General features: G+C 41.5%; 5 protein-coding genes across 7 annotated transcripts in view; 2 read left to right on the top strand and 3 right to left on the bottom strand.

The window, feature by feature from the left end:
* Nucleotides 1–534: 534 nt before the first annotated feature.
* cog6 (component of oligomeric golgi complex 6) lies at nt 535–25,694 on the bottom strand. The gene is made up of 19 exons (XM_084350119.1): nt 25,010–25,694; nt 24,445–24,588; nt 23,934–24,005; nt 23,720–23,778; nt 15,696–15,807; nt 14,700–14,782; nt 14,383–14,453; nt 13,435–13,528; nt 11,925–12,053; nt 10,480–10,571; nt 9,429–9,493; nt 9,226–9,317; nt 7,977–8,094; nt 7,006–7,137; nt 5,630–5,797; nt 5,018–5,125; nt 3,339–3,392; nt 2,760–2,839; nt 535–1,060 (listed from the first exon to the last, which is right to left on the bottom strand). Exons 1-19 carry the CDS (start codon nt 25,142–25,144, stop codon nt 913–915), a joined length of 1,956 nt encoding a protein of 651 aa, XP_084206245.1. The 5' UTR covers nt 25,145–25,694; the 3' UTR covers nt 535–912.
* A 1,606-nt stretch (nt 25,695–27,300) lies between these two features.
* On the top strand, nt 27,301–79,380 carry LOC311255677 (LHFPL tetraspan subfamily member 6 protein). Its single transcript, XM_084350328.1, has 4 exons — nt 27,301–27,597; nt 28,877–29,396; nt 71,494–71,592; nt 78,560–79,380. Exons 2-4 carry the CDS (start codon nt 29,012–29,014, stop codon nt 78,676–78,678), a joined length of 603 nt encoding a protein of 200 aa, XP_084206454.1. The 5' UTR covers nt 27,301–27,597; nt 28,877–29,011; the 3' UTR covers nt 78,679–79,380.
* Nucleotides 79,381–89,964: 10,584 nt separating this feature from the next.
* nek3 (NIMA related kinase 3) lies at nt 89,965–97,880 on the top strand. 3 transcript variants are annotated; one of them, XM_084350633.1, is made up of 13 exons: nt 89,965–89,995; nt 92,523–92,616; nt 92,711–92,831; nt 92,931–93,014; nt 93,366–93,433; nt 93,547–93,633; nt 94,407–94,461; nt 94,721–94,921; nt 95,919–96,033; nt 96,291–96,440; nt 96,561–96,692; nt 96,854–96,971; nt 97,531–97,880. In XM_084350633.1, the coding sequence occupies exons 3-13, from the start codon at nt 92,757–92,759 to the stop codon at nt 97,595–97,597; spliced, it is 1,152 nt and encodes a 383-aa protein (XP_084206759.1). In that variant the 5' UTR covers nt 89,965–89,995; nt 92,523–92,616; nt 92,711–92,756; the 3' UTR covers nt 97,598–97,880. The 3 variants fall into 3 exon arrangements, with proteins under 3 accessions (XP_084206759.1, XP_084206758.1, XP_084206757.1); XM_084350632.1 differs by having other exon boundaries at nt 89,966–89,995; nt 92,734–92,831; XM_084350631.1 differs by lacking the exon at nt 89,965–89,995 and adding an exon at nt 91,874–92,172 and having other exon boundaries at nt 92,734–92,831.
* A 12,562-nt stretch (nt 97,881–110,442) lies between these two features.
* Nucleotides 110,443–112,852, bottom strand: lpar6a (lysophosphatidic acid receptor 6a). Its single transcript, XM_084351936.1, has one exon. The coding sequence runs from the start codon at nt 112,023–112,025 to the stop codon at nt 110,937–110,939; it is 1,089 nt and encodes a 362-aa protein (XP_084208062.1). The 5' UTR covers nt 112,026–112,852; the 3' UTR covers nt 110,443–110,936.
* An 8,381-nt stretch (nt 112,853–121,233) lies between these two features.
* Nucleotides 121,234–121,896, bottom strand: part of rcbtb2 (regulator of chromosome condensation (RCC1) and BTB (POZ) domain containing protein 2) — an 11,582-nt gene continuing 10,919 nt past the window's right edge. Inside the window, exon 12 of the mRNA XM_084351708.1 lies at nt 121,234–121,896. This exon is cut by the window's right edge and continues 1,354 nt beyond it. The gene's annotated coding sequence lies outside the window, so the exon portion shown is untranslated.

Raw genomic sequence — 121,896 nt, 5'->3', positions numbered from 1 at the left:
CAGCAAAACATGCAATGTAGCGCTGAGCTAGTTAACGTGACAGCAGAACACAGCTCAAAGCACAGAGGAAATGTAAGCTTGTTAGCTCTGACTGAATCGTAGTTTAATGTTAATGTGAAGAGCAGCGTGAAACTTGGACTGCTGTTTTGTTTGTACTGTACTTATAATGTCATCAACTCAACACATCAGTCAGAGCAATTGAAACATGAGCTTGCAGATTTGTCTGGTTCCCAGGGTACCATAATGTGATGTAAATGGACAAAGAACCATTCATTTAAAAGGTAGAATTTATGGTAAATGACTGAATCCAGTATCATTATAGTCTTGTTTTCACATCTTAGTCAGCATGGTAGACCTTTCTGAAACTCCAAACGAGATGGTCAGACAGATTTTCCATTTTATCCCTCCTACTCAAAACAGTTGAGATTAAAATAAACACAACATTTGTGCTGAAGCTTCTGAGGTTCCTCTTGGCATTAGGGCTGAATTTTTTTCCTGACCACTTTGAAGTGTGGAAAAATAACGACAAATCTCTTAAATTTAGTGCATCTTTTTGTTTTATATAATGTTAAATATTTTCAATAAAAACACATTATTTTGTACAAAAATGACCACGAACAGAGAACAGAGTGGAAACAGACAGAAAGACGAGACATGTGAAAAACAAGTCGACTGCCTGCAGCACTCAAAGAAAATGGATCATATACATATAACGTTCTTTCCTCCTGGTACACAGGAGTGTCTCTCTCTGTGGTCAGCGACCCACATCCCATATTTCCCACAAAGAGCCTTAACAACTACTTTTATATACATTCTACAAATTACATAGCTCTTTAAATAACCAGCAGCATGTCCTTCGCTGGGTCTCACCCAGTGTTTTTGACATCAAACAGGTGGGAACGGAGGAGTCTCTCAGGACAGCAAGGTCTGAACCTGCTTAGGTGATCTGGGCACCAGGTTCTCTGCGTCTTTGTAGCCGTTAGCTGGGCTGGTCAGCGCCGTGTAGACGTCCCCGTAGGCTCTGCACACCAGCTCTGTGGACTGACGGAAAATCTGCTCCCTGCACAAACAGATAAAACTCTTCAGATTTCTATACTAGAACAGAACAAGAATCAGCAGTGAAAGGGCCTTTTAAATCCCAACATATCAGGTCTAAATCAGACAAGCAGAGCTCTGCTGCAATTAGTCAGTGGTAAAGAGCTGAAATAAGTCAGCCATGAGTAAGAATTTGTCCTAATTACTTTTTTTTTTGTTCAGTGACCATTGTGTTGTCCCAACTGTGTCAAAACAATGAGTGGCAGTAAGTGGTGCACACTGCCATCTGTGGATACATATTACAGTATTAATGCACAAGCATCAGGTGTGAGCCGCAGCAACTGATTCTGAAAAGACTCGTCATTTGAGAGAAGTTTATTCGTTCTAAACACATCTGCAACCAAAAAGGAAATCAAGTACAGTATTTGTCATTGTATGGATTTCTTGCATATGTACTAAATCAAATTCAGCTATGTCACACAGATTCTTGTTATTTTCTTTTACAGCTGCAACAAGTAGTAATCGTTTCAGTCATTTTTCAAGCAATAATACGGTGGGAATTTTCTGCTTTCCTTCGTCTTTCGGAGTTTTTAGTTCCGACAAAATGCGTAATTTAAAGCAAAAAATTGGTGACATCCTATAGACAAAACTATGAATTGATTAAAACAAGAAAAGGATCATATTTATATACGTTGCTCGAAGATTTAAAAAAAAAAAAAGTCTAACTAGAAAACAATGTATCTTTTTCAGCATCATAATTCTTCAAAAACACATTTGCCATAAAAAACCTCCACATTTACCCTCAAGTGAAGGAGATCATTTGACTATTTCTTGCAGTGGAGTACGAGCGGAGGATGCAGCAGTCGGACTGAAAGGCCCAGTGAGAGGACTCAAGGACACAGTGGGAGCGCAGGCCTCTGTTGTATCCCACTTAGGCTCTTGAGATCCATATTTTTAATTGGCCCACAGAGAACACAGAACCGCGGTGCTGCGTATAACACCTTACTCCACACCAAGTGCACCAACACGAAATGTGAAACGAAGGAAGTCTAAAAGTACATTCCCATTATTTGTGCACTGCAGGAGTGTTTTCAGAGTGCTGCCTGGTGTTTTTGTGTATTTAGGTGAGCAGAGAGGCAGACTTGAGCGATAGCGGGGGAGAGAGAGAGAGAGAAAGACAAAGAGGAGGAATGATTTCAGGGAACGAGTGTGAGTGAGAAATGGACCAGAAGCTAATTAATGGCGTCCTGCCCATCAGTCCTCCCATGTCCATTAATAGAGAACATTAACCTGAGGTACAGAGTGCTCCTCAAGCCTGCTGCACTTCCCAGTAAACGTGACTCATAGAAAGAGCGCTCCAATGTAGCAGCTGTATTGAGCTAAAAGCATGTGCATTTTCTGATCAGTAAGACAAATACAGGCAGTCCTGCAGACCGCTCCCTCAATGTGTTAGTGGCTTTAGCAATTTAGCATCCAAAATCGCAGTGCATTTAGTCGAGTGTTTTGTTTGGAATGCAGTAATGATCGTACTACATCGGGGAAACTAATGAATGTTGAACATTATTAGGTCGACGCTCCTGTTCTATTTTTATCTCTCTGAATGCGCACTTTACCCTGCTGAAACACCATGCGATGTTGTAAACAATAAAGCCTGAATATTGCATGTATGCTACTCTGTTCCTTAACAGAGAGAGCTACTATCAACGGTAAGGAAAGGAACTCACTTGATGGCTGCACTGAGCAGAAAGTTGAGCTGTGGCATCACAAGAGTGTCAGGCGATGACAAGTACCGATCAAACTGGACCTGTTGTTTGTAAGAGAGAGTCAACAGCAGGTGATGAGTCAAAGAATATCACAACTGAGTGAGAATTTATTAAAGGTGCAATATGTAAAAAAAAAAAATGGGATTGTTTCTGTCAGGTTTGAAGAAAGTATGTTTTAAAATGAGCTGACAAGACAACTAAGCTCCTCTTGGTTCAGTAAAAGAGACATTTGAATTCAGAAGGTGTATTTTTCTCTTTAGTTAGGAAATAGCTGTAAGATTATTCGCTTTCTTGGCATTATTTGTTTCTCTCTCATGAGGCCTGAGCTCTACCATCTGATGATCAGTTCCTGAGGTACAAAGTGGTATGAAATGACAAGCTTGATGCTAATGCTAACTTTGGTAGATATCTCTGCAACACAATATATACATATCTTTGACATAACGACAAAGCTCTAATTTGATCACATTCTGTTGATAATTTTTGTTCATTTTTGAATATTTTAAACTGAATTCTTACATATTGCAACTTGTAACTCACCATTGCCGCTTTCACAGAAGAGCTGTCCATGCTGGGGAGGAGGGACAGCGGACCCTGAGACAGAAAAGTGGACATCAGATTAGAATCCAACTCAAGGTAACACTGTTCGTGGAGCAACACTGATGAATCTCAGAACCAAACAAAGCAGAACCAAACAAAGCATTCATCTGTATCAGCAGGCAGCATTGAGAAGGTTTCTTCCTTGATCAATATATACACTGCCCTCGGCAGCTGCTTGAGATGGATCCATGGAGATGGATGGAGGCAGAGACACAAACTGAATGAATGCCATTACCCCTGACCTCTTAAGTGTGTAATAAGGATTTTTTTTATTTTTTTTTATTATAAAACTTTAAGAAGTTTTATAAAAAAAGTTTAGCCCACACTACGTCATTGTGTACTGCTGCCTTACTCCTTACTAACCTTGATCAAACAAAATGATTTAAACTAGTGCTGGACGATATTATTATAATATTAAATAAAATGCTACAATCATTTCTGTAACTAAATAACTAAATAGTGCATGAGATTCATCATGTTGTTGATTTTATAACCTCAGCCCTAATTTACTCAGCTGAAGAGATTCATTGGGGGGAAAATAACATTTTGTGAATTCACTGAACTTGTGAATCTTGACTTGTAAACAAGAGAAATTCCCTCCCTAAATCTAGCTGGTAACAAGGCAAAAACTGTGCAAGGTTAACACATGACTGACGCTGTGAACACATCAGCAGGTACCTTGCAGGCAATTAGCTGACACTGATTATCCAGAATGGCAACATTAAGTCAAGCTTAAATGCCTAAATTGCCAGCATTAAAAGCAGCAAATAGACAGCAGTGCAAGGGTCAAAGCGACAGAGTGATTTTATGGAGATATGGGCATATTAACGTACTTGGAGCCTTCAAACTCATCTGTTAGCTTCTAGCCAGTGGAAAGTATTGTTCTAAAGCACTGTTTTCTTGTTTCTGATATGTTCAGCTGATGTATCAGAGAAAATTACAGGGATAAAATGTTAAACAGATACCAAATGTAAACCTGAAGAGTCTAAAATAAACGTGGGGATTCTTGTCAGTCGTTGACATCTGGGATACTGTCAAGTGTAGACAGCCAGACTTAATCTTTTCAAACAGAAGACTATTTAAAGAAAACCCAAGACAGGCCACCCGAGGAGAAAAGTCGCCTGCAGAAGAATGACAGTTCTTGATTGAGCTTTGCGTTGAGCTGCAGCAGCAGAAGGGTGTGGTGTGTCCTGACATGACCTGGGGTTTCAAGACTCGCATGCTAAACCACAACTATGGGTCTCAGTCAGCCCAGTGGCAAAGTGTATTACAAAGCAGGAGGAAGGCTCCAGGACATCATCTCTCTCATCTGCACAGGACACTTCAGGAGAAGCTAATATATTTTAATAGAACATAATATGATCTGCCTCCCTGCGCCTCTTTCTCATCTGAAAATCTGATAGAAATGCTATTACGCCCTAATAAAGACGTCGGTCATGTTGTAACCATAGCGATAACTATTGTAAAGCCCAGAGAGGAAGCATACTGTAAACAATAGGATCTGTATGATATAAAAGAGGGCCATTAGGGAGTCCGACAGGAGAGATGTGAGAAAAAAAACTCCACAGTTCTATAACTTCACGAATGAGTGCATGTCAATGTGTAGTGAAGTGCTCCACCTGTTCAGCACTGTGCTGCTGGACGCAGTTGTAGATGTAGCTCAGCCCAGCTCTGGTAAGCACGTAGGATGCCTGCTCGTTGATCAGAGTGTCAAGGTGAGCCTCGATCTAGAAAATGTGGGAGAGAGCGGCTTAAAATTCAGTTCAAGCCTGCATTGTGAACTAGTAGTACTTGTGGTTAATGGAGATCCACTGTGCTATTGATAATGAAACTTCCACAGGAGCTCTTGTGGTCCTCAATTACAAAAGACGTGCTAAAAATAGAGGGATAGATGGCACATTTGAACATGAACAACAATACATGACGCACACTCTTCTATGAGACAGTAAATTAGATCTTTTTAATAAAAGATTTGGGCTCTATGGGTTTTCATGACAAGAATAAGAATAATTGATTATTCGTAATGAACAATACCCCTACGCACAGACAGTTCATGTTGGATAGCATGACTGTTTCATGATTCAGTTTGTCTTTTCCTACTAAGGTGTGGTGTGTTATTATTCGACTCATGCCCTTGACTAATCGTAATTGAATGTAAATAGACACTTAAGAAGATGTAATTGTCTGATTCACTACGACTTTGTTAATAACTGCTTATAACTGTGGCAGACCTGGAACTCAAGCATCTCCAGCCTCTTGTCAGTGAACTCAAAGACAGCCAGCGTGGTTTTCATGACATACAGCGAGTTGACCATGTAGCTCGCCATGTCAGCAGTGCCGAGGTTACTGGCCGACACGGTACACAGCTGTAGGAGGGGATCCAAGATGCAAGAGAGCACCTGGGAGAGACAAAGTAAGACAGAAGAGTGAAAAATCACTGACTGAAAAACAATATCAAGACATTTATAATCCATTAATTTAACAGATTTAACAGACAGACAATTGAAGGGAGACAACTTTGACTTGACCATTTGATCATATTGTATAAACAGGGTTGGATAATAACAGATTCTGTGTAAATGTGACTATGTTAAAAAGGGTAAGGTAACTAATCAGCCCAGATTACTGCCCGAAAAACATTTGTAATTAAAGGTACATTGTCTAGGATAACTCAATTATATTTTCAATTACGTCTTTAAAATATTGCAATTTCAAAATCATTAAACTTTTTTAAAATGCTCCATCAATTCATGCAAAGTTCGTCTGTCATTTAGGATTTTGTAGACAAGTGCTGCACTTGATAAACGAGGAAAGTCGTCCATGTTGCCTTTGATTAAATAATAGCCGCACAAAAACTTCCCCAAAAGAGACAGCATCCCGGTTGTTGTAGAATACACACAGTACATCTGTAGTTTGTGTCGGTATTGTTTTTGTTGAGGGTAATTTCATTTAGGGCCACACAATATATTGTTTCAGGATCGACACTGCAATGTGCGCATAGGTCACATCGCAGGACGAGCAATGTCAAGTAGGCTTATTTGCTCGGCTCTTTCACATTTTGGATGCGTTTTTTGTGTTCTCGCAGCGTTCAAGCTGAACATAAAGACTGCAGCACTTGATAAATATTAACAGTTTTGCAATTCAGTAGTTTTTCTGCCGCTCAGTGGTAACCATGGTGACTTCCGCCTTCTGCAACATCACGTGCATAGCCTCTATTGAGTTATTCAAGTTATGTGATAAAAATGTACTGTATTTTTTTATATTGCAACAAAACTAATGTTTGTAATGTCAAGTATGTTGCACCCCTAATTTGATTTGACCGACTGTTAACGCTAAAACCATAAAATTCATTTTAATTGCATTGACAATGTTTTGAAGCATTTAAATAAAAGAAATTATATTTGTGTATCTGCCTCAATTTTTTTGTTTAAGTTGCAGGATTTTCAATGTTTGTTTTTGAAGTAATCCAAAATTATTGAGATTAGATTACAATATTTTTGTTATCAATGGATTACGTTACTAATTCCAAAATTGCCATGTACTGTAATTTGGATTCAGTAATTGACTACATTACAATTAATCTGCCCCAGCCCTGTGTATAGTTTACCTGAGCAAAGTCAGCCTGGCGAGCATCCAGGGGAACAACTGATGAGTCGTGGGAGGCCAGCACCTCCCTGAGGAGGGAGAGGGTCTGCGTGAGGGAGGCTGTAGGACCCAGATCTGCAGGTGGCAGCTCCACCTGCTCAGGCAAACAGAGGAGTAGAGTATTAGGGATGACAGAGGTTAGTTGTGTGTGAGCTGCAGCCTTCACCAAGACAAGCGGTCCTCAGAACATTATCAAAGCATTAAACATCCCTAATGAGCAGCATGATCGAGCGAATATACAACTGCTTCCTGCTGCTACTCTGAGCCTCAGCTTGTTCAGAGTGAGAAGAGCTTTTTAATGAAGAGGGTTTTGATTTCATTGGCCTCTGGATGGACAACACAGAACTGAGCCCTGCCACCTTTGTCCACCTAATAGAGCAAATTATGAGAAGGCCGGGTTCCTGGAATTAGCTGGAATTGACACCAAAACCCTGAGGGCCTCCAATTTGATTAACACCGAGCTACAGGGATAATTCTTGTAACTGCTATTGATTAGGACACAGCCAGCATATAATGTGGAAGAGCTCCTGCCCGTGCCGAGGTATATTTGGACGCCAATTTAACTAAATGGTAACAATTCTGGTGTTTTTGGCAGCTAGCGCCTTTTCGATGCTGCGGCCAACAGGCCGAAACTGTTTACAAGCACAAGAGCTTCAGAAATAGCCTTGTTGTCTTTGAGGGTTTAGGCGCAGAGCTGAAATACACAATGTGTGTCCACAGGGTGCAACACTGAACTTCTGCACTGTCATTTAAACGATTTCATGAAAGAACATTGCGCTCCATCTCTATTTTAAAAACAAGGCTTCCTCTTCTTCTTCCCTTTCTTTCCTTGGGTAATGGTAGTGTTTTCTGAGCAGACGCTTTCTCACAACTGTGCAAACGAAAACAATATTGTAGAATACACAAATAAAAATCATCCAACTCAAACTGTACCTTGTCCATAAGTCTGCTTGCATGAAGGCTCAAGCTGTTGAAGAACATCTTTTTGCTGAGGATGTGCATTTCTTCAATATTGATGAGCAAGGAGGCCACACTGGTCCCGATGATAGAGCTGTACAAATCAAATAGGTGGATGGGTCAACTTGGTCTGCATGACGTGATTATTTACATCATTATCTTTTTTTTCTTTAATTCATCGACTCGTTGTTTCTACAAAATATCAAAATGTAGTAAAGATGCTCATCACAAGCTCGAAGAACCTTAAAATTGCTTTACTCCAACCAACAGTGTCAAACAAAAATGTATTTATCTCGCAAGGAAATAAAAGAGATGAGCAGCAAATTCCCAAAGTGCAAAAACAGAACCGAAGCATAATTTGCTGTACAATTTACTTAAACATCCTCTCCCACAGAAATGTATTTTTCTGATATTTTCTTCCTCTAAAATGTCTGACCTTCACATTCCTTTATTGAGGATGGAGAAGTTTGTGCACTTCCCTAAAACCTGAGATTCAAACGTCCCCCTGCTAATTAGATTTGGTACATCACCATTAAAAAAAACAATCTGTTTAATATGGAAATGCTACTACTGCAAATGAGCCAGTTCCCAGGCTAACTCAGTTGGCAATCAAGTTAAACAGATATTACAATAATATAACAATCTCAGCCAAATTTCTACAAACTTCAAGTAGACCTCTTGTATATAATTATGTTATAACAATGTGACAATGTGAACACACTAACACTGTGGCAGATATTACTGTATGTTTCAAAACCACTTATGATGTGTCTGCTGCCACTTACAAGCTAATAAACTAACAAACAACACAAACAAAAGATACTAACTACACTTACCATTCTGATACATCTGCTTGGTACACAACAGACTCCTATTCTGAGTCTTGGTCTGACTGAGACTTAAAACTAAAGCTGTATCGCTCTCATATTTCCTTTAATACTGGTCATTTTGATTTGCACTGCTCTTTCACCTATCAACCTAACACAAGCAGCGGTGGTGGGCGGGACACAAGGCCTGACATTTATAGATGAAGAGAATATTTTTTAAGTTTTACGTTGAAAAATGATAAAATATTAATCATAGCAGAGTAAAACATGACTGGAGGGGACTTTAAACGATTCATCGAATATCAAAACTTTGTTGAGCCATTAATCGACTAATCATTTCAGCTCTCCAATCATTGTGGAGTTGTTATTTTGCTGCAACCTTGACTGAGTTTAAGTACCTGATGGTGTGGTGGTAGAACTTAAGCAGGTTGGACAGCTTGTAAAGAAGGACAGCACCTGGCTCGGCCACGATGACCTGTTCTATCCGAACCTGGAGGACACATCCAGAACACACGAGCAGAACATTCCAGAACACTGTATGCATTAGCCAGAACTGGTCAGTGGTTCTTTAATAGCTTTTTAAACCAATTCCATATCTCACTTTCAACGGCCTGCAGACTCCCTCAGTGATGTGTCCAACCACCTCCTGCATGTTCTCCTCCACACCTGATGTAAGAGGATATCATGAATATAAGCACACCAGCACAGTATTAATAAATACAAAAGTGGGGAAACAATCCTCTTTTGGATCCAAAGTGAACATTCATGTGCAGTAACACATTAAGTATAACACAGGGTCACAATATTCCTAATTCATTCTTGTAATATTCTTAGGATGCGTTCACATATTCAACATTTACGTCTATTTTTGGAGTTCACTGTGTTTAGGCAAGAGGCATCAGTGACATCATTATCATATAACCACAGTGACACCTGCCTGAGAGTTCAAATTTTTTCCAAGTCAGATTTGTTAGCACTGAGATCATCATAAAAATGACCTGTATACACTGCCAAAAAAGCATGAAAGGAGATAAATGCTGCCATTTGATAGCCTGGATGTAACAGCTTAGCTTCACAAAATGGACCAAAGACAACCCCCCCGGTCTCAACTGATCCCCCTACTGAGCGGCCTTCATTCCTAACTGTAATGAGAACTGAAGAAGTTAAATTAGGGAAACAAGCAGAGGATTAGTCCATCAGGCTGAACTAAATGCACTGGAATTAGATTTGTTCACACTCTCCAACTGTTGCCAACATCTCTAACCTTATTGAAGGACTGGTTACCCAAAGCTACTTGTGAGTCCGCGTTAAATTTGTTTACAAGCCACGGTTTATTTCTATAGGGTGTCTATCATATCAGACAAGAGCTTGAATCATTTAACAAAAAAATGTTTAAGATAGATGAATTAAATTTGATAAAATTCAAATGCAAGACTGTTTAATGACTGTTATGCTTCATAAAATGTAATCAAAGATATGTTAAGAGTTCTTAAGGAGCCCTGAAGATGGCCTGCTTGTAAAATCATCCAAATTAAATAAAAGCAACAAAGAAAAACAGGTAAAATGGTAAAATGCTGAAGATGTCATCATACCATTTGTAATCTAAGATGGCGATGATAGAGAACTGTGCACTGCGTATTTAGAAATCATACCTTGCAGAGTGACTTGTTTGAGCAGAGCTTCTAGATGCTCTTTCTCTGAGGCGGTGGCTTGGTGCAGCCAGGCCAGCATGTCCCCGACATACCTGAAAGAGCAACGAACAGTCCGTATTAAACAGCACGTCATTGAGGGGCCAACCCGAGGGCTAATCTTACCATGCCCTGACCACAGCTACATCGAGGCACGGGTCATCGTGTTTCACTCCCCTCGCGCGCACACACACACACACACACACACACACAAACAAAAACAAAAACACTTGGCTTTTGGTGTTACATAACGGTGGAAAACAGCAAGGTTAAACTTGAATTATTGTGTGTAAGCCCGTGTGTGTGTGTGTGTGTGTGTGTGTGCGTGTGTGTGTTTGTGTGTGTTGGTGAGTGAGTGAGTGAGAGGACAGGGAGGTGAGAAAGAACTTGATGTTCTCAGAACTGCCAATGCTTCGTATAAAGTGGAGGTGATTTCGTGTTCCACACATGGCTGGTATTCTGAGAAAATCTCCCCTTTGGCTCCTGGGCACACGAGGAAGGAGGAGAAGGAGGAGAAGGAGGGGAGAGGATGTACTACAACATGAAGCACAGACACACTCAGACACTCCTTAAAAAAAATGGACATTTAATATCCTCCTGAATCAGGCTTTAAAAGTGAAGAATTTCAGGAGTTTGGAACAAAATCTAAGAGATTCATTTATAGAATCACGACATTTACAATAATACAGTAGACACACATAATAATACTTATATCTTAAATATTAAATAAGGGTTTAATTGTGTTTTTGAGGAATAGTACTATATTTTAGACAAACTTGTTCCATTTAAATGTGTCTGTATGTAGTTTGAAATGTTGCTAAATGGTGAGTTTAATGTAGAGGAATTCTCAGTGTTGAATATTGCGTGATCATGAGGAATTTTTTCACAAGTTCATGCAAAATGATTTAATGATTGCAAAACAGTCTGGCACTACTTTTTGCTATATATATATATATATATATATATATGGTGCTTTTATCCTCAGCTCTGGCCGTGGGCAAGCGTAAACTGGTCACAGGCTAAAGGTTTGATATAATCTAGTTCATTTATTAAAGGGACAGTTCACCCCAAAATCAAAAATATTCTCTCGAATTATAAATTAACTCGATGGCACTAGGCTTGTGGTGCTCAAAGACCCCAAAAAATAAATTTGAAAAGCTGTAAGTACAACCAAGATAGGCTAGCCATTCATCTTTGGAGATGCAGATTTTTTGAAATTATTTTAATTGTGCATTGTGCTAAGCTACACTGAACATATGTCATGTTTTCAAAATCAGTGTAGAGACATGAAAGAAGCATCTCTGCATTTCTACAACTCTAGTTCTATTGAAAGATAGTTACATTTTTATCAGAACTGAAGTGTGTTTTCGGTTTAAATGCTCAGCTCATAAATACGATTGGAGTTGTACCTCATAGGGTCATGTGAATGCATCTCAATGGGCCGGGGCGTTCCTCCCTGCCCGCCACGGGTGAGGGCGTCGATGAAGCCTCGTACCACCGCACACCTGCGTGCAGTCCCAAACTCATCCAGAGTGTACCTGATCAAACAGAAGAGAGAAGGAAACATTCACCACCCAAACCTCATGTGAAAAAGATGTGTTTTTGTGCAGACTGTGTGCCGGAGGTCAGCCACTGACATACATCAACAATGCAGGCAGCTTTTCCAAAAGGAAAGACTTTGAGGCTGTTTTGATTACTTGGCGGTGGCAGGCTCTGTGACAGACTAAACACAAGATAGTGCTGAATTAAGATTCCAGGAACACTGGTCTCCTTTCTCTCAGCCTCAACATCCCCAGCCAGTGACATGACCTTGGACTCTTTGTGGGCCCAGAGACAGGTGCATTTCAGAGAATGCAGACAGATAGAAGGAGGGTTTGACTTGAAAACATGTCTTGGGGTAACGTGTGAAACTATCTTGTGAGTTGTTTTGTTTTTGAGACAAAGTTAAACTCTCAGCATCATCAGAAAATGTGTGAATCCGATGTAACGATTCGTGCTCTGAGCACAAATCGTTTTCCCTGACTAAAGTATATTATCTAATTTGCAAAGATGTCGACATTTAATGCTTTTAAAAACATTTGTATTCATTTTCTTCATTAGGTATTTCCTGTTTCACTGCCTGCCTTAAAATAACTGAGTACTGGGCATAAAAAGTACTGAGTCATTCCAACTCAAGGCATTTCAAAGCACTTGAAAATTAAAGAGAGCCAATTGAAGAGCCAATACTACATTATGGTAGGTCATATATGACTAAACCATTTATTTTTTACTTAACAGGCTTAAAAGTCCTTGAACATTGTTTTCAATTGAAACAAATCTATTACAATGTTCAAACACTGAATATCACATAATGCATTTACTTAATATCAACATAATGACTTCAGTCTATTTTGAGCACTGTCTTTTTAAACTCTGAGGCAATATACTTGCGTTAATTTTTGAAAAACATACACTTAAAATTTGCACTCCTCCCTATGGATTATTTACAGTGGCAGTTTGTCACAATGTTTGCTTTATGCACACTTTCTTCTTCTGCTGGCTGGATGGTGGCGACACGTTCTGTGGCTTCAGGCTGTTTGCTCTGTTGTTTTCTAATTCTTTGTTTTGCTCAGCAAGAATCACCTCGGCCACAATTCACCTGCAAGCGCCCACAGAAGCTAGTAGCAGAGTGAAATACACGACCTGTAGCCATCTGGCAAAGATGTAGTAAACAAAAATGGTTTGAAAACATTTTTAGGACCCGACATCCACAGCTACATTTTTATAATTTAACCAATATCTATCCCTGATAGGTCTACTTCTACTTACTGTTAGTGTTTTAAGAAGACATGTAAAAACTGATTGGCATGGAGATGAAGATAAATGAAGGGACAGAGCATATATTAAAATTGTTGCTGTATGTAAGAGCGTGTATATTACTTGTAAAGGACAGGTCGGTCCTGCAAAGCTTCCATGGCTTGAGTCAACACAGGGCTGATATCACAGGCCTCTTGGGTCAGTCCTCTGCATTCATCTGAGGAAAGGAAGGCAGTAAGTGTAACTAAACGCTCTCTTTCGAGTAACTTTGCTTGTGTTGTGCTCAATTCATTGTTTCTAAATGTTTTGGATCATGGCAACCCTTCTGACAAGAAGCAGATCAAAGCACAAAAAACATTTTTCAATCATATTTTTCCATGAGCTCTTTCCAAGAAGTCAGTTTATTTATGCTTCAGACAATACAAACAATGAACAGGCAGTGCCCAATCTTCCAGACTATGGAGAAAATGGGTCAATGCACTGCACTCTTGTCAGACCTACAGTACCTAATGCTGGAAATACAAGTTAATGCCCTCTAGTGCAGAATGTAGTTCTCCCACAAAAAAAGACAAATACATTTGTGAGACCCTTCACGACATAAACTAACTTCCTCTACATGCAGAGAAAACACAAAACAACATTAGAACTTACTGCTCTTTCATTTGACCATTAACACATTTTCACTTGCCAAATTCCTGGACCTGGGTCTTTGAGCAAATCTTAACCTCAGCAAAATAAGCATCTGCAGAGCAACTCATACTGTAATGCTTGCTAAACGCTTTCTATTTGTTACAAATGAGGTTTCTGTGATCTACATGGTTTATTTCCAGTTTAATTTCAATGACAAAGCACCACTGCTGCGCTGAGGAAAATTTGGGTTTGAGACATTCTTTTGGCAAAACTCAGTCAGAAGGTTATGAGTCACATGTGTCCTCAAATGTGTCCCATACACGCCATTACTCTCACTTCAAAGTGCAAAGCTTTGTATTTCTCTCTATGTAGTTCAGTGTGGAGACCTTGTACAATGTGTACATAGTGTGATTGTGGCATTAACTCCGTTACTGCACTCACTCTGAGCCCAGCGGTAGAGCTGCTCATACGATGTCTCCTGTAACACGGCCATCTGCTCCATGATCTCTAACCTGGAACAAGCACGCAAACCAAGACCACACATTACATACCCATAACCCCAGTGTCAGATCCCTGACAGTGACATAAATACAAGACCTTCAAGCTTTTTTCCGCTCGTCTGTTCCACCATTGTGGTTAAAAATAAATGCCATGAATTTAACATCGAGAACAGAATTACTGTAAAAGACACTATTATTTCAGTCTGTCAGAGGAAGTAGAGCGCAGAGTGACTCTATGGAGTGAGACGTGCACCTCACCCTGCAGTTTGCTGGTTGGTTCGCAGGAGGATCTTCACGTCCTCGTGGATGTGCTTCACTCGGCTGAGAGCTTTGAAGAAGTCCTGGGAAAATGAACAACACGTTAATGAATGTAATAGGGCCAACTGTGATTTTGTTGCAATGGTCTGTACATGTGACATCTATTGCATGTCTGTCTGTCCTGGGAGAGGCATCCCTCCACTGTGGCTCATCCTAAGGTTTCTTCCATCTTGTTATTTGCCTGTTGAAAGGGTTTATTTTAATATGGCAAGTTTTTCCTCACTTCAATGGAGGGTGTGAGGACAGAGGATGACGTTCACTGTATAGATCGTAAAGCCCATTGAGGCAATGTGATTGTGATTTTGGGCTATATAAATAAAACTGATTCGATTTGATTCATCATCTTTTGGATCAGACGTCAGAAGTCCCTTCAGAATTTTAGTTAATGGACTGTAGAACATGTTGACAACATCTGACAATATCTCAAATGTCGAGGCAGCATGTTGGCAGAGTGAGAAGATCGATCACACTTTAATCAGAGGACACAGCAAATGAAGCCACTAATGTGACACTATTCTTTCTCCAATACAGACTAAAAATCAATTATTCCATCGAGAAAATGTTTATTCACTGCCAGCTATTTTGATAATCAATTAATTGTTCAAGCAAAAATGTCCCTTAAGAAGCTGCTGTTCCAGCTTCTTAAATGTAACGATTTGCTGCTTTTCTTTGTCATTATGATAGTAAATGAAGAGTCTTCGGGTTTTGGACAGTTGGTTAAAAAATAGAATCAGTCTGAAGACGTCACTTTGGGCTTTGGGAAATTGTGATGAGTATTTTTCAAAGTTTTTTGACATTAGATAGACTAAACGATTAATCAAGAAATAATGAAATTAATCCTTAGTTGCAGCCCTGATACTGAATCCCTCCTGTGGATGCGGAGGTAGTATTCTTTGGATGATTCACTTCATTAGAATACGTCATAATGGAGATTACCTCAGTAATGGGTGCATCCCGAGCCCCTCGCAAAGTGGCCATCTCCTCATTAGACAGCTGGAACTTGGCAAGGAAAGCCTGAGCGACCTGAGCTCTCACCTCCAGGCGGTGACTGAGGGAAAAGAGATATATGTTGTAATTTCCGTCCTTTGACATTTTTGCATTTTAATATCTATAAAGGATTATTTTTTCCTTATAATGTTTTGGCATTTAGATTGTGTTCAGCTCAGTTGGGCCCTTTCTTGTCATTATGATTGCTTTTATCTGTCTTCAAGGTCCCTGAGGATTTTTATCTCACAGAAGCGTTCAGACTTTTCCTTCTGTCTTTCATCATTGAGTTTTATCAGTGTAGTTGCCATCGCCTTTGTGTTTTTCTGTCTGTGAAAATAAAAGATCCTGTCAGAGAGGAAAAAAAAGTTGTAAGTGTACACTTTTATTCAACAGAGAAAAATGGTGCACGTTGTCAACAAGCCGTAGTGTTTGACATCGTACAGCAGATGGCAGTCATACTCCTCACACACAGTGAGCTGAGTGGGACAGAGAGGCAGGGCAGGACACAGAGTGAAGATATCATGTGCAGCAGCAAGAAAGTGAATATCAGAGGGAGACAAGAGAAACAACATGAATACAGACCCGGATACTCGCCAGGTTTTGTCACTATCAATAACAGCAGGGCGATCACTATCAGTGTCACTATAAGCGTCTCAACACAATAGTCACCCATGGCAACAGCCCCAGTCAAACGGGGAACTCTGTCACGGGATAGCAGAACAAGAGCGAGTCCTCCCTCTGTGCCCGTCTTCCCATCCAAACCACCTCGTCTAAAATCTCTCCACCCGACTGTGAAAACGAGGCTGGATCAGTAAATCACCAGCTTGTTTTGGTGGAGGAGAAGAACCCAACATTATCTGACCATTGTCTCTCACACAGCTATTACCCGTGCTCAGCCAGCTGAAAGTAAAGGGCTGTAAATCTGTTACAGGATTCTATGATTTATTGTTTCTCTGTACAGCTCGCCGAGCCTCACGTGCAGAACCTCGAGGCGTCTTTGCCCTTTACGCATTTCATGTGTTGAGGTTTTGTCGCAACAGAGAAAGACGACAGCTTAGCGGGGACTTTATTTCCGTGCACAGAGAGGCTTGAGTAGCAGATTTTAAAATGTTACTTCATTATAACAACCTGGCTACATCATCGAAACTGAAAGCAGTGACAATAATGAATGTTTTATTTTATAGAGATACAACAGCTGTGCCTCTGCTTAAAAATGCTTTCACTGTCAGACTGTCAAAAGCAATCTTTAAGTCTGCCACAAACACTTGTAATAACAGTACACCATTTATAATAAAAGAAACTTCATTTTTTAATTTTTATTAAAAAGGTAGCTGTCACAAAGCTGCACACGTGTTCAAAAACACAGTGAAAAGAGAAGTGAATCGAAAGAGAATTGATGCCACAGAGACATAACAAATTAAAACAGGACGCACTCCAGCCACCTGATATCCCACCACCATTACAGTGATACATAAAAAATTAACAAGTGATGCTAATGAGGCCATTAATTAAACTGAGCGGTGTATAAATTAGAGAAAAGTATTTCCACATGAACATGTTTGTCTCACATACACATGATCAATATTAATATGAAATCTGTAACCTCTTGTAGAGCGGGGAGCAACAGTTGTCTGAAGAAAAGAGAATTTATCACTAATATGCAAATGTAGCAGGAAGCTTTTGCAAAACTCTAATTGGATCATCTGTTTCACAGCGAGACACTGTGGTGCAAACATGGCATTTATATCATTAAAGGACGCTGAATTATTATTAGGGCTGGGCAATACATCAATATTGAGATATGAGGTCTTAAATTTTTGGGCATTGTTATATCAAGATATGTCATAAGTGTTGTCTTTACAACAGGCTGTATTACAGTAAAGTGATGATATTTTCTGAGCTGTTGTTCTAATACTTGTCTTTATCCACTTAGTCAGCATATTCACATTACTGATGATATTTTATCAAAAACTGAAATATTCTGTGAAAGTACCAAAAGTCATTCCTACAAATTGTGTCCATATCAATTTCGAGGTATTTGGATAAAAATATCGTTGTATTTGATCTTGTCCTCCAGTCAAAGCATTCATGAAGTGCTTTTGAGGAGATTTAAAAAAAAACAAAAAACTGTTCCATGTGCCAGTTTTATTGGGACATAAAATTAATGGCCCATCTGACGCTCCCACTGGTCATAAAGGCTTTCGAAGCCTTATCCGTCACATTTAACATGCCACAGTTTTGAATTCCACTCATGAAGCATTTCACCCACAGACTGCATTTCTACCAGTTGTTGGTGCCATTAAGTGTGTGTTCATGAGAAGAGTTCACTGACCTGAATTACCCACTGATTAATTCATGTATTAGAGAAAGTTAAAGTGCAAAGTCCAATAGCTCTTTCATCAATTTCTTAAATGCAGAAAACACAAAATCTTTTCCAATTTTTGACAAGGCAGCATCTGTTTCTGTTACTAACAGAAGCATATTCTCCGGGTTAAACCACTTGACAGGCGGTTAATGTACTCAAAACTCCTATGTCACAAATATGGCCCCATGAGTTTCATTTTGGCAGCAATTATACCCAATCCTTTATTTATCAAGCTTTCTGTCTGTGGACATACTGAACTTCATGGGAGCACCAGCAGTGAAAAAATGTTTCTAACATGTCACACTTTGCAACAGATTCACCTCTAGAAGATAACAAATGCCCCCAATTTCTCATGTCCAGGCCAAGAGTGACAGACCCGTTCCGCCAGGATGTAAATCACAACAAAGAGACAGGCTGCACACGCCTGTACAAGGTGAAGAGAGGTGGATTGTGGGAACATTAGCAGCAGAGCAGCAGAGGCCAAGGGAATGCTGGAGGAGCAGGATCATTTTCTACAGCGCTGTCAGGACATGACACATTCTTCTGCAGACTGCAATTACTGAATACCAGAGAGAGGCAACCAACTTGAGTGAAACGTCACATTGTAAAGTATGTATACACTCTAAGCGAGTGATTTCAAGGAAAATGAACTCAAAGATGTCAGCTTTTCTCCAAGAACTCCCAACAAGTTAAAGTTAAGTTGGATCCAGGTTGCATAATATGACGTGATGGGTTGAAAACAAGTCAAAAAACAAAAGAGTGTGTTCCTTTTTAAAGTCTGTCTCTGTTAAAGCTGCAACTAACGCTTATTTTCATTATCGATTAACTTACTGATTATTTCCACAATAATCATTTAGTCAATACAACGAAACAAAAAAAATAATGCTCATCAAGACTGACTGTTGCATCACCTGTGTCTCAGCCAAAAAGCTACACTTTACACAATGCAACCAGAAGTCTCCAAACTGTGGATATAAAAACCGTTGTTATGATAATGCAGCGTTTTTTCACACCACTCTCACTTATATGGCCACTTCTAATCAAGAATGTATCAGAATACAAAAAGAAAATGAAAATGAAAATACAGAAAATGGGTGAAATCACGGGTGCTACAGCATCAGGCTCAAGGGGCTTTCCCATTATTTTTTCCACTTCTCTTCTCGTGCACTGTTTCGCTGAGCTGAACGGCCAATCAGAGTGATTTCTCTCACCAACAGGCTCCGCTGCCGAATCTACACGCTCGATCAGCCAAAAAGTCGCTGACATGAGCTGAGTAAAGCCAGTGATGTGGGACTCACCGCAACAACTAGGGCCACAGACGCTCACTGACAGCCGACCACTGCGGATGTCAGCCTCGAGTGTCAAGGCCCTAAAACCCCAAGACTCCTCATTTATCATCCCATAAATGACAAAGAAAAGCAGCAAATCCTCACATTAAGAAGCTTAAACCAACAAATGTGACATTTTTGCTTGAAAAATGACAAAACGATTAATGGATTATAAAAATGAGTGGCAAATAATTTTCTTCTGATTGACTTTCTGATTAATTAACTAATCACTGCCAATCTAGTCTCTTTGTTTGTGTCCGTTTGTGAATGTGCTCAGATTTCCCATCTAGGTCGATTGATTTTGTCTGTTCAAGCGCAGAAATCGTTTAAGCAGTATAACACAGCACAATCTAATAAACAGCCTGATCAGCTCATAAAAACTGAGAGCTTGATCAGTGAATAACATCTACCAAGCTCACCACTTATTAAACAGGAAACTTTTCATTTCTTACTTTGCGAACTGGCTGATAATCATACAGAATGAATAATAAGGAGATTGAGCGTTCTCCGTTGCAGGGGAATGTCCACCCATCTCAGAGGCTGTAAACCATGCGGGTCGATTATCCATTAAAATCTATTAGGGGCCATTTCAAAGGCTAGCATGGAAATTTGGCATTCACAGAGCTGTTAGCTGTTAGTTAGCCATGCGCCAATGATCACAGAGTGCAGTCGCAGTCAGTCACATCAGACAACACAAAGGCATACTCACAGCCATACCCTCATTAACAGCCAGCTGAGGCTTAATAAGGCTCAAGTGTCATTTTACGCAGGTTGTCATTTACACTCAGATGTCCCAGATTGTTCTCTCGAGGGTTTCCAAGCTCTTGATTTATTAATGACCTACACAGGAGTCACACTGGCACCATTTACTTTTTTTTCCCAGGAAAAATGGTCTCAATGAGCCGCAGGGCTCCGCGTCTAATAATTCATCACATGCTGTAAGAATTACTGTGGGAAATAAGTCACTGATACAAGCCAAATGTAGGTAAATCTTAGGTGCGGTTATTACATCTAACTACATAGCTCTTTGGCATACAGCCAAGTAGGCTTCCTGTAGCTGCCTGAGCGATGTAGTAATAGCTGGAGAAGTAAACCAAGAGTCCAACACCTTCTGCTGCGGCCGCCTGTGAGGTCACACAGTGCACAGAAACATCCGTTAGTGAGACGTCTCGACTTGTTCCACAGATAACATGTCAAGCTAATGCCAAGATCACACAGTGCAGGGCAGGTGGGTCGCATTAGGTTTCATTATGGAACAACACACAACATCTATTTAGAGCTCTTGCTGACAGCCTCTTTGAACAGGACCAGCCCAAAACAAAAGAGCAGTACGTCTGAACGGCGGCAGACAAACACAGGTCGTGTACTCTCATTGGCTCGCTGCTTCCACCCTTGCTTCTAAACATTGTAAGCAAGCCACAGTTCCTTTCTATTACATTAGAGCTGACAAATGACACAGTGCCGCTGGCAGATAAGATAGCAAACAGTTCAGGAGAGGCCTTCTCTGCCCAGTAAGTACACATCAGGAGCAACCGCAGAGCTCCGAAAACGACTGTCCAGGCTCAGCAGAGCTGCCCTATAAGCACAAGATTATACTGCAAATGTAGCACTGCTATAAGTGTCAACAGAAGAAAAACATAAAAAAAGACAGTGTCTTGGGACTGCAGAGGACTGTGTGACCTGAAATAAATCTGACCGAGACGACCGGAGTGGTCTGGTGCAGAGGGCTGACTGTCGGGTGGCTGAAGGAGGACAGCTTGACTGCACACTTCCCCCTGGCAGCTCTTCTGAGACAAAATTGCTGAAGACAAGGTCAGAGCCCAGCGTGCAGACACTTTCCCATCTGGCTGTGGGGTCATTGTGGTTCCACGAATGAAAATGTCACACAGACGGACAGCAAGTCCCAATGGGACCACTATGCAAAGAAAGACACAAAGCAGGGGGGCACTCTGAAGGGCATTCATGTAAAACCTCTGACCACTTACCTCCAACAAGACCTCCCGGCACAAAGCGACATGACTTTTATTAATTCATTGTCTGCACGTATTCACTGGTGGCTTCATCCCAACTGGTGTCTTTCATTGCTCTCACACTGAGCTCATCTCCTTCCTCTTCAATCTCGCTCCCCTCATCTGTCACCTTTTCGTCAAGGCGGTCTTGAATCTGTGCCAGCGGAGCATGGAATTGCGGCTGTACATCACAGCTGGCAGCAGTGTCTTTTGCCGGAAATCTACATTATCATTGCACGTGCCCCTGCCTCTATGTCAACTCACAAGGTCACTGAGCACTGAGGTCACAGCCACCACAAATGCTAATGAAACCCACCCCAACCCCCAGTCATCAGCCATCAGCGAATGGGCGCGGGTATTTTATTTTCATATCCCTGTCAACACCTCGCCAAATTCATAGATTAATGATACCTACATTAATTTTATTGGCAGGCGTTCAACCAAACAAAGATCCATCAGTATTCTAGGAGTTGCAGCTGGGTGAGCACCCAAGATACACACTCTGGTTCTACTCATGACTCTACGTCATGGTGAGCTGTATATATTAGATCTGCATATCTGATGGCTCTTAATATGTGTTGTCAGCAGATCTCAATGCACACACTCAAATACGAGAATGCACTGATGAGCAATGCTCCGTTTGTAATAGGCTCACTTCAATAAGATCTGACAGTAACGCAGTGTAAACAGGAGCTACTTTGATGTGTATCTCAGGGCCGAACATCACAGGACATGACGAATAAAACAAATTAAGCTCCATTAATGATGACTGCTGCCCTCCTTATGCAAATAGACAACTGTGGGAGAAATATTCATCTACCTCATGAATCATTCATCCCTTCTCATCAAAAATAAAGATGTGCTTGCCAGCTCTTCCTGCCCTGCACCAAGTCTCTCTAACTTCTGACACTAAAGAGAAGTTGCATTTCACTGACTAGAAATATACTCTTCAACTTATCTGTGCCTTTAACTTGGTTGGTCATATCTTAATTTGTGTAAATATTTTAAATCAACAGAATATACTTTTTAATGTCATGAGCTGGTTATAATTAGATGTTTAAATCTACTTGACAACTAACAGCAGGAACTCCTAGAAAACAAGGAAGTACTGGCAAATTAAACAATGTCTCACTATTCAAACAACATGTGCGCAATAAAAGCTTATCACTTGCAAAGTGGAGCATGTTGTTCCTGCCGTCTGCTTTGATTAAAGTGATATTTGCCTGAAAAGAAAAAGGAGTAATTCCTCTGTGGAAATGAGACACCAAAGAGAGTGAAGTGATGATATCTGGATTTGGACTGATGAAGATGCTTATCAGTATGTGATAGGTTTCCAAAATGATTTGTAGCCACAGAGAAGATAAGGGGAGAAAGGGCCGTGTGAGATTTCTTTGAAGTTTCTGCAGATAATTTAGAATAAATTTTCCATCTTATTTCCATGACCTCCCTGACACTCTGAACAAATTTTAGACTCCAGGGCAACAGCCTCATCTTATGGTCTTATTTTATATTTCTCTAACAATTTAGTTACAATCAGATAACTTGTACTTGCAATGATAGAATAAGTTTGAGTCACTCAATTCCCACATCAACATTTGTACGAGAGTAGACAATGCTGAGTGCAAAACTTGTTCCATGTAATTTATTATGACAGCCAAACAATACCTTTCATTAAAAGGTTCAGTTGTTGTTGAGACTGTGTTGACACAGTTTAAGTGCTCACTAAATTCTACTTCTTTTTTTTTCCGTTTAAAATTATTGATATTGGATTTATATTCGATACTTACATTGGGGTATGTTCTTTGTCTTTTGTTTATATCGCATGATGAAATGAGTTTGTATCATTGAGAACAAAACACCTCAGATGAAATGAGTTAATAAATAAAAGTATTAAAAAAGTGTTCTGCACTTGACTGTGTAATAACAAAAGAAGCACCTAACATTTTTGCCACCAGATTTATGGAGCAATCTATCAGAAAAAACGTACAATAGCATGTAAACTGATACAAAAATACCAAAATCCTGCCTTAAAAGTTACAGTAGAGCTGAATTCATTCCTTTCCGACACCACAACCAAACAATTACAATAGTATGTTTACCACTAGTAGCAGAATTGCTGTTATCAATCACTGATTGCTTATGTCTATTTTTTTTTTTTTCCAAATATAGTGAACATGTTTATGTCGAGTTACGAGGTTAACTTTGTGCATTAACACACACACCCCCAAAGACACACACATATATGTTTGTACTCATTTAGAATTAACTCACTTTTCTCCCTGTAGCTTGTTGGTTTTCACTATGAGGTCTTGAGTTTGCTCCTTCGCAGCCTGTTGAAGAAAAGTTAGTGTCTAAAAGTTAGCTTGAAAACAAGAAACATGAATGCATAGCATTTGATCTACACCACCATACTAATACCAGCTAATAGTTTAGCTTTAGTAAATCATTATATATGCAGGAGAAATTAGGAGATAATAAAACATACCTTTAACGTATTGGTCATTTCTTCACAACACGTGCTCATGGCCTGGACATCTTCATGAACACTTTCAAGCTCCTGTGGTGAACATGAAGTCAGAGTTACAACAGCGCTGAGGCAGATGTACTCCCATTCATACACATAACCTCAAAAACTAGAGGGCACAAACAGGCTGCCATCACTGAGACTGGAACTTCAAATTAGCATCCTGTCACCTAGGGGTGTAAATGTTGCTGCTAAAAAATCTTGATATTAAACCGCCTTGAAATTAAATCTCCATTTAATTAGCTGAACTTTGAAATCCAGTAACTAAATCAGATCTGCTGCTCTACATCACTACCACAGATGTCTCTTAAATATGTTTCTATTGATGCAGCGACAAATCACCAGAGTAAACCTATAACCTTCATCCCCACCTCATTTGAATAAGAAGCATTGCACGGATGCTTTGATGGGTTTCAGAATTACACTTTAGTGTTGTTTGAAGGTAATAAAACTGTTCTTGCAAATCTGTTACCTCTTTTACTTCTTTAAATATTTGTGCAAACTCCTCGTTGATCGCCAGGCTCCGTCTCTCTATGTCACCACGAAGATTTCTCCTGGTGCGCAGACTGTTCTCAGTGAAGAACACAGAGAGAGCCTTCAGAGCCTCCAGCATCTCCTGAAAGCACGAAGAGGACATTATAATGTTGTTCAGTCGGGGTGTTGCGACAAATGGTTTAACTCTGACAATCTGCTCCCCTTGTCGACAAGCCATCGCAGCCAGAACTGCATGAAATAAACAATTTCCCTTCGTCAACTTGGGCTGAACAGCTCGGATCAACCTGTTCCTGATGGGGACACTAGCCCCGACACCCAGTACATACTGGATGACAGCTAACGTAACTGTCAAAATAAAACACATTTTTATGTTGTTGCTGTGCTTAACGAAAACCAGTGAGGGGCAATATCGTTCCCCCCAAACAGTTGCCTTTCGAGAGGGAAATAATAAAGCGCAAGAACAGAAATACGTCCAGATTTAAAGCAACTAGCTCGCAGCTAGTGTTAGCTTGCTAGCAAGAAGCTAAACTCTTCCAACTCACCTTGTCATTGTCGAGCCTCGTCTCCAGTATTTTGTTGAGCTTCCTCGACAGTGGGTTATTGGATTGAGAGGACGCATTTTGACTCTGTATCACAGTGGAGCTATCATTTGAGATTTCTACTTTAGTATCAGCCATTGTACACAGACAGCTCCACGTCAACTTTCAGAAAATGTTTTGGTCCGTCTGCAATTAACGTCCGGTCAGCGTGTGGATCTCTGGAGGAGAACGATTTAACGTTCCGCTGTGCGGCTATTTAATTCTGCTGAAAATACATCGGTGTATGAGATAGAGGACTTATGATGATCACCATGGTAATGATATCAAACAAACATACTATTTCCTCAACTCTAAGCTCATAAAGCTCAATGTTTTATGATATTACCACATGCCCTGTAACAAGTTTCCAAGTCATGTGCTTTACAAGGCAGCTCAGTGGGCTCTAGTGGCTCGTGCGGCGGGTTTATTGGGTCGGTCTTTGATTCAGATTAACTTTTAACAGATAAGAGAGACGGGGACATAACTTAGAGAGACGTCCAAATTAAAGTTTGTCCAGGGGAGGTAACCTTCCTCTGCCAACACACACACACGCAGATGAAAATGTTTAACCGAGTGAGATCAGAGAGCAATGTTGCGTTCAAGTGCTTTTGGGAATATTCTACTTGGAAATGAGCCCAGCAATAAATAATTTATACCTTGTAAATTCAATAAGAAGCCCAGGCTACTAAATGGAAAAGCAATACTTTATTAGGTCAATTACCATTAGCCCCATTTTTCCCAGTAGAGCTGGTGAATGCCTCTGTTTTTACCAACCAAATTTCAAATAATAAAATGACTTGTTTACCTGTGTAATGGGAAGAACAAAACAGCATGAATTCTTTAATTTCATCCTGTTGTTTAACAGAATTGTGTTAGTGGGGATCCTCTGCCATAGTGGTGGGATGGCATTGTGGTTCGTGAGGTGATTTCCCTTCTGCACAGACCTGTGCGTAGTAACCCAAAGCGTAAATTAAGAATCCCTGACAGTCAGTGATCTGACTAAATGAAACTTAAACTTCCACAAATAGACAGATTTCTCTTCTAGTTTTGACCCAACCCTAACGTGTGACCCAACTTGAAAGTATGACATATAAACCACAGATACTGGCAACATATTATGTTTTTTAGGATAATTGAACATCAGTTAAGGGTAAACCTCACCAATGTTACACATTTAAGTGTGTTTACAGGTCTTGGGGAGTTCTATGAATGTAATCTGATAAATTGCCTCCAGTGACATCACTCAGTGGCTATGTTGCATTGTGGGTAATGTAGGCACCAGGTTTTGAAAAGGAAGAAGAATGTGTGGAATATAAAAAGGTGATATTTCTGGTTCAGCTGTATTGATTTTGATTTGTTTTAAAATGGACTTTTATGAGTCCAACAGTGCTATGAGTGTAATTTTATGAAATTGTAAATGAATGTTTTAGATGGATTTATGTAAATATCTGATATCTCCACATTAGAAATATTAAGTATTTTTCATGATATATGTGAATTAATTAAGTTTCTATTAATTATACATTTTCTTATTCAGCTTTCCGTCCTTGTCCTTTTTTCATAATGCTTTTCAACAAAAGGTGACATTGATCTTGCCATGCATAAAGTATTTTTTTAAGCCTAATACAAGTGTCCCAGATTGTCAAATTTTGCAGAATGTTTTTTTTTTTTTTTCACTAATATGTGCGCAATGTCTCAGGGTATGATGTCTGGATTCTTGCCTCTGTTGTGGTTGGAAAACATCTCAGGGATTTCAGAAAAGGTATAATGTATGTGTGTAGCTGAGTGAGTGTTGGCTAGATATTGTAATAAGTCACAGAAGTCAACTATGTAACTGTAATAATGACTTGTATTCACTAAAACGAATATTTACCATATTCTTGTACTAAAGGCCTGCTACAAAAATAGTGTCCCTCACTCTCCAAACCTTCATCGCCACAAAAACCCCGTTGAGGTTCATGAGATTCAGCACTGTTATTTCCAAGTCAACAGTTGAGGTTTACGAGGCGTCAGTGAATGCATCAGGAGCATGTCGGGAATGATAGTAGCGGTGAGTCCGGCCCCTGGGTGGGGATCTGCGTGATTGATGGTCACCTCCCGAGAGTGTTTCATGGACTCGCCCCCTCCCCTCCCCTCCCCTCCCCTCCCTCTCTCTCTCTCTCTCTCTCTCTCTCTCTCTCTCTCTCTCTCTCTCTCCCCCCTCCCCTCCCCTCCCCTCCCCTCTCTCTCCGTGAGCAGGAATGTAGAAACGGGTCCAGTCAGTCACTCAGTCAGTCAGTCAGTCAGTCAGCTCCGCACGTTTCTGCACCGCACAGGGGTGAATAATTGATCTCAGCCGCGGTTGAACACATTGATGAAGAGGAAGTGATTTGTGAACGGATCCCGCGCTCACTTTTTTTTGGATTTAACCTTCTCAGGTCGAACGCATTCCTCCTCTCTGTCCCTCGACTGGAGAAAAGTTTGCTCGGAGACACCGCACAGCTGGAGTCAGCAGATGGAAATAACCTCTGAGTGGACACCGAGCGCACCTTATTCCGGAGCTCTCCCAACATGTAAGCTCTCTCCCTCTTTCCCCGTCTCTTCGCCTTGTTTTCATTATTCACATTCCGACAGTGTGAGCACTGCGATAATGCAGCGTGCTCCGTGAGGTCACCCCTAACGAAACCCACCGCTCCTGCTCCTGCTCCTGGTGTGTCTCCTGAATCACATGTGTGTTTCTGTGGCACTTCATGTGATATTACAGTTGTGCGTGTAGTTCTGATGTGACTTTAAAGTTCATTGCTCTTTCTGGAAGAGTTAACATTGTTTCCTAAAATAAACTAAATTACCAGCAGCTGTATGAAATATTCACAGATGTTCTGATAGTGGACGACCTGTTTGCATGTATACGAGTAGTTTTGCATGCTCTTAAAGTGTTTTATTATTTCCTATATGACGATAAAGGGAAACAGGGCTGCAGCTAACAATCTGTCGATTATTTTCTAGATTAATCGATTAGTTGTTCGGTCTATAAAATGGTGAATCAGTGTTTCCCAAAGCCCAAGATGAGACCCTCAAATGTCCTGTTGTGTCCACAACCCAAAGATATTCAGTTTACTGTCGCAGAGGAGTAAAGAAACCGTTTAAAATCACATTAAAGAAGCTGGGATCTGAGAATTCCTTAAAAAACAACGCTCAAACCAATTAATCGATTATGAGAATAGTTGGTGACTGATGTAATATTTCACAGCTTATTAATTGTTGCTGTTCTGAAGAGAAACATGCTTTTTATTGGCCTGTGATTTCCTTATTATTGGATTGTGGTTTCTGTTACATAAGAATCAAAACATAATTTTATTGAATCTGTTTTGAATAATATGCCTCTCCTGAGCTCCAGGGCTCCAGGGTGTGACCTGAAATTGAATTATTCATTTAGTTTAGTTTTAATACAACTGAGTTTATTGCAATTTCTTGTTGTCTTCTCTCTAGCTGTGATTTATATGCAGAAAAACATGATTTGGACCTTTATTACTCTTCACGATCATTAACATAATGTGTGCTATCAGGTGCACCTGAATTATGTGCTGGTGCATCTTGATGAAAAAGTTCAGCTCACCAGTGCATCCAATGTGAAAAGTGAGTCTGGAGCTCTGCTCTCATCAAACTGTCCACTTTTGTTTAGTCTTTCATCATTTAATTAAGTTTTAAAGTAATTTGCTGCACAAATATCTAATGAGTAATCCTGTCTGGGATTCTTTCATATGTTACTATATAATGACTGGGGGACAGGTTTATTAAGCTGTGATGAGTTTTGTGAGTGCTCACCCTGGATTTTTGTCTTCGTCCTGACAGGGACCCGGAGTCACTGATAAGGTGAAGACTGCTGGTGTTAAATGCTCGCTGCAAGGCTTCCCTCAACACGGCGACTGCTCCTGAAACTGCTGTTATAGTTCAGTGACTGTGTGAACCTCCTGCTCGCTGTTTACCATGGGCTCTAGTCTGACCTGTGCGGGTGTTATCTGGGCGCTGCTGTCCCTGCTGTGTGCTGCTGCCTCCTGCGTTGGCTTCTTCATGCCCTACTGGCTGCTGGGGACGCAGATGGACAAGCCTGTGTCCTTTGGCACCTTCCGCCGGTGCTCCTACCCGGTGAGGGACGAGGAGAGGCAGGCCACGGTGATGCTGGAGCAGTGTGGGCGCTACGCCTCCTTCCACGGCATCCCGAGCCTGGAGTGGAGGATCTGCACGGTGGTGACGGGCGTGGGATGCGGCCTCCTCTTGCTGGTGGCGCTCACAGCTCTCATGGGCTGCTGCATCTCCGACCTCATCTCACGTACGATCGGACGCGTGGCCGGCGGCATCCAGTTTGTTGGAGGTGAGTTGCTGTGTTGTTTCGTTTGTGTTTGTACCTGCAATCAACCCGGACTCCACCTCCACGCTGTGGTCAATGAAGCTGTCATGTTTTGACCTGTCACAGCACATATTTTTGGATGTTTTGCTTTCCACTGTAAGAAGACTACAGATACCTCCTAAGATATCAATGTGGAGAATTGGCAGGTTTTAATGGCTGTAATTAACTCCTAATTTGGTTTAATCTCTTGGAGAAAAGTGTTTTGTAATGAAACAAAATCACATTGGTGAGGAAACAAGGAGGCATAGAAATCTTAATAAGCATAGAAATGTTACCTCTGGCCAACTTTTCTTGGCCAGCGAAGCTGCCGTCGGCCCAGAGAAGCTGTTGTTTCCTCAGTAAGAAATGAAAAGTGCTCCAGTGAGATGTTGGTCATGTTACTCAGGTAATGATGTTGGGTCAGTTTTCATTTCTTAACTAATGACTGCAGTTTAAAAGCAACACGCACACCCAGTTTTGCACAATGCTTTTATTGGACTATGTGAGTTTCTTTCAGCTCGTTCTGATTTCATATTGAGGGTGTTGGTGCCAAAAGTGTTTGCCAACATTTTGTGAATGGCTTTTAGTCCCGTTTGGCTCTGGTCCTGTTTAAGAAAGCTTGGACTGGGCTCACATATTGTAAATAAGGTGGAACATATCATTTGACAGCAGACATTCAGCATCAATCCATAGCTTTTGTTTTGAGTTTGACTGTTGAAACTGAGCTTCATTTGTGCTCTGGGTTTGAGCCAGAATCCGCCTCTTAAAGTTGAAAAGAAACCCACGCCCTTTGTCATTCTCTTTGCAAAAATAGAGCCCTGTCCACGCTGCAGCTCTGCCTATAGAGATGTCTTTTTGTTTGTTTGTTTGTTTGTTTGATTTCTCTGAGTGAGCGGACACGGCTCCGCACGCCACCGGCTTTTGTTTGTGTGCGCTGTTGGTTTTGCACATGTGTGCTCGCGGGACGCGAGGTCTGAGGGAAGGCTGCAAGTTTCTCTGCCCCAGTTTAAGAAGCTGCGGCGCTGCGGCCCTCTCATTAACTCCAGAACTCTTGCTCGCATACTGTGGCTCACCACTCTGCTATTTACAATCCCCCTCACTTCAGTTTGGCTTTAAGAAAAGTGATGTGACAGAAAAGCAGGTTGCAGGCAGATTTGACGGAGCTGCCAGGTTTTTCAGAAGGATAAATCTACAGAGGACCACCACAACGTGCCATGTCCTACTTCTGAAAGGCTTAGCTACTTAGGAACATCAGTATTAATGATGTATAATATGGAGGATGATTAAGGTGAAGGCTGGCCGGTTTATTCAAAAATGTGCACTTTTATGTAAAGAGAGCTCCCTTTTAAGCTCACAGCAACCCCATACATGCAGCATTACAGCAAGTTGCTATTTTGGGTTATAGGATTAAAAAATCCCTGTCTGTCTTTCTTGAGATTTCCCTCTTCGTGGAGTCACAAATCCAGACACGCATGAATTTAGACGGAGGGAGAGCGTTGGGAGGCGGGGTACAACACAAGGGCCATTGCTCAGTACTTTTAAACTTGAACGCTGGTGAGCCAAAGGGCAGAAATGTCTCAGAAGGGCTAATTGGAAGTGACACAATTGGGAAGCTCAGTGGGCTGCTCTGTGTATTGTCCTCTATCAAAGGGTGTAAAAATGTCAAGGCGGGCTCAGAGAGAGTGGGAAAATGCCTGATGATTGAAACATTCAGCATTCACTTATTATTAAGCAAGAACCTTGCTGAGAAATAAAGATCCGCAGGGGGAAAACAGAAGTGTGTGCCGAGAGATATGATCAAATCTCAGCAATTAGCAGGAACAGGGAGAGGGGAGTAAATGAGGCGAGCAGTCGGTGAGGCAACGCATGAGGATTCAGCAGATCCAGAGGAGCCTCATGGTTCACCGTCTGATGCCGGTGTCTTTTTGTGTTTCCTCTGTTCCTATTGTTGGCCACTAATGAAGAGTGTCTTACCAGTGAGGGCCTCTGGGCTGCCACAAGTAAAACATCCACTTTATATCTCCCTGTAATTTATCTCAATCCCACAAAACAGATTAGAGTTGAAGGGATTTATCAGTGCTTTATCTCATTAGCTGCAGCTCCGACTGAGAGGAGAACTTTAACAATAACTATTATTGTCGCTGCTGTTGTTGTTTCCCTCTTATAATGCTGTTTTCTCCCAGGACACTATGGGCAGCTGGTTAATTGGTAGTGGCAAAGGCCCAGATTTCCTCTACAGGCCAGAGAGTTAGAGTTCGAGTATGAGACTATGAGACTGTTCTGGCTCATAAATCAAAGGCCTGAGAACGCTGTGCGGCTGCTTACATTAAACAACTGCCTTCACTGTAGTTTCTTAGTTATGCAGCGGTGCGGGCTCCAAACGGCCGAGGCACAGACAGGAGGTTCAGACATTAAAAAGATTCTCGACTTGGCTTGGATTTGGTTGTTAGGGATTTTGATTCCCCCCTGCAGAGCCTCGCCTTGTCTTTTGGGTGCCCGGAGCAGAGCTGAACACAGCGGGAGGAAAGCTATTTAACGTTTTGTTTTCAATAGGCACTATTTAAGACCTCTGTGTACGTTTTTTACACGCTTCCTCTCAACACAATAACTCCCCCTTCGTTTTATGCTTTCGTATCCTCTTTTTATTTCTGTCCTCTGTGCACCTGACAGGTAGTTTTATTTTGACATTTTTGCTGTTTGATGGCCTGAAGATGACTGACAGTTTGGCAGATTGGATGACTGGTCTGCTCTATCACCAGTTAAGTATTAGGGATAGTGATGGGAGCCTGGGGCATCACCAAGTCACTTTCTAATGGCCGTTTTTGATACAGATATACTGCTTTCACTTTATGATATTGGTGATTGGTGGAGGGCTGATAAGAATGCTTCGAAGCTTCTGCCGTTGCCATGGTAATTGTTGTCCAAATCAGTATTCGGAAAGAAGGAGATGTTCCATCGGCTGACTGAAAAAGACTGATAACGAGGGAGAAATTGATCTCCTCTATGGGATTTAAGCGGTCTCAACCACGTGCAAATATAAACCAGCAGGGAGCATTTCTCCTCTTCAAACCCGTCAGTACTCGCTTGCCTGTCAAGTTGACTTTTGAAACTTTGGAGGCAGGGACGGTGGCTGACTGTTGCTTTGTCTCATGTTGCCTGTGTCTTGGCTGCTTCACTTGAACACACCATTAAGACTTCAGACGATGGTCGAGAAGCTTTTATGTTCTACGCCGGCATGAGAGGAAATGACTCTCCATACCACCAGGTGGCGGCAGTCTGTACGCGTCATTCAAAGCTGCGGATATACAAACCGTTGTTATGATAAATCATCAGATTTGAAATCATTTTCATACCACTCTCGCTAATGTAGTCACTTCTAATAGAGAACATGATAAAAAGCTGCAGGAGGCGGAGGCAAAAAATAAGGAGAAACTGCAGCTGAAATCACAGATACAGCGACAAGCTCGAGGGGCTTTCTTTCCGGTATTTAGTTGCTCATTCTGTGCACTGATTCGCTTAGCTGAACAGCCAATCGGACAAGGGTGTACTAGCGCCAACGATGCAGGGGACATCACAAAAACTAGGTCCAAAGGCACTCACCAACATTGGCTGACGGGCTACGTAGTCCGGGTGTTTTAGGACCTTTATAGAAAGAAATGTAAAACTTCGTTAAATGACTGTGGTGCTGTTGGAATTTGAGAAAGAAGAAGAGTAACAGCAGTTAGAGTAGAGACAATAATGACGAGATAGAAAAGACTGGTTAGGAGAAGCAGGTTGAAATGTCTGTACTGGAGCCAGAGGTAAATTATAAGACTGGGGGGAAAAAAAGACTAGCTTGTGCGCTGTCTGATGTTCTTATTGTATAGATTTCATTGTGTTGCCAACTTCAAAGTATTTCATTTTTTTCCTTCTCTGCTTCATTTTCTTGCCAGCTCTAATTGGCTTTGCAGCTCATTGTCGGCTGTGAAGTTTGGTGATATCCATTTAGCAACATGAATTGGAAATTAGATCCATCTTATTTCACTGACAACTAAACCTTGTTGCCCTTTCAAGACAATCAATCAGAAAAAAGCTGCTGTGATCTAAAAAACAATGGTCCCACAGGTTGATTTGCAGGGTTTGAAGCCCAGGAAACATCACCAGTCACATCAGGACAGGCGGTGATAAAGTGTTCCCAAACATGTTGGAAGTCTCTTAAAAATATTGGCCTGACCCACGGAGAAAGTCAGCTGGGTTGAAATCATTTTAACGCTTGATAAAAATGTCAGGAGATATAGCTGCTCAAGGCCAAAGGATATAAGCTGTATTTTACTGAAAAGGTGTTGAACTACTGCGTCCTTGAAACTGAAATAGCCAGACAAACAATATGATCCATGATGGGCTGTGCTTCGCCTCTTCTCAGGGAGTTTGTTGGAGCTGTACGGAGAGTACAAGTAGAGGACTTCGTATGAGCTGCTGCTGCTGCCGCCTCAGAGGAGGTGCGGATGTACAGTATATAGGTGTAATATCCCCAAGGGATAGACAAAAAAAATGCATGAAACAGCCCGACGCAGCATATTTCACTGCCATATGGGAGGGTTGGTCAGCAGGGAAGCTATTGAGTCTAATTCTGTCTGTCATTGTTGGGAGAAGTACTGATAACTCTTCACAGTTATGGGAGGAATATTCAATGCTGTGGGATTGGCTAAAAGCATTTATTATGAATTAGAGAAATTAAATGTCTTTTACATTAAATATTACCCCTGGGTTATGACCGTCCTTTGATGAAATGAGATCAGAAATTGTGGGTTTGCACACTCTGCCTTCTGATGCTCCCATGTGAGGTGTTTCAGGGTGAGATGACTAACTTGTCATTTATTTGACACACAAGAATCTTTTGACCAGTTGCAAGGCTTTTGGTGTGGATATTTTTTTTCTTCTATTTCTTCAAAGCCGAGTTGAAGAAATGGCTCACACTTCAAAGTGAGTAGAAACAGAATTTAATAACAGAAGATGAAACCGTATTAAACTGGTTTATTTGTGGGCGAAACAATGCGATGCACTGAGTCTAGCCTCCGCAATGTGCGCAGGCTTGTTGGCTGCAGTGGTTGAATACTTCCCACATCAGCCTCTGCTGAAGCTGCAGTTGATCTGAACTATCAAATAATTGGCTGTATTGCCTTCTGGGAAAGCCTCTCCTTTTCGTTTTCTGGTTGATTGGCTCTGTTTACACCTCTGTGCCAGCATCTCGTTTGCCCACACTGGTGTGGAATATCAGTAAATGAACAATATGAAGCTGCAAAGAGGATACAACTCTGGGTCTGTTTCAGGAAAGTTTGCCTCAGTTCGAAGTGTATCACTTTCTGGAATAGCTCTGTTGTTCCCCCGGAGGTGAACACACCACATGTAATAAAGTATCTTGGTCATGCTGATGAAATCAGATATACCACATCTGTCTGCACCACCTCTGTAGCTCAAAGTTCGTGTCAAGGGCACGAGCACGAGCACAAGCGATAAATTTAAAGACATGTAAATAAATTACAGATGGGCCGCTATTGTGGCTTCCATAATGTTGCCAAGGGCTATTTGGCACAGGAGTGTGTTGTCCTGTTCAAGAGCCATACCAGCACAGCCAGGAGCTTTGTCCTTGTGTCGGCTTTGTGAGTTCTCGCCAGCTGGAACCCGCCCAGTCCCAGAATGTGTGCTTCCACTCCCCCCTCAGCACCAGCACTCATTTTCAAGAGGTACAACAAAATGAAATCGCATCCATATGAGAAAGGCTTTGGGAGGATGAAGAGCTCATTTTTTCCGGGGGAGTAGTCTGTCTGGAAGTTCAGCGTCTCTTGACAGTCATTGTTTAATGGTGTCGGATCACGAGACATTTCCGAGGCGATGGGTAAACACTCCCTGACACGCCGTGTTATCCTTTTACTTCCTAAAACCTATCTGTATTCCTTCCTCATTGTAGGGCTGCCACTTTGATGTGATGATGATGGACTACACTGTCTCATCCGCCACGTCAGAATTGCATGAAACTAATGAGTTAACTCTAGTCTATATGTTTAGGGGAAGAAAGCCGGGTCTTTTCACCACGGACGAGACTTCAAGTAATGGTTTTTATCTCGCTCTTCATTGCTTACGTTTCCGGCCACTGATGGTTATAAAGTGGACGTCTCTTCCTCTGGGTTGATTGATCACCTAAAGTGCAAACCACTCTTGCAACACTGTAATGCGCTCATTCAGCCGGCAGCTATTTTTGCTCCACGTACAGTTCCCTCAGACCCCCACCAACATCACCACAAGGGTGTTTATAGTCAACGAAACGTAGCCTGTGCAGCGTTGGGAGTCTGTATTCTCCATCGCTCCGGTCTGTCTGCCTCCTTCACCCTTCACTTTCTCACACATCCTTCCCTGCCCCCCTTTTCTGACCTTTCTGGTTACTACAGTATTATTTCCACTGCTCGCAGTCTTAAACTCTCTATTTCAGGCTTGTTTCACCTTTCCCCTAATTCTGCTTTCTGTCCACCCCTCTGTGTCCTTCCTCTCTCCTTCTCCAGCTCCTTCCCTCACTCTCCTCCTCCTCCTCCTCCTCCTCCTCCTCCTCCTCCTCCTCCTCCTCCTCCTCGCAGTGGCCGTGCACATTTCTGTCTGCAAGCAGAAAAACAAATAGATTGGGCCAGTACCCACTGACCCGAAGTGTGGACCTGGGCTCAGCTAGAAAGACAGAAAGAGAGAACGGATGAAAAAAACAGAGGGACAGAAACAGAGAGAAACAGGGCGGAAAGCCCAGCATCAACAGGGATTTAGTTTTGTCAAACAGGAAGTCTGGGGAACCAAAGGACAGACAGGAGGGTTATTTCAGTCTGTTCCTCTGTTAAGTCATTGTTTTCACTGCCATAGTAGCAGGCGTGCTGCATATCGGGTTGGTTTTGTCACTCGGAACAGAACTGTTCCAGAAAATGTGTCTGGTGTGTCTGGATTCGTGTCTGGCATTAATGCAGCCGGGAAAACAGAGAGCAAGGGAGCCTGACAGTTGTGGGGAATGAATGAATTTGGGATATAATTTCGATAGTGCTAATTGTTAATTTGTAAGTAATTTACCAAGCAAAAATGTCAAACGTTTGCCGGTTCCAGCTATTCAAATGTGACAATTCTCGGTTGTGTTTTATCATTCTGGTCCTGGGCTGTTGGTTAGATAAAACAAGCAATTTAACTGCAGCCTCCGGGAAATTAGGATATGCGTTTTTTGTTTTTTAACCTACTTCTGACATTTTATAGACTGAATAAACCATTAATTAACAAGAATCAGCCATGCTAGCAGCTCTGTGAGGCTGTAGTGAGCAACTTTGGTAGTTTGAGCCAACTGCAAACGTCAGCTACGGTGCCAACATTTACCCTGTTCACCATGTGCTATGTGTTTTGGCCAGCAGTCATTTGTGTACGAACTAAAGAGACGGGAAAACGGCGTGCAGATTTTTATTTTAGTAACAATGTCATGGTGTAAAAATACTTTCTTCAGTTCCTATTGTTGTGGGGAAAACCTCCATCACCATATTGTTAAATTTAATGGAGCCTGGCTCACTGCTAAATGCCGAAAGTTTTTTCTATGAACCGTCAAGAGATACATACTTTAAAGGAGCTTTATGTAACAGTTTGTTGGAATTTACACATATTTATCACTTTTTTATTTGCCATATGTGAGCAGATTGTCAGGTGAAGTGAAAAATGAGACTTTCCCTGTCTCTCTCAGTTGCCTATGCAAGCTTGTGGATGATTTGTTTAAAAGTTGTTTAATTCTGCTGGACTTTTTGAAGGACTCAGATTTTTTTCCAGCTCAGAAATGGGAGTCTGCTAACGAGAAACTAACGACACGCTTCCAGCCTGACTGGCTTTAGGTCGATGTGTTTACAATAGTAACAAACAATGCCAGCCTGCTCGTTCACATATTTTAATTAGATTAGCCTAGTGCGTTGGTATGCTCACGTTTGCTCAATAGCGCTAAACACAAAGTGCGACTGAGGCTGATGGGAATTAGTTTTGGAAGCACTGTAGAAATATAAATTCTGACCTGATGATGCCGGTAGATTAAAAGTCACCACGGAGGGATCATCAAAAGTTATTCATCCTGATGGAAGGTCTGAATCAAATTTCAAACCCACACCGCTCGAGTTGCTAACAAGGCAACTGACATTGTTAGTTGTAGCCCCAGCACTCTGAACCTAATTAAATCTTTGTGTAGTTTGTTTTCTGAGATGATTACCCGTGTTCCCTTCTGCGTCAACAGAGAGGGGGAAGCAGGCAGGAAAGTAATTGTTAACACATATCACGTCTTTGACGTCGCTGACACCTAAAACTGAGAATATGTGTGAGCGGATGAATCACCGCTCAGACAGATGTTTAACAGATGGTGGAGGCTCCGCTTCTCTGTATCACTGGCGACATCCATTGCGGAGGGCATGTTGGATGTCGCTGCCCTCGTCTGTACTTACAGTGAGCAATACTTTAGTCACAGGTAGGGACACAACAATGAACCCTTTCATGCAGTCTGAGCCGTCTTAGTCCGTGTTTATGTGGCAGATGCACCCTATTGTGTGAGCGGAAACACAAAGACGGAACAAAGGAAAGAAAAAAATACCTGTGTACCTCACCACATGTTTTGTCTAATTAGGGATGAAGAAGATGGAAAGCCCACATTTGACCTGTCAGACTTGTCTGAGGGAGGCAGAGGCCATGAGTCGGCTGAATAAATGAATAAGTATGGATTGGATGGATTGGGTCTGAGCCCTGTGGGATGAAGTAGTTTGCTCAGTATTCCGACTCTGTTTTACAGTCTCAGAGGCAACGTGCTTTTAACACTGCAGATAATTATACCCTGTTCTTCCTAGTGAGGGGGAATGTGGGGTCAATACTACTTTTGTGCTGCCTCCTCGTAGGTCAAGTAGCAGGCCAGCAAGGAAATAGAATATGGGCTGGATGTATGGAGACAGATCTGCAAATAAGATGGCAGCGCAGAATAGCCGAGAGAGGAGACTATTTTAGGTAAAAGGAATCCACAGTAATTGCCTGTCTTCAGTTTCTTTCCCCTCAAACCATGGACACATTATACAGTTGTAAACTTGAATGTCCCACAGAGGCAAAGTGAATACTAGCTTAAGAATCTGAGTCATTTTTCTCCTTTTTGCCACTTCGACTCGTGGATGCCTCATTTAATTTGCCTCGCTGTGTCCGAGTATCTCCTGTATCTTCTCCCTGAAAGGCCGGGAATAGCATTAAGAGCTGCATGAAGGGAGCTCTCAGGGTAGGTAATGTGTGGAAAAGAGTCGCCTCTGTGCCCGGGAGAATTAGATCAGGGTCAGTGTACAGCTCTGAGAGAGGAACTTTGTCGCTCAGCGAGTCACTCAAACATGCTTCTAGACAGTGAGGACAGGTGACGGTGGCGTAAAAAGCAGCTGAAGATCAGATCAGAGGAGGACAGGGTCACCTGTGCACATGCATTTGTCCGTCACGAGTGGCCCCACAGCCTGTTAACTTGGTGACAGTATTTGCATACGTGAAAAGGACAGATGCAGCCTGTAAAGTTCAAAGCTTTTACTCCTTTTACAAACTCACGAACATCTGACTTTTGCCTTCAGTGGGAAAGGGTACAATCTCTGACTCTGCAGGAGCAACGGTGTGTTTATCTTGGCTCTACCTCTAATCGGCAGTGACGGGTGTAGAAGTAAAGGATGTCGGTGCCGTCTCAAACATTGTTCAGTCAAACCGATTAATGAACCAACTGATGTTTTCATCATCATGTTTTCATTATTAATTAATCTGGCGCTTGTTTTCACAATTGACTGATCAATCTTTTAGTCTGTAAAATAAAAATGCATTCAGTCATCACAGAGCCCACAGTGACATCTTCACATTGCCTCTTTTGTCCAACCAACAGTCCAAAACCCAAAGGCTTTTTATTTAACGTCATAAATGACAAAGAAAAGCAGCAAATCCTGACTTTTAAGAAGCTAGAACTCAAAGTTTTCGCTTGAAAAATGAAATTTCTTACGATATAATTGTTGCAACTGATGAGATGTCTCACTCCTTGGCTATTTCCAGCATCAGCTCTGGAAAAAACGATGCATCCAAATCAGAATGTTATTGAATTTTTAACATCGTCTGGCTACAGTCTGATGAGGTTCACGACCTTCTGCCTCTACCTGCTTTCTTGAGCGTTTGTGACATCGGATGTGAGATTAAAAAAGCAGAGGCAAACTCATCTACCAGCAAGGAGAAATGAGTCATTCACCGATCTTTAAAAACCTACATATATGCACTCATTTTGGTGTAAAACTGGTATTTGAGAGTGGCTGTTAGTTTAGCCAGCATGTGGCTCAGTGGGTTAATGTCCTGTGAGCTGAAGCCTGGCCCTGTCTGCCTTAAGTAATGCTGGGAATTCAGGGTAAATATATTCTGTCGCCCCCTACCCCCCCCCGTCCTATCCCCAATTTCCCTATCCTTAGCACCACTACAAGTTTAATCTGAGGCTTTTAATGAGTGCGCTTGCATGTGTTGCACATGAGTAAATGTTTGATTTGAATAAATTTCACAGCTTTTCTTTTGTCTTTACAGCAGCGGGCTAAAATCTATATTTAGCTTGTGATTGTGAATACTAACAGAGTCGAGGATTTCTCCGTTATGAATCCAGCGTATATAAATTAGAGGCGGCAAGACCCTTGGGAGAATGAGTGTTTGTGTGTTAGTGATCAATACAAATAAGACTTCAGTTTGATGCATTGTGGACTTTCTTTTTTTTAAGCCTTGCAGAAACGCCGCCATCAAAGGCACCTTGGCGTAGTAATAAGCAAAAATGTCACTCCTGTCATTATCATAAAATGACAACCCTGTAATTGTGACGCTTGAAATTATGTCTCAGGAAGAAAAGTGTGCATGCCTCAGTTTTATACAGCTGACACAAGCTCCATTTTGAGGCCCTCGGCTGTACTTGTGGAGTCTGGGGAGGGTTTGGTGTTTGTGTGCAAGGCGACGCAGTGTGACTCCAGTTTTGCTTTGCTTCCCAGACTCTCATTCCAGCTGGTCAGCAGCAGTTGGGTGGGCTCTCCCATGATAGGATCTGGTTTCTACAGCAGCAGGAGGTGCAGGCCCGAAGGAGAGAGAGACCAGGAGGGAGAAAAAGGGAGAGGCGAGGGAGGGTCAACATTTGGAGAGATCCCTGCAGATTTTTAGCGGCCTGTGTTCTGTTTATCAAGATAAAAAAAAAGTTAAGCTAGATTCAAGAGGCAGCACACAACCATGCTGCCGACAGTCAGTCCAGCTCCCAAAGTCTATTTTTACCCTCCATGAGCAGATTGTAGTCAAGCCTCAACAGTTGTTGTCTGGCCTTCCCATGAACCCAAAAGAGAAGAAATTCAGCAGCAACAGCAAGACATAAACAAAACCCGGCAAGAAAGAGCTTGAAGTCAGGCATTTACCCGATCGCCAGCAGACGAAAGCTGTGAAAGTGCTTTGGAATAAGAGGCCCCGAGATGGGACGCCCATGCAGCCCACCGTAAGACAGAGTGTCTGGATGTATTTTGAGCCACTCTTTCCAAAATGCAGCCCTGTGAAAGCATAACACAAAGTCTGAGGAATGCACAAAGTGGGCTTCATCTCTGAGAGAGCTAGAGGAGGCTATAAACAGGACAGAAGACGTGCTCTTCCCATATTTGTATCTGTTTATGAAGATTAGAATGGGCTGATGGCCATATATAGGATTGTTTTGGAAAACCGCTCAAGACCTCTACAGAGCTGCCTGAGGTTTGGAAACTATTATTAAAGGGGTAGTAAGTCAGATATGCCATCGGATTGTGCCACTGAGTCTAATAAGTAAACAAAATGAACTCACAAAGTATCAAGAGAGGAAAATATTTAAATATTTTAACACTTTTTTTCCCTACTAAGCAGAAAAATACAACTGTATTTTTCTACAACCGAGCTTTATTGCCTTGTTAAGAATTTGTTGCTAATTAGCTAACGGCAGCTAGCTACAGCCAAGGATAGATACAGCAGAGTGCATAGTGAGTAGCAGTCATTGGTGCTTCAAATACTGGCCATATCTTAAAAATTGCACCTTTAATTTCCACGCAGAGACAATTGCTGTAATAAATACATTGGAAATAACAATTGTTGGAGTCCAGATGAGGATCATGCTGTGACCTGTTGGGTCAGATGCAGTTTACAAATAGCTGTGTGATAGGAGGGGATAATGATATCAGCAGACTGATACCTTATCTCTTTCCTCACCTGTTCTGAGAGCAGGGAACATTAGCAAGACAATCTGCCCTCTGTGCCCACTCCGCCTCTTCCTCTGCCGCTTTCATGCCCTTTATTATCATTAGTCACATATTCTCTAAACTCTTTCTGCTTGTTTCTTGCTTGACTCACGGTTTCTTTTTCTTGAATTGAAACAAAATGTCACAGAAAACTGAAATGAAAAGCGAAAGCTGAGAGTTCAGCTCCTTCCCAAAGGGAGCATGGGAACAAAGGTACTCTTTGATCCAGCGGGGTGACTTTGCTCTCTGCACTAATGCTAGGTCTGGACCAGTCTGAGCCCCCCTCTGCATGTTGCTCTCTCAGGCCTGACAAGCCAGCTACACCCAGTTGTTATTGTCCCCTGGGCTCGCTCGGGGTCTTCACGGCTAGAGCAACATGTCTGAAGTTACAGTTACAGCAGAATGATACAGAAAGTTTTCCTGGGAGTGATTTAGAGTCACACTGTGACTGAACCCAGGGCTTTTTAATCAAATATTCAAGCTATTGCTTGAGCTGGCTCACGAGTTGATGTCTCTAGCGGGAGATGGTGTGGATGAATTGAAATGATTAAATATGAGTTATTCTCAGGCTTTATAAACTCACCAACATAATGAAAACACCAATCTTCAGCGTATAGCTCCAAGATAATGACCACCATCTGACCACCATTATTTGTCTGCTTTGTGTTGTGGCTTTCATTTTAAATAAATCATTGCAGGACAAAGTAATCTAAATCCATTCAAAAGTGAAAATGGGATCAAATTATTTTTTCCTTGGCAGCGTCTGAGCGCTTCTAGAACAAAGCATTGATTTTTTTTTTATGAAATACATGGACCTCATTACAGACTCCACACCCTGGTGTTAAAGTCTGACTGCCTGTATATAAGCACCATTACATGGGCAAATTGGAAGGAAACCAGAAGGCTTTTAACAGACACAACTGAAGAGAAGGGTGTCACCTGTTAAGGTGAAGCAGAATGGAGGATTTGTAATTACACTGTGATTATGTGTGGAGCCAAGCCCTTGGGAGGTGATGCGTGTTTCTCCACTGCCACTGATATCACTCACATCTACTTATCTCCTGCACCGCCAGCTAAGACTTGATCATTAGTGAATGTGTCGCTATCATGACCTGATAGTGCTACTCCTGATAGTGCTACTCTAATGCTGCTACTTTGTTGGCATTCCCCTCAGGGCCACTTCCTTCTTCTGCCTCCTCGTGCCTCCTGGCTCTGTTAAAGCACATCAATGCAGCAAAATTGAAGATATGGCTTTTATTAGAAAATTGTCAGAAAGGCTTCTCAAATTGAATTTGGCTCTCTCACAAGGCGCGCACTTGATGCGATTATTTCAGGGTGAAATTACACAAATAAAAGGGAGATTCAGCTGATTGCTTGTCAAAACAGCACAGTGCCAGTGGCTGGCTGAGCTGCTCTGACGAAGTGACGGCAGGTTAGAAGTCGATGTTATTTTTCCTAACAGCGCTGAATCTCTGTGAGAGCTGCTGGGATCGGGAAGTGAGGTCCTCCAAAGCTGTTCTGCTCAACATGTTTCAGGCTGACCGTGATGTGCTTCACCATCTGACATTTGAAGATAACCACAGAGTAAGTGGCTGGCCGGTGTATTTTTTTTTTCTCCCTCTCTCTCTTCAAACAGAGAGCTCTCAGCCTCACTCATGATGGATGTCGAACGGCTCGTCATGTGCAAAGAGGGAGATAATAGAAGCCAAGAAGTCGCGGGCACTCAGGCCTGCTGATAACACGGTGCAGACTGTCAGTCCCACAGCCGAGTGGACAAAGCATAGGTTGTACGAGTTTGATTGCCTGCTCTATATCTGATATTTGATTTGATGTTACACCGACATCTTTCTCTCAGTCGACTGGCCCAGAAATGAAATTCTACCCAATATTGTTTTTTCCGCCTCCATAACTGCATCAGGTCTCTGGTGTGAGGTGCCAGAGGTGGTTATTATAGAGGCAGGTTAGTTTGACATCCGTCATTCAGCAGTTACACCGCATGAACAACAGTGACATCAAGGTTAGTCTGTAAACCATCCGGTAAACTGAGCCGGGCTGCATGCGCAAAATGTCAATAAAGGCAGAGACAGCTGTGCGGTGACAGAGACCCTGCAATACCCTGCTGGGTTTTGGCCACTAAATGTCCATTATTATCTCAGCATCCATCCTCCAGCCTCCTCTGTGTCTGCAGCTCTGAGATCATTTAGCTACAACTTCCTCAGGCAATGCAGTTGAAGATGAGATATCTATTATTTTGCCTGTCAAAAAAGCTGAGGAACGGCTGACAAGCATGTGGACTCGCTGCGTGTTGATCTGTGCTGGAAATGTCCTCTAGGATATGAGCAGGATTTTATTATGCATCTTGGCAGATGCATCCTGCATGATCAGTCCAACTTTTGGATCAGGCTGCACAGCGAGAGCTCTACCACATAATGAAAATCAAATGGCAATATCTGTCTTTTCTACAAAGGATTTCAGTCAGTATGGTTGCTGTAAAATGTCCAGAGAAGAGCTCTTGATCTTTCTCTTTTTTTGGCCTGGAACCAAAACCTGATTTTTACTGTGAATGTTTACATTACTCATGACTTTTCTACTATATATCTGCCTATATGCACTAAATACAGCCTGACATTATGGCTCCAACTAATGATTATTAAATTACCGATTAATCTGCAGGTTATTTTTTACGATTAATCATCCGTAAAAAGTAGAAAGAAATAATTTAAATGCTCATCAAACATTTCCCAGAGCCAGCTTAGAGTGGCGTCTTGAAATTGCTCATTTTGTCCAACCAACAGTCCAAAACCAAAGACTCTTCATTTACTGTCATTGATGGCAAAGCAGAAAATCCTCACATTTAAGAAGCTGGAACCAGCAATTGTTTGACCCTTTTGCTTGAAAAGTGACTAAAATATTTAAATCTATCTCTAATATCAGAGAGGTTGGGAATTCATTTTCTTTTGGTTGACTTATAGACTAATCATTGAAGCTCTACTTGACAGTTTTTAGCCAGTTATCTGTTAGAAGAAAAATTACACCACTGAAAATAGCCATTTTTGAATTAACATGGATTATTTCTGGGTGGAGTTTCTCTCTACAGCTGCCAGCAGTCACATAACTGTAAAGTATTCAGATGACTATATTCACAGCCCATTTAGGATTGAAAATGTATGCTCTAACAAGACAGTTGGTCTTTAACAGTAGAGACAAACAGTCCCAAATGAAATGTCAAAGGTTTCAAAGAAAATCTGACGCCTTATTATTTTAAAGGACTGTGTTCCCGAGGATTTGGAGCTTTCATGTGCTGGTGTGAATCTCGCTCTCTCAGCTTCGTCTTTGTGCCCTCAACTCAAAGGAAAAAAGCGTGAACTAAAGAAAAATGGCAAATATATGGTTACTGGTCAATCCACAGCTTTGTTCTCTATTCTCCAGAGACACTGACAGTGAAAGACTTGAGAAAAGCTGAGCACTTTTTCCTGAAGCGGTTGTCGGCCAACTACTGGCAACTGGTGCGTGGAGATTTCCCCGGTGGCAAACGTTCAGTTTGAAAAGAAGCATTTATACAAGACACACGGCACTTCAAGCGAAAAAGGCACTGGTGTTTTACAATTACTTTCTGTGAAATAGTTTTCACTGCTGAGATGTGTGATTGAGCGATAACAGCTCACAGTCAATAAAGCTCCCCAAAAAAACTTTGCATTTTGATAAGAACAGCAGACACATAAGCGGGATGAAGCAACTTTACTGTGGTTCTCGTAAACGTCTTTGGGCAAGAGCTTGTGATTTTCTTCATAGAAAAAAGGGTTTCTGAAATCTAGTCAGAAGCTCCCCTGGGTTTCAGCAAACATCCTCTCTCTCGGAAGGCAACGAAACAACCAACAATACGAAGCAGGCTTGTAGAGAGTTATCACAGGGATTTAAAGGTGTGTTGTCGTTGAGCCAAAGTATTCAAGCAGTCATCCTTCCCACTGCTTATTGATGGGCTCTCAGCAGGGTGTTGCTGAGTCTGGAAGACACCTGCCCTGAGCCACAGCAATCTGTAATCATGATCAAAGCGCAGATCCGTCAGCTGGGAGCCCGGTAGTGTCCTTGCTCTAAGCTTTGTTGTTCTGAGCGTGCTCCTCTCCCATTGGCAAGCCCCGCAGGCAGTCACGCAGGGGGTGAGGGAGTCGCAGGGACGTTGCAGGGTGGAGACACAAGCGGGCACCAGGCCCGGGCTTGTGACAGGAGCGTCTGCAGGACTTATTGATCTGTGAAAGGAGATATACATCCTCTCCTGAGCTCACGTCAGACCACCATTTGTCACCCGTGAAGATGAGCAACCTTCTGCTGCCTCACTGTGTACTCTGGATGTGTTTTATACCGTTTTCCTCACGCCTTTTCCCCGAAGTCTTGATCTACATTCTTCACATTCAGCTCTTTGTTGTTCTCTGGCTGACAACCAGCCATTGACCTTTTGTCTTCTGTCTTAAAAACCCACCAAATGATTGATCCTACACCACGCGTCCAGCAATTAAGGAGCCCCCCCCCTCGCACCTCGGCTAAACACATCACCCTCTAACATCCTCCTCTATCTCACCGCTTTGTGATAATTACCTCGCTGCAAGACCTTGAGCTTGAGAAGTAACACCCAACCAAGGGCAACGTGTCGCGTGCAGAGCGGGACTGTGATTCATTGGCATGTATGTGGATGGCTATATATCTTGAAGAAGCAGTAATAGGTGGGGGTGGTGAGGTGAACATGGGGGAAATGGGCTGCTGTCGCTTGAGTGGCTGCTAATGTGATCCTTCCAGTGGTAATATGAAGCAACTGGAAAGACGATATGTTATTATTATGTTCTAATGGCCTGAACAATCCAGATGAAAAGCCTAAAGCTGTACATAGATTTCTCATAATCAATATTGATATCAGCTCATTTCCAAGAGCCCAAGGTGACGCCTTCATATTGCTTGTTTTGTCCAGTACCCAAGTATATTCAGTTTGAAATGATATAAAATACAGAGGTGGCAAATGCTCAAATTGAAAAAGCTGGAACCAGTGAATGTCTGGTGTTTTAGCTTAAAGGTGTAAATTGTCAGATATGGCCAGAATTCAAAGCTACTATATCTCTAAAAATATAGGGGGCAGCGTAGCTGCTCACTGCTGCTCACTTTCTCTTTGCTGTAGTTGTTTTTGGCTGTAAAGACTAGCTGACTGCTTTTATTTCAGTTAACTGTTGATCAAGTGATTGATTGTTCGACTAATAGTTTCAGCAGCAGATGTTTAGATCCTTCATATTACTTCATAGAAAGGTTAAAAAATCTCAAACACTGGGTCACACGTTGGCTGCTTTTGAAGTAGAAAGAAACCCTCGAGCTCTCTCCACCTTCCCATTGCTTTCTGCGGCGGCACGTCAACTGTGATCCAGACCTAATCTACCAGCCCAATAGAGAGGTCCCTGTAGGGAGCCTGAGGGCCCCAGACCCAGCACCATTGCCTCATCCGTCTTCAAGACAGGCTCCAGGCAGGGGCCAGCCTCACTCCCATCCGGTCGTGCTTGCATATGCAGAGCTACGAGGGGATTCTGAACCCTGAAGCCTTCATCTGGTCACCAGGTGGGCAGTGGAGCAGTGGCCTGTCTCTCCCCCGACGCTCTGTTGCTGAGCGTGGAAATGAAAATCAGTGGAGACGGCCATTTTTCCCTGCGGGGCACCTCCAGCATCCTCCGAGGCAACAAGCAGGCGTGACCGTGCTGCACTCAGAGGTGACGCTGAGCAAATGGCATGGGATGTTAGTTTCACTGCTGTGCTGTTTGTGCAGTTTCCTGTTTTCATTTCAGGTCCCATTCTGTTTTTCGAAGCTTCTCATATCTCACATGTAAATGTTTGCTGAAACAACATCTGATATTTATGTTTTCTTCCTGTGGTAAATTTCAGTCATGGCTTTGTCACGCCGCCACATTAGAGCAAACAATCAGTCTCTCAGTTATGCAAACACATGCACATGGTGCAGAAGCAGCCAACGATGCTCCCCCTCACTGTGTTTGCTCTCCATTACGCTAAGATTTTAGGAAGACAAAGAAGTGTTTGCAAGTCATTTGTGTGCTGTTTTGCTTGTGTTTTGCACACAAAGCCTTCATCTGACTGTAGTTCAGAGGCTTTACAGTCTGTTTGAGCAGCACTGCGTGAATCTTTAGAAGTCACTATTTGAACAATTTTGCATAGAGCCTACCCAAATTCAAACCGAATAGTTCATTTTTAAACTTTAAACTTATTTTTCGTTCATTATCAAACTGAGACCTTGCTATAGGCCTCGCTTTTACAGAAATCTCAATGAATAAAACACAAACATAGTATCTCGCTGATGTTTTGCACCCACTGTTGGCGTTCAACATGTAACGTTTCAGCTCCACAACACTGCAGCAGACAGACAGCCAGCCTCATGGTGACTTATTTACTCTGGCAAGTACACTAAGAAAGTCTTGCAATTGTGACAAAGTGACAGACATGTTGCCCCTGACAAAGCTGCAGGAGGGCGAGCTCTTTGTTTGTTCCCTTCGAGAGGAAGTCAAACACAGCTTCAACAAACTTCAACTTTAACACGGCGGTGAAGGAGACAAATGGCCTTTTCAGCTGAAGCCAGATGCTGATTAATCATCAGATTAGAAGTTTGAACAATTTTAACCTTTTTCTCGTTTTTCTTCAGCCGAAAAAATAAGCCATGAAATGAGGCATTTGAGATGGCAGCTCATCTTTACCCGTCCCTTCCCTCATCTCTCCCCACTTCTCTCTGCACCAGCACACTGAGTAAAGAATACATTAAAGGGTAATGAAATAAGGGCGTTTAAAGAAAGATTTGAATTGAGTGTCAGTCATGGGTAGAAGATCACATTACCAGTTGTCCGTGGCAATGACTTTCCTTCCCATTAAGAGGTATTATGATCTCTTCTAAAATGTAATTATAGTGGAAATGGACTCGTCTGTGCAGCTGAAACGTCCAGGAATATGCAGAGAATTTTATTTCGCTCTATATACATGGCAGTATATATTACATTTCCTCCTTGTCCTTGCCTGTATTTCAGTTTGTTGAGGTTTCATTAGATCAAAAATTATCTTTTGGCAGCTCGGCTCTCCTGCCCTACATTTCCTGTGGAGTGCATTTACATGAAATGAAAGAAATTGCCACCTACACTCGCTCCATTTTGTCGGTACAAATCCTTGAAAACCCTGCGCATCTTTATAGTGAGGTAAAAGGAGATTCTGATGTGGAAGTCAGAGTTTAAAGATGGTTTTTAATCAGCCTCTTCCTCCCCTGTGCCCCAAACCCCAGCTCTGTTACCTCCACTCTCCCCCCCGCCCCCTGCTGAAGGTTGATGGGAGCTGAGGCTGGGGGAGGGTTGTGGAAGGAAAAGGGGCTCTGGAGGCCGCCCGTGGAATCTTTGCATACCACCAGAGAAAGTGGGAGGGATTTTTACACCTCCACAGGCTCCAGACTCCCCCTCCTCTCAATGCCTCCCAGCCAGCATCATAAACTGTGCAGCAGCAGCTGGTGTCAGGGAGAAAGACGGAGAGAGTGGAGCGACGCCCTGCTATCTCACTTACCATCTTTTTTAAATAAAGGCCAGTAAGCAGAGTGGTGGGGGGATTACACAGAAGAGCGGAAGATGTGGCACCCATCCCTACAGCGAATCACCAGATGGAGCAGATCTAAATCAAGTTCCCCATGCTATAAATACAATGGAAAACAGGCAGACACAGGGAATAATAAGCGGCAGCATATGCCGTGGTCAACCTCTGTGGGGAGAAAGGAGTGCTATTCCTCCATGCTTTGCATTTCTCCTCTGAGTTCATCCATGAAGGCGCTCAGTTTAGCAGGCACCGCAGCAGAGGAACCCCTGGCAGCAGGACCTGCCAATCAGACCAGTGGCCCTATTTTGATATTTTCTCCGCTGAGGAAAAACAACTTGTATCCAATAAAAATTAAGTTGTGTGATAAAACGCCACATTCACCTTTATGGTCCAGCAACTGCTCGATATTACAAAAGAGTCAAGCCTTATAGCTCTGTAATTAAATGTCGAACAAGGGGCTGGTTGGGTTAAAAGCTGCTGTGGTTGTTTGTTTTTTTCCCCCTCTCGCATCGGGTATCATAATCTGTGGGTGGGTGGAGAAGGGTTTCCTTTGTTGGCCCACAAGGATCAATTAAGCCATCAGGAGGGAGAGACAGTAATAAGACATGTAATGGAAGGTCCCTGTTCCTTTGGGAACAGTGTTAAATTCATCACCGCCTCGTGTTCACACATTTATCACTCGCACATTACAACTTGCAATCAGTCACAGATGTCAGGGGGGGGTGCCGGCTCGCTGTCACTCCTCATGTCTTGACACTGGTATCAGTTACTGAATAATGCATTTAATGTGTGTTCCTGCAAACTGTAGAGCTCTGTCAGGATCTCATGTAGGCAGATTAAATTAATGAGATAATCCTAATCTTAAATTTAACATTTCTTTATGACGTGACATCACTGTACTTCTGGTAAGGTTTAGGCACAATAACCACTTGGTCAGGGTGGGAAAAGATCATGTTTTGGTTTAGAATACTTGGTGCTATCGCCACAAACAAGGCTGCAAATTGTTTCAGTGACTCGTTAAAAATATCCAGTGATTTCACGCTTACAGATGTTGAAACGCAGTCTTGAATGGTCTCTGGCGTGGCAGCCACACGTACGTAATGCCCACCTACACCTCCCAAAATGTAAGTCAGTTCATATTTATGTGATGTGAACATAATATGACATAGAAATGTCACGGACGAGTTTGAATCCAACCGTGGTTTGCAGAAATGTAAAATGTAAACCTCTTATTCTGGCGACTGGCATGATTATAATATTGCAACGTGAAATGTTCTAGCATCTTTGATTGACAGATGGAAGGTTTTCATCCCTAAATGTGTGAAAACTCTGTTCAGTTTGCTTCTAACATGAAGCCTGTGCAGAGGAAAGATACAGTGGCAACACCTTCCCATTTGCAAAAAGCTCCCAGTTGAGAGCAGCTGAAGTGTGATGCCAGGGCATGTGAATGTTTCATCTTCACAGCACAACACGTACTCCACATGCCTGTCTGCCACTGGAGTTGGTGAATCTATTTGCAGCTTCCTCTCTCCAGACGTGGTTTCACACTTCCTCCCTCAAGTTGGTTTCATTCTAACACCTCGTGCCAAAATGGGGAAAAAGCAATTTGTCAGAATAAACAAAAGGGCAAGAACATTAGTGAAGGTGCTGGATGTTTGTATTCCTCCCAGCCAATCACAGTACAGCCCAGCTCCCAAGCTGAGGAGCTGATGGGCGAGTTAACATTTTTGTGTTGCCAAGGTGAAGTGCAGCGACTGTTTGAGCCCAGCGGTTCAGTATGTACTGACCAAAATATCTGCTGCTCTGCACCTTGTAATTTCTGTGTTTGGAATGAAATGGTTCGCTCACACAGCCAGCCCGCACATTTCACCCATTGTGGTCTGGCAAGAATTTCCACCATGCTGTACAACAGTTGACTGACAGTGCTCTCCTTCACTCATGCATTATAAACCCTTCTTGCACCTGATCGGATGAACACATCGTTCTCATGGCTGTCATTTGTTCTTTAGATACGATGAAAAACATAAACAGTTGTTATTAACGTTGACAACTTTCTCATAAATTGTTCAGAAAAATCGGTCCCATCTGCAGCTTCATTTTATACCATCAACACCTAGATAAAGTAGTTATTCACCGGGTTTTCAGGAGTGTAGAGAGTTTTGACTCGTGTCATCATCTAAACTGCTCCCCATACTTCGGTGATTGGTTTGCCAGCTGTCAGCTCAGTCTATTCTCAGTGGAGGAGTTTACAAGCTGTATGCTGCAGTGAGGCAGAGGATTTCAGGCACTGAAAACCTTACCTCCTGAAAAACAAAAGATTTTTAATGACTAGCTCACGATGCACAAATAGGTGGAGGTAAGAACGCAAATATTCTTCCTGTGGCCATCTTAACAGGCGAAGTAAAGCTGCCTTTCTTCGGGACTTTCTCTCCTTAAATGATATCCTGTTGGTTTACAGTTCATGTCCCACTATATTATTCAATAGAAAATAATTATTAAGTAAGTTAGGGCACAATTTCATGAGGCCATAAGTCTTACACTTAACATTTTAGACGAATGAGGATGTCTAGATGGATTTTAAATGTTAAATAGTATAGTAATAAATAGTTATGTCAAACAAGCTGCACAGTTTTAAAAGGGTTGAGTGTGTCCTGTACCAGTGATACACATGGGGTTTTTCCACTGCCACTTTTGAGTCAAACCGAGCTGTGCTTATTTTGCATTTCCGTCACAATTTTTTACCGCGAGTTTGACCGAGCCTCGCCCGAGGTGGACCCTCTCTGGATTGGGGCCAAAGCGCGCCCACCATGCCTCCAAGCGGGCTGCAGTGACGTCTAGCGACTGCGGCCAACCCATGACGGCCTCGTCTCTCCCTCAAACGAGCGAGTGTCACAAGACTCGACTCATGTCTCTGCTGGAAACCAGAGAAAAAGGCATTTTTAAAAGTTTGTGTTCAGTTCTCAGTAACGTTGTAACTTCTAACTGAATGTCTGTGGTTTGAAGTTTCCCTGATGGTACTTTCAGATAGATGCTGTTTTTTACTGTTTGTTGTGTTCGCTTTCAGCTGTTACAGAGGCCGAGTGAAGTTGCTGCTGGTGAAAATATTTCCTGATGTTGCTGTTTTACAACAAAGGGCTTTTTTGTAAAGAATTTATAGGAAATAAATGTGTTTGTCAGCAAATTAGTGGAGCTTTGTTAGCGGCAATTCTTCGATAGTACTGAGAGTATTCATTCAAGTTTTTAAAAAACCTGTTCTGCAAATGGTTCAAAAACAAAAAAATTGATCTGATGCTTGTTAGACTGTTAGTGTTCTAATACATAATAAATATGGGAACTTCTGATCAACCAATATTCAGGCTTAAATGAGCAACTTCTGGTTCCAGTTTAAGCCTCACCGATTGCGAGTACAGATAATTTAGTTGGTCGGACAGATACAGATACAGAAAGTGGTGAACTCGCTCATCCCTATGATTTACAAAGAAGGTCGAAAACCTTCCTGCGGTTCTGGAGACCGGAGCCAGCAGCAGATGAGCCTACCACCTGTTATCCAGCGAGTCTGTACTCAGTCTTGTCTTTTCTGCTCATCGCTCTGCTGCCTTGCTGTTCCCAGATTGTGTACGAGTTTGTATGTATCTGAATCCTCTACATACAGCAATAAGACCCTCTATAACTGGTTTAGCAGATCTTTCAAAGATACAACAGAGAACGGTGACGCTGGGAGTCTTGCGGTGCGCTGCCTGCCTAGTTGGCCTCGCCATATGGTGTTGGTGTAAGAGCCAGCAGCGCCTGGGGAGGATGCAGCCGTATGGTGGCAGGAAATACACAGACACAGCAGTATGGCAAAACAATACAAGAGAGGAAAGTCTCCCTGTTGCAATGCAAAAACAAGAGACTTAGCGCAGGTACATGCCGTCTGACAGAGACAAATGAGTGAGAGAATGAAAATGGAAAGGGTCAAAAATGACCTTCAGACTAAATTACAAAGTGCGCAGAGATTCATTTGTTCTCTGCACAGATAAAGGCTACCGTCTTTTGATGCATCACTCTGCATCTGCATCTGTTTCTTCTCGCTTCCTGTCCCATTAGACATCGTAACAAAAGAGCTCTGATAAAATCTGTTTTCCTCTAAAGTGCCACAAGCTTCTTATTGAATTCAGCCTTTGCCACGATCTCATCAATGACACCGAGAGCCAGGTCTGCTGCTGTTTGACATTTTAAAGGCGTTTCTGTTCTCCTCTCTGTTACACGCTGACAAAAAATGATTGTGGAGCTTTCAGGGGATTGATGAGGGGACTAAAAGCCGGGGCAGAAACCAGCCCGAGGAATCTGTTAGCAGCGCTGAATGGACGGGTGAGTTAGGTGGGGGTGGCTCTCCTGTATTTTGTGTGACCTTTTTCAGAACGACTCGGAGGATTTCGGTGCCATCTGTGCCCTCCGGGTACCACTAATCCCATTGCTGCTACACTCAGCAGTAATGGGTACCTTAAACCTGTGCGACATGCCCCTGATCTTAGTCACACACACACATGCACGCACGCAAACACACACACACACACAAGCAAAGGAAGAGCTCCTTTGTGGCTGGAATACATCTCATATATCTCCTTTTGCATTTTTACTTATTCTTTCATTAGTGTCATTGTGTTTGAGTGTGATTTATAGTTGATGCTTACTCACCACTTTTCTGTGGACATTTTGTCATAACAGAATTGGAGAAAACAGGAGATTTGCAAGAAATAATAAACTCTGCATCACGTTGGTGCTCTGTAAAGCTTAATTACCATTTAGATTGTAAGAAAGACATCAACTAGGCTTTTCCTCATTTTGGCCTGAACCTGAACGCACCGCGGATATTTAATTTAGTCATTGTTGCATCTAAAATGCATTTTCAGCCAGTGCACACTCCTCTTTATTATTTTCTATTCTCTCTCAACCCTGTCAGCTGAACTTTGAAGTACTCCCTCCTTCCTAAATGAAAGTGCGCTGCCTGGGTGTGTTTATTGACTCACTTGTGCTGCCACGCTCATGCTGATGTGCCTGCCGTGGCGAAAAGAAAAAAGCATCTTTTGAGACAGAATCCTCTGGTCCCTGCTGAGAGGAAGCCTATTTTAGCCTTGGCACCTTGACAAAAACTGAACATGGCACAAAAAAAGTAATTCCAATCCTGCATCGAATGTGGCAAACCACAAATAACCAACGATTTATGAATTCATTCTCAAATGTGAACTGATTCTACGCGAGTACGCCCATGCACACACCTCCAGTACTGTCAAAGTCAGCATTATTCCTGATATTGGTGATCTATCCTTGGCGTTCTCCTTCTCTGGCAACTTAATTTCCACTCTTGTCGTGACAATCCGGGGACTACGCTGTGTGTCAGGAAAGGTTCAGCTATTTGTTTTGTTTGACACTTGCTTCAGCAGCTTAGTTTCCTGTCAAGCGTGTTGCCACTGCTTTTCTTTTCACGACTGTTCACCTCATTTTCTTCTGCCTTTTGTATTCCCCTGTGTGCAAACCCAACTCTTATGCCCTGACTCTGTTTTTCCTCTTCACTTGGTGAGTGAGATATGGTGGATGATCAAAGTCTTTCCTCCTCATTGTGTCGGAGGAAAACAGAAAGAAGCTTCAGGATATGGCACAGATTATATGCTGTGGACTGCTAGAACAGCCCTTCACACGATTCCGCTTTGTTTTGCTTTTTTTTAATGGTAATTAGTTTTACTGCAAACACCTTAAAGTCGATGCAGGCGAAGGATCTTTCCTCAGCCATCAAGAGACCACTTGAAGCGAGGCAGAGAAGCATAAATTACTATATTAAACCCAGGGGAAGTGTTTTAGCCTCTGCTTGAAAATTCTCTCATAATTTGAGATCATTTTCAGAGGTAGGAGGTGATGATGACGATCAGATCTGTGTTTGGACTCGAAGCGATAACAGCAGAATGGAAGAAACAAACTCACAGTCCGGCAATGAGAGGAGAGTTCAGCTAAACTCTATCGGTGCACTGTGGCTGTATGCAATATTTTCTCCTCGCCTGTGATTTATTATTGTGAAGCTCTCATGCAGGACAGGTTTTTTGGTGTTTTTCATTAAACTGGCTGAAGTGTATAAGTGCTTCCCCAAGGAATGATTCATCACTGGTTTGCCCGGATGCAACCAAAAAGCTCGCCTCGCTAACGTATGAACCATCGGAGCAGCCGGAAGAGTTTTTCTACCTGGTGTCCCCCCTGGCTTCTGCTGTTCATTCATCTCAGCATTGATTTTAATAGTTGGGGAGGTGGGGGTGCAACTTCTGAGGGATGGATGGTCTGCGGGCTACAAAGTCTGATCTCATTTATATATATATTTTTTTTTTTTATAGCTTACAAGGAGAAACACTATATTATAACGCAGCACAACAATGCTCCCTACTGGGTGATGAATTGCGGGTGATTGCCTTCAGGGACAATCAAGCCAAAAGTCAGACTCGCACTTACCTTTTTTCTCAGGCACAGTGCAGATCTTTGCATGCAGGCAGCAACACAGCGTGTGCAAATAAAGATCTTAACACTGAACCCACCCAACTGCTGTTAGCCTGTGATCATCAGATCTGTAGCAGAGTAAGGACACGGTGACCTTCAGGTTTGGGGGAGGGGGCGTTTTCTCTTTCTGTAGGGACTCACCCAGTGGGCTTAACTCAACCTCTCCTCCATCAAGAGTTCCCATGTTCCCAGACACCAGCGATTGTGTCTTAATGAATTCACTGAATACTAATCAGGCAGCCTAAGTCCAGGGGGTGGGGCAGGGCTTGACACGGACAAGGTCCTGTATAAATATGCAGAGGAATTTTTTCCCCCGCCGTCATCACATTCCTTCAGATTGAGAAAACGGCAGAAATGAAATTGGGGTTGCTGCCTTTGAGATATCTGTCTTTGGTCTGGTCTGTGTTGCTGTCCTGCTTCATCTGTCGGTTAATATGCTTGTGTGTCTCATTACGGAGTTGTGACAGTTCTGTTTTGATTTAGCTTGTGTCCTGGGGGATACCCTGTGATTGTTTCGTCCTCACTGACTTCAAATCGCTCCAATTCAGGGTGTGTATATTTCGCCGCCGAGACCCTGTTTATATAAATCTTTCGGCACCACTGGCCAGGGGTTATATCCTCTAACATTAATCAAGACTCAACAGACTCCTAATCTTTTATCCGAATCCTGTTAGCCCCACGGACAAACTCTTTATGGCTCAATCAATCAGACTGACTAGCTCTGAAATGTCTCGTGGTACATTCCCAACAGCCCTTGGCAGGCTATTCAGCCGGTGCGAGGCGACCATAACAGTGCAACAGTAATCAACATTCAAGAAAAAATAGATTCATCCCTGAAAAAGGAGTTTGCACATGCAACGACCTTTGATCTGGGACAATCCAGCTGTAATTTGTGAGCAGGAACAAGACCTTCTCAGAGCCGCGGGCACTCAGATTGATTCAATCAGGAGGCGTATTGTGGACGAGCTCTTCTGACAGTGAATGGGAGCCTTTGTGGGCACATGACATTACAGAGGCGAACTTCTCTGAGAGCACCATAATGACACAAAGTTAATTTGGCTGTGAAGTTTCACAGTTTCATCCTACAGAGTTGTTTAATTCATCATCGCTGCAGTGAGGTTTTATCTTTCATTTTAAGCTTCTGAAGAGACTCGTTCATGTTCATGAATACTGATGGAAGCTCTATTTGCACGGAACTAATGTAACCTGAGGTTGGGAAGTGATTTGTATAATTGAGGGAGATAGTTAATGATTTTAATCCTGATGCGCGTCTGTCATGGTTGTAATCTAAGTGAAATTCCCGTGCAAATTAGCTGCCACGTGTTGGTGAAGTCAGAGGTCCCCAGGTAATATTTACTAATCCCATGAAAGTTCAATTCGTCTTGGGCATCCAGTTGTTTCCTCTAGGGCTGTACGATATGGTAGAAAACATATTATCAGTGATGGAATCTAACTGAGCACATTTTCTCAAGTATTGTAAGTACTTAAGTACACATTTTAAGTACTTGCTGCATTATACTTCCACGCCACGACATGTTGGATGCAAATATCTTTTTACTAAACTGATTTGCTAACGTTAGTTACAAGTATGATTCGCGGTTGCAATATGATTGACAGTTAATGGGAATGATCATTGCAATATTTCGTTAATATTTTTGATTCATTGTTCAGCCACAGTGCGCTCTTCTTTTAAATGCATAATTTAGCTTTTTGATATAAAACTGGAGACCGTATTAGCGGAAACTGTAGGAGGAGGTTGTGAATGCTATTTGGAGCCAGTTTGCTTAGCTTAGCTCTGTAAGCAACATGCTGAATTTCATTTTCTGGTTGTAATGTTTGTCAGAAAACACAGAGGTAATGAGCTCGCTGATGAATTACACAAGGTCTGAACACACTGTGCTATTAGTCACGTGTAAATTGAGCATAAGGCAATAAGTGGAGAGTCAGTCTAACCGCATTGACTGTTGGGGGAAACCGCTGGTGCTTAAAGAGCATTGCTCCCACATCTCATTGCATCTGTTTTTCTTCACATTTTTTTTCTCTCTTTGAAACATCTCAGCGAGCGGCAAGAGCGAGTTTGCAAGGACTCGGGGAACTATTGATTTTCATTTGCCCTTGCTCCCATGCTATAATCTGTGGACTCATGCCATCCAGTGCTTCATATTGCAGGAATGCCTGCAGCTTGATTGAGGCCATATGTTTGTGGGAGGCAGTGGTGTAATAGAGGTGTTAAGTCTGTATTATGTGAAGTGTAGTTAAAGAAACTGGGCCGGGGCACCTTCCTCTTAAAAGTTCTGATCTTATTGAAAACACATCACACTGAATAACTGCTCCATTGTTCACTCTGCATTACATCATGGTTCCTCTAAATGGAAGCAGGAGTAAACGGATTTATTAAAGATAATTATGGCTGTTTCTCTGTTCTGTATAATTACTCATATAAACTGCTTCATTTTCAGCCCACCTGCTAATGCTCAACCCTTTGGGTTTTTAGTTTGTCTAGGTTCATTCTCATCCAGCTGGCTTTATTTCTTTACCTTAAGTGTTTGTGATTAAGATTGCTTCAGGGCTTAACTGACAAAATATAAACAGTTTATAAGGAGGTAGATTAATGAGTGTGCCTGTCACACATAAACACAGTCATCACATTTAGCCAGTGCTCTGACCAAGGAGCAGAAATAATCGTGAGTTTGGGGAAAAGGCGGTCTGTGTATTCTGTAATGTTTTACGACAACAGACATTTTTAACACCAAATTGAAATAAACAAGTGTCACTGTCATGTCTCTTTTCCACACAATCAGCGTTAGGAAACCATAGTTTATTGTAGATCTTGTTTCATTACCGGTGGTTTGAAATGAGTCACTAACCACACTGTTGAGAAGTCTCCACCATGAGGCCGCAGTTTCATCGCGAACATTTATCTCAACATAACAGCATCCGCTTCAGTTTACCCCACTACTTTTTACTACCCTCTCTCAGAGCTGCCATGGACACATAAAAAAACACAAGATAATGGTAAATCTTCATATGAAATGGAATTGGTAGCCCTTTCTTGACATCTGTTTGGTTTCAATCTGTGGAATCATCGAAGCAGAAATAGCTTTTCATCCTTGAGCGGACAGGATAAACCAGATATTATACGATTATGTCGGATCACAATACCAATTCAATATCATACAAAATGTCAAGAGCACACACACAGTCTCACACAACCTGATCTCTGCCTCTCCATTGTATTGCCCTATTGTATTGCTCACAGATGACTTGACATGTTACATAATGTGTTCTCATTTCGGGGCCATTCTCCTTTTTCTTAAGGGCTCTCAAATGTCACGATAGCAGCATGTGATGAAAGAGGACCCTCTTGGGCTTCATCATATAACCTTTATCTGTCTACCATACAAAAGTAGGAAAAAGTTTCAAAAAAGGTCACTTCCAGCTTCGACACTGTCAAGTCCGAGGTCAATTCTCCCCCCAGGATACCGCAGTCTTACCTGCAGTATCCGGTCTGTGTGAAGGGAAAAGATGAGGTATGAGCAACTGTCTAACAGCATTCTAGGCCAGTTTATGTAACCTGTTCAAAAAGTACGACAATTAGTTGAATTTGTATTATAATTATTGATATTCAGTGAAATAAATGTAATCAAACAAATAACTTTATAATTGCGTAATTGTCTGGATTTCGACAGGTCCAAGTCGAGTCTCAAGTCACTGATTTCTGTCAAGTCAAGTTGCAATTCATCAAAACAGTGACTTCAGTCGACTCAAGCCACAGCTAGCGACAGAACATTTTCACTTTGAGGAAAACTTTGAGGCAGTGCGCTCATTCTCATATCCTGCAGAGAGATGGATGAAAGAACCGATACCACTTTCGTGTTTGTACAGTCAATATAAAGCTGCCGCCAACAACCAGTTGGCTTAGCTTAGCATTAAGACTCCACACAGATGGAAGGAATCCCAACTGTGTCCACATAATAAAATCCACAATTTTTGTATAGGCTAAATTAAACAAACACGGTCTTTAATTAGTAAGTTTCAGAGGTGCTGGTAGATGTATGTTGAACAGGCTGTGTCCCAGTCTTTGTGCTCAGCGAGCCTACTGGCTGCTTTTGCTTCATATTAATTGTCAGCAAGAAAGCAAATAAGCACATTTTGACATTTTTATAATTGACTGATATTGTTTTTGGTTTTTTTTTAAAATTAAAATCCTATTTGCTTCAAAAAAAATTGTAAAATATACTGCTTCAGTTTTATGCTTTGTTTTGAATAAATATGTCACAAAATATCAAGTTATATTCTGGGGTTACTACAATGAGCCTCTTGTTCTACTGAGATTTGCACTTACTTAATAGTTTTCACATTACACACACACACAATGAAATTTAAGTAAAGTGACCTGTAAGTTGAATTTATATTTGATTTTTGGATGAGTTAGGTAAGGCTGCTTTTACTCAGTCCCCCAAGGGTAAGAAGCTAGCCTGGTCTGGGTCCCAGAAGACAGCATGAATGCAGTGGGCCGGCACTTTAAACACATGCTATGGAGTACTTTGTACACTTGGCAGTAAGAGTCAGTTTTTCCTCGATCCCTGAAGCGTTGCATTGTCTTTTGAAAAGAAGCTCTTTGTGTTTGCAGTGTGGAGTTGCTCACATCATGAGCCCCAGTACTGTCAGAGAGGCGTTTTGATGTTTGGCAGTGTCTGTGTGGAGGATACTAAAACATTCATTGCATATTTGGATGCTATTAACATGAACATTAAAGTGTAGATTGCCGTGTCTTTGATTTCCTTCTCCCCAGAAGGCCTTGCGTTAGCATGTTTACTGCTCATTGCAAAGGGTAATTAAGGCAGGAAGGAATCGCTGTAGGTATGAGCTGACTTATGGACTAGTGGCCTACTGTCATGCTTTTCTGTCGGGCTCTGTCAGTGGGAGGAGGGTTGCTGCTCGACACATCAGACATGACCCAGTTAGGGAGCTACACTTGTAGGACCCTATAAAGTGGATCCCACCCTGAGGAGGATTTCCATACCCTTTGGCTTTGTTGTTCCCCTTCACTCGACTCTCAGATGGAAGGAACAGCCGTCACTTTTGAAATTGAAATTCTAGACTAGCATGCTGATATACACTTGTAGTAGAAAATGCTCTTTTTAGCATGAATTTTTCGATTTGAAAAATTCCTGAAATTTCATTTAAATGAAGCCGGAAAGCCGTTCCCCAGAATTCACTGTGAGTTGGCTTTGACTCTATCTTTGTCATGTGCAAGTAAAGAAGCTTATTGTCACCACCCCACCAACGTGCCTCACAATGATAATAAGTCATTAAAATATAGCAAGATATTGCTAATCTTCCCTTTGACTTTGGTGAAAAAGCCAAGGCAGCAAATTAACACCAGCAGCATGGTGGCAGTCAGGTGATCCTGGCATGGCGATATTAACCGACCTACAGCTCTACATGCTTTAAATTCCAACATCGGTTCGGCATGGGAGTGACTAAGTTTTCAAGGGAAAGCAAAAAATTTTGAAAAGCCGGAGGAGGAATTTCTCTCGGATGCTGCTGAATTCTTTCCCTTGTTTTTTCACCCGCCTCTTATTTGACTTCCCCTCTCGAACAGGGAGGAGGGGGAAGAATGTCCAATTTGCAATATGAGATCAGAGGAGACATGGTTGAGGTCGCAGGGAGGCGTGGGTCTGTGACTGGAAAGACTGAGACGTACAGAAAAATATCTGTGCCCTCATGTGAAAAGCTCATTCTCCCCACACATGCAGAAGATGTTCTCTTTTGAAAGTTATTTGATGCGTATTTAGCACGCCCCAGTTTCATTTTCATGCACTGTGTTGTGCTGCTGAGCTGTAGACCTAATCCTGTTTTTTTTTCCTTCTTTTTTTTCATATATCCACTGCTTAATGAGCCAGGAGTTCATTTTGCACTTGTAATTGGTTTGTTTATTAATTACCGGTTGTAGTCGGAAACGGTGTGACAAATGACTGGTGTGATTAGATAAGACCAGCCCTTGACAGAATGCCTTTGGCAAAAGCACTGAAACAGATCAATATAACAAGCTGCTCTTTCCGCTCAGGGCCAGTGATGGTGACTGATGGGTGGGCAGGGAAAGAAATGAGACTTTGCTCTGGGCTTATTTTTGGCCTGATCCTCAGGAATATAGAATAAAAACTGACGAAGAAACATTTGAAGTAGTCTCAAGTACTCATTAAAGATATAATATGGAACATTTCTACATTAAAATGTCTAAAAATGAATCGACCTTGGTTGTACATTATGTTGAGTCGTGTACTAGTCAGTAATTTTATTCAAGGTAACAGTGTGTTTTATTTGGTTGCCTGTCGTCATTACTCCTGGGAGAGAGATAGGAAGGGAGTCGGCAAACATGACTAAACGTAAAGTGAATAAAACTTTAAATCATTACCTCGTCCCTGAACATTTCAGCCTGAGTCCTGTAGACCGATTTTCTTTGCCAACGGTAATTGTTGAAAAATGAAGACGACTCCCATGATCCCGTGCTACTTCCAACAACATCAGCCTACCTCTTTTTATTTTCGTTGTTTTGATTGTGAGACCCCTAATGGCAGAAATCACATGCTGTGCGTTTAAGTACTTGTTAGGCATCTTCTTTGTGTTTCCATTCATTCTACTCTGCATGCTTAGTGTCGCCTAGACAGACTGATCTCCACAGCGCTGTGTCAGCGCTGGAGGAAGGTTCTGCTGCACCAATTCTCAATCTACCCAAGGGGAAAAATGCTCTGGCTTGTATGTATTTATTTAAACCAAGCTCAGCCGTCTTGGGAGGTGGTAAACCCAGGATGCAGCAATGGTGCCCCTGCTAAATAGTGTTGGGGGAACTTGTTTTGCATGTGGGGGAGGTGAGCCCTGGCTTTAAAATGGCAAAATCCTTCCAAAACAAGGGCAGGGAGAAATTGCCATTTTCAGTGAGTAGGTAGCGAGCTCTGAGACGTTTTTTGTGTCCCATTGAAAAGGGATTTTGATTACATGCAGATGGTTGAAGCAAGAAGAAAGCCACCTGAAATAGGCACCCAATGGCAGGCTTGTACACACAAGCCCCTTTTTAGTTAGAAAATGCGCCACATTTGTAGCCAGGTAAAGGCTGCAATCTGCCGTCTTGTCTCTGTGAATCGGAGGTGTAATGTTCCTCCTTTTCAGAAAAGCCACCACTGGGGTAGACATAAACATGTGACGTGAAGCACGAAGTTGTGCGTGAACAGTGACGAGTGATCTGGTTATTGACGATTCTCTCGGCTGTGATGGTTAGCATCTCCCGGATCTCAGCGGCTTTCCAGTTGCTCATCTTGACGCCCACGGATAAAGTGATGAACTGACTGCTGTGATCAGCTGTTTCCTGCTTTTAAAACTCCCGGCTGTGGGTCACACAACAGTGGACACGTCATCGACACCTCCGCTCATGTCACGCAATTGCCGGCACATCGACGCCTTGGATTTACATAGCAATGGAGGCGGCAAAAAGTGTACCCTCCGAGGCGTCATATTGGCGGACCAAAACAGACCCCCAATATGTCGCGGTCTGTCTAAATTTGCCGACCCAGCCGTGAAAAGGACAGCCAAATTGGCGGGTTGCTGTCCAGTGTAAAAACGGCTACATTCTAGATCCAGTGAGTCAGACGACTGCATGCTTCACCCTTCCTCCATACTGTTTTTCTGTGTGGAACACACCCACCCAATTGTACACCTTTCTGCATTCACTTTTGCTACAAACATGGCTGTATGCGTCATCTGTGTAAGCTGCTAATGACAACCAATATTTACGGAGATTATTAGGTGCTGACCTCTAGTGGCTTTAGTAGTCATCACAGGAGCAAAGAAGGAAGTCAGGCCTCGTATAAAGGGTGTGTTGTGAGGAGGTCAGGGTGGATGAATGGGTTGAGCACGAGACTTCCAGCCCGGAGACGGCAGATCATGCTCTTTTCCTAAACCTAACCAAACTTTGGCCTTTACACAACCTTAACCACGTGACAACAAAGATCTGGTTATTTTGGGAGAGTTGGATATACAACAAATAAAAGAAGACGAGCAACTAAAGCAATATGACAAAACAGCAAGTGAAAGATAAAACATATGAAAAGACCCGTCAGTTTACAGGCGACATTAAAATATAACTTGGCAGACCTCACATGCACACGGTCTTACAATGAGGTTGTTAAGTCCTTTGATGGCTGACGGGATAAAGGGAGGTTTGTAACTGTTTGACCTTTTCTTGGGCCAGCGGGAGCAAATACCAAAGGGAAGAGGGAGAAATTTGTCATGGAGAGGACGGTCACACTCTCAATGAAAAGTCAGAGGCTGATGTGGAGCTTGTTTGTCACAGAGCTCTGTTCTTGGTCTGGTCAGTAATACGGTTTCCTGTGTTTGATATTCAAGTTGTAAAGCCAACAAAACACAGAGGAGCATAAAATGGACTCGACAAAAGAACGTAGACTGAAAGATGTGTAGTACTGTGTAGTGATTCATCTCACAGTGGGATAAAAATATTATAAACAGTAGGGAGGAGGCTATAAAAACATCTTCACCGTGAACACGCTTTGTGTCCAAAAGGATAATTGAGGTGTAATCTTCAGGAGGAAGTGCTGTGCAGAAAACCACATAATTATAAAAAACAAGATAATTTAGGCGACCACTTAACGAGCTTGATGTCGCTTCCTAAAGGAGTCGAAAACCAATGAGTGGGCTATTGGCTAAGTAACACTTGAATGCCAGCCATTGGCAGCAGCAAGTATTTGCTTCACTTTGCACATCACATATCACATGTACTTCACATACTCTCTTTAAATCCCTCCTTTCTCTGCATCCCCCTCATCCTCCATCTCTCACAGCTCCAGAACGTTTCAACTCAATCTCCAGATAAAACACCAGCTTTGCCTGCAGAAATGCTCACATGGGAGTAAGCCCGTGTGAAAATGACTGTTTATCCAGCTTGAATGACAGAGAGAATCAAAACTTTATGAGGAAAGCAGACATGCAAGTTTGACATGTTGCTGTGTGACTTGTGTTCTAACTGAAGGAATAAAACATGTCTGAACATGCAGGTTTCGGTCTGTTGACAGACACATATGGGCTGTTTAGACTGAGGCTACACTGTGGGAGTCTGAGCCTGTTACTTTCTCTTGTTGTTTAGTGCAGAAAAACCACATAAACATGTTCACAGTATCATATCAATATGAATGTATTTACTCATAACGTGAGGGATCATCTAAAACATGATATTTTGATGAATTGAGCACAAGCGTGCACACATTTTACGGATTAAGGTAACAAAATGCCTTTTATTTTTTTAATTTGTAAGCCTTAAAGCTCCCAAGAAGTCAAAATTGAGGTTGAAGGTTTTTTTACCAAACATGTCTTGCTCTACATTTCACGGGTATGTCAGTATCTTAATGGTATTTTGGAGTTATTTCCTGGAAAACAATAAAAGAAATGTTGATGACTCATCCTGCACTCGGGGGCGTATACTATTTTTCTGTCCAACCATTGCTTTCTTCATTTTTATGGATGTTACTGTATAAAGATAAGGACGCTGCTAGAACAGATCATTTCTGGGGGCTGAGTCTCATGACTTTTATTTGGGTAAAACTGGATCATACTTTAAGGAGAAAGTATTTTCTGATGTCTGATGATGTACTGCATTGCCTCAACTGTGGGCAGAGTGCTAAAATAACCGCCAAGGCCAGGGCCGTACGCAGCCTCTGAGAATGACAGAGGTCGGTTACAGTACCAAGGTGATTATTGAGTTTCCTAATGGACAGATACTGGCAGCTTGGTTGCTAAAGTAACCACTGACTGCTGTTAAATATAGCTGCTGTTAGCTTGTTGTTAGCAGCGAAGTTGGTAACTTTGCTGAGAGTTGCTTTTATTGCTTCTCGATCAAAGCCACCTTCTGTGTTTTAAAATGTGAAGCAGCCGCAGTAGGAAATGTTGGGTTTTGCATCAGCAGTAGCTACAGCTCTGAAGGAGAGTGAACAGTTAACAATGAGATCAAATTAAAAACAGTAACGCTGAATTACATGCTGCATTGCTTCCTGTTAATCGCTCATGCATAGGCAATTTGTATCCAGTGGGGGGAATGGCAGAAACCAACGCTCACAATGAAAATTGAGAGTTAATTAAAGAATGTAAATACACTGAATGGCCACTGCAGAGAAATGCCAACGATAAGTGGCGTCAAAAACAGGGTTTGATTCCATGAAAATCCTCAGGATTATAACTCGAGCTACTCATACTCTTAAAATCGTATTTTTCCGAGTGCTGTTGTCGTGAGATAGCTGCCCTCTCTGTAACCTCTTTCGTAAATGTGATGAGGTGTTTTATTAATCCTAGCAGCCTGCCTTATCTGTCGTTTCTTCACGATATTAACACGTTTAAACAGATGAAGAGCATTTGTTTAAAACAACTGGTATAATCTGACTATTGGCAAACATTTTAAAGGTGCATTTCTTGGCCTTGCCTTCCCAGGTGTGGTTGCTCGAACATTTTTAGAGCAACCACACTCTTTCAGATGATCCTCCAAGCCCAAACGGGAATGTCTTACATTAAGCCGGCCCATTCAGGCACATCCCCACTCCAATTCCCTGGCCACCAAATTTCTCCCCAGCTTAGCGGCAGCCTTTTCTCCCTGTCCTCTTTGGCCTTTTGAATGATAACCTTGAATGGTATTGTCTCGGGGCATGGAGGAGGGTAAAGAAATTCCTTGGTTCCTGACAGAGAGCAAGAAGGCTTGACAAAAGGCATCAGCACTCCCTAAATCAGAGAATGTGGTGGATATGAAAAGGGGGCAGTTTTTCATTCAGGTAAAAAGCGTTGACTGAAAAAAGATGGTGAACAATAGCACAGCTCTGACGGAATAAAGCACTTCTCTGTGTGCTTTTTAAAGCACTGAAATGTGATTTCAAAAGTGAGCTCAACTACGATGATGAAATCCGAGGCAAGGAAACACAGAGGGAAGTTGACTATATTAGAGCAGATTTTATGGATATGTGGGACTGATTGTATTTGGATAAGTCCATTTGATTCAACTGAACTCTTTCCCAGTTCATAGAAAAGCTTTTCAGAGAAGCCATTAGGCCTGTGAGATAGTCATTCGGATAACGATTGCATGGAGATCAATTGAAACTCAATCTGTGAATAAGTTGTCTGGCCTCTTGGATTGTGCCGGGTGCTCTCTCTGACCCTCTTCCTCTTCACCTCCTCTGGCGGAGAAGACTATCAGGCATCAGCTGGCTGCCATAGCAACTGAAACAAGACTCCGAAATGGACTAAGGTTTAACAAACAGCGGTTGCTGCGAAAAAGCAGGAAAGTAAACAAACAGACCTCCCTGGAGTGTGTTGATAGAGCGGCACTTGAACCTCTCGGGTCTCCCAGAAAGATGAGGGCATCTTTAGGTTTGACCTGAGGGAACGGGTGTTGCTGCTGAAGGGAAAGTAGTTATTTTGGAGGAAGGCAAACAGTGTGCGGATGCTGTTCACGGCAGATTTCTCACATTTATGATCATTTCTTTCCGTCTGTTCTACAGTGTCGTGCAGTTGCGATGTTGCTGCAGTATCAGCCAGCCGTCTGGCGACTTTCAGTACTATCCTCATGGCGGCTTAGTGGAGATCTGCAATGATTTCATCATGAGACAGCCATCTGCTCACAGGAGAAGGAGCAGCTTTTTGAAGTTCATGTTTACCTAAAAGAAGAGAACCTTTCTCAGACTACTTGGGGAAAGTATGGAGCCATGAGAGGCGAGTGAGACGAACAAATTCTGGTGATCCATTTCATCATCAACCATGTTTATGACTTAAGAACAGGTGAAAAAATGCTCTGAAAGGATAATGTTTCTAAGTTTTTGGTGTTTTTTTTCATGGCTTTTCTGTGAAAGATTTGCTAGGATCATTTTTCTCACTTGTCTCTGAAGGCTTCTAGGTAAGCAATGAAAATTCACAAAAGACCTTTGTTTGAGCCAATACCTGTGTTTTCATTTTGGCGTTATTATTTGAGCATTTGCCAACTCCAGGCTCGTAGTCTTGAGGGCAACAGCGTGGCTTTGGTGTAAGTAAGTAACTTTATTTACACAGCACCTTTTGAGAGCAGAGAGGTCACAAAGTGCTTCACAGAGGCATCAATGCATAAACATAAATGTAGACACTGAAAACAAGAAAACAGAGAAAAACAAAACAATCAATTGACATAATTACACAAAGGCAAGTCTAAAGATGTTGGTCTTGAGCTGTCTACAGATCTTAAGTCGAATAGGAGAAAGCTCCAAAGTTCAGGATCCACAACCTCAAATCATGGTCTCACAAGCGGGGATGACACGGATTGTGGGAGAATAAACCGTGGAGTGGAAGCACCATGATCCACTATAGACACTCCATCACTGAGAAATAGGAGAACGAACAGAGACGCACACAAAACTGGACAGATACAAAGAGATAGCCAGGCGCCTCGTACCCGAAGCTGGGGAGTAACTAGCCAACAAGACGCCATCCTGAGGAGTCCTTTCAGAGATGCTGTTTGGCAGCCTTGTTGGCTTATAATAACTTCAATCCTTATCAGTATGAATTTAAGTGAGTTTCTCTACTTTGTGGCACAGTGGACACGAAGTGTGAATGCATCACCCTGTTTGTATGCACTGATACGCTGTTTATTTCTCTTTTTTTCTGCCACAGAAAACCGATTTTTCCCCCGAGGGGATCATTAAGTTTATCTCATCTTATGAAGTCTAGCATGTGGTTTAGCTTGTGATCGCAGTGCATCTGCTAGCTCAGTAGTCCTCAAGCCGGAGGCCAGGACACCAGATTTCAGTCAAGAAAATTGGGGGAATTCACAAAATGATTTTTTGGGGAAAAAAAACATGTTACGTAATACAAAGTGTTATCGCAGGCAGTCTGTAATGGGGGGTCAAGTGAACGAACCGCCTCTGTGAAAAGAGGTCACATGCTGCTGCAGCTGACAACCAAAGGCTAAATGACACAAATCCTCGACTGTCTGTTCTTGCAGATTGGGGTGCATCGGTGTCAGCTTAGGGAATAAGAAGGGCAGGAAGTATGGGTCTACAACAGCACGCATGGAGAATCAGAGCCTGAGGTAGTCGCCCGTCACAAGTCTTTCCAGCAGCTTGCCTCATGAACATTATGTGAAAGAACATCTTTCATTCTTTGTAATCTTTCTCCCACATCCCAGTCACCATCCTCCCGACCTCCACTTCTCAATAACCCACATACTGAGTGTGGAGGATGGGATTTGCTGGAATTAACTATAGTAGGAAAAATAAATAAATCAAAAAAGTAAAAGCCAAAAGAGAAATGTAGGATCACATACGATGCAGAATTGAATTACACCTTGGTGATGCGTTTGTATTTTTGTTCATCTGCTCCCACAGCGGTTTGTGTTTTGTGGTATCTGTCTCTATAGTGTCATGGTAACATGTGAGTGCTCACATCGATTTCACACACTGCAGTGTTTCAGGCTCAGTGAGTTTATCCCCAAAAACAACAGAAAACACTAACGGTTCGCCCAGAAAGCTTTGATTCGTTTTTTTTGTGTGGTTGCACAATGGAACTGAGCTCTTGTCTTTGTTGTGGCAATAATTTCCCTCCCCTCTGTAGTCTCTTTTTCCTTTCTGCATTCCATGTCATCATCTGACCTGATGTGGAAACTATGCACTGAAGTCTTTCTTTCCCCATTCCTCCCTCCGAGGTGCCTGCAGCAGCGGAGAAGCTCTTTATGGTTTTTAACAAATGTGTTAATCAAAGAATGACTGAGACGCCTCATAAATTGTGATCAAATGGAAATATTACTGTTTATGGGATGTGTGGGAATAAGAACAATGTCTTTGGGAAACAAAGACACATTTCACCCTGCGTTATTTTATTTTCCTCCCCTGTGCTGCAAGGAAATTCAGTTTGATTACATGCTGCTGTATCTCTCAGCATTACACAACACTTGAAAGAGAATTTTTGATTTTGTTAAATATTAATCTTGCATACATTATCACACTCTCATGCTTTACAGTCTTTACTGTTACAAATTTTAATCAAAACGCATTCGATAAGATTATATAACTGAGAATAGAATGACTGAGTGCTCATTCTTGCTACCTTGTAGAATAGTGAGTTTTTATGTTCATCAGGTCCACAGTGGCTGCTCATACAGGGATTTACATCATGTGTTACTTTTGCTACTGCTCAGCTAAAGGTAGTAAATTTAGGTCTGAAGCAGAAACTCGTCTGAAGTTCTCTTAAGGGTCTGAAAAAGAAAAAACGGCTGAGTTGTTACGTACGGCAATCCCTCGCTCGCCTCTGATCCTGAGCTGTAATGACATGGACTTGGTTAGAGCCGTTTTATATCCCGTCATTCTCATCAACATGCTAGAGTTTCACTCAATTGATTTTCTACCACAGGTGCCAATAATCAGCCAGTCTGTTTTCTCCCAGAACTGAGGCGATGACATTCACCGTCCTTTTGGCTTCGAAAAACACAGATGTCTTACTCACTTTTCCGTCTCCACCTCTGATGTTAGCCAGTTTGTCTAGCCCATCTGTATTAGCATGTGGATTAATTCCTGCTTGTTATCTGGCTGCGATGTAGTACGGCAGTCCTGGATGGCAGGGGTAATCAGGTTGGAAGGCAGAGCTTTCTTGCATTCCCGTCCTCTGCTGCCATCCTCGCATCCCAAAACTGATAGCAGGGCAGACACATCGGAGGGGATTAAGCTAATGTGATGGCAGAGCCACCTACCAGGGGCCCCCACGGGGTAATTTCAAGAGACAGGCCTTGGCATCCAAGGAATAACTTGTCAAGACCTGGTTGCAGGCTAATATTGAGGATATTAATCCTTAATGTAATGGCCCTGACTAGATTTTACTCTTGTCTCTGTGTGCAGCTTTAAGCACAGTCATAAGTCTCTTTAATCACTGACATAAAGCAGTCCCTCAAGGATTTTCCAGAGTTTTACAGTAATTATTGCATACCAAAAAATGCTTGTTTTTTGCTGTGAGAAATTGCCAAGCTATTTGCATATGTTCGTTGTTCATTTGCAGCGATTTTATGAGCTGCTGGTAGAGGAGCGCTTTGTTTGTTGCAGTAAAAAAGTGATGAAGTGTTTAAAATCACAATCCGTGTCATTGCACAAAGGGATGTGAGAGGTAAAACTGCTGGGACAGGTCAGAGCTGCCCTCCCCGTCAGTATCTGCTGGAAACGGCTGATAAGGTGGAAAAAATAATCAGAGAGGTGAGGTCACGTGCATCAGTCTGCTGGAGAGCAGCAGCTCATTGTCTTTCTGATCATTTTAAAGCAAAGAATGAGAATCCACACAAAACCCGTGTTTAAATTCACCTTGCTTGATGTCTGGATGTAGCAAAGACCAAAAAACACATCACGTTGCATTTTTCTTCCTCATTAATGGGAAGATGTTGGAAATATGAACACCCACTTAGCTGAGGTCTCACGAAAACACTGCAGACCTTCCTCGAGGAGCTGAGCGAACACCTTGACGCTGAGAGTTTGTCCTTGCTGCAGTTTTCTCCCTCACAAGCGGGGTCTTGTCAGCCTCCAGCCATGTTTTATGATGTTTTTTTGAACCCCCGGTGATCAGTAAAGTTTCTGCGATGCTTCATTGCTGACGGACGCTCTTTCTCTTGTTCTCAGGTCTGCTCATAGGATCTGGCTGCGCACTCTATCCACTGGGATGGGACAGTGAGGAAGTACAGCAGACCTGCAACAACAGCTCAGACCAGTTTCAACTAGGTGAGATGTCCACCAGGCAGATCCAACATGCACACACACCCACAGCCGAAATCAGAGGCTACTGCTCACCCTCAACTCTGTGAATGTGTCTTGTGTTTGCTGAGTGTTCTGCTCCCAGGTACAGATAAATCTACAAAGAGGCTGAAAACTGAGGGTACACTTTTATGTCCGGCCCTTGACATTCTGCCTTTTTTAGAAACCAAGAAGACACAACTCTCTGGTACTGTCATATACCGAGGAGACACGATCTCATGGTATTTAAAATGTATGATAAAAAGTCAACAGAATCTCCAGTAGCTGTCGATTTCTGAAGTGTTTTATGGCTATAAATATGTGCTGAGAATAAGCAGCAGCCTGATTTGCGCTCAGTATTCAGCCAGCATCCTCAGGACTATCTCACAGACAGTAATGTGGTACTGTATCAGACACTAGGCAGGTGGAAGAGCTCTTCACACTGCAGCTGCTCTTTTATTTGATGTGAATCAAATAGAGTTTGATTTTTTACTTAATGTACCTGAAGAAATTAATTTGCTGTGATCGTAATATTTTAATGAAATGTCAAAGGTACATTTTTTGGTAAAGCTGTTGCGCTCGTAACTTATGTGATCAGGTGGCACTGTGTACACTGAGATTGGCTCTCAGTTTCAATTTACATCAGTGCCTGAGTTTCTGCCACTTTTCATTTTTTTCAGAAAAGATGTTAGTTTTTTGTATTTCCTTCCTCTCACATGAAGATATGCAGAGCTTTTGTATGTTCGAACTGGATCACAATCAGATCTTTAAGCAAAAGTAGCAACACCAGCGTAAAAATACTGTCACATGTAAAAAGTATCAACATCAAACTAGGTTCAAAGTACCAAAAGTAAAAGTACTCTTGATACGATACGATAAAACTTTGGTTCAGTTTTGACTGAAATTAATTTTGCTCTCACACAAATTAGACATACAGTAACACATTTTGCACACATTCAAAAAAAGCACATCAAACAGTCACGACCATGAAAGGAGTGTGCTACAGGATGACCAATGATCTTGAGTTGATTATATAATTTGGTTTGGGCTGCTGAGCCGGGCTGTACTGCAGCACACACTCCGACACTCTGAATCACTGATTTGAAAAACAGAAAGATAATCTGGCTACTTGCTCCAAAAGATCTGAGTCTGCTGAGAAAGTAAATGTGCTGCTGCATCTTCTTAAAAATAAACTCTACATGAGGCGTCTATGAGAAGTTGTTATCTATCATGACTCCCAGGTGTTTGGATGAAGATACTTCAGTTGAATTTCAATATTGTGAATTGTCACCGGAGGCAACTGACAGTCAAGACGAAAGCCAAAAATGGTTTCCTCCGTCTTAACGAGCACCTTTGTCCCACCATTCAATTAGCCAGTCATCATTACACTGGTTCAGTCTGGCGTCATCACTTTAATGACGCTGCTTGCTAAGGTGGGACTCATTTTAATAACTTTATATACTGCTGGGTAGCTTATGAATTTGGCCCTCATGCGGACCAATAAAGTTTTATTATAAGCTGTATTAATACATCATTTTTCATTTGTTGATTGTATTTAATATTAGTCATCTAAATCTACAAAATCAGCAATAAATTTAGTGAAGTAAAACATATAATATTTTACTCTGAACTGTTGCGGAGTAGAAGTATAAAGTATCATAAAATGGAATACAAGTACCTTAAAACTGCAGCACTGGAGTAAAATGTATATAGTCACTTTCCATCCCTGATTATTATGATATCTATTAAATAGAGAGCGAAAAGGTATGTCTTTATTACAAAACAACTAGTTCCAGCAAGAGTCCCCTGGAGAGCTCGATTTTCATTACACCTCATGATTCAACAGTATTGGATGAAATAAACAACATAATGACATTTTTCCTTTCCTCATGACTTCACCAGTGCAGCGTCTAAAAACAATGAAAGCAACCCAAGGGAGGTCCCAGGTAAAATGCAAAGCAGTCATTAAAATCTGCCTCGTTCATCCTCAAATTTCCTGTCAGTCTCTCTAATTATGAGATGCGTTGCATGAAAGTTGACATTTCAAACAGAAGACTTGGGCAGTATTCAGACTTGTCAGTGAATGTCATTGAAATCTGCCACATTGATTTGATTATGTTGTGTGCAAATGCCTTTTCTTTTGGCCTGATGGCGGCGCTATAAGAAAGGTCCACCAAAAACATTGGATTCATCTACTGCAGACAGTGAAGATCCACAGCCAATTTACAGGAAATCCAGTCATTAGTTTTTTGCCACGAATCACATAAGGGACCCGACGGTGGCACCACAGCACCACTACAAAATGAATATTCATCACATTTCATGATGATCGGGTCAGTGGTTGTAGAAATATATTACTGTGGACAGATGGGAGATCAAACATCACATCACCAACAAGGCAGAGATAACAATAATGTTCCTTCTGTTGTTAATTTAAGAAATACACGTGGATAAATAAGAACTCTGCTAAACATATTGGCATTAAAGAACAACAAGATTTTTCCAAAAAGGTCGTAACACTGCGTTTTAATAGATTTTCTGTCATGTGAATTATGATCAGCTTACTGCTGCCACTGTGTCAGCAGATAGACTCCTCTGGCAGCATTTAAATCTAAAGCATGACCGTATAAATTAGACACATATAATTCTGACGGATTTAAATTCCTAAACATATCATCTTAATTACAGAAATTTCCAACCATGTCATCAGAAGTAATTATGTTCGATAAGTTCTAATTTTGTGATGTTTCTGTCAGAGAGAACAGGCTGGTGGTGGCACATATAAATTATTGTTAACACGTGTGTTTGCATCAGTGTGCCGTTCACTGCCTCTGGCATTAAATTTGCTTGTTGGAGACAACTGCACCGTAGTTATTTCAGTTTTCACGTCCTTTCTCGGTGTCTGAAGCGCTGTGATGTTTTCCCGTGAGAACAGTGGATTTCACACAAAGGATGCCACAACAAGTTCTTTGAATCTCACCTACACCGACTCATTCATTAGTCATGAAGAGAGCAGTCAGTGCTTTAGTTATTCAAAGATAACTCTGGATGTAGCTGCAGGTCACATTAATTGCATGCATGTTCGCTGTGAAAGAGTTGGTAAAATTATCATACTTAAGTCTATAGAACTAATGACTGGAAACTCTGACTCTCAGCTTTGACCTCACATGTTTTTCAAATGGAATATTAGATTCGCACACAAACTGTAAATGTGCACACAAGCCCGACTACTCGAACCTAATTACTCCGGGAAGAAAAAAAAGCCTCCGGACTGCTAAACTCTAAGCACAATGTTGCTGTTTTCTCTCAAATAGACTTTCTTAATCACATTTTTGCAAAACTTTAAACACTCAGGTGAAAAAATGGACCAGCTTGTCTAACAGAGAGGGAGAGAAGGAGGATGGAGAGCAAGGTGATCGAGTATTCCTAATGAAATCTTTGCAACTTAGGTTCAATTTTGCAGTATCAGCTGTAAGTTTCCTGTCTGAGTCTGGGAAGCTGGGTTGTGAATTTAACCCAATTTGCGCTCATTGGATAGACAAATATGCATAGACCATATTCACACAGCTTCTGACATCACGCTCATGGTGGGAAGCTCTAATGCCATACTGCTTTGTTCCAGGATGCAAGTACTTAACGTAAAGTATTGGACAAATTATCATTTCACAGCTTCCTGACTGAATGGGGGGAAAAAACCAATTGATTGTGACAATCCAGAGGGACATCGAGCCATTTTTCAAGAAGAAACTGAAACTAACGAAAGTACTCAACCACCTCCTAGCTAGCGGTTTCATACATGCGACATGACATAATAGGAAACGTGTAAAATAATACTAAAATTGCATCAATTTAAGCCTGGAAGTGTAATAGATTATAATTAAACGTCCTTGAGTGTGACACACTGGATGTAATTAAACTGTAATTTGTAAGCCAACGGGTTATCAAATCTGTTGTTTTATCTTGAAAGATGGCCCCGTGTCCCTCCCAAATGTTCACCATCCATCATCTTTTCATCAAAATGGCTGACATGTGAAGATGGTCTGCTGTTTCTAAAAAACAAAACAAATGTAACAATAAAAAAGCAGAAAAAGGAAACCATCTCTAAAGAGTTTTAAAGAGTTGAATATGTTGCACAGCCTCATGAAGCCAGATGTATTTTGACAGTAGTGTTGTAAATTCACCACACCAGTGCTTAAATGATGCTCTGTAACAGATACTCACATTGGCACTGTGAATTTAAAACAATGTTCACGCTTGTCAAAACCAATTCTCGCCACCAAGAAAAAAACAGTGTTTCATTTTGCAAGAGATATGTGGAGTTTTGACAGAACGGCTAACTGTTCTCACTTTTGAAAAATTGATCTGTAGTTTCAGCAACATTTTAAAAAGAGGGAAAGCTCATTTTCATTAAGTGCGACTCCGACACAGAGAGAAATTAGCAGCAGGAAATGGAAGTCAGAGATATAAGTCTTCTCAGCTGTGGCTGTTGAATGAGATTTCCAGAGTGTGAAGATGATTTGATATGATCTGTTAATGAGACGCTGCCTCCTCCTCCTTCCACCACAGGCTGGTAATTAGATAACTTTATTCAATCTGATATTCTCCAGAAATGTGATGTTTATAGTGAGACGTCTTGATGGTCAACACAACATTTTCCAAATTTAGAATCAGATGTAGCTCAAATCCTTGTTTAATAAAGCACATAATTGGCTCTGAGGATTATAGATGCATCCTTAAGAGGCACTTAATGTCTTCATTTATGGTTGCTTTTGGGTTTCTGGCTCAGTTTCAGCATTTTTCATCACCGCTGTTCGTTCCAAAAGTCTGTACTGCGAGAGCGCATTTGTCACATACCAGACTGTCTGCTTGCTAATGAAGTTAAACAATGTTCAGTTAATTTGTCTCAACAATGCTAACTCTTTTTTCACAAGTGGAGGAGAAATGTTGTGACCTGTTCAAAAATGTTAAGCAGTTCACAGCATTGTCTGCTCTTAGCGCTCACATGCTGGTGTTGGGTCTTAGGCAAGAATAGAGGTAGAGTGTAGCAGTCTGATGTTACAATACACACAAGTGAACGCATGCATTTTAAATGAACTGCAGCTGCCATAACAATTATGTTATCAGTATGCTGTCACCGTCACAATCCTGATTACATTCCATTCATGCTCACTAATACACAGCACGCACTCAGCTAGAAACATCTACGAATACTGAATGGTTTTGCAAAATACTGTTATGGCTAGAAACATTGTTGTAGGACCCTGTTTTCTAAATTAATTGATTAGTCAATTCTGCAAACATACCTTTTTAAGATCTTGAAATCAAATTAGGAGCCTTCTTACGACCACAGCATGTACACTGGTGGAAACTCTACACCCGGAACATCATTGATTATCTGTTCATACAACATGGTGCATGCTTATACCGCTGATAGTGATTTCTTACACACATGCTGTTCAAATACTTTGCTCAAAGTAATCAAGTGACTGCATACAGTTTTTGTTTTTGGCTTTTTTATACCAGAAAACATATGGAAAAACATTTTAAAACGACAGTAATCCTTATTTTTTTAGTTTACTTCCATGGTAATTTGCCTCACGGTGACCTGCCTGCTTCCAGCTGTCTTGAGGCTGGTGCTGCCTGCATGTTAAAATCCTGATGGGACAAATAAAGTGAATTTATCTCGGTGTGAAACATTGTCTCCTCAAAGCTTGTGACAAACTGCCAAAATCAGGCCAACATGATGCAGCAGTGAAACTTCTCCGGGCTACCTTGTGAAGTGCTCGAACAAACACAAACAAGCTGCTGATGATGGAGAGAGAAAACAAATGCTCACAAGGGGAAGAGCTGCAGTAAGTGATGCAGTACTGTACTGTATTATAGTGCATTTGAACTGGTCACAGTACAGTAACTTAATTTGTACTGTAACTACCTCTGTTAAGGAGGGGCTGCTGTAGGGCCCAAAATAGACCCCATTAACTATTGGTCCAGGATCTGGATGAAAGGATGAATACAGTATTTTTCCCCACTTAATTTAAATTTTGTGAGATAGTTTTTCAACTTTAGTTAATTTCTTAGGGAATAATGCATGGATCTTGATGAGGTATGCGCTCTACTGTGTGCCATTCTAGCTTGAAAAGCTCTTGTACTGTATTTTAAAACCGTTAACAAAATTCAGTAAACTGCAGAGCTGCCTGTATCGTTACTTTATATTCATGAGCCAGACAAATTTGACCGAGACAGATGTAGAATATTTTTTTTTGCCTATATCACTGTGTATAAGACTGGGTGGCAAAATCAAAATATCACAATATTTTTCACCTCCATATTAATATTGCAACAGTACTTTGTATGATGACGTTGATACTTTCACAAAACATTAACACAATGAGATTTTTGATAAATAATCATCAGTATTGTGGATATAATGACTAAGGGCAAGTAAACAGTCTCATACATTCAGAAAATAACATCCCTCTACTGCAATGCAGCCTTTAAAACCCAGAAAAGACAACACATATTCCATATAACAGTATCCAGAATCAAATAAAGGAAACCATGGCAGTCACAGAAGACTTAACATGTACAGACTTCAGGGAAAAAAGTATAAAGCCTTGTTAGAACTAAAATGTCTCTAACCCCTTAACATCACAGAAACAGGACTTGAGACAACTTTACATCCTCCTGCTGTTTATTTCATCTCAATCTCAAAGCGATGAGTGATTTATAAGCCGTTTTTTGTAAAAGGGCGGTGTAAATGTAGAGCAAACAGTGCAGCCCTCTTCTAACACTTAGACATTCTGATTCATCCAAAATGGAATCAGTTGTTCCCTGGCCAAAAGCTTATCTGCCCAAATTTCATTGATGTCTGTTCATGGGTTTTCAGAGATCTCCTGCTGCCAGATAAAATAAGGGTGAGAAGATATCCGTCTGAATCCTCCGCTTTCCTCTGCAGGTTCCTGCCAGATCGGCTGGGCGTATTACTGCACAGGAGCAGGGGCAGCGGGGGCCATGCTGCTGTGCACCTGGCTGTCCTGTTTCGCCGGGAAGAAGCAGAAACAGTATCCGTACTGACTAAGGCGATCATCAGAGAGACGGGGACGGGCAGACGGAGGCCTCCGGCTGTACGGCAACAGGGAGAGGACTCAGAATCTGTGGACTGACACCAGTACAGCACATCAGGCACCAAAGACAGCAAGTCATTCTGGTGCATCATGGGACACTACTCATCTGACAACTGCAGGGACTGTTTCATTATGCAGCACACACACATGGCTTTGAAAACTGGTTCTTCTCTTAAAAGCTGTTCTTAAATGAAAAATGTATGGACCAATCCTATTTGTAAAGTTGTTACATAACTTTTCCTTTTTAACGGAAAGAGTATTCTCTTCTTTTTTTTCTTGTTGTCTTCCTCCTCTTCAGTCATCGATGTTTCTGTGATAGTGTGCCCTGTGATGAAGACAAAAGTAATATTGCTTCATTGTTACGTGAAGTGTTTGTCTCCTCTTCATGTCTCATCCTTGCCTTAAACACAAACTGAAAATGCAATAATCCCTATAACGTAAAGCAATCCAACACTGGCTGCCTGCTTCCTCGACTCAGCCTGTTCAAGATTCCCAAAAAAAATCTATAAGCATAGTTTATTTAACACATTCATAAGATATACATTGTGTATGATAATGCATTTTATCATATTAGCACATGTTTTGTATTCACTCTTTGAATTATTCTTTGTCATTATTTTCGTTTTGTAAATAAATGTTTATTGAAATTCTGGAGTTAAAGTGTTATTTCGGTCACAGAAGACGCCCCGAGGTAAACTGAACAGGCCTGCACTCACATTCCTCAAAAGTCTTTCCCATGACCTCCTGATCTCCGTGGTGCTCACTACATGTGGGAGTCCTTTTTTTTTTTTACCCCAATCGATAAAGGGGATAAGGACAGGCAGTGCTGTGAATTTAACTTTCCCCCTGTTATTGATGAGGTAAATCCCGTGACCCAGAGTCAGATTATTTTCCTTTTGATCAGGTTACTCAACTTCAAAGCTCCTGAGTCTTCCAGACAAAGCTAGAGATGCAATCCATACCCTGAGACACTGAGTCGCTGTGCATCCATCAGCTTAATGTCAAGGGGTATCTCAGAGTTCCCCAACGTGCCTTCAGAGTGAGACTAACAACAATGCTAACCTTTTCCTAGCAATTACCACCGCTGTATGTGTGCCATCAAAGGTGCGAGATGTACCGAGCTTTACTATTTTTAGTCATTTTCCTCTCCTTTTTCCTCCTTTGATTAACAAACAACACTTCAGAGATTCATCCGAGCCCAAGTGTACAAAGTCAGCTCATTTACAATGCAGCTGTTCTCGATGTATTTGGCCCTCATTAGCATGCCCATTTTCTCACAATGCTCAGTATCCCCCCCAGATAATGGCAACCCCCTCTTCTCCTCCTCCACCTCCACCTCCTCCTCCTCCTCCTCCTCTCCATCCTCACTTGAGAAATCTTTCTCTCAGTACTTGCTCTGTTTAATATGTTACCATGGCTCCTCTGCATTCTGCTCTCTCTGATCTGCTGTACTGATTGATATCACCAGCGATTGTTACAGAGCATCAACCAGATGCCTCATCAGCAGAGGCTGACACATTGGGGTCAAGTTGGAGCATTCCCTCCTTTTTTATATCAGTCTCGTACCTCAGACTGACAGAGTGTACCATGCAATCTGATGTCTTGTTACTCGTGGGCGGTTCATTGTCTCTATACATGTGTGGTAACTTGAAAATACAGTTGCTCTCATCAACGGCTGAGTATAAAAGGATATTACAACTGCTGGCACTGATATGGATCGTTTTTTATTACTGTGAGCACTACACAGTGATTTATCTTCCATTGTATTGGGGTAGCTGCTGGAATCTCTCACAGATCATTCAAAGCCTGTAAAAATGAAAATGAAACTTTATGCGTTGTTGGATACCAGAAGACAAAGAAAGGGGCTTTTTTTTGTCATTTGGGTGAACTCTGGGGTTGAAAAGTGAAGCCAATGCAGAAGTGCCAAAAACTGCAGTTCCTCGAGTGGCCACTTGAGGCTGGATCCAAAGCGAGTTAATCCCGATCTTTACAGCAGAAAGAAACATGTTTACAGCCTGGTACAAAAAGCGGTTTTGGTCCCCGAAGCTTATTTCCTTGCTCATGACAACAGTATGGGTGTACGTACGTGCTTACATAACTCACTCATTTAAATCATATTAAGGCTTAAAGTTATGTATAATTAAGAGTGTTGGGCGCTTTGAGTGAGAGCCAGCTGCTAGCTGTCAAGCTATGTCACTGTCAACAATCACCACACTCCATCTCTTTGACGATTTTTGGATTAGTTGCCAAAATGATGAAGCCCAGAGCTAAACTCGACTGTGTATAGTCAATCAACCGCATAGCCAGGAAGTAAACTGGAAGCTTGGAAACTTTTTAGTGTATGTGCCAGGTGAGCAGTTCTCATCGGGCTGAATAGGCGACAACTTTGCATCCAATATCTTGTTTTATATAAATCTATGAGCTCCTCAGAGACCTGTTGGTGACGTCACAGAGATTTATGTTTCATACAGTCTCTCTGAGTATAACTTTGCTTTATCTGGATCTAAAAAGTAGCCTACATAAAAATGTTCTTTTTTATATCCTAATTAATTTTCTTTTTTTTTTTACCATGAAAGAAAATGGCATGAAAGGAAAACATGAGGAGAAATCAACAAACACATTCATACCACTGAGTGACTGCCACTGAAGTAGCAGGCAACACAATCGTGTGACATCATTTGAGAACACCATAATTATGCAGAGTCTTTTTTTTTAAATATTGTTGGAGTGGGGACTATTGAAGGAGAAAGCACTGAATCGCCTTTAGAGAGTTCAACCTTGGCAGCCTCTGAGATACTTCAATTAATTCCTTCTAATTAATTTTTTTCTCCGACAGTACTCCAGCGAGATAATTACTGCCCTTAAGAGCAACTCTTCTTAAAAAAGGTTTTGTGGTACTATAACACCAATCTCCATAAAGATATTGCATAATTGATATTCCTGCAGGATAGCAAGATAATGAGACTGCAATCATATAGAGCCCATATAGTAAAACAGTGGTTTGTTATCGTCGTCACCCCTCAGCAGCGGCCTGTATACGGACTATAGCTGAATGGAATAAATAATGTGCAAATGAAAGTAATCAAGTATCTGCAGCACAGCAGAAAGTTTCAGGTGTTTCTCATTAACTACAATGCAAAGAATCAGCGTGCCCAGAAAGTGGAGTGGTTTATGCCAAAATCTCTGAAGTCACTCAATCTTATTGATTTTAACTAAACTCCCATCCACATACACATTACTTCCTGTGCTTCCGCCTGTGCTTTACCGGTCCCCAGTGTACTTACAGGAGCTTCTAATTAGCTATATATGCCTGCTTTTAGGGATCTGACAATTATCATGTTTATAGGGACAGAAAATTAAGTGTGTTCACTACAACATACATCAGACAAACTGCATCAGCAAAGAGGATCAGGGGCTGCTCCGCAGAGCTCACACGGATTACAACTCAAGGTTCACTGGTTCACCGACAGGGATACAGAGCTCTGCAGTTAGCGGGGCTTCTAAATTAGCAGTATGTTTGAAACTCGGAAAGGTAATCCCCACATTGGAAGGACAGATTTGATTAAGAAAAAAAACTGAGTCTCCTCAATATTAATAGTTCCCCTGCTTACTTTTCAAAGGCCACACGCACCCACAAGTCTGGCTCATTACACCTCTGCTCAAGTTCAAAGTATGTGGAGGTATGCCAGAAATTACATGAGGTCACTGGACTCCAGGATAAGTCCTTCTCGCGGCAGACATTTTGATTTCAAAGGTTATCGTAATAACATTGACAATGGTTCAGTTCTAATCAAGTGTCCCAGTTAGTAACGAGCCATGGCAGTGTGCATTTGTACAAACCAAGGATATGTTGAAACGTTACAAATCTTTATTTTTCAACTTTGTATTTTTTTCAGTTTAATTTTCAGCTCCGGTTAGGTTCAGGCACAAAAAACACATGTTAGGGTTCGGGAAAAAGATCACATTTTGACTGATCGGGTCCTGTTGTTGCAAACATGACTGGAAACTGTTTCAATGTCTCATCAAAAATATGCTGTTTTGTTGCCACAAACATGACTGGAAACTGTCCCGATGTCTCGTTAAAAATATCCACTGGTTTCGTTGAAACCGCATCTCCGACAGTAGTTTGTCGCTTGGCAGCCGTCACACCACCACCATCTCATCCACCTCCAGACATGAAAGTTGGCTCATTTATGTGTAATGTGACACATATAGTAGAAATGTATATATGATTTATAGGTACAGATTACTAAGTATCCATGATTGGCAGAAACATAAAATGCCCACATTTTATTCTGAGCTGACATTTACTATTTTGACTTGTCAGGATCAAAATGTCTTCTGTGGAAAAGGCCCATGATAAAGGTTTCATTTGTCCCAACATAACATGTGCAACAAAGCTAACAGGAGAGTTATAGAGAAGTCAATCCAGCATAGTCTGTACATACTTACACAGTCCTGTGAAGAGGTCTCATTAGCCAAATCACCTGTGTGTGTTTAACATGGATGTGCACGGCCTTGAAATGAGACAAATGAGGACATATTTAAGGATGTAGCCTGAGGCAGTCAGCCATCAGCCTGCAGGATGAATTTTATATTTTATTTATCTATTTATTTAAAGTGAGCACAAAATCAGGACTTCTGTGTTGAGCATGTTATTAACTTTGAAAAGCAAATTCGACCTTCCTTCTCTGACATCAGTAATGAAGTAAACTTGAAGGGCTATGTGTCTGGACCACTTCATCAATAACAGGTTTTTTCACGAAAGAGAAGTAATAGACGTCCAAATCCCAAATGGCATCCTCGTTTTCTCACTCCTCCTCTTTACCACTTATACCGTCATCTCCTCAGAGTTATTTACTGGTAAGAGAAGAGTGGCTTCGAGGGATGGGAGGAAAGAATCAGGAGTGAAAAAGCTCTGGCATCCTCCCACAGATGCATTCCTTGTGTGCAGTTAGCATCAGTGAAAAGGATGCAGGCTGGCATTGCCTTTCAAGCTACTTCAGTGAAAGTTCAAACTCATGGAGTATTATATCCCTGTCTGGGTGATGCCTGGCTACAGCAACTTTGTAGTTTTCTAAAAACCAAAAGTGCCTCACAAATTTCAAGAAGGACTGAAACTGTACCTCTAGGCACAGTCTGAAAGGAAAAAAACATTTTGAGCTCCTCAAAGCTTGCAAAGATGGTACAGTCTCCATTCAGCACTGAATGGAGTCTCTGAATGGAGTTCTGTTGCTGTATTTAAAGTAAAAAAATCCATCTTCACCACTCTCTCTTTGCTCCGGGAACATAAGCCCCTATAGAGACTGAACCTATGAGACAACCAACAGAGTGCACATAGTTTCACAGCCCTATGGAGGACGACTGTACTGTGAGATATATGCAGAGAAGATGCAAGAGCAGCACTCTCTGAGCTCCTATCTAAAGAAATGTCACAACACTGAGGTGCTGTTCAGTGTAATCAACTCTGCTATCATCCCCTCCGTGGAGTAGAAGCCGCTCTGGAGAAACCTGCTGATGCTTTCATCGCTCACTAAAAGTTCAGGAGCGATGGATTCCAAACCTGCTGCTGTTTTTATGCAGTTTTCAACTGTTTGGACCCTGTTTTACTGTCATGGTTTAAAGAGGTGTTAGTCATATGAAGTGCATCACCTGTCCCCAAAGGGTTGCCCCAGCTGAGCTCTTCCAGGAGGTCTTTGATAAAGTTAATCCCAGCGTCTTATCAGTCGTAAACAGCTCTCTGGCCACTAGTATTTATCCAGTTTCAAGCCAACAGTCGTTCAGCTCCGTTTTTTAAAAATCCAGCCTTGATCCTTTAATCCCCAGTAACTACAGACCTAACTTTAAACTGCTGTTTTTGTCACGTTAGTTTGAGCCAACTGACATTGATATTGAGAAACTCTGTGTTTTAGACACCAATTAAACTAAGACAGCCCATCACAAAGTACGTGACAGTCTTTGTCTGGCTGCAGATAAACATCACTCCAAGACTTTTCTGTCAAATGATAATAATTTAAAAGGTGCCATACTTAACAACAGACCACCTGTCAAATCATACTCCAAACAAAATGGGGGGCAGCATATCACCGGAGGGACCACTAACTGCTGCTAACCGTAGCTTTGTTAGCTAGTAAGCTCTGTTAGCCATGCAGCTAGTGGTCTTATTGGCTGACTCTGCCTGGACCGGTAGCTCGGAGCACCAGAGGAGTGTTGTTGTTTGCAGTTGTGTGTTTGTTGAGTTTTCAGGCTTGGAGGACGAGGAGGGACGGAGCCGGCATGAGGGCAACACAATATAGGATTGTATTCATAATGAAAATGACATAAATGTGAAATGTTAAAGATACTGCTCATGACAAACTCACTGGGAATTGTCACTAACTCTGCAAACAAGCGCGTCTCTGCACTGTACAGTACAAAAACACAGCTAACGTTGACAAGCTGGTGAAAAAAACCTTTAAAAATCAACTATTTAAAGAGAAAGATATAGAACAATCCAAGGCCAGGCTTTTTGTACTGTTGGACATGGCTACTACTCGGCTTGATTTTAACATCCATTATCAATGTTCTTAAGAATTTCATCATGAAATACCCAACTGAGTAAAGGCTTTTTATATTTTTTTTGCCAGACGAGTGCCTTGGATCTTTCTTTTGTTTGAACATCTGAACATCTGAACATCCCAGACTTTCTTTTATTAAATACTTTATGTTCTGTGTTACCAGGACCTTCATTTTTTTAAGGCAACTTTAAGGTTCTTCTTGTGTTACGGTGACATTTCCCCTCGGTGCTTCTGTGGTTCACAGAGGCTTGTGTGGAATCTTGGGATAGCTACCACAGGATTGTACCACATACAAAACATGTGGTAATTTACCACCGGACCCGTGGTACAATCCTGTGGTCAATGTCCCAAAATACAACACGAGGCTCTGAGTACTGGAATAGTACCTGGAAATTATCAGATGAAAACAGAAAGTATTTTGGGAATTATGGCAAACGGGGCACCAGTGTATGTTTTTAATCACCAAGATTTTTTATAAGAGATGAGCTCAAATAACTGGGATTATTGTACAAATGTACAATCGTCAAATGACCAGAAACATGACTGTAATGGGGTGGTTCCAGTTCCATCTTTATAAGGTAATATCAGGCTGTGTATCCGTCCACTTGTTTTTGTGTTCTTCTGCCTTCTAGTGGACACATTTGATTACTGCAGCTTTAAGGTACTTCTCACTTGAGAATGAAACATTTTTTATAATCTTCTAACTCATAGACAGCCCTTCATGGCTTCATATAATCTCGTTACACACTGTCAAAAGCTGATATCTTTTGTGAACATCCTGATTCTTGCTTTTGTTGAGGATTTCTTCAAGTGATGCGTATTCTTCCAATTACATTTACATACTGAACTTTTACAGAAGCAGCACAAATGGCGTTTCACCTGATCGCTCAAATAATCAGAGGCTTTCTTTCTTGAAGAGCCGTCCAACAGCAAACTACACAAATTTCCAGACTTTGGTGCATTCCAATAGGGATTGAAGCTGCCTGACCAGCACATTATTAGGTAACTGATAATCATATTGTTGGGTGTTTTTCCACTTCCTGTAGGTCTGATAGGTGCTGTCGAGCTTTCTTAACTACTAACATCCACGTTGGTGATGCACATAAGTCCGGCAGGTTTGCTCTGTTGTCTCTAAAAGAGGAGTAAAGGCAGCCTGATCCATCTCCAAAGCCTGTGAAGGATAAACAGATAAATAGCACTGAGGACAATGAACTGAAAGGGAGAGCCAAGGTGACTGTGTCCAAGATAATTATCTGGGGATCAACATATGCTCTCAGGTTAGGAACGGTGATAAAACCTCTCTTATATGCTGCACAATTGGGCCCTAAAGTTTAGATAAACTTCCCACAAAGTGACCTTCACCGTCCACAAAGCAGCGTCACTGACACAACACAACAGAGCACACTTTTGTTTCTTTGATGGCTGTGTTCAATAGCCTGATAATCAGACTGAATTACCATTTCGTTTCACTTCATTTATTCATTCAGTGCGAACAGTTTTAAGATGTTGGCAGGATGTCAGGCTATATCTTTAACTTTTCCTCTGTGAGCTGCCGTCAGTGGTGGAACGCTGATTCTTTCCGTTTTCATTATCTGATTTCTCACAAGGCATTTATTTAAAGATTTAACTGTGCCGTCTTCATTTGTCCTTTACACTAAAATGTGTCATCTGGGCAATAAGATATTAAAGTAACAGGATATTGCAACAGTATCTCATAGACTGCTGTATTTTTTTTTTTTTATGTTTAACCATTAAATATTATGCTTTTAATAGGTCTCCTTTAGATATTTGCCTTCCCAGGCAGTGGACTTCCAACCGACCCCATGACAGACCATTTGATGTCTTTTAATATAACGTTAGATTCTATTAGAAATCATATCTGCAAGACATCAAGATGTTTTATGCAAAAGGAGCTGTATAACTGTTAAACATTAAGTATAGATGAAGCTCAGAAATAACAGGTTTCATGACACGAGAAACTCTGAAAACATTTTGACATCACAGAAAGGCACTTGTACAGTTTTTTGGCCCTTGGCCATATTATTTGGTGTCAAACTTCTAACGGCCCCAGGAGTTTGAGAGATATCAAGCTGTGAATGTGAATTAGGCATACTTCTGTAGTCTCTTTCAAGAACATGAATGAAGCCCTGAATTTATTATGAGGAAGCAAACTTGTGATTTAAGTCATTTGGTCCAAGTCTCAAGCAAGTCGCTAGTCAAGTCAACAGGTTTACAACATGACAATGAATTGGATTTGTATTATAATTGTAGATATTTAGTGAAATGAATGTAATCAAACAAAAAACAAATTGCTTTACAAAAGCTCATTTATTTCTGAATTCCTTCTCAATAAAAAATAATCCCTCCCTTTAACTATTAAACAGTTAAATACTGACAGTCAGACTAAAAACAACTAAAAAACTCAAATCAAAATGAATGAACAGAGACAAGTCGTTTGAGTCGCCATGTCTCAAATCAAGTTGCAAGTCTAACTTTGATTCTCTTGTCATTCATTTTCTGTTAAGTCATCAAAACAGTGACTCAAGTCGATTCCAGTCCGAGTCACTGTGACTATGAGTCCACATCTCCATCTAGAAGTGAGAGTTTCTTTCACACTAAAAAAAAGTCTAACGACCCAGTTTGTATTTGAAGCGGGCCCACATGGGGATTCCAGGCCCCAGGAATGAGAAATGTCTTTTAGTTTGAATTTTTATTACCCCACAGCTGCTTCATGTCAGTCATCTGTCATTTCTGAAGCACCGCAAACTAGATGAGAAGTGTCACAACGTCTGACTGCTGCCATATGTTGTGATTCTGCATTTAAATGCTCTCTCAGCAGCACAAACACCTGAAGCGGCGCCTGATCTTGGAGAAACATTATCTTCATCTCAGTCCTGTCACCTCACAAATAAAATATACAAAGACTAGTTTTGATAACAGGGATGTAAAGACACAGAAAATGTCTTTACTCTCAGTTTATTCAGGTTTTATTTGTAGAACAGGGTTTACTGATTCTTAAATAGTGAAATGGGTCAAATCAAGCTTTATATTTAAAAAAAAAAATGTTTTGGTTTAGAATTTCTGTCTGAAAATAAAGATATTTGTCTCTGGACTCTACACTTTCTGATTTACTTCTACATAGGTGTTCAATTCTATAATGCAATGTGAAGAGCTCATAAAGAGTATTTCACTTAAACTGCATGAAAATGCAGTCTTCATCCAGTTGTCAAAAGGACTACTGAGGTGATGTGCAGGGCTTCTTCCCAAACTATGTTTACCTTGACATCTTTTTAGCTCCAAGGAAGGCAGAAAACGTCCACCACATGTCCCCAAACAGCTTGTGCAACAAAATCCAGGAGCTGTATACAAAGTGTGGCCTCATGCCCAATATTTACCTCATTATTGCCTTTATTTCCCTCCTGTGGATGGCTGTTTGCTGTTAGGTGCAACCAGAGCACTGCCAGAGAGCAACAAACAGGAGGTAATGAGGCAAATATTAGACATTTGGACCTGCTGTGCAATCATTTGGCGATGAGGCTGTTGGTTTATGTTGCACAAGACGTTTGGGGGATTCCTGCTGAACGTTAAAGGACCATGCCAATGTGTTTTCAGCTCCTTAACTGCAAAAACACCCCGCCAATTTACGTTTGTGCTGACTGTTGGCAAGTGCACGCTATACATTTTTGGGATGTATTTTTCCTGCTGTTCCACTCAGCCAGTGCTCTACATTTATTATATATTAGTAGGCTCTTGAAAGTTGCTTAAATTGTGTAATCCATCCATGAATGCCCAGCCTGCATTGCTTTTAAGTCAGTATTACATTGCAGTTTTTGTGCATAGGCTATTGGTTTTACAAGGGTGAACAGCATTTTCTGAGAATTTGATTTGAATATGTTATGGATATGCATGTAAACCATTTGAAGTATGGAATAGATGTTCAAACAGAGCCATGTTTGTGGTGTCTGTACTGATTCTGTGAATGTGGGGGCTTTAATCACTTCAGGAGGAAGTCATGCTCTGGTACACACAAATTAAACACTCACACAAAGTGGGCTTTGGAGGATGATTCAAGTGCTTTTTACACTGTTTTAAACATGTATTCATTCATTAAATTAAAATAAGTACATCAACTGGACTGAAGACCATTTAAAAGAACATTTTAAAGACTGGTTTTGGTGCTTGAACAGAACTTTCTCTGGGAGGGAATGATGAAGCCTCATGATGAAGTACATTTGTCATCTCTAAAAAAGGAGTACCGTTTGCAAAATGTTCAGTTGTGATGTTAAGTGCACTTCAGCCTACAATCAGTGAAATGTATTTAAAATTCAGATGTTTTATAAATCTTATAATGTAATCTTTTGTTGTTGTTGCAGCAGAGGAGCGTTCAGTATCTTGCAGAGTATCAGACACTCCCTGAGCTTCACTGCTGACAGAGTCGTCTGAAGTTTTACCTGTAATGTCTTTCTCAGTGAAGACTGCAAGGAATTGTTTAAAACTACAGTCGCCCGAACAGGGACTTGAACCCTGGACCCTCAGATTAAAAGTCTGATGCTCTACCGACTGAGCTATCCGGGCTCTTGAAGGTGATGACGTGGGATCTCATCATAATCACGTGATGTCTATGAACTACCACTTTCGGTATTTTCTTACTCCTTCGGACTTTTCCACTCTGCATAAATATGAGAGGAAACATTTCATCTCCAGACAGATGTAAGTGCGCCATTACTTTTACACCTTGGCAGATTTTACTTGTGTCACCATGACTGTCCTGGCAGGCAAACATAAATGAATTTGTTGAGCAGGATTGTTGGATCCAAGAGTATTTCTGGTGCTCTCAGATGCAGAACTTTGTCTGGAGTGGAGTAGGTATTCATATGTGTGTCCTGGTTGTGACTGTGCTTTCAGACATCGTCATTTTTACCACAGGACTAAAGTACAGTTCACATGCAATACAGCTGCCAGAGAGCTTTCAGTTTCTGTATGTAACACCTGTGTTGGTTGATTCGCGGTGGCAGGTCCAGGTGTGTCACACTAGAGTCAAGACTTTTTATTAATTTATTTCTGTCAGGATCGCTTTGAGGTGTTTAAAACTTCGGCCGCCCGAACAGGGACTTGAACCCTGGACCCTCAGATTAAAAGTCTGATGCTCTACCGACTGAGCTATCCGGGCTCTGAAAGCAATGCATTGTGGGAGCAAACGCCACTTTTTGTCGAATCTCACTCTTACTATTTTGTTTCACTCTGCAGAAGTGTAACAGAAAACGTTTCATCTACAGACAGGTGTTAGTGCCCCATTAGCCTACTTTTACATCTTGGCCACAATTTGACCTTTGCCACCATGACCCGGCAGGTAGACACATTTTACCCTCTCTGGCAACAAAAATACTTTAATTGCAGTTGCTAAATCTTCAATTATTACAATATATATATATTTTTTTTTAGTTGATGTTTAAGAAACTATTCCCTTGTACACTGAGAGCAATCTTAACCGCAGTTAAGTTTGTGTGCACATATTTGGCCAACAAGCTGATTCTGATTCTGATTCTGAGATAAGTTTGTGTATGGAGGGAAGAAAAGGTGCAACTCCAGATATACAAAATCTATGGACTTGGCTAGCTCGACATAATAACATTATATTGAACATTAAGCTGATTTAAACACATGTATAAAAAAGAGGAAACTATGATAATGTATTATAAACAGAAAAGTCTAATCATATTTTGAATATGTAAATGAAAGTGACCTAAATGAAAGATCATTTTACAGACTGTTTTTGGTGTCTTCATGGGCAAAACATTGTCTGGGGTGGAGTTTGGACTCATATCTTTGTCCTGGCTGTGGCTCTGCTTTCACACATAAAAATAATAAGACATTTGTAAAGGTGTATTTGATTTAACGCTGCTTTTGATACTTACATCACAGTATTGATATATCTTGTACCTCACCTTTACCTGTGACAGAGGCACAAGGATAACTAACCAGGTAGCTCCACATTTCAATCTACATTGTGACATCTGGTAGAAAACTTCCGCCCGAACAGGGACTTGAACCCTGGACCCTCAGATTAAAAGTCTGATGCTCTACCGACTGAGCTATCCGGGCTCTTGAAGTACAGTCACGTGGTATATTAAGGTAAACCACGTGGTATCTCTAATCATTTCACTTCTTTCCTTGTTTTCCTACTCTTATATGCTGTATTGTTCCGTAAAAGTATGAAAGAAAACATTTCATCAGCAGACCTGCTCCATTAATGACTTTAACATCATGGACAATATGTTAAAAAAAAAAAAAAAAAAGTGGAAAAGGAGCAACATGAACAGAGTCTGGTGTCCAACTCTTCATAACTGATTAAAAACGTGCATACATTTTCAGATGAAATGGTCAAGAAAATGTGTAAACACACTCCAGGACACTCTACTACGAAACAAGTATACTACTAGTTATTAAAACAGTATTTTGGCATTTGGATATTAAGATGTAGATTTAGAGAGTTGACTGTGGTCTACTGCCATCTGGCGGCCACGCTGCGCAGCACAGGTGTGCCTCCGTCTCTACGTCATACAATAACAAGGAAGTAGCGGTCAGATCACAAACGGCACGAGTCCAGCTGCTAGGTGTTTAGGTGCATTACTCGTTTGTTACCACTTTTTAATGCCTCAGTGTGAGCACTGAAGAATAAAACAAGACAATCTTCATGTAAAGTGCCGCCCCCACCGGCTCAGTGCGTTGTAACTAGATTATTAAGTGTTTTTATCCTCTGTGGCTGATCCATGGAGAGGTACTCACTCCAGAGAGTCATCGGTGAAGGCTCCTTCGGTCGGGCTTTGTTAGTCCGCTGTAAAAGCAGTCAGGAGGAGTATGTGGTGAAGGAAGTCCAGCTGCCAAAGGTATTTTACAAACATAGATAGTGATGGACTGTACATGCTGTAGGTGAGTGGTGGGACAGGTAACTGGACTTAAACCCCACCCCCAACACCCCCACCCAGTGCAGCAAGTATATCTGTTAAATCATCTGAGTAATAACATAGTGAATAAAACATGAATACACGTAGGATTTCCTACACTGCTGCACGCTTTATTTGAATTCAGACTGTTGTGTGGTAGCCTGGGGTCGGATATGGAAATGTTATTTGCTCTGTGCTCATAACCCACCAGATTGTTGCCTGCATACAGACGTGGAGGCTGTTTGTTTTGCATTATACAGAATGCATTCACGCCTGTATTTGCATTTTTATAGAATCAGTCCAAATTGGAGAAGTCGAGGCGAGAAGCCGTCCTGCTGTCCAGATTGAAACATGCTAATATTGTGGCCTTCAGGGAGGCTTTCGAAGGTATTCACACACCCAACACTCCCTTTAAAACTTATTACAAGACGCGGTGGACTCTGGTGACATGCACTCATTATTGTTTGGATTTGCAAAATAGGCAGTGTGATTGTGTTTGTTCAGCTGATGACCTCCTGTGTATTGTGATGGAGTACTGCAGAGGAGGAGACCTGCTCCAGAGGATCCGCCAACAGAAGACTACACAGTTCCCTGTTGATGATGTAGGCCTGGACTATCTGCAACTATTCTCACATTTATTATTATAATTGATTTCTTCCCCTTTTTAATTTTGGTTCATTTAAACCTATTTTTTTCCCCAGATCTTGAGGTGGTTTGCTCAGATGTGTGCTGCAGCAAAGCATGTCCACGATAAACGGGTTTTGCACAGAGATTTGAAGTCCAAGGTACAGTATTCTTCAAAACTTTAAAGTTTAGAATTATTATACGTGTTAATAGATTTTTATTTTCTGTCTAAAAAGAGTTGAATGTATTATGATACGAAGAGCAGACATTATGAGCTCATGAGGACAATCAGACGTTCTTTATGTACAGAACAAGAAGTCACTGATTTGGTTTCTTGGTCGAATGCGTGTTGATAGAATCTCGTCCGCGTGGAGTGAAATGAAATGAACGATGATGAGCGAGATAAGCTCACAGCATTATCTCCCACTAATGCATCATTTTGCCATGGTTGACTGCTCTTGTTTTTTTGCTACATGTTAAGTCGTCACTGCTCTTTCATTTCCTTACCCCAGAACATTTTCCTGACAGATAATGGGACAATCAAGCTCGGGGACTTTGGTTCAGCGTGTATTCTGAACAGGTACAGGAAGAGAAAGACAACAATTTATATTTGTCTTTCTTTAAATTAATGCTCAGTGCTCAATTTGCTGCTGTTACATTCAACTTTGACTAGTTTTTATAATTGTGTTGCAGCTCAAAGGCCTACGCTCATACGTATGTTGGGACACCATACTATGTGGCTCCAGAAATCTGGGACAACAAGCCGTACAACAATAAGAGGTAGGTTACCATGTATGTTCGATTCGATCTCTATTTTTATTTTTAAGGTACAAGACCAAATGAAAACAAAATGAAACCTTAAAGACTTTGGGTCAGTGTCATGTGGTGAAATCAGTTCCCCCAAATATAAAGGAACAACATAGGAGACCATGAAGAAGCTGATATCTGAATACGTTAACATATGTTTAGATATATAAATATATATGCTCGTGATGCAGGATGCAAACATTAATGACCTTCTCGTAGTGAAAATAATCATTTTAGTGAAATGTCCCTTTAATCCCTATGATTTAGCGTTCCATGGGTATGGTACTGTAGACCAGTGTGCATAAATATAATGTTTGTACAAATTGTATTTTGAATAGTAGTTCTGAGCACAAACAAAAAAAAGTTTTTAAAGATCCACTCATTAGTACTTTAAAGGAAAACTCTAATAACTTAGTTTTTGACCAAACAGACAACAGAACTTTTAATAAAAAAAAAAATCACATGATCATTCTCATGGTTTTCATGGTTCTCCTCCTGATTTGATTTATCATCAACATGGCTTGGGAACACAGAGCTTTTCATTAGTCAGGCTTGGATGTGTCAATAAGTGCACCAACAATGAAGAGTTTACAAAACAATCTGTGTTCTCTGCTGAGTTCTCAGCTCAGCAGTGATTATGTAACTCCTGCGTGGGTTAACCAGTCGTGTATCTCTGTGACTGTGCCAGTACATGACGAATGTCTGCTGTGAATGAATAACTGTCTGTATGTTTATGTGTTCTGCAGTGATGTGTGGTCTCTGGGCTGCGTTCTCTACGAGCTCTGCACCCTGCGACACCCGGTATATCTCCTCCCTTCACTCTCCATGCACCACGGGTTCGACTGTGGGCCTCTCTCCAAATATTGTCAATGAATCATTATATAAAATAGCTCAGCTGTCATGTTACAACACAGTGAGATACTGCAAAGCATTGTTGTGGGCTGATGGAGGCCCTGTATCTTCAGCTGACTTCGATTATCCGATGTGTGTTTTTTGTGGCTCAGATGTTGCGGTGTGGTTTGTTGTTCCACCGATGCTCACACCTCGTTCTTGTGTCCAGTTCCAGGCGCCCAGCTGGAAGAGCCTGATCCTTAAGGTGTGTCGGGGTGCGTACCCTCCCCTCCCCAATCACCTGCCCTATGAGCTGCAGTATTTGATCAAGCAGATGTTTAAGACAAACCCAAAGGACAGGCCGTCCCTGCACACCATCCTCACCTCTCACCGGGTTTCCAGACTCCTGCGTACACATCTGTCGTCCCAGGTAGAAACACACACACCCTCTTTTAGGGTTTTTCCCATACCGATAACAAAGCCCGGATGCATTGAACTCAGTTTAGATTCATGGCTAAAACTGTGTGTATGCACAAAGACAGAAATATCCACATGCCTTGTTTTCGATAGATTTGTAAAGCTGTGCTTACGCCTAATTCTGTTTTATAAATCTCCATCATTGTGGAAACAGGTCGACGTGCACGAGCATCATTTCCACTCCCACAATTGTCCGTAAATGGATGTAGAAATGCCGTTAAACATCTGTTTGTACATCGATACTTGTGTCCACTCCACTGCTCATGAGACTAGAAAAAACCGAAAAGAGAATCACAGTGCAGTTTGCAAAAATGAGGTTCTCAAACAGCACCAGAACGGCTGTAATGACATGCAACTGTTACGCACGACTGTTGCTTTTTTTTAACGCCCAGCCACTAATTCAACAAACATCTACCTCTAAACCATCATAGTGGTAAAATCTCAATCATCATTTTTTAACATCAGGATAAAGTGAAAATATAATTTGCAGGAAAGTAATGGCTCCAATAAAATTATTCACTTATAAATTGATTAAAATGACATAATCCTTTTTTACAAATATCAGTTTATGTTTGGGAAAAGGCGTACACATTGTATTGGCCAATACACAACAAATCAGGTATCCAAACCATTACCAGGAAGGGAAAAACATGATAATGAAACATCTCACCTGTGCACTCAAAACGTGCAGCTCGCTGCGGTGGAGCTTCCTGCCTGGTGACAGTCTCTCAAACAGTTGAACCTGAAGTGATTTTATGGCCGTCCATCCATCATAATGACTTACTGTCACCACATGGTGATGAAGTGAGAATTTAAACTCTTACACACTTTCCCCAGCTGTGGTGACCCTATGTGTGGAATCTGACCTTTGACAAGCTGCTGTTAGTTCAGATGGCCGCCGAGCTCATGTTATGTGTTTGATTTACTGCACTGCTTTGTATCTTTTACAGGCGATAGAGGCGGAGGAGCAGGGGAGGCGTACGGGTCGGTGGAACAGAGAAGAGGGAGTGAAGGTGGCTAACCTTCTGGGAGAGAAGAGTTTAATAAACACATCAACGTCTGAAGGTAGACTCTAAGTCAAAGTTAACAATGTAGTCACAAAAATAAAGGGTGTAGTGCTGCAGTTCTCGGAGGATTACATCTCTGAAATTTTTATGAAGACTTGGAGGAAAATCCATGTGTCTGTCAGTGAAAACAAAAGCACTGTCATTCATGTGTTATATGATTATTCCAGTGTATTTCTTGTCAGGACCGTTTTGAAAACAGCAAATAAATATTAAATAACATTTAAGAAAATAATCCATCGTCACATTTGTCCTCAGGTGTGGAGTTACCTGAAGCCCACTGTGAAAGCAGAGAGCCGGCTCCCCGAAAACAGTGGCACGCTGATCCATCAGACTCCGTGGTGCAGATGTTGGCCAATGCCAGCCTGATCTCTGAAAGCATGACGTCAACCAGCCGGCCTCTCGCAGGTTGTACTCATAGAAACGTGACAGCAGTAGCAGAACTTTCACTTCCTCATTCATACAAAATTTAAGTTTGGGAAGCTTGATTGAGTATCAGAAGATATGAGATGTGTCCTGTTTTCCCAGGTGTGTCAGAGGAGCCAGAGGGCAGCAGGCAGAGGAGACGATGGGACAAAGATCCTCCTGAGAGGCTTCTGAGTCTGTTGGAGAAGGCCCGGCTGAGCAGAGCCTCCAGCACCTTTTTGATAAACAGAGGAGGTCTGTTGATATCTGAATACATGTTATTTTAATTGAAGCAGCTTTCCTGTAACGCACAATTATCCTAATCAAAATGTTTTAGCTAAATATCAGAGTCATTGCTCTCATGATAGGAATACGTCAGTGTAGTGGATGATATTAATGGGCCTCTGTGGTTTCAGATGAAGACCCTCTGGTGGGACCCCTGTCCCAGCAGCAGGGTGACGCCACAGATGGCCCCGAGGCAGAAGTGGCCGTAGATGAGGACCGGCTTCAGCCTCGCTCTGATGACGAGGACACGTAAGTTACCCTGATGTATTACAGTGTTTATCAATTTTACCAAGGATAAGCACATTTTATCAAATCTGACACCAGGCTTATCTGATGTCGCCATGTTGGTGTTGCTCATACAACATCATGATGCTCTGGGACTGTCATTGCAACTGACCAAAATGTGATAAAATAGGTTTAGGTTTAAGAAAGGGTGTATCAAAATAGATACTTTCACAACATTAACCACATATTAGAAAAGTTCACTCCTTCTGTGTGCCTATATTTCCAGTCTTTTTCCTGAGTCATAAAGCTATAATATTTTTAAAAAATATATGATGGGTCAGTTGCAAGGATGGTCCTGGAGCAACATTTTTATGATGTTGTAGGAACAACACCAACATGCCGATAGATTTTACCAGAACATCAGCAAGACAAAAAGGGAAATACCTCTGTTTGTTGTTTTATTCAGACGTTCTAATGTTTTGCACAGTGAAGCCCTTAAAGAGGCTAATGTGTGACTTTTGACAAATTGTGTATTAAGTGGGAATGATATGACACATTTGTTCTGCTTGTTCTGTCTTCACAGAGACTTTGAGGAAGAATCTCCATGTGACTGGATGGATGAAGTTGAGAAAATGTTTTCAGAACACTAAAGCCTCCTTTCCTGTCATAATTAATGTTTACATGTGATAAAAGGACTAACTGATTGCATATGCCAAAATCATTTCACTTGATGTGTTTAAGACCAGGTATTGCTCTTATAAATGAGGAACAATTTTTATAGCAGGTTAATTACAAGTTTACAAAAACCCAGCTAAGCTCAAAGTTTTTACATCTTTGCTGTTATATGAAGCTCTGCACAAACGTGCTGCAGCAAAACACTAAAATTTGAATTTAATGAGGTTCAACTTGTCATTAAACCTTTTTTTACACAGAGATGTTTGTTTGTGTGTCTGTCTGTCATCTGCTGTGTACATCAGGTTACCAATGATAACATTCCCAGTAGATTGAAGCCGTCTGGAAGCTTCTGTTTGGCTTGTCGGAGGAAGCAGGAAATATTGGATTCAGAGCAGCTGGGTCTCTGTGGGGTCACACCGTTTTCGAGCCAGCCCGCCCGCCTGCGCCTTTTGATGTCTTATTTCCTCTGCAATGTCAAAAGCAGACTAAACACGTTCAGTCATTGGTTTTCTTTGTCTTTTATTCTCTTGGCGAGACACTAACAGAGCATACTTCTGGAGCCTGTAGCTGTTGTGTTATTTTTTAATTTGCTCTGACCACAACAGTGCAGACACAGAGAGAAGGCAGTGTTGGGCTTTTCCTGCAGTAAATGTTGAGTATGAACCACTAGGTGGAGTTGAAAGGACTGGTAGGAGTGAGAAAATAAATTCCTGGTTCAGATATTAAACCTTTGTTAACATCTGTGAGTGCTCACCCTGCTTATATGTGAATTTAAAGGACTATATTCTGGGTATTTTTGGCACCCTGAAGAGCTCAACAGTATATGAAATAATAGGCAGACAACAGCTCAACCACATGTTTGGCTACAGTGAGACAAAAGCCAAGCCTCGCCCGTGACAGTTTGGGCTCAGCAGGATATAGATACTACAGACCCTTGAGTCAACAAAACCATAATGATGCTGATTCACCAACAGTCACACCAGGGATGGATTATCCTGCTGCCAAAGTGCCTCTGGTGACCGAGGCCTCCCATTGGCTGACAGGAAGACTCTGCTATATGAGAGTCTTGTGCCAGATATCTGGCCGTAATGTGTTTTATTGAGGAAGCCCGGGGCTGCGGCTCGCCCCTTATCTTGAAGACACACTGAATCCCCCTCCACAGCTCACACTCCAGCCCCCTGCTTTTTTTGTTCTTACTGTGTTTCCCCTTGTACCTCCAAAGATGTCCATGTTTAGCAAAGATACAGATAAAGTGGTGTAACATAGCTAAGTTGCAGCACCAGCATGCTGTGTGTCCTGCAGATAGGAGGGTCTCCCATCAGCATGCATGACGATCCAAAGTGACTCTTTACAGCTCAGACTTCTAATGTCTACTGAGGGGTCTGTGGTGCTGGGTTTTCATATTAAGGGCTATTATAGTTTGTTGGAGGGTTTCATTTATTGAACCCAACTGAAGTGAAATCTGGACATAGCCTTGAGTATCAGGACAGTATCAGGATATCAGGCACAGTTTCATGTGTTGTAAGGTATCACATCCTTTCTTGGACTCTTTGGTTTCCTTAGTCCTTTGATCAGATACTTTCAGAGCTAAATGGAAACTTTTCCAACTCTAGACTGTATTTTATTTAAAGTTGGTAACACTTTAATTAATGGTACACACATTAACCATTAACTAGTTGCTTATTTGCAAGCATATTAATAGCATATTAGCGCTTTATTAGTCATTACACAGCACTTATTAATGTCTCACACTTGTAGTTTTGTTACATAAGAATAAACCGTATTTATGGAGTGTTATTAAGGTAGAATGACTATTCTTGTGGTACTTCCACCTTGTAAGGCCCATACTGAGTGAATCATATTAAGATCATAATTCAAGTACAACTTCCTTACTATCAATGAGCTATAATGAGGAGGTTATTGAGGGAAACTCTTGGCCTAGTAGTCGTACACTATGACCATGCAGTAAAAAGACATTAATAAGTAATGTTATTGTACTCGTTCTTGAGTAGAGGTTTATGGTACTCTTTCCATCACTTGTGTACTCTAATATCAAGTGTTACGGTAACACTTATTTATTTGACACTAATGCTTTGAGCAATTTGTTATAATTTGGGGTTAAAGCATGTTTATGTCCCCCAAACTACTGGCACCAATAAACCTTTAAATCCAGCCCCACTGTACTTACAGGTGTGGCCTCCAAAGAGTCCTGTCAAAATGTCATACTGGCTTTAAAATACTACAATTGTCATAGCATATTAATTCTTCACTTTCTGTCTTCTTTAGATTATTCTGATTTTATTAATAATTCTAGAAAGCTCAGTTCAGCAAGCCAGGAAACAAGGCAACATTGAGCCTTGTGCCGCAGCCTCTGTTGAGGGCCTTTTTGTGTGTTTGTTGTTTGTATTCTTTTGCTTTGTGAGTATGTTCATGTGACAGGCTTTCACACTACATTGTATTTTAATACATAAACACCATAAAATCTGATAAATGAGCCTCTCTACCAAAGTCTAAACACAAATTAAACAAGTTAAATGATCTGAACTTAGGAATTTATTGTAGGACTATTGGTTTGCATGAAATTGTGCAGGTGTTCCTGTTATTTCATCCACCTCTCTAATAACTGGGTCAAATGTTCAAGACCTGGCTTGAAAAAAAACCCCTGGCGGAGCTGTTTTATGAAGTTTTGCTTCAGAAAATACAGAGCCGAGCACAGGCAGATGAACGGGAGTTTCCTCTTGCAGGAAGGATGTGAAGTCGTGTCTGTTGTATCTCATTGGCTATAAATGGGTCAAAACCTAAATTTCTCTTTTAGCAAGCCGCTCATCTGTGCAGCACTCCTACACCGAGTGGGCCTGTGAGATCAAAGTCGGCGTGCAACTTTTTATTTCGAATCGGTTTGATGAGACAGCTCGTTGCACGCTGACTAAAAAGGACACTAGATGAACGACTGGTGTTTCGCATTTTTAGGTGTCAACGCCTCTGCACTATGACCTCGCTTCAGTGTTTTTGTCAACAAGTACAAGCAAAACCACAGCGCTCGCGTGCCAGGCCTCGTGCGAAAGCTGAGCAGAGAAATCAGTGGAACTGAGGCATGCATTCGTAATGCAGCACTTCCTCTTTCACTCTTCATTGTACATCGACGCCTTACTCATTTTACAACATGTTACATCCTGTATTTCAGTATCTACTCAGAGTCACAGTGAGGTTAAATCTCTCGCTGCTGCTTGGACGTCTAATCTGAAGTGCTTCATTGATTTTCTTCCTGCTCATCCTGGTGACCTGATAGCAAACAATCAACCTCCTTCCCCTCTTATCAAAAGATGCACAAAAGACCTTTCATTTTGTCTTTTTGGGAGATTGGCTGTACACCTCGACCCTCAGTTTCTGTCATCACCCTTGATGAAATATTGACGTTTGTTATCTGCTACAATCTCTGCTCCCCTTTTGTCTGCTTGTCACAGTGCCTGTTTATGTGGCCTGCTTTCTGATCGCCCCCAGTTTCACTCAGGAAAAGCTCTGCAGATGCAAGATGACCCAATGACCTCTGTCTGGCTACTGATGCTTAGAAACGCATTTTCTACCAAACACTTTCTGCTTTTTTTTAGATGTTCGGCTATGTTAGTTTCTGGACTGTATTTGAGGTTTTAGTAGACATTTATAGCCTCACTGGTATCAACCACACAGTAAAGGAAACAATGAAACCTGCTACCATGACTCACTCAGTGAAGAGAAGTGCTGTTTATCCTTCACGGGGAGCAGCTCTTCCTGTTAATAACAAAGCACTTAGGAGCTGCAGTCGGGAGTCTCTTCGCAACTATAAATATGGGAGCTGTCATTGTTATGATTATTTCCAGCCCTCTGCAGTGACCCTCCATTGTCTCCTGCCACTGTTTTGTTGCTCTGTATCAGACAATAGAGGGACTGGTGTGGCCAAGCAGGGTTTGTCGTGGAGCTCCACAATTCATCAGCCACTCAAAGTAAAAAGGTCAGGAACAGTTAAATTTGGATTGTGGATTGTGTGAAGTAGAACAGTGCCAGCTCTGTGAAGGTTGTCGGGCCATTTTCAGCTTTAAAGGCTGCAATTGTGTGTGGCTCACACGCCTGATGGGTCCTGATCCACCTTTAGGCAGGGTCACAGGCTGGTCTGTCCCTTTACCGTCCTTCCTCTGTGCCAATAATAGATCAATAGCAGACAAGACTTTCAACAGAGTGTTTCTTAGCTTTCCTCTCGAAGCTTACATGCAGTTTACTGAAAGCAGCTGCTGTACAAAGTTCTGAATGAAGTAATAAGTACATTGTTCTACTGAAGTGTATTAAGATGTACTACAAGGAACTTTTACCTGGTTATGAAACTGTGTCAATTTAATACTGATGCCTCTATCACCTCATTTACACCTGGTATTAAAAAAGGTTGTGTATCTGGATACTTCATCCAGATTGGGTGGCTGCAAATCAGCACCAAACTCCTTTAACAAATCATGGAGTTTTGTGGGTTCTGGGAGACTTTATAAACTTTGTGAACATGTCTATGACAAAGTCTTAATTATTTGTCCCCTCTTGTAAATTCTGCATATGTGATACAGTCAGTTATTCCTTTTGTCTTACAAAAATAATGTGCCAGATTGTCCTGGTTTGTTGATTGGATTAAATATATGATTTGTTAACAACAGATCAGATGATCATACTGCTTTTGTCCACAGGGAGTGCCAGAATCAATAGAAAATCAAAGATCCTTACAGCAGCTTTAAATGTGGTATGTGGTTTTATCTTTTTGGTTTTTGATCTTATTTTGGAGTTGTGAAGCTTAGATCATACCCCCAGGTGCCTGCACAAATCCAAGTAAAGCTGTACAAACATTTGTAGCTCACACCGACCAGGATTGGAAATTCAGTTTCATTTAACACTGTGAGAAGCTTGAAGTGAAAAATTCCAGCCTATTTCTCAGAAGTACGGTGTTACAGTTGGAACTCTTGGACTTGTATTTTCCTTTTTGTCAGAGTGGAACATACTGTACTCGCTTATCACTCCCCTGATCTACACACTGACATAAACATATCGCCACACTTGCTGTGCAACATACTACTATCTCTGTTTACATCCTGCAATAACCGTTGCTTTGCATTTCGATTTCGAAATGAGTCGGATTTCTTGCACTGGCTGCACGAGTGTGATGCAGAGAAACTTACAGCACAGCGTTGAGTTTGACACAATGATTCAAGCTCAAATCTGCTGGATATACATTGCATGAGAAAGAATCCAGTAGTCCCAACATGAATCAAACCATTTGAGTCAGTCTTGTGATTCTGTATGTACATCTTATTGTTCTAAAACAGTGCATCCACACTGCACAAATTCAAACACACACAATGATCAATGACGAGTTAATGGATAATGTCTTTATCAGTCATGCCACTTCGACTTTTCCGAGCACACATAACAGTGTTTCCATCACTGGAAATGTTTGACACGTTGGAGACCAAAGACTAAGATTGTTCTGTGTTGGAGTAGGCTGGAAATGTGGGTGTTTAAAATCTGTAGAAGGAAAATACTAACAATGTTTAATGATGTATGGTTGCCAACAATTTTGCCGCGCTGTTTTGGATTGTTGAACGAAGATTTTAATTTCTGTTTTGTCCACACTATCCGTATAAACTGTCATACACAGCAATTTAAAATCAACTATGCATATGCACCTTAAAGTTTGACACTGGGAATTTGTCTGTTCTCTGTTTTTCCTATTTTGTTTTTTTAATTTACAGCATTTAAATGTCTTATATGGTGTCTGAGTGATTTTATGTGTTATTTGAGCTCTCGCATCCCAATTCCAATGTAGTTTTTTACTGCAAATGGCAGATAAACTGACTCTCTGACTCCATGAGGCATGGGGAATTTTTTACACTCCAATCCATCACAGTGAACATCAAGTCAGCAGTGACAGTTTATTTGTAGGATAAACGCCTTGAGATGAACCATTTCTTTTCAAGGGGGTCCCAACTTCAATATAACATCTTCATTGTGAGGTAACAATAAAGAAACTCAAGAAAATAACAGTGCCGTCTAAATGTTCACCGCAATGGATTACACACCTCAAGCAAGAGATTTTTAAAATATGCAGAAATGAATGGTACAAAATGGATGGATGGTAGGGAAGATATATTAAAAATCTGAAACTCACATGATGATCAGACATCTCTTATGGATTACCTTGCCTCTCTTGCTTGATGGTACCTCTGTGTCCAGTCAAATTATCTTGGTCTTATCTGTCTGTTACATGAGACTAATTGTATGTTTTCTTTTTGGGTGCAGATAACCTCGGGGGTATCAATGAGCCGCGTCCTTCCCACCCTGAAGCCAGGGTGTCAATAAATTAGATGACTCTGGTTCAGATGAGGTCGTATTTTTAAGCATGTCACGTTTAAGTTTTATGCTCTTTCGGGGAAATGTAATCCTTTTTTTTAAAAAAAAAGAAAAAGAAAAAGTGGAACCTATAGAGTAAACAATAAGTATGATTCAATCTTACTAAGATCTGTGGCTTGTGGACAAGAGTGGGTTGAGCAGATGAGGACATCACCTTACTTAAATAAATAGTGATCTTCTGTGGTTAAAGGAGACAGAGTTCTGCTGAGGAGGAGAGGGAAAGTATTGTGTGGTCTGAGAGGCTGTGTGGAAATTCCTCATGGGGAACACGCTGACCTCAAGGCTGACCTGTAAGCGTCAGCTTTTATGTGTGGTTGTGCTGTGGAGTGTGCTACGGGCATTTGTTTATGAGCCTGTGCTGTAGTATTAGCAGGGCCCAGGTATCACTAATCCTGCCATGTGCTCAGTGGAGCCGCTGTGTAAAACCCGATGGGGGAATTCAGTACAAGTTGTACAAGCTGATCAGCTCTTTAGTTAATGTACAGTTCAATTTAACACTTTAAGACCTAAAGCTTCAGTGAACAGGCCGATAAGGACTTCAGGAAGAGCTGCGTTAACAGCCAGCAGGTGATAAAAAGGTAGTAACTGTTTAAGATGTGACGATGTGCCCCTGTTGATTAGTCCAAACTTAATACGAAGATTTTTTACTGGTCATGAAACAGTCTCAGCTTAATTTTGATGACTCTATACGACCTACGTAAGCAAACGACACCATCAGTTAGAAGATTGGCTATATTTATGTATATACTGTCATTCTTAATGACTGTCACCAGGTAAAATTCCCCTCAAATAATAGTCTAAGTAAAATGAAAACATTTTTTATGGTGGCGTGTTGAGGCTGAGTTAATGAATCTCACAGCCTGAGGTAAGAAGCTGCTCTGTAGTCTGGTGGTACGGTAGCGGATACGTTTGTATTGCCAGATGGCAGCAGAATAACTGGGTTAAAGTGTAACAGCCGCGACAGCATCAGCTAGTAATGTTTTCATCTTGTGAGTCTGTGTGTGTCATAATGGCAAAAACTTGGTCCTGGAGACAGCAGTTGTAGTGGGAACTAACACAGAATCAGTTTTGAGTACTTTGCCATGCATGATACAGTCACAAAACTTCACAGGTGAGTAGTTGAGATCAAAATAAGGTTGGGTGTGTCAGATCCATGACTAATAGTCGAGTATTCATGTGATAATGAAGCAATGACTTGTCAGTAGGGCGTTGTGGCTGGTGTGATCCTATCGTAAGGTCTCTATTGTTTGTCAGGCAAATTATACATATCTTGCTGTTGGCTTATTATTTGAAAGACAAACCTAGCAGGGAATGTTGATATCTTTATCTTTAGCTCAACAAAATTACCATTAGAGAGCAATTGAATCTACTAGCTGTAGGCTTACACGTAATCTAGATGTATAAACTTTAACGCTACTAAAACAAAGTTTACTTTGTTTTAACCATACCCATATTACGGTTATTAGAATCAACAACAAATGAAAGCTCCCTGTAGCTGCTTTAAATAAATAATTTAATGCAAATCACTAAGCCAAATTATTACCATAATTGGGTAATTTCTTTTTTAAAGGAGTTTTATCTAATATATCTTAACTCAACATACTAGACTCTAATTCCTGTAAGATTGCACATTGTTAGACGTGATCATTTTAATGATCAGTTAAAGTTACGTTATAAAATGCATAAAGATATAACATTTTCTAAAAGACCATTTTACATTTTTGTGAGTTGTATATCATCATTTCCTACAAGGGTGCTTTGACAGTAGATGTGGCTGCTGTGGGGGGTTTGACCCAGTGACCTTTCCTTTCTGTCATGAGACTGTCAGTCGCACCAGTGGGCCGTCCTCTCTGCTTAGAAGCTGCAGCTACAGGAGAGGATTAATGTCTTCACATTGGCTGGTCAGGCATTGTTTAAATCCTAAAGAGTTTCCAGAGGAAGGACTCCCAGTGAAGGAAAACCCAACCTGTCCCATCAAGCAGAACACACCTAATCATAACGTTTTTTTCCCTCCAACAGACTGATACCAGGTTCACTCAGACAACCTGCAGAGTACAGCACTGTAGTAGATCAGGGTGTTTCCAAGGATCAAATCTGTCAGCCCAAAAGTATGAGCGCTCCAGTGTGTGTCACTTTGAGTGTACAGGAAATCCCACCCAGATTAAGTGAATGGATTTAGTCAGAACTCTTGCTCTTTTACAATCAGTCTCATTGCATGCCGTGACTTGTGGATGCGCTTCTGAGTAATTTCAACATTTTACACGCACCCACACACGCACCCACATTGCACCCACACACGCACCCACATCGCACCCACACACGCCCACCCTCACAAACACACAAAGTGGAAGATGTAAATCACTACATTTTCCCACTGTGTCTTACTGATTACTATCAAAACACTCCAGGCGTGACTTTTCTCAGTATGAGCCACATAGGACACTTCTTTCGACGGATTAATCTTCTGTCACATCTAAGCTGATTTCACAGGAAGTTCTTGGCTCCTTTATTAACGCCACTCATGGTCCAACCACCGCTGAATTCTGCCTTAAGGTAAAAACTCATCTGGTTGTTGACAAGTACAATGACAGGCATTGTGCACACACTCATTGTCAAATGAAGTCAGAATGTCCCAGTTCCACTTCCTGGCTGCACTGCTAAGACACATGTGAGACAAGTCTGAGCTTTCCTGTTCTTGCCAGGCTTGCGTGTTTTTGTATACATCACGGTACCCTGCTGAAGGGAGTGTTTTATCAACATTCTGCTTAAGCCTTCTGTTTCATTCCTAAGATGTTATGTAACCAAGAGCTGATCTAGTCAAATAACTCCTCCAGGGATTGATAAGGCCTGTTTATGGTCCGAGGCGACAAGGAGTTGAGGAGGATTACATGTGACTGGTTGGTGCAGCTATTTAGCCTACCTCCCTCCTTGCAGACACTGAGCCCATTCCTCCGCTGGTTATTAGTTCAGTGCTGCCTCTGATTTCAGATTGAGTGAGGCTGTTGTGCAAGCACAAGCAAGATCCTTCTTTTTTGTCCAACCACATCCTGACAAATGATTACCTAACGCAATGTTCTGTCTCCCGCATTGTGTTTTTTTATTGCCTTCTCCTTCCCAGTCACGAAAGTTGTCTTGCGAGCAAGTTATGTACCCCCCGAGAGGGTGACAAACTTTTTATAGAGCGATAATAATACCTGTTTACCCACAAACCAAGGTGGGACTGTAAATAGCAAAGATGTGGAATGTGATTCTGGTGTAATTGTGGGAAAATAGTGCAGATTTAAATGGGCACTGGCCGTATCAGGGTAATAACTTCCTCTAAAATTCATGCTGTGAACCATACAGGGAAAACGGCTGATTATCCTCTGCAGGGACCCCCTTCCCCCCCCACATCCATTTAGTGGGACAGGCACTTCCCTTGTCATGTGATCCGGAGCTGTGGAGTGAATCTGTGGATGAAGACCTCACCCCGAGCTCACCCCCTACAGCCTAAACGAGTCTTTCCCGAAAACGAACACATACTGAGGTTCCTTTTAATGCCTCCTGACACGAGTTCTCAACACACCAGAGGATGTCCAGTCAGTTGGGACTGACAGAACTTCAAAGCATCCATTAAGAGGTTCATTGGAGAAAACATGCTGGATGTACCACAGGGGAATAAGATCCTAAAGCTTTAAGTTAGACTTGTTTTTGTCTCTGCTTAGACTTGAAGGATGTTACTGACTGTTCTGACCCTGATGTTGACACATAAGCAGCCAAAACTTTGTTTTTGCTTGGTGTGACCTTGGAGGATTTCAGCAGTCGCTTAAAAAATTACTTATTTATAACATGTTTATCTAAAGATGTCAAATCCTCTTTAAATTTCTAGAATCTTAGAAGAAGAAGTGTTTACTAGTGCAAACGTTCCATATTTCCTTCACCTCACTTGCACAAAAAACTAATTCAAAGATTATCAGTTCATCTTGTACAGTACAGGAACACTTTGATGCATGATCCCATCTGAATTTACCGAAGCAATGTAGAACAGAATGTATGTGATGACAAGCAGTGTGGCGTCTGTGCTTTCTCACCCTGCGGCCTGCTGGGAAGGAGAGGTCAGGCTGATTAGATAACTGTTGTGTATAAAGAGGAGCCTGCTGGGCTCACGTGAGGGGTCCGATCGCTGATACAGAGAGCTTATACAACCATGAAACTTCAGTGTATACACAACTGCATATTCTTGACATTAAAGAGACAGTTCCCCAAAAAGCAAAAATTACCTGTTTTGGTGTAAATTAAGTGAGTTTTTGAGATTCTTCTTTCTAATGTAATGAAACTAGATGGCATTCAGCTTCAAAGTGCCAAAAATGCATTTAAACATTCAACAGGAGTGTCTCTTTCCTGAAATCATGACCTGGTTACTCAAGATAATCCACAGACTTTGTTGTGAGCATGTTTCATGTAAGAATCATTTTCTTTCCAGCGAAATACGCCCACCAATCATATCACCGTGCAGAGGGAAGCGTGCATCTACCTGAATGAGAGGCTCATGTTTGTGACAGCACAGGATGTAGACTTTATCGCCATCCTCCTCAGCTGAGCTGCAACCTTGGCTGGCTTAGTTAGCTTCCTTAGCTAGCCTCTCGTCCGTTCTGCTCAGTGATACAAAGAGAAAATACATGAAACCGCTCACAAGAAGGACTGTGGATTATCAAGAGTAACCATGACTTGATTTCTGGAAAAGAGACATTGCTGTTGAGTTTTTATGAGTATTTGAGCACCACAAACTGAGGACCATCTAGTTTCATTGTATTCGAGAGAAGGAAGGTGACGTCTCTACAGCAAAAAACACAATACCAAAACAATCTTTACAGGTAAAAAGCACTACAGGGAAGAGGAAAATGTATGTTTTTGGGACGACCTGTCCCTTTAAGCAACATGCTCATCGTGAGCGGGAAGTGGGAACAATTAAGTAACTTGCATTGTCATTGTATATGAGGAAAGTGTAGCTTCATTTTTTGAAGAGATGTTGAAATATGCATTAAGAAGCATAATTTATGTATTTCAAAAGTTTGCTCTTGGTGCCAAACTGTAGTGTATTTACATATCTTAACTGCATTTAAAGTGTGATTTCCTTTGTTTGTCCCTCTGTGTCTGCCGTGACCTTTGGCCCAGAAGACAACAGCCCCAAACAGCTGGTGGTCAGATAACAGTTGTTTGTGCTGAATACACAGCGTCTGACTCGTTTATACAGATTAACATAATGATAATGCAATGATGTCTTCTTCAAATGTGTCATCGTGATGTCTGGAGCAGGTCTGAACGAGTTCTAGTTCATGATGCTCAGTAAGCATGTGGCTAAGTGGCCTCCTGCACAGATGACGTGAACTGCTGCAGTGTCAAATTGTACTTGTTTGTTTTCATAACAGCATAGGTCTTTAACCCTGTCCTTGACTCGCTCACATGGCCTCAGAAGTAGAGTTATAGGTGGGGTATGTATAAAGTGCCGCTGACTGACCTTCGGGCTATGTCAATAAAGTTAGAGCGCCATGTGCTTTCTGTTATTCACTCTCACGCTGTGTTGACTCCTCACTGATGCCATATCACTTGTGAATTTGTCCACAGCACGACAAATATTTCACACATCTGTTTTTCTAGTACTACTACAGGACTTATTTATTGATAGTTTTTTCAGTTGAGTAAAAGCTTCCTGATTTATTGTGTAGCTGTACTGACTGTACTGTTTTGGTGCCGCGGAGGACCAGCCTTGTCAGTGCATGGTGATATTAAAAACACACTGTCCCTGTGGAGGAGGGAAACAAGATGTTACTGGATGATAAAATTGAATTCCTATCTAGGTTAAGTTAAACATAAAAGGCACTACAAGGCTTCATTTCCTCTCTACGATACTGACTGATCCTCTTTATGTTCAAGCAGACGTCATTATGGCAGACAGTAGAATCATGCTGTTCTTGACTTGGTGGTTTTTACACCACATTTCCATGCATATTTATCTAATGTTTGCTTAATAATTTAATGACTTTCTCTCCTCCACCAGTGGTTGTGACACAGGAAGCTGGCACTACCCAGTGGGAGTTAGAGAAATTTCATCAGACTTTCTACTTCCACTTCTTTACCTCCTCATTTGCATACAGGTCAAACGTGAGAGATGTAACAGTCGAGTGGTCTCATGCGGTTTAATGTGTCACTCGTGTCATTTTCATCTTTGTTCAGCGTTTAAAAGTATCTTTACTCCAGTGTCTTCATTTAAATAACAAAAGGTTTCAGGTGCAATCGTTTGTTTTAAACAGTACATGACTTTTATTCATAACTGTGGCAGGAGTGCAGCTTGTGGAAGTCTGTCAGTGCATTTAATGGTCTATAAAGAGTCTATAATGAAATGCTGCCAGAACAAAAAAGGCACTTCTGTGACCTATTTTTAATTCACACACACACACAAAAACAAAGCTCTGTACAATCTATAGCTTGATATAACTTTATGTTAATTTAATAGATACTACTCTAAAGTTAGCACCACAATTTACCATGGAAATGTACACATATACAGGCACAAGTAGCATTCAATATCGTAACTGTCCTGCTGTTCAGTAATCACATTCCCTTCCAGGTCACTGGCAGAGTAATTGTGCATAACACAATTACAGTATATTCCACAGGAAAAGGAAATTAGTAAGTAGTAATAACAAATCCACAGATGTGAACAAAGGGTCATGTAGCAGTTATACTGCAGTGGCGAGGCTGTCGACAACAGGTCCAGACATTTGCCCTGAGATGAAGACTGAGATCAAACACTTCTTTGGCAGGTGCTTCATAAAGCACTCCAACAAATCCATTCCCATTGTCTCGAGGAGGTTTGTTTTTTCTATTGAAGGATGGATTTTAATAATGCCTCCCTTACACTGATGACTCATTGTGAAAGACTTTAGCTTTGAGGTTCCTCAGGCTGCACTGCAGGTTGGAGCTGCTTTCTGACTGCAGGGCCTCGGAGAACTTGACGTCAAACGAACGGTCGATCTGAGATTTTCTCTTGATGGAGTTCTGGATGGTCTCTGAGGTGAAGTAATAAATGATGGGATCGAAGCAGCAGTTGGACACAGCGATGCAGAGGGCTATTGGGTAGATGGTTCGGACCACCGACTCCACAAAGCAGCCTTCTAAAGTTTTTGTGCGGACCAGAGCGTAGAAAACCAAGTTTACGTTGTAGGGGATGAAGCAGAAACAAAAAATAAAGAGATGCACGATTATCATGCGAAGGATCTTCGTTTTGTTCAGCTTCCCCCCACGACTGATGGTTTGGGGGCGACGCAGGGTCTGCAACACCATGATGGAGCAACACACGTTGAGCAGAAGTGGGATGATGAAGCCCACTGTCTCTATGAAGATCACCACCTTGGACAGGTGAGATTTCCACTGCTTGGAGGAGAAGTTCTCGAAGCAGAAAGTGGCGTTGTTCTTATTCTTCTCACGTGAGGTTGTGTCCAACAGGAACCCCGTGGGGAGACTCCCTGACAGCACCAGCACCCACACACAAATACACACTATCCGAGCATTGCGCTTGGTCCTCAGCGCCCTTGAGCGAAAAGGGTGTACGATGGCTAAAAAGCGATCCACGCTGATGCAGGTGAGGAAGAGTATGCTGCCGTACATGTTGGTGTAGAACAGCGAGACAGAGAACTTGCACAGCATACTTCCAAAAGGCCAGTTCCGGTTGATGAAGTAGAAGACCCTCAGAGGCAGCGTGAAGACGAACAGCAGGTCAGACACCACCAAGTTCATCATGTAGGTCGTGGTCTCATTCCTCAGCTTAAGAGAGCAGGTGAATATGTAAATGGCCACAACGTTGGTGATCAGTCCCACCACAAACACAATGCTGAAGATAGTACTGTATAGCGGGTATTTGAAGCCATCATTCTTGATGCAGGTGTTGTTAATTTCAGCCCCTTGTGAAGGGGAAATGTAAGTGGGGACGGTGATGTTGTACATTCTGACAGACAAAGAGTGGACGGATGAGGGGTGTCTGTTATGTAATAGCTATTTAATGAAAGGGCTTCCTTGAACAATGAACTCACCATGAATGGAGAGTAAAGCGCAGAACAGTCCTTGATAGTTCAGGCCATTTGCACTAAGGTTTCTTTCCAACACATGTGTCCATGTTAGAGAGGAGTGCTGCACATGGTCAACATGGTTCCCTCCCCTGTCTTGATGTAGTTATTTTGGGGGTTACCTCATGTTGAAAAGACCCCTCCCAGGGGACAGAGAATCAGGCTGGAGCGTCCTCCCCTCCCCCTGCCCTGTCTCCCAACCAGGCTGCACCCCACAAGTTACTCACTCAGATAAATCAGTCACCCAAATGTGTCTCCTTTTCTCTCATGAAGTCCTCAACCGCCACGAGCTTCTGAGTGCACAAAAAGGAAAGATGGCATATCCACATTCAGGTCCGTTAGAAAGATGCCCTCTTTGTCAAATTCCCTCCTCTTTGTCAAGTCAGTGTGTTTTTGTCCTCTTCAGCTCCAAAGCAACAAACTTGTCACCACCTCTCATAAGGTCCTGGCCACAAATCACCAGGCGTCTTTCTTCCCAGGGACAGTGCTGCAGCTTGAGTTGAGCTCCTGCTCTTCGTCTGTCTGTCTGTGTCACAATGTGAGTGTGTCTCACAGTTTGTCCTCAGGGTCTGTTTCCTGCCCACCCCCCACTTCTCTTTACCAACTGAATGAGTCACTCAGTCTCTACTTCTGCCTCTCTTTCCTCAGTTTGTTTCTTCCTCTGACAGCCTCACACGCTTTGACTCAGCACTCGCGCTGCTCAGACAGTTCCACTTCTCCTTTGTGCCGGTATCACAGACAGTTTTTGTACTTTGAGTGGAAGGCAGAGCAGCTGTAGTAACTCCTCCCACTGGCTGCCCTCTAACTCCTCCTACTCCTTTGTCTGCCGTTACAGTTAAAGGAGGAATCAACACGAAACAACTCAGAGCAGCACTGTGAGGGAATTCAGCACAGTGTTGAAGTAAGTGCTCATAATCCGCTGTAATAGTGCCAGTAATGTATAAACACATCTTGATGCATGGACACATATTTAAAATAAATGTTTTGAGCTATTCTCACTCTTACTAGTGAGAGAGCAAAAGTTAAAAATGCCTATATTAAGTGTTATACCACCAATATTCAGCTTATTGTAGAGCAACTTTCAATAAAAATGTGCTCTTCTTAAGTTTAAAGGCCTCAAGATGTTTTTTTTTTTTTTTGGTTGTTTTTGTTTTTAGTGAGTCTCAAACCAAGTACAACTCCATACATGGTGATATGTACCGAGTAAATTTGCTCAAGTACTGTACTTCTGCTACTTTATACCTTATACTCCACCTTTTCTTTATCTTTTTTTTACGTTATCACATTAATTTAACAACTTTGTAACTTGGCTGATTACCAAGTTACCAAGTTACCAGACCTATATATGAGACTGTAATATAACACACAGGTCATAGGTTGTCATAGGTTAATTTGCCCCACAGCATATAAATAAAAAAAAATATATATATTTGTCTGATAATGTGATACATGGTAATAATATAAAACTGCCAGGAGCTATTCTTCTGCATAACAAGTCCTTTTACTTTTCAAACTTTAAATATATTTTTCTGAAAAAAAAAATTAAGTAGATTTCTAAAAGAGCTAAAAAGTTTAAAAAATGTGTTAGTACTACTTTACTTGGTAATATTGAGGAAATCGGTTTCCTGTAAAGTTAAGTCACTTTGTCATATTTCACAGTGTGTATTCTGTAAACAGCTGTGTAATAAAAAGAAATTTAGTTTTGTCTTTTGTACCGCTTTTGTCCACAGGGGGCGCCAGAATCAACGAAAAATTTAAGTTCTTGTAGCTGCTTTAAGTTACATTTTCAATGCAGGACTTGAAATATGCTCAAGTTTTTTTTACATCTTGATATTACTAAGTAAAGACTCTTCCACCACTATACATCATGACATGATACAACATTTTAAAAAGGAGGTCAAAAGTGCCTTAGAAGAAAAACCCTGCAGGTGCCTGAGGTGGCTGCCTCCACAGGTCTCGGGGGAGGTCCAAGAAAACTGAACTGTCTCCTTGTAGTTTCTGACAGCCTGTGTGGGCAGCAGCTCTGCTAAAGGAGAACAGAGTTTTATTCTGTGAGGGACATTGGATGTGAGACCGAACAGAAAGCTTTTTCTATTCAGCCCATGTCAGTCCATGCCCACAGCTTTCTCCTCTCAGTGCTCTGTGAAATAGCATTCAACTTGTCCTGTAGTAGAAACTCCCCACTTGGCAGTCAGTAAAAACATTGGGGCCTCTGTTGTGAGTGAAGTAGCTTAGCACGGAGGAATGTGAAGTTTATAAATAATTAGTCTCAGACAACTTGAAAGTGCTTTCGGCTTCTTGATGGGCAGTGTGGCGAGAGAATACTGTAAATTGTCTGAATGCATTTGTGTTGGTGGCTGGTACTGTGTCAAATGGGAAGTGTTCTACCTGGGTTTCCCGTCAGTAAACGAATGCCTGTGTGGCACACTAAATCCATCCTTTCAAGTTCACATCTGACTAAAAGCACACAAATATAAGAGAACTTCTTCTGCTGCTGAATATTCGTTACAATAATATTTCCCCATTTGGAACTGACTCCAGCATTACAAACATATGAGCTCAAGTGTAGAAACATGACACTAATCCAGAGATGGTTAATTTTGACTTCACAGAGTCACCAACAATAGTCAAACAAATGAAGGAAAATCTCGCAGAGAATCAAAGAGACAGTGTTTTATGGCCAGGGTGCCTCTCTTTGTCAGCCCGCCGCAAAACAAACATCATCAAGGCTGGAGTGAAATGTTCGAGAAAATAGAAAAACCTGTACTATTGTCTTTTCCCTCACAAAATAGTTCCATCCAGCACATAAAAACAAGCTCTTCACATGCAAGTATGTGGTCGCTAAACAAAAACATGTGCCTGAAACCCCTGGACTGTTAAATTTCTCACAATGCCAGGAAACTGTCTGGCACCCCAAGGCCAAGACTGAAGGCTTTCAAGCACAAGAGAAAAATGCCTGAGAAAGATAGTAGGTGACATAATATTGTTGTGTAATGACCATCAGCGGCAGTCAGAAGTGTACTCAGACACAAGTTAGTAACACAATCATGACTACAAACCTACAAAAAAAGAGTTACAACTTAGATCTAAACTTTCTTAAAGGGGCAATTCACACTATCATCAAAAATACATATTTTTTGTCTTACCTGTGGTGCATTTTATCCATCTAGATTGTTTTGGTGTGAGTCGCAGAATTTTGTAGATATCGGCCATTGAGACATCAACCTTTTCTAGAATATAATGGAACTAGATGGCATTCAGCTGGAGGTGCTCAAAGCGCCAACAAAAACGCATTTGATAAACTCAGAAGCAATGTCTCATTCCAGAAATCATAACCCAGTTACTCACGAAAATCTACAGAATTTGTTGTGAGCAGTTTCAGGTAGGAACTATTTGCTTTCTACCAAAATACATTTTATAATCGTATCACTGCATAGAAGGAAGCATGCTGGATGAGAGGCTAGCTAACGTAGCAAGCTTATATTACAGCTTACGTCCAAGCCAAGGATTCTTAGAGACTTCTGCCGACCAAGCTGGCTAACTTGCAGTTTAGCCCCCGGCTAACTTGAACAGGGATAAAATAATTTAATCGTGAACTCTTCTAGACTTTCCAAATGTTATTGGACCAAATGGCTGAAATTATGATGGGGTTGTGACACTCCAAAAAATGTATCCACCATTTAACAGACCCTTCTTTCACAATTTTAGCTTATGAGAAAAAGTCTATTTGGGCCGCAGTGTATCACGTGATGATGTAATTACACAGTTTGGACACTACGAAAACTGTCTTCAAAGCCTGGTGCTGCAACAGCGTTGGAATTTGAACCCAATTTGACTTAGTGGCCAAACTGTGTCATGATGCACACTGGCCAAAAACTATTTGTTTCCCAGAAGCTTACATACATTGTGAAAGAAGTGGCTGTAAAATGACCGATACGTGTTTTTGAGGGTTGCAAACTCAGCAAAATGACTCGTTATCCAATCAAAATTTGATACATTTGTGATGCACACTTGAACCCAATGTAGAAGAGTTTAGCTACACTTAGCCAGAACACATCCAATCAGCCTATAGAACAGATGACAAATGTGCTCTAAACCAGCACATAGTGCAAAGCTCAGGAAAAGCTGCAGAGTTTGATTCTCTCCGGGTTTGTTGTTTGTTGCTGGGGAAACTCTTCGATATTACAAATTGTCATACGCTGTCAGTTAGCAGCTACTGTTAATTAGTGAGCTTCAGAGGTGCTTTGCCGGTAGGTTGATTTTGTTTCCTTTGGGCACAGCCGAGCTGACTTGAAATTTTCAAAGCAATGACTTAATTGAAGAAGTAGTCTATGATGACACATCCTCCTGCACTGAAACTCTTTGTGTTTGGTCATTGCAACATGAAAAATGAGCAGCCCAAATGAAAACTGCTGAACAAATGTCTAACTTGGCAAAAGGACATCCTGGACCACCGACAGTTTCACTGGGACTGAAAGGGCTTCGGGCTCATTCTGAAATGTTCACCTCGGAAACAGAGACTGCTGGTGTCAACAAACAAACAAACAAACAAACAAACGCAAACAAACAGCAAGTGAAACTGGTACAACTCAACAGAACTGCAGTCCATACACAAACCACTGAGACCAAGACGGCCACAGCAACAGGAAGTCAGTGTAGACCAGAGACCTGACACAAATCTCATACATCTTTCTACAAGAATAAAAAATGAAGATTTATCAGATACTGTTTGACAAAAGAGACTAAAATCTTAAGGGTAAATGACAGATCAGGCGGTGCTTCACCGGACTGAAGCCATTAGGATTTTAAAAGATATTCCTAGAGAAGGTACAAAAGAGAAGACATCATTACATCATTGACACTTTGTGATCATTTTAATGTGAGCCTTGCATGACCTGTGAGTAATACAAATATTGTGAGAACTTTATTATCTTAAGCTTCATCTTCTCTTGCGTGGCACCTATGGTTTAATTTATTACTAAATGGAAACTAAACCAGCGACCTGGCATTTTAAAAGAACAAGAATCTGCTGTGGGCTTTTTCAGTGTCAGTTCGCTCCCCCACACGGCCTTATCAACTTAAAGCTTTTGACTGCTTTGTAAAACAAATACTCCCCACCTACAAATACTTCACCCTCCCCCACTGCAACCATTATAAAAACCCCTTTACAGCAAGTTTCACCAACTTAGCATAACTTGTTTTCATGCATTTTTTTAGTCTGACATTTTCTGTTGCACCACAGCCCCAACACTATTTCCAGTAAGTAAGATGGACATCAACACCTAGCTGTTTGTGCACACGTGATAAGAAGACTTTTATATGAGCTACTAAACCATCTATGAAAGGTTAGGTTGTCAAGTGATTGTCACCAGCTGTGATAGCGTGACTGGTATTTTTCCCACCTTCTAAATGTGTGTGTCATCACGGTACAATGTGGTCCTGTAGACACCCACTGTCGAAAATACCACAGAAGTTTATGTGTCATCATTTTGTCTCTGTGATTGCCTCAAAACCATGCAAGATGCAGTCTCCAAGCTTTACAGGTGTGTAGTTGAGATCAAAATGAGAGCCAAGTTTGGAGATAGGGTGGCCCAAGCAAGGGTGCTGAAAGTAGGTGATTAAGAAGTGGAGGAGGGGCTGTAACATCTGGCACGACTCCCCTGCCTTGCCGAACTTGCCAAACTTGTCATGTCATGTGTTCCACTGCACGATACACAGGTTTTGTAATCTGGAGATTCTTGGCTGTGCAGGACAGCTCGTCCCCGTTGGCTAAGGGGGACAGATACCACCAGGTGAGCAATGACTTACCAGACAACCACTGTAGCACAGAAAACAAAGTGGTCTGCAGGAGACAAGCAGCTTCAGGGGATAGCTCTTTGTGTTTTCCTTCATAGACATTTTGCCTGCAGGTAGCTGCTTGTGGCGCAGGCCGTGGTGACAGTAGCTATAAATGTTGTGTAACTTTTAGAGCAAACTGATGAAGCGTTGCAAAAGAAAGAGATATGAATTTGATTTGCAGAAAACTGAAGTCAAACAGATGCGCTCTGACATACTGCCCTCTGAGAAGTAATGGGCCTATAACCGCAGCACCTCACATGAAAGGGAAACTACATGTAGAATCTTTCAGTTGCAGATTCTTCTGCATCATTTATGGGTTTCGATCTGAAATTATTCCTCTGTTTAAAAAGATACACACTGAACCTTCCTCCTCCATCTCCCAAACATAGTAGGTATCAGGTGAACAGTGGTGCACAGTAATTACTGAAGCACTTTATACTTCTACTCCACTACAATCTAGAGGCAAATATTGTATTTATTACAACAATACATTTCTTTGACAACTTCAGTTACTAATTGCTTTGGAGATTTAGTTAAATACAAACTATAGTCAACAAATAAATGATGTTGTGATATTATAGATTAAGATAAAATGTTATTGAAAGTCACAAGCTATTCAGCAGAGATAAAGTAGTTAAACAACCATTAACAGTTGCAACAATAAAGCTATGAACACAGGAATACATGAATAATTATAATCCAAAATGGCAAATTGTGGTCCTGAAGATATATTATTCTGAAATATGCCATTCTGCATAATGGCTACGTTGATACTTGAAGTATATTTTTATGCAAATACAATTGTACGTTTACTTGTGTAAAAATATGTTTGCATGCCTTTCACTTGTAACAGAGTATTTCTTCACTGCAATACTATACTTTCACTTCAGTGATCTGAGTACTTCTTCAATGAATGACTGGTTAACATAGCTGTACTGCTAATTACCGGATGAATAAACAAATAGTGAATAACTATTATTAAGTATGAAGGACTGCACTAAGATAATAAAGTATTTGAGATCAGATTGGTTATGATCCAGTAATTATGTGACTTTGTATCCTTATTGTTACCTACAGTGCTGCATGTCAGTACATGCACCTAAAACCAACAGTCTAAAGTCTGAAGCTTTACTGAAAACCAACATGAACGGGTTTGTGCAGTTTCCTGGCACCACCGGCTCGAACTCCATGTTTGGAATTTAAAAACCTTTGCTGTCACTTCGTTTTTCTGGTTAAATCGTGGTTTATATGGATTGAGTCTTGCTGACCAGGAATAGCCACACACATGGTTTCATTTTACTGCTTCACCATTTATTTACATGTTTCACAGCATACAGTCATCCTGACTGAGCTGACTGTTTGACCACTGATTTTCATTTTTGTTTTAGGGGTGAAACACACTGCTACACTGCATGCCTGAATAGCTATGCAGAGTGGTATCTAAGTTATTTGTGAGGGAAAGACAAGCCAGCTTACGTTAGTTCACAGGTTTCAAAAATACTGGAACACAAAATTAGAAAAAGTGAAGTAGCACATTGGAGCCAGAAAAGTACGTGTTAACAGGATGTGGTTTTTATCACTCTGAACTCATCTAAAAACTGGAGCCACAAGCTGGTACTGGAAAAAGTGCAGTTTCCTGCATGTTGAAGCATCAACACAGAGGCTATTTGGTAATTTAGACCAGATTAAACTACAACTCTGTGGGCGATTAAATATCTTGAAATGTAGAAAATAAAGTCGGTGGAAAGTAGAAAATTAACACTTTACATGAGCATTTCCATTTTATCCTATTAATTTTTGTATTTGTGGAGGAAAATATTGGACTCCTCCTCCTGGGTCTTTGCAGGTTAAGATTTTAACGGGCTTTATTCTGACCAAATGAATCTATAATTTAGATCACAGTTTTGTCACAGTGTAGGACGGTTTGTATGTGGCGGAGTGCCAGGTACCGTTGGCAGCTGTGTGCACTTCCTCCTGTTCCAAGTTTCAAACCGTTAAACTTGTGTGTCACAAAGTACATACACACTGTATGTTTAGTCTTAGATGTCATCAATACAACATTAACTTGACTGACAGCCTAAATCAGTATGCTAAACTATTAAATGGCCCCTCGCCCTGACAGAAACCCACTAACAGGGAAATGAATGTGTTTTCTGGCAACCCTTTAAAGCAAAATTAAATGACTTTAAAGGATTACAAAGCAACTAGTTTCATGTTTTGATTCTTCTTTGCATTTAACACTGTTCTGAATAAGTGTTGAACAAGTTGCAGTTTCCCCAACTTTGGCAGCTCAGTCAGAAAACATTACACCAAATAGTCTTCTATGGGCATACATAAATTAACATCATTTGTTTTGGGAGTAACCCTTGACTGGAACAGAGTAACTGAATTATCATCTGTGAGCTGCTGATCTGGCTCTCATCACCATTTGTCCAAACATGCTGCTCTGAAAGGGCTCAGCATATGAAGCTAACAATGTTACGTTTCAGCTGAGAGTGTATGAAAGTAAAATCAACCCACAATTCTCTCAGAGTCTCAAAAACACATACTTTAAACTTCAGAAATTTAGTATTTGCTCCACCACGATTAAAATGGATTACTTTGTAAGGTGTCCCTGTTGTTCTGACTGAGATGTGACACTGTGAAGTTGTACTTCAGGAAACAAACACACATACATGTTGACTAACAGAAGCTTCCTTTTGCTGGATGACTTGTGTGTGTTACATCTCAATGTGCAATCATAAGTCGGACTGGGTTACATCAGACACGTTCAAATCATTGTCTCCACTTCCTTTGTAAATGACACAACACTGGCCTAGACTGATTTACGTATCAAGTATTTCACGTCTTTTAAGTTTCATTTACTTGCATTTCATTCACTGGACAGGGAGGCACAAAATTCCATATCAAATATGTGTTATTTGGGTTATTGTAAAAGAAAATGCACACCCGTATTAGAGCAACTGTAATGTGCAGAAAAGTGACAGTTTGGATAAAACACTTGGTGGCAGAATGAGAAAGGTATGAAAACCTCAACTTGTACTGACTCATTCAGCAGCTTTCGGTGCAGATATCCACAAGTGTGAAAAGGTATTCAAGTGCAACACGACTGAGCTGCTGTTGGTCTCATAGTTTGTGGTTATTGCTTGCAGAAAGCTGTACAATTCCCTCAGTAATTCACACTGTGTATACATGTATGTCAAGGCTGTATACCACAGATCACCAATCAAAGCAATAAAACATACAACAAGTCATGTAGTCATTCATTTTAATACATTTTAGATTATCAAATGTTACCATTAGTGCCACTGTCAGCAGCTTACAGCGTTTTCCATACAAAATGAGAAGACAGGCATTTCAGTAATTATCAAAACTTTCCAAAAAATACAATAATTGGCTTGTTAAAGTAATAGCAGTTTGTTACATTCTACTTAATGTGGAATTAGCTGGTTACTACATTTAAAGACCTTGTGGTCCTATAGACTTGGGCTTTATTCAACACAGTCAGTTGGCAATTACACCAAGCCAGCACTACTTCATTAACGCAAGGTGCTACCAGGGGAGAGATATAAAGAAACACAAAAAAGAGCCAGAAGTGCTGCCATCATGTTAACAATTAAAAAAAAAAACCACAATAATTCAACAAAACTTCTGTAAACATACAAAATTGCAGGAAACACAACAGTAAAATCAGCTGCAACAGGAATCGATATGCATGTCTGTGTCAGACACTGTTTCCAGCAGCTCAGAGTGTAACTCACTGCAGTCTGCTGATGGTGGCCAAAGCAAGTGTCAACAGCAAAACAGTGCGAATGTTAGTCAATACAAACATCAATCGGTGACCATAAGTTTGGATGGCAAAGGTGAAAAACTACAACATAAAGCAGAGTGGCAAAATTTAACGTTAACTTATG

This window comes from Pagrus pagrus, assembly GCF_965226575.1.
Source record: "Pagrus pagrus genome assembly, chromosome: 4".
Lineage (NCBI taxonomy): Eukaryota > Metazoa > Chordata > Actinopteri > Spariformes > Sparidae > Pagrus > Pagrus pagrus.
Note: the sequence above shows the minus strand (reverse complement) of the source record. Positions and strands in the feature narration are given on the sequence as shown.

Excerpts from the sequence above, each read along its gene's own strand:
- nek3 (XM_084350631.1), top strand. The coding sequence starts at position 92,056 with ATGGAGAGGTACTCACTCCAGAGAGTCATCGGTGAAGGCTCCTTCGGT. Across the intron at positions 93,634-94,406 it reads AAGCCGTACAACAATAAGAG|TGATGTGTGGTCTCTGGGCT; the intron begins GTAGGTTACCAT and ends TGTGTTCTGCAG. Across the intron at positions 96,972-97,530 it reads CGCTCTGATGACGAGGACAC|AGACTTTGAGGAAGAATCTC; the intron begins GTAAGTTACCCT and ends CTGTCTTCACAG.
- LOC311255677 (XM_084350328.1), top strand. The coding sequence starts at position 29,012 with ATGGGCTCTAGTCTGACCTGTGCGGGTGTTATCTGGGCGCTGCTGTCC. Across the intron at positions 29,397-71,493 it reads CGGCATCCAGTTTGTTGGAG|GTCTGCTCATAGGATCTGGC; the intron begins GTGAGTTGCTGT and ends TCTTGTTCTCAG. Across the intron at positions 71,593-78,559 it reads CTCAGACCAGTTTCAACTAG|GTTCCTGCCAGATCGGCTGG; the intron begins GTGAGATGTCCA and ends TTTCCTCTGCAG.
- lpar6a (XM_084351936.1), bottom strand. The coding sequence starts at position 112,025 with ATGTACAACATCACCGTCCCCACTTACATTTCCCCTTCACAAGGGGCT.
- cog6 (XM_084350119.1), bottom strand. The coding sequence starts at position 25,144 with ATGGCTGATACTAAAGTAGAAATCTCAAATGATAGCTCCACTGTGATA. Across the intron at positions 14,454-14,699 it reads ACCAACCAGCAAACTGCAGG|GTTAGAGATCATGGAGCAGA; the intron begins GTGAGGTGCACG and ends TGCTTGTTCCAG. Across the intron at positions 1,061-2,759 it reads CTGCTCAGTGCAGCCATCAA|GGAGCAGATTTTCCGTCAGT; the intron begins GTGAGTTCCTTT and ends CTGTTTGTGCAG.